This window comes from Felis catus, chromosome D2, assembly GCF_018350175.1.
Source record: "Felis catus isolate Fca126 chromosome D2, F.catus_Fca126_mat1.0, whole genome shotgun sequence".
NCBI classification, from domain to species: Eukaryota; Metazoa; Chordata; class Mammalia; order Carnivora; family Felidae; genus Felis; species Felis catus.
This window is the reverse complement of record NC_058378.1, coordinates 31589199-31730826: the sequence shown is the minus strand read 5'-3', so window position 1 is coordinate 31730826 and position 141628 is coordinate 31589199. Positions and strand designations below refer to the sequence as shown.

Below are 141628 nucleotides of genomic sequence, written 5' to 3'. Positions count from 1 at the left end.
ATAAAGCGTTTCTTAATCCCTCGAGTTAAAGTTCAAGAACGGAGTGGAGAGAGCGAGGGAAGGAAGGACAACCTCTTGGGAGACTTGTTGCAACACCGCAGGTGAGAGAGCATGAGTAAGCCAGCAGGAAACATGTGCCAGGCGTGGGCTCAGCCAGTCATGCTCCAGGAGGCCAGAGGAAGATGTCAGCAGTGTGGGCAGCTGGGGGAGGCCCCGGAAGGAGAAAGAGGGCCTCGGCCAGCCGGCAGAGGCGAGGACCCCTTGAGGCACCGGCGCATGTCAACATGGCCAGGTGTCGTCTAGCCCAGGCACCCCTGCTTCCGGTCTCAGAGGGGGTGAGCTCCCCACACTGGCGGGTTCAACGAGAATAATCGGCCCCCGTTTGTTGGGCCCTTCCGACGTCTGCAAGGCCCTGTGGTGAGAGCTCTCTCATCAACCCCGGGGAAGAAGGCCTTATTCTTCCTATTTCACAGATGGGCAAACTGAGGCTCCGAGGGCTGAGCAGGGGCACCACCTTGCATCCCCATCCCGTTTCACAGATGAGGAGCTGGAAGGTCAGAGTGGTCAGCCAGGACACGGCAAAGCCTCCCGCCGTGCAGTCTCCAAGCCCAGCCTGACACGTTCGCCTGTCACTCCCCGCCACCGCCCCGTGGGTCCTGGGCACCGGGAGGGTCTGGCTCCGCCCAGGGGATGGGGCAGAGATGAGCAATTCTGAGAGAGCCAGAGAATGAGAGAGGAGGGCGGAAGACCAGAGACGCAAAGAAACCGAGAGAAGCAGTAGACAGAGCGGGCGGGGCCGGGTGGCGGGGAAGCAGGTGGTGCCGAGGTGGGAGACGGAGCAGATGTCGCCAGCAGCTGTGAACTCACGAGACAGACGTGAGTTCTGCTGACACAGGCTTGCGGGGCAGGTCCCTGCTCCTGCCTACCCCCACCCCCGCCCGCCCTCTGGCCACCCTGGTCCAGGCGGAAATTGGGGCGGGAACTGGGAGAGGATCGGCAGGAGGCCAGGCCAGACTCTCCCAGAGAGACCCCCAGCCAGACCACGTGACCCTGGGCCTCAGCGATCTCATCTGGGCAATGGGCCCCAAAGACCCTGCCAGCGCTGTCAGGCTCCGAGCCACCAAGGCATTTCCCCTGCCCCCAGCCTCACTCCTGCAGAGATGACACCCTGAAGCTCTCCACCCCCTGTCACCCCCCGTCACAGGGAGCCAGGAGGCTCCCTGTGAAGTGTAGCCAACTCAGCACTACCAGCCTGGAGCCCCAGCTTCCTTTCCGAAGGACGGGGTGTGCTCTCTCCGGCAGCACATACACTAACGCTGAAACAATATGGACCTTAGCACGGCCCAAGGAGGACACACAAAGTCTTGAAGCGTCCCATATAAAAAAGATGAGGCAGCGGCACCTGGGTGGCCCAGTCAGTTAAGCATCTGACTTCAGCTCAGGTCATGATCTCATGGTTCGTGAGTTCGAGCCCTGCATCGGGCTCTGGGCTGACGGCTCGGAGCCTGGAGCCTGCTTCGGATACTGGGTCTCCCTCTCTCTCTGCCCCTCCCCCACTCATGCTCTGTCTTTCTCTCTCAAAAATAAATAAACATTAAAAAAAAAAAAGATGAGACCAAAGGCTGACTGCAGCACCTCCGTCTCCCCGTCCCCCCCAGGCAGACCCTTTTCTCATGCTCTGGAGGGAGGGAGGTGCCTTGCGGCTGACTGGAGGGGCCGATGGACAGTAGGGTGTGAGGACGCCAGGAGAAATCCATCAACATCATTGTCACCCCTCCTAGAACTGCCTGGGCTCAAACCAAGCTTCACCACCTAACAACTGTGTGACCACAGGCAGGTAACTCAACCTCTCTGAGTTGCTCTCAATAACGTGCAGATGAGGTTGCCCGCTTTACAGAGCTGGAGTGAAGACTGACTGACCCTGGAGCTGTGGGAGGCCCCCACCCAGTGCCCAGCACTCCGTGGCATAAGGACATCTCCCAGGCACGGGAGCAAAGACGACCATGGAGTTAGAAGGAACTTCAGACAATGCTGACCCCAATCCTCACTCACGTCTAGAGAAGGCGGCTGGAAAGCAGGCACAGAGCCCAAGGTTCTGGCTCCCAGGCCAGTGCTCCCTGGTCTAGAAGGAGGCAGGCCGCCTGAAACCACTCCTCCCTCTTTCTACAGACACAGCAAATGCTTGCTCCGTGATGGCATCTGGAGGTGCCAGGCAAGTGTGGGCCCTGGAACCGCCGCTCCGTGGCTGAGGACTAAAGAACAGCTTTCCCCGGGGCCCCGAGCAGGGCACCTGCCGGAGAAGAGGTGGCCCAGGTGGGATCCGGGCTGCTGGGGCCGGGCTCCCTCCGTCTGGCTGTCTCCTGGGCCCCCCTTTCCCTGGCTGAGGCTCCGGGCTTGGTTAAGCTGTCACTGCCACTTGCACTGTCCCTCTAGGTAGAGTCCAAAAGGGACAAAGGTTACAGGAATCACAGGTCCTCGAAACAGGCTGCCATGCCTGCCAGCTGCCCTGCGGATCCTCGGCCCAGCCTCTGCCCAACCTCACACGGAGGAGGGGCACTGTTTACAGCCCCGGATTAATTAAACCAATAAACCACCAATGCAAATCTGGCCAAGGGCCAGCTCTCTTGTGCTCCATGCTGAGGGGAGTACTGCAGCAGGAGAACAAGAAAGGGGGAGAGAGAGCGGAGGAAAAGAAGGAGGAAGAGAAAGGCCAGAGAGGAAGGGAGCTCGGAAGCAGGTCGAGTGTCCTGGCCCCCAGACCTCCTCTCTGGACCCACATCATGACCCATATCTGCAGTATCCCTCCAGGGTCTTGTTCTCGCCTTCAGGCTCTCCTCCCCACTTGCCACCAACATGGCTTCAGGGAAAGTCTGCTATCAGTCATTTACACCATAGTAAGAATTTGAAGCTGGACAAGACCGCAGAGATGCCCTGATGCCACATCATTTGGGGGACGGAGGAGCTGAGGCTAGGAGGGCTAAATGCCCCAGGGCATCGGTGGCCAGGCTGAAAACTTCTGAGCACCAGGCCTGTACCGTGGTCGTCATGCTGCACAGCATCCCCATGTCAAGGTCTTTGGTGGGAAGTCAAAGTGTCTGACTTGGGGGAAAATAAAGGCATATACTAGTGCTAACCAAGGCTGGCTGCCACAGCAGGAGTCCTGCAGGGTCCCTTGCTTCAGCGTCTCTGGGTCTGGGCAGTGTGGGGCCCTGGCAAAGGCCCGGGCGAGCAGCCCTGCTCACCCTATATTCTGGTTTCTCAGGGGACTCGATTGTCAGGAAGCCTGTCCGTGAGGGGAGGCTGTGTGGCCTGGGACCAGCCCTGGTCCTCTCTAGGTCTCATTTTCTCCTTCTGGTCACAGGGGACTCGGAATTGACAATCTGTAAGTGACCCTCTAGCTCAGACACTCTTCATCAGGGTCTGTAAGGGGAGAACGACGTCTTTGACGAGCCGGGGGCCTGGCCTGAACAGAGAGCTTCTGTTTGCAGCCAGAGTCACTTTAGACGCCACCAAACTGCTGGGTGGGCCCTGGGGTTCAGCCATGAACTCTGAGCGCCCTTCATTTTCCCATCTATAAAATGGGGAAATGACAGGTGTGGATCTCACATGTGGGAGGCCGTGCGCTAATGAATGCTTTCAGAGCCTCAGAAAAGGGGGAGCCTCTGTGGGGACCAGGGGACATAAGGCAGCAGCCTGGGGGCCCCTGACGCCAGGCTGGACGCTGGGCCTTGCCCCACTGGTCCAAGAAACACCAGCAACCCAGCAACCTCCAATCTACTAGAGATTTTCCCAGCATTCATTTCCTCCGGGACCTTGAGGAACATCTTCCCCGCTTTGGGCCCCCTACAGCCCTCCTCTGTAAATGGCTCTGAAGCCTTATGACCCAGGTTCCCAACTCCAGGGACAGTGACAGCATTTTACTCGTGCCCCTCTATCTGACCGTGGTCTGTCGCGTCTTCACACATGCCTACCACTCTGAGGGATCCAGGGGATTCAAAGGGAAAGCGCCAGCCATCAAAAGGCTATGTCTCCCCTGGGTAGACAGAAAGTTAAAAAAAAAAAAAAAAAAAACGAGAGAGGTTTAATGTCAACGCGTGTGAAAATGTTAAAATAAACGGCCACCTGGCCCAGATGCCTCGTCACGGAAAGCAAACAGAAGGCCCTGCAGTCTTCTATTTCCTGACCCTGGCAGACATCACGAATAGATCCCACAACTCTTCCCCGCTGAGCCAGGTTGCAGCCTCCTGGCCCTTCCTTTCTGGTGCTCCAGGCCGCCCCCAGCCTCCTCACTGGAGTTAGCAAGCGAAACGGGGTTCAGCTCTCCCCAGAGGTCTCAGGGTTATAGCTGGGCTAGCTACGGGAGGCTTCCTGGAGGCGGAAGTCTTCCCTAGGCCTTGAAAGAAGACTCTGGAGAGTTGAAGAGAGCAGAGAGGGTGTTCTGGGAGGCAGGAGCCGGGTCAGTCGGGATCTGGAGAGAAAAATCTACACAGCATATTCGAGGACGGTGGGATCAGCTGCCGGAGGGGAGAGACATCCAGGAGAGGAGAGGGAGGCAGGGAGGGAGGGGGGTGGGGCGGCCAAAGTCAGGTCCTCGGCCTGCTTGATTGAACCTGAAGCCTCGTCACCTTCCGTATCCACTCCCAGCCCGGGGAGCCCCTTGGAGGAGCCTAGGGTGAGCGACGTGGCGCTGGTCGTGGCTGTCAAACTCCCGGGTGACAAGGAAATTTACAAGCTCATTAGAATGACATGTCGCTGCCCGTTCTGAGTTACAGGATAGGTGCCTGAGATGTATAAACTATCTCCTCTAGCTCTGCCCCATGGCTGATTTGCAGCCACGTCCAGCCCGGTCCAGCCCCTGGTCCGGGGACAGCGCACCCCACAGGGAGAGCTGTCCTCCATCACTGCACACCAGGGACTGAGTGCAGAACGGCCGCCTCAGACACCAGGGCTTCTAGGGCCAAGGACAGGTGCACAACGCAACCCCGCTTCCCCTCCCCCTGGGGCCCCTCCCTAGAAGACCATCCTCTACCCATGCTTTCCTTTAGAACCTATCTTAGCTCTCACCTCTCACAGGGAGCCCACCAGGATTTGTCCGCAAGACCTACCAACTGCACAGAACAACGGGAAACCTGTTTATAGGTCCGACCCAATGCTAACCTGCTCAGGGACTCAGGCAAGCCATCCCTCTACCCAGGACTCAGTTTCTCCATCTGTCACCCAGGAAGTCGGACAAGAGAGCCTCTGGGCCTCCAGCAGTGAGAACTCTCCTATCATGTGTGGAGGGGGTCAGGTGCCTGGCTGGCCGAGGGCCATGGGGCCATGTGTAGCCCATGCCCCGTGTCCCGCTGCACCCAGAGCCTCACCCAGGTATTGCCCAGCAACCTGAGAAGGATCAGAGGCCCAGGACCTCGGATTTCTGTAGCTGGAGGAGACTTCAAGGACACTATGGTCCAAACTCTGCCTTTCCCAGATGGGCAATGGCGGCCCAGAGAGGGCAATGACTTGCCCGAGGCTGCACAGCAAGCCAGCCACAGCCAGGACTCATGCCTTAGTTGAGAACTTGCTTCGTATGTGGTTCACGGGTGCAAAGGCTATGCTTACTATCCCATCCTTGCCACTCACAGAGAGTCCCCTGGGGTGATGGGGGGTCACTAGACCCTGATTCGGGGGCGGAGGGTCCACAGAAAAAAGCAGAAGAGATAGCCCCCATCGGCCAAGAACCTGCAATTAAGACATGAAAAAGACATTTTAGTGGAGAGTGTACTCTCTCGTCTAAGGCTCTCCCATCAGCTTCCCCTTGCCTGTCATTCCACCGAAAGTGAAGTGTCGCCTTGGGTTAAAAACTGCCCTCTTTACAGAGGAAGTTAGGAAGTAATTTTCTAGCATCTCAGTATAAATGAATTTGTCAGAAGTCCTTCTCTGGGGCACTAGAGGCCCAAGAGCGAATAAAGGACCCGAAGAGAAAGACCTCTGCTTCCTCTTGGGGCGCGGACGAAAGTTCCTAGAATTCTCTCCCTGCCAGCAATCCTGTAGCATCATATGCTGGTTTACAGCTCACCCCAGTGCAGACACACACACACACACACACACACACACACACACCCTACGGCCAAGGCCAGAGTGAAAGCATCAACCTAGCAAAGACCTTCTCGGTGTCAGAGCAGGCTTTCTCCGATCAGAGCAGGGGTGGGGAGCTGCCTGACGCTGGAGGCATCCAAGCCGCGGCAGTGGAATGATGACGGGACCTTTCCATCCCAGAGATACCCGGACATCTGGTCACTCACGCTCCTTCTCTTCCTCCTCCATGAGCCCTCAAGTCCTGCCAGCCTCACCACAAGTCCACAACTGTCCTTCCTGCCCCTCCTCTGCCCTGCCGCCGGGGCCCCAGCAGTCCGGGTGTTCTCTGAGTGGCCAGTGCAGGGGTGGTCCCTCCCAGGGGCTGCTCACAATGCTCCAGGGCCCCCAGAGCCCCTACTAATCAGGTCGCCACCCACTCCTCAGTTGGGCTTCAGGACCCCTCATCAGCACTCACGGGGGCATGGGAAGCCGTGGCCTTTGCCCAGGAAGACGACAGCCCCCAGAAACCCTCACTCACATGTCAACCCCCCACGTGCCCTGTGGGGAGACACCCGCCACCCACGCGGGGCACAGGGGGTCTGGCCTGCGGCTCTCCTGCACCTACTTCTCTCCACGCGGTGCCTCTCTACACCTTTGTGCCTTCACGTCCTTCTCTGCCAGCCTCCCTCCAGCTCCCCTACCGTGTGTCCCATCTCCCCTCTTTCGGTCTCTCTCCCTCTTTGTCTCTGTGCCTTCTGCCCTTCATCCCCCGCCTCCTGCTCTCCCTGCCTCCCAGCCGACCCCTGCCCCACGGAGCCTCACACTGGAGCCAGTGCAGCAACGGTGTTTCTGAGCCCTCCGGGGCCGGGATAGCCCTCGAACCGCCCAGCAGAGCCCGCCCGCGGCCTCCTCCCACCACCTCCCCTCCCCTCCCCACCTCCTGGGTGCCAGGCCCTGAGCCAGGCCCAAAGGCAGGCAGGGGAGGGGAGAGGCGGCCACCGGCCGGCCCAGGCACTCCCCAGACGTTCTTAGGGTCGCCCTTTCCCCGTTTTACATACAAGGAAACTGAAGCCCAGAGACATGAAGAGACCAAGCTGCGGGTCTGCCCGACTCCAAAGCCCATGGACTTTCTTCTCTCCATTTCAATGAGCCCAGACAGCTGGGCTAATGGTGCAGCCAGGATTTGAACCCCTAGCCCTCACGGCACACAGGGACTCGTTCTGAGCCATGAGACGCTCACAAGGGGGTAAAGTACCACAAGGCCCACTGCTGTGGGCCACACCGAGCCGGGGCCCCAAACAAGAAGTCAAGGCTGAGGGCCTGGGGAGGCCCGGAGGCGGGCTCCTTGGGCTGGGGCCAGAGAAGCCTTCTCAGAGGTGGCTGTGTCCCAGCAGGGGAGAGAGCCCTGGGGCAGGAGGAAGACAGGAAGCCCTGGGGCAGGAGGAAGGCTCCTGACCCCAGGAGCCGGCAGGGCCAGCTGGGGTTGGGCCGGGGGGTCCCCCACAGCGTCAGACAGGAGAATCCGGGGCCATGGGCTGGAGAGGCGTGCCGGGTCGCACTGTCCTCCCCAGCTCCGGTCCCCCCAGTGCTGGGCCATTAACGGGGGTGGGGGGATGCGGCCTGGCTGGGGAGACTGCAGCAGGTTCTTAGGGGCAACGGCTGGGAGCCTGCGGCCAGCCGCGTCTCTTGGGGCAGCTTCTCTGGAAGGGAGGCCCGAGTGTGGACCTCTACAGTCGCCACACTGACTTCCAGATACGCCCACACACATAGGAAGGGGTCCCCCGCCCTCACCCCAGCCCCTCCGGGGGCAGCCCCAGCCCACGCTCCACACCCCCCTCTCTTTCCCAGGGACGAGACAGCGGTGTTGGCCCAAGAGCAGTGCAGCTGGCTGAGGCTGGGACAGCCGGGTGACCCCAGCCCCACCTTCCCAGGCCTGCCCCGAGCCTCAGGCCGGTGTTCCTGCAGGTCCTCGCAGTGGGTTCCGGCCTCCCAGATGCTGTGGGCCACAAGATGGGCTCTAGTCTCTGCCCGCACCCCCCCACCAGTGTGGCTTCCTGCGATGCACCCGAAGACAGCCTCCTACCTGGGGGGCAGCCACCCGGGGTGGGGGTGGGGACGGGCACTGAGAGCGCCCCTGGTTGAATCCAGGTGCTCAGCTGCGGGCTTGGAGATCTGCCCTGTCCTTCTATCGCATGGTTCCCTTTTCCTCCCTGCTGACCTCTTCCTCAGGCGGGTCTTCCCTGACGTGGGCGACAGGCCCCGGGCAGCTCTGAGTGGACGTCACGCCTTCATCCCACCAAGCGGAAAGACCCTCTTTCCCAATCCAGCAAAAACCCAGGACGGGCTCCCGGTGGCCGGGCCTGGTCACGCGCATGGCCTGAAGCCAGGAGGGGGACGGGGCCCACAAGGGCAACAAGGACTGAGGTGAGGTGGGTGGGTGAGGAGGGGGACTCAGGAAAATCCACAGGCTGGAAGCCAAAGACGGTGGAGGGGCGCCCGGAAGTTGTCCCCGCAGCCACCTGACTCGCTGGCCGACACCAGCAGCCAGTGGCGGGGACGGAGTGGCACCCAGAGGCTCGTCTAGCAAGGTGGGCGGAGAGACCAGAACGAAGTCAGCTTTGCAGCAGGAGGACGTGGTCACCGGGTCAGCTGTGGCCACAAAGCGTCCACAAGATGGGCCACCAGCCCTGACCTGCTGCCCCTGAGGGGATGCCATCCTTGACAGGGGTGGGGCCGGGGGTCGGGGGGAGGACTGGGAGGAGGCAGCGGGAAGAGGGGGACACCCTGACGGAGAGCGGGAGGCAGGGAGGGGACGAGTGGAGCCGAGGAGGAAGGACGGCAGGGCAGGATGGGGAGGCAGGGGGAGCTGGGGGAGGGCCCAGGGAGCAGAGAGGACCCAGGAGCAAAAGACGAAGGAAAGGAGAGAGGAGAAACCACTGCCACGGAGCCCTTCCTCGCCTCCCCCAACGCTGAAAGTTAAAAATAGGTTGTGTGGTGCAAGAGAGACAGAATGGGAGCAGGCGGCTGAAGCAAGCCGTCCGGAGCCGGACCAGGAGGAGTGTCCCCGCAGACCTCAGCCAAGATGAGGCCGCGGCTGCCCGCCTCCCGCCCAGGTCCTGACCCGGGGCTCTGGGCATCCTTCCGCGCAGGCATAACCCACCCGTGCAGCCGCTCGGTTGGCCCGGGGCCAGGGACTGGGCACCCAGACCTGGCAGGGTGGTAGTTCCAACCCCACTGTACAGATGGGGAAACTGAGACTCAAGAGACCCATCTCACAGGCCTGACTCCTGGGCACCACCGAGAGGACCTGGCCCCAGAGAGGACAGACGCCCTGTGGGAGTCCCCAGGCTCGGAATTAAAGATGCGGGGCCCCCCTCCGGCCGAGTGCCCTCCCTGTGGCAGCGCCCAGCTTCAAGGAGGGCAGAGAGACGAGTCGAAGGCCATCTGGCCTTTCTGCACCGGCAGCTCCGGGGGGCAAAACTGAGGCCCGGAAAGGGCCAGCCGTCTGCCCTGGTGCTCACCGCAGCAGCAGAAGCAGGCGCTGAGAACCGGGAGATCTTTCTGTTCCCGGCCCGCCCTGCCCCTGAGCAGCTGGGTGGCCAGGCTGGACCCCCCCCCCCCCGCCACCTTCCCAGAGCTCGAGTTCCCTCCCAGCCCCATGCCCTTCCTGCCTACCTCCTGGGCACGCCCGTGGAGGAACTAATTAGCGGCTGGTTCGCAGAGGCAAAGCCCCACATGAACACAGAGGGTTATTAGCCCTCAGAGCCTGAGAGGAAGCCCAGCGAGGAGCTGGTGTGCTGACAGGGCTGGTTTCTCTGCCCAACTTTAGGGCGTCATTACTTTTGTTAGCAGACAGCGTGATTATTGGATGTTGTTAATAATCTCTTAGGTTTATAAACAGTCTTTCTTCCAAGGATCCTCAAGCTCTTCCGCATTTAGCTTCGCCTGTTGCCAGGAGGTCGATACCACAGCGTGGAGAAGCATAGATCGCCGTGCTCTTCTGCGGAGGCACAGAGAGGTTAGGCCACCTGCCTAGGGCCACACAGCAAATCAGCGACAGAGCTAGAGTCAGCGCTCCCAGTCTTCTGGGGCCCAGAAGGAACCCACCTTCTGTATACTCACTGATTCTCTCGGTGTCCCTCTCGCCATCTCAGAACAAGCCCACTCCTCATACTTGTCTAGTGTTTCTCCCTGTTCATCTGCCTCCACTTGATCAAGGCAGTGGGATTAATGCTACCATTGTGCAGGGGAGGCTCAGAGAAGCGAAGCAGCTTACTAAAGATCACACAGCAATGGGCAGGGAGAGGACTCGAATCCAGGTCTCTGGCCTCCCCATCCAGCGCTCTAACCAGGGCGGGAGCTGAGTTGGGGAGGGGCTCCGGGGGAACAACGAGGTGGGTTCTACGACAGGGAGGGAGACTTGGTCCTGTTAGTTCCTGCAGGGCGCAGGGGGGGAGGGGGCTGTCCAGCCCTCTCCCTTCCTTGGCCCACAGTTGCTTCTGAAGGAGGAAAAGGAAGAAGAATGAGAAGGCCTGGACGGAAGGGGAGCTCCCCAGTGGCCTGACCGAAGGCAGGTAGGTGCCCTCTCTGTGCCTCCATTTCCACAATTGCCATTTGAGGTTGGGGCTGGACAAGGTGAGCCCCCAGGTTCCCTCTGGTTCTGAGGTCTTGAGGAGCCTGAGGTCAGGCGCCAGAGTCGCGCCGGCCAGAGCCCCTCCGGGATGTTTGGGTGGGGGCGGGGCAAGCCCGGCCTGGCCCCAACATGTCTGGGGGGGGGGCCCACTGCAGAGGGGAGAACCCAACCAGTGACACAGGACCCCTGGCTTTCTATCACAGCTGGCAGTGACCTTGGGCAAGTCCTTTACTCTCTGGTCATCTATCTTCTCATCTATCAAATAAGGGACCACGCTGCTGCCCCTTCTGGCCCCGGGGAGGCCACACCTGAGGCTCCCCGGGACAGCAGCTCATAGTTGGCTGATTTGGGCATGCAGGAGTCTGAATCAGACGTCGATAAACATCGGTCACCCAGCTTTCCTGGGTCACCAGGCAACAGACACCAACGAGGCCCTGTTCATCTTCCTCCAAAGCCACTGTCCCCAGAGCTCTGGCCCAGGGTGCCCAGGCCTTGGAGGCTCCTCCCAGGACCCAGCTCCCCACAGCACTAGTGGCCAAAATCCCTGGTTAATGAAGACAGACGGGCTCGTCTGGGCCGCAGGGGAGGTAGGTGTGCGGGGCCGGGACTGTGGCAGCTGTCAGATGGGCAGGGGCTGGAGGGGAGAAGTGATTCACGATCCAGAAAGATGAGGAGAGGGACTAACACGGGCAGGACGGTCCCCGGGCCTCCTCCCGAGAAACTGCCCCTGGGGCACGCAGGGCTACAGCTTTGTAGGCTCTCAGGGTGGGAGGGGCCGCATCCCCTGACTTTGGGGAGGGAAGGAACAGCAGAAATGATCTCAGCCACAAGGTCCAGAAGCGACGGGGAACAAAACTGGCCATGACGCCCTCTTCACCGGGCACAGTCCTTCGGTTTGCCGGTCTCCTGGAGTCTCCATGACACAAGACGCTTCATTTCACAGCTGAGACACGGAGGCCCAGGAAGGGCCGGAGACCCCTACCGCGTCACCCAGCATGGGCCTGAACTTGGCTGTGGACTTGCTGCCACCACCTCGGGGCTCCCAATCTGAGCAAGCAGGAGGTCTGTGCTCACCTGCCCCGGACAAACGGCCACCCCTCCCCCTGGCTGCTGGCCCTGGGAAGAGGGATGCTTCCCAGAAGAGAAGTGGACAACCTCCGTCCCCCATGTCAGTTACAGACGGGAGATTCCGCAGGGTGAAGAATGGGAGGCGGGGAGCACCATCTTCTTCTAAGGATGTGTTACAAGGACAATCAAAAGGGACTCTGTCAGCCCCTGCTTGACCAGGCTAGCACAGTGTTAAGTTGGATTCTGAGAGATGAGCCCCCCCACCCCGCCTCATTCACATGGAGAATGGGGATCGGCAGTCCGCTTGGGGGACCGGGAGAGGAAGGGCAGAGTGGGTTGGGATGCGTGGCGTGTCGTTGGTACAGGTTAGCAAAGGGGACCCTTCACCCACCACCAGCACCCGGACTCTCCACGGGCACCCGTGGGAATTGGAAAAGAGACAGCTCCCTCCCCCACCCCTCACCTGCCAGAGGCTCCGCTGACACCCCTGCACCTGAGCCCCCCCCCAACCCCGGTTCTGTGGCCCCCACGCCGCAGGAAGGCATTGCCTCCGAGGTGAGGAACCAAGGCTTCGGGAATGATGCTCTCCAATTCAGTCCATCCGAGCCACGGTCTCCAACCTGCATACGGGAGATAACAAGACGTCCCTCGTGGGCTTTGTGAGGATTAACACGACACGCGTAGCGTCTGGCAGCCGGTAAGCTCTCCACGGCTCCTACCTTTACGGCCTTGCCTTAGCCAAGTTCACTCACTCATTGCTTTACCCCGGTCTCTCATAAAAGTCTCCTGGCTGATGCCTCGACACCAGCCCCTCGTCCCTCCATTTCGGCCCTCACTCTCCGCCACGGCGAGGATCCTGACACGCTAGCCCAAGTCTGGCCATTTCTGGGCTTACAATTCTGTCAGTCCTGGATAAGGGACGAAATTAAAGAATGACTGGAAACTTTGCTACAGTCGTGCGGCTACGTTTTTGCTTTTAGAGAGTTCTTCACTTTTAGAGATACATACTGAAATATTGATACATGAACTGATAGTGTGATTTGTTTCAAAATAATCTGAGGGTGTGGGTAGAGCTGAAACAAGCTTGGGAAATCATTCATTGTTGAGCCAGGCAGGTGGTGGTCTATGGGGGTTATTACACCAGCTCCCAGCTTTTCTGTGTATTTGAAATTTCCTACAATAAGAAGCTTTTATTTATTTTTTTTTTAAGTTATTTTTGAGACAGAGAGAGACAGAGCGTGAGCGGGAGAGGGGCAGAGAGAAAGGGAGACACAGAATCCGAAGCGGGCTCCGGGCTCTGAGCCGTCAGCCCAGAGCCCGACGCGGGGCTCGAACTCACGGACCGCGAGATCGTGACCTGGGCCGAAGTCGGACGCTCAACCGACTGAGCCACCCAGGCGCCCCAGGAAGCTTTTAAAACGTGGAGGGAGAGTGGATGAAAACGTGGCAGGATGTGATCATTGGCGGTGGGCACAGGGGAGTCATTATACTACATACTTTGGGGTGTATTTTGAACATTTTCACGACGAAAAGTTGTTTTCGGTCTTGTGTTCTGAAAGGAAATTCTGTCTGCTCCTTCTTGCTGCCCCAGGACGGGGCTCCTTAGCGTGGCTCCAGGGTCCTTCACGAGCTGTCCCTTCAGCCGCACCTGCCACTGTCCCAGCTCTCTGGCCCCTGTACCTACCTGTACCTCATGCTCTGGGATCCAGGACTACAGTCAGCAGCCAGGCACTCCAGTCTGCGTCTCACCCCCAATGCACCGGGCTCTGTCCCCTCGGTGGCACATCGTGAAACCCCGTGTGCCAAGAGGTCTTGGTTGAGCCAAAGAGTGGCCTTCTCTAGGGAGCAGTTCCTACCTCTCCTCTGGCCTCTACCCTGATGGAACTGATCACTGCTTCCCTGCAGCCCCTACAAGCCCTCAGGGACACGGGCTGCAAGGGGCAGGGTTTGTCTTCGTGCGCCCAGAGCCTAGCACCAAGCCTGAAGGTCGGTAATTGTCCACTGAGTACGGAGAGGTCTCACCTAACGCGGGTCTTCGTCTGGCTGCCCAAAGCCCGAAGAATGGGGATCATTTCCTGAGGTCGCCCTGCCCCCTGTTGGTGGAAAGTAGCTTTGCAAGGATGGCTGGAAGCAAAACTGGACTCCCCAGGCCCCCAAAGCCTAGGGCTGCCGTTCCACAGAGCTCTGAACCAGGCTGGGAGATGGGGAAGCCCGCCATGGAAGCATGCACAGCCCATCACCGTCAGCCTCTCCTAATGCCTCGGGGCTCTCAGGTCAGCTCACTGAGGACTCGCCTGAGGAACAGGCCATGCCCTCCCTCAGGCCAGCTGACGTTTGCCAGGCCCCCCCCCAACACATACCTTGTCTCTGCCTGGCCAGCTCCCGGGGAATCTTCAAGACCTGCACCGATCATGCCTCCATGTGGACGCTACACTGTCACCCACTTGTAGAGTTACGCTGTGTCACTCTACTACGGCCCCACCACACCCCTCTAGGATAGCACTTGTCACGTGTATTACCGGTATAACTGACTCCTTCCCTAGACCGGAGGGTCCCTGAGAAAGGACACTGGTCTCAGCATGGCAGAGACCCATTAAGAACTGAATTTGTGGAGCCGCCTGGGTGGCTCGGTCGGTTGAGCTTCCGACTCTTGATTTCGGCTCAGGTCATGATCTCACAGTTCATGGGATGGAGCCCCACGTCAGGCTCTGTGCTGACAGTGCAGAGCCTGCTTGGGATTTCTCTCTCCGCCCCACGCCCCCACCCCACCCCGCCCCTGCCCCGTTTGCACACATGCATTCTGTCTCTCTCTCAAAACAAATTTAAAAATAGTAATAAACTTAAAAAAAAAAAAAAGAACTGAACTGGTGATTTTGGCTTCTACCGCTATTGCCAAAGCTCCCTGCTGTCCTTTGGAAGGAAGGCTGACTCATCAGCCAGGAGGATGTGGTGGTTTTGCTCTCCCTCAGGAAGAAACTGAGACTTTCTATTTCTGATGTCTAGACCTGTGCTGTCCAGGATGGCTGCCACCAGTCCCCAGTCACACGTGGCCTTCAGACAGCGGAAAGCGCCTGACCTACCCCTCCCCCATCAGCAAGGACTTCTGCCCAGATGGCTGGAGCCATCCCAGAATGGAGTACGTCTAAGACAGTGGGTGTCCCATGACTGGAGGCATTGAGCAACCCCAGGGACATCTCTTCCTAAACACCAGTGGCCACCTCCAAGTGTCTCAGGACTCTTGGGTGGCTCCTAAGCTGTCTTTCAGACCTCATTTCATTCAACAACATTTAGTGAGTGCCTATCGGAGCCGAGTGCCAAGCTGAGCATCAGACATGTGACGGGGAGGGACCAAATGATCTCGGCGGGAGGTGGGGGGGTGGGGGGCAAAATCATCACCGTCACCACCATCCTGATTGAGAACCACTGTTCCAGACCCTTCTGATAGGTAAGCATGCTCCCTGTGAGAGATGAGTGGGAAAGAGCCATTTGTGTTGGGGGTGGAGGCGGGGAGCAGCTGCCCCGCGGGTGGCTCTGTGGGCCTAGGACAGGGCGCAAAGGTGACCGGGTTCAGGATTCCAGCCGGCAGACCCTGCTGTCCTTGCCTACTGGCTCTGAGGCTCTGCACCCCTGGAGAACTGCTGAGAGAGTCCCTGAGGAGCAGCCTCATTTGCTGAGAAAGGGGACACCCCCACTTGGGCCTCAGGGAAGGCCAGTTACCGGAACAGAAGCACAGGCAACAGAGCAGGGGTCCAGGATGGGACGGCAGCGCCCCCTGCGGCAAACGTTGAGGCTCAAAGCCGGGAAGAGGAAGCAAGATTCTTCGCTCATGTGAAAACAGGCACGGCGACCAGAATTATGAACTCAGAGAAGCTTAGAACTGGAAGCGATCTAGGGGCCATGAATGGAAAGTTTTGCCCCAGGCAGCCCCACGGGGGTCAGTGCATCCAACCAGGTACAACAGAGATCTTCGCTTTGGAGGGGGGCCTGTCCCATGTGGCACAGGCACGGCTGGTTGAGAGTTGTGCTAATCCACAGGAAAACGCTAAAACTAAACAGCGCATTGGTGTGGCTGCAGACAAGCTACTATCAAAATTCACACCCACCTGCACACCCAACCATGGCCAATTAGAAATGTAATGGGAAAAATATCCTATGCACAATGGCCAACCGAGACCATAAAATACCTAAGAGTAAACTTAATGAGAAATGTCCAAGTCCCGTACAAGGAACACAATAAAACTTTACTGAAGGACGTAAAGAAGGCCTGTATAAATGGAGTGGTATATCATACTCTGGACACGAAGCCTCAATAATATGAAGATGTCAATTCTTCCCAAATTAAATCTATAAATTCAACGCATTTCCAATCGGAACCCTCACGGGATTTTTATAGAACTTGACAGAGGCTGGTTTTCAAGCTCATCTGGAAGAGTAACATTTTGAAAAAAGAAAAAAAAAAGTGAGATGAGACTCGACCTACCAAATATCAAAATGCGCTGTAAAGCTAGAGTGATTAAAACAGGGCAGAGTTGCTGCATCAAAGGAATTGAACAAAGACTCCAGAAGCCATGCTACGGGGATTATGGGAACTCGGGGAAAATGCGAGAGCAGCATCCAGACTTGGGGGGGTGGGGCCGGGAAATAGACTAGTTGAGGTCTGAACAAATAGGGTGGGGTTCTTCCTTATCCATTTGGACAACAAACTGGTAAGTATCGCTGTTTTTGTTGATTTTGTTACTAGTATTATTTATTATGTCTCACACGCCACCCGAAAGTAAGTTCCAGAGAGATTAATAATCTGAACACTTTACCAGCTGTCAAATATTTGTTCATCTTGGCGCGAGGAAGCCCTTTCTAAGCTAGACATGAGACCCTGCAACCACAAAGGAAGAGTCAGACAGACTTGACCCTCTAAAAATTTAACATTTCGCTGTACCACTAAGCTAAAAGGCAAATGAGATTCCGAGAAAATATTTACAGCATCTGTAACAAACGAAGGGCTGTTAGCCTACAAATCAACAGGAAAAGGACCATCTTGAATTAAGAAAGACAAAAGAGAGCAGGCGGGTAGGTGGGGGAGGAAGGAGAATCAAGGGCATGTGCGTTGAAGAGCAGGACAGCACTGAGGGCAATGGGTTGAATCCGCTGGGGACCCTGAGAGACCCTGTAGAACATGCCAGGATTGCTCCCCCAAGGGGCAAGGAAGCGGACTGTACCCACTAAGTCCTGGTCCACATTGGTGGGGAACAGGGTATTACCCTCCCTCTACATCTGTCTATACGGAGCTTGTTCTAGGGGCCGAGAATGTCCTCAGGCAGAGGGAGGCAGATAGCATCAGTGGGCAGACGGTGCAGGTGACCTTCATGTGGGGTTAACAGGACATAGGCACAATGCCAGGCACTTGTCATGGAATAGCCCATTTAGTCATTGCAAAAACCCTATAAGGCAGCTAATTTTTTTTTAATGTTGTATTTATTTTTGAGAGAGAGAGAGAGAGCAAGGAAGGGGCAGAGACAGGGAGACAGAGGATCCAAAGCAGGCTCTGCGCTGACAGCAGAGAGCCCAATGCGGGGCTTGAACCCATGAACTACAAGATCGTGACCTGAGCTGAGGTCAAGTCAGACGCTTAACTGACTGAGCCACCCAGGCGCCCCTACAAGGCAACTATTATTATTATTATTATCATCATCATCATCATCATCTCCATTTTACAGTTGAGTACACTGAGGCTCCAAAAGGTTAAGTAACTTGCTCAGGATCCCACAATTAGGCTGGGGGGAGGAGCCAGACCTCAGCACAGACGCCAGCCCAGTTCCTGCGGTTGCTTCTGCGTGGTGACCCTGAGTGGGTACAAAGCAACGTGGAAAGACGGTTTTCACCCAGTTGTAATATCCACAATCTTTTTGTGATTTTTTGCCGTGTTGTTTGTTTTTTTTTACTATCAGTATGTGCTCCTTCTATAACTAAAAAAAAAAAAAAAAAAAAAAAGGCTGTGTGACTTGTTCAATCACCATGTGTACGACCTGAAATTAATGTAGCGTCACCAAATGGCAAGTCTACCTCAATAAAATTTTTTGAAAAAAATTTTTTCAAAGGTTGTGTGGGTTTGCATTTGTTTTTTGTTTTAACTTCTAGATCCTTAGCCTCGGATCTGGCAAAAAAAAAAAAAAAAAAATTAGCGGTACGTAAATGTTGGTGACAGAGATGTCACCCCGAGACAGCCCTTCTAGAATAGCTTATATGCTGTTCGGCGGCCATCTCAACCAGCATACGAACAGTACGTGAGCGCGGATCTGGGAAACATTTGTTGAGAGGGTATTAAGTGCAGGACGTAGGGTCAGACACCGTGCGGAATTCAGAGATGCCATTTTTCATCCCTCAGAGCAGGGGAAAGAAAGGAAAGAAGAAAGAGACCAAATAAAGCTCAGTCCGGAAGTGGGTGAAGTCCATGGGGAAGGCCACCTGGCAGGGCTGCATTTACTGGAGCAAACAGATTCTGAGTCTCGGGGCCTTCCCCTCCATGGGACCCATCCAAGGACCAACCCAGATGACGTACGTGTTTTTGTGAAAGTTGCAAAAGAAAGGTATTTGGGGGAGCGCCTGGGTGGCTCAGTTGGTGAAGCATCAGACTCTTGATTTTGGCTCAGGTCATGATCTCAAGTTTCACGGGTTCGGGCCCCACGTCGGGCTCTGCGCTACGGTTCAGAGTCTGCTTGGGATTCTCTCTCTCTCTCTGCCCCCCCCACACACACACACCTGCATGCTCTCTCTCTCGCTCGCTCACTCTCTCGCGCTCTCTCAAAATATATAAATAAATCTTAAAAGAATAAAATTTATAAGAAAGATATTTTGGTAGTTTAAACCCAATAGGCTAAGCCCACTTGTCTTTTGTCTCTCGGACTTTCCCACTTTCCTGGTGTTGCTCACCTCAGGTAGGGTTGTGTTAGACTAGATGTTGATGTGTTTGCGGATCTGGCTACGGGCAAGCTGAGTTAGGAACGCACTTAATTTGGGTTCAGAGGGATAGATACACGTAAGTAATTCTCAGTCACTGCCGTGTCTGCATTAGCTATTGCTGGCCATTCTGGTTGTAGGAACAGCTTCCAGAAATATTCTCGCCTCCTGCTATGCTAACACATCCGGCCAGCAACAGAAAGGTGCGGGGCAGACACTGCATGTGACCTGCATGTGTCTCTTGGACCCTGGCAAAAGGCAGGTGGGCCATATAGGAGGAAAAAGCCTCCCTAGGTACCGAGCCAGCACCGAACCTCTGGAAAATTCTTCCAGTTGTCAGTTGTGTAACATTTGTAAAACGCGTGTTTTCATTTTCATCAACACCTGGTCAAACAAGACATCTTCTCCTTTGTTAGGGAAATCCTCAATAATGTAACATATTCAGTTATTAATTATTAATTAATTAATATTAACATATTCACTGCTGGGTTTTTTCCGTTTGTAGTGCACAGACAGAATGTATCAGCATTCCATCGTCAGATCCAGATTGTACTGGCGAGCACGTATGCGTGAAGTCAGTTTATGCCTCGAAATTCTCAACAAAATAATCCTTTCTTTCTTCTAGCATAGTTATCGAAACGAATCTTCCTATACTCTCTTTACAAAAGGCTAATGAAAAACTACCATCATAGGAAGAGGTGATCAAAATGTAGATGAAATCGTAGGAAATAAATACTATTATAGGTGGCATGTCAGGCCCCCAATTAAAATATTATATTATTTCTCTGAACTCGGTGATGTTTACAGCAGTTCGTTTAAATTTGCAATTTGTTGCAACTGCCTTTCTCCTTCTGAGTAAATATTCACGTTTGGGTTTAAATTTGAGGGAGGAGCCTTTTTCTGTACTTTGTGTTCTTTTTCTTAAAGAAAAGAAGGCCGCCACGGGGGTGCCTGGGTGGCTCAGTGGGTTAATCCACTGACCCTTGATTTGGGCTCATGTCATGATCTCGCGGTTCATGGGATCAAGCCCCACATCAGGCTCTGTGCTGACAGCATGCGGAGCCTGCCTAGGATTCTTTCTCTCCCTCTCTCTCTCTTTCTCTCTCTCTGCCCCTCCCCTGCTGTGTGCAGGCTTGTGCATGTGCGCGTGCTCTCTCAAAATATACCCTAAAAAAAATACATTAGGCTTATACAAAAATTCTGGATCTGTACCTGCTCCTTGGAAGAGGTCATTATTAAGTCATTTAATGGAGGGTGACATTTTAGGGGTAGAATGGGATAATCAGAAGAAGATGGCCCAAACAAATCCAGAGATTATGAACCTCTAGACTCACCTAGGGGCCTCAGAAGTTTCCCTTGGGCAGACCGTGCCCCTGGGGCTATGCACATGCCTGACGCCCAGTCCCATACTGTGTGGCCTAAAGGACAGCCTCTCTTTCCACCGGGGCCAGCATCCAACTTCTCCAGGGGCTCCGTCATAGGGGTCCTTCCTGTAACTCATCAGATATTTCCAGCATCCTTTCCCAGGCACGTGGTAGAATTGCACTTCCCCACTCCCTCTGAATCTGGGCACAGCCCTGTGAGCTAAAACTTAAGATACAGCCCTAATCCAGACGCCTGAGTGGCTTAGTCAGTTAAGCCTCCGACTTCCGCCCGGGTCATGATCTCGTGGTTCACGAGTTCGAGCCCCACGTCGGGCTCTGTGCTCACAGCTCGGAGCCTGGAGCCTGCCTTGGATTCGGTGTCTCCCTCTCTCTCTGCCCCTCCCCCCGCCTCAAAAATAAATAAACATTTAAAAAAAATTCTTTGAAAAAAGATCCAATGTTAATCTACCACATCCCCATCCCAGCTTTGTAGTGATTGTGGAAACACAGGAGACATGGAATGTCCATTGGCCTAGGTCCCTGTGCAACAACAGTGGGTAGAATTCACCTGTCAACCTGCATTGGATATGTTGTGAGAGAAAGAAACTCTCGTTATGTTGAGCCACTGAGGTTTGGGGGGTTACTTGTTTCTGCAGCGTAACCCCATCCTGACAGACAGAGGCATTAAATGGAGGAGTTGAGGCCACTTAGTCCGATGTGAGGCCCCCAGACCCTGGTTAGTTCATCTGTTCATACTCCACCACAGAGAACATGGCTCATGAGTCAAAGCTTGCCCCACTGGGGAGAAAGGGGTGACAGGGAAATGACACTTCCTATAGGAAGATGATAAGTCCTTTTCACTTTCACCAGAATATGGTTCTGCTTCAAACTTGCCCTCTTAACACCAGGGTTGTGGGATCGAGCCCCGCGTCGGTCTCCACACTGAGCGTGGAGCCTGCTTGAGATTCTGTCTCCCTCTGCCCCTCTCCACTGCTCATGCTCACTTGCTCTCTCTCTCTCTCTCTCTCTCTCTTTCTCTCTCTCTAAAAATGGTGGTGGGGGGGACAGAGAAGGGGCACGTGGTAGTCAGTGGGCCTTAGCAATTCTGAAATCCATCACGGTATGATCATAGATCACATGATCCCGGATCCAGTCCTGTCCCTGGGAGTAAATCTTCATATCTATTGGCTTAGAACACTGAGTTCTTCTCTCTGAAATGAGGCTTTTTCTTCTTGATAAGAAATGCTCCTGTTTGAAGTGCAATAGCTTTTTCTGTCTGAATCCTACTCCTAGAAGGTAGGAAGTACAGTAGACTCTTTTCCTTGTGAATTGTCTCTATCTTTTCATTCCAAGTTGGTAGTGCTATTACCAATACAATTCTTTTAAAAAAAATTTTTGAGGTTCCTATGAATCTTATGGAGGTTTATTCTATTAGACAAAAATTCCAGCCACAAATGTCCTCGAGAGAGGCCCCTCTCTACCTTGGCTGTGAGTCAGGGAACTGCAGAATAATGTCCTTAAGATTGTTAACAGCTCTTCTGCTTGGTAAAGTTGTTCTAAGAGCCACATCCTAAAGATTTTTCTAGAAGACCTGTTGTCTACCTGAAAGTATCTATGAGACACAGCCCAAATCTAAGGTCATAACAGAGAGTCTTACAATGACAGCCCTGACTTGATCTTTACTGTGAAGGCATTTCTTACTTTGAGAACCTTTTGCTAACTGGAAAGACTGTCCTGACTCCTCTCTGTTCCATCTAAATTCTGCTCAAAAAAACAAACAGCTCAGTATGCCCGGCTGGCTCAGTTGGTAGAGCACATGACTCTTGATCTCAGGGTCGTGAGTTCAAGCCCCACATTGGGTGGAGAGATTTCTTAAAACCAACCATCCAACCAACCCAACAGCTCACTGCCAGCTCACCATTCCCTCTTTTCTCAATGTCATCATAGACAGCTAGGAGCTAAGCACAAGGTCATTAGGTAGCCCCTTCTCTCTTGCAGGTGACTTGAAGAGACAATCTTCCTAATTGTTCTTGAGTCCTCTTTTTTTTCCAATAAGAATCTCATCACTGTCTTTTAAACGTTTTTACTGAAGTATAATATACATCTAAAACAGTTCGTAATTCATAGATGTACAGCTTGACGACTTTTCACCAACATACCCGCAAAGCCAACACGCAGACTAAGACACAAAGCATTACCAGAAGCCCACTCGCCATCTTTCTGAACCTAACTATCCAATGGTTATGACTGTCCTGAGACTTCATACCCTAAATTTGTTTTTTAATTCAAGGTTACTGAGTTATAATTTACATTTTCATACTTTTTGGCGAAGGCATCCAGTCATTTGACACATCACAATCAGAATTCAAAATATTTTAATTGCCACCCCCCAAATTCCCTTGCACCCCTCTGGAGCCGGGTCCTTCCCCTCCAGCCTCTTGTAGTCAATCGCTAATCTTTGTGTAGAATAATGTATTTTTCAGAATATTATATAAATAATAATACAGTACAATTGACATTTGGGCTGCTGTCACTTAGCATAATGGATTTGGGATTCAGCCATTACATTGAATGAGCCCACAGCCCATTTTTTTACATTGCTGAGTAGTATTCCAATGTATGAATGCATATGTGTTTATTCACTCATCTGTTGATAGACATTTGGATTATTTCCAGATATAGCTGCTATGCACACTTGCACATAGGTTTTTGCATGAACCTATTTTCATTTCTCTTGGAGTGAGATTGCCGATCTATAAGGCAAGTGTATGTGTAACTTCATAAAAAGTTGCCAAATTGCTTTCCAAAGTGGCTGAATTATTTTGGATTTCCACCGGCAATGTGTGAGAGCTCCAGCGGGCCCACATCCTCATCAACAGGTAGCTGACGTCTAAAAGTGTTGGTATAGGATCCGGGCTCGGAACAGTTTCCTGCACCAAACCTGAGGGGCAGAGGGATTTTTTTTCTCCTACTGGAAATAAAGCCACGGTGGGTCTTTATCTGGGCTCTGGAAGTGAGAGTGTGTGGGTCCTCTCCGAGTGACTGAAGCTTTTGCTCCTTTGCGACCAGGGTCTGGAGGAGGGCGGGGTTTGGCACTTTCCCCACAGTAGCAGCCAATCCCCTCCGGTCCCTGCCCTGCTGAGGGGTCTCCCTCCCATCTTTCACCTCTGCACCTGCTGGAGTTCGGAAGGCAAACTGTCCCCGAGGCTGTGGCCCCAGCTCTTCTGGGCTGCTATTCCAGCATGCGCCCTGGCTCCCAACTACTTGTTCAGGTTTTAGCTGATGTCTTCTTGCCCACTGTTAGGGAAGCTGTGTGTGTCCCCCCTCCCTCCCCGAGTGCCAGAGCCAGTCTGCATTCCTCCCTTGGACTTCAGGCTCCTCGCCCTGAGAGCTCAGCTTCATGGCCAACAAAAGAAAAGTGATGATTTTGTAGTATATCCAGCCTTCCCCATGTTAGTGTGGGAGCAACACTCTTTGTAGCTTTCTACCTCCTGAGTGCGAGGGCACCTTCCTTACTGCCTTTGCAGCCTTCCTTCTGCCTTCTCCCCACCCACCATTCCCAGGCAGCTTGTTTTGAGCACTCCACTTCCAGGTACTAAGTTTTGTTCGGGAATCTATGTGTCCTGTTCCCTGTATTGCTGGATGGCAAGCCACCCCCAAATCTGGTGGCTTAAAATGAAAACGTACTACTAGTTTTCATAATCCCATGGGTTGACTGGTCTCTGCTGGGCAGTGTTCTCACTTGGGGTCTCACCTGGGACTGCAGGCAGATGTCTGCTGGGGCTGAAGTCATCTGAAGGTCTGGACGACCACGGAGCCCCAGTCCCACACTGGCAGATGATGAGCAGAAGCCACGAGGCATGAACACGGACAGTCAAGGTCCATTGGATGTGGTCTTTGGAGACTAGCTAACATCCTGCCTAACACGGCATATAAAAGGGGACCCTTTACATTTAGGTCTTACATTTATCTAACCATAGAGTTAACAAAAGAAAAGGAAGAATATTGTCATGGCAGGGAAATTATCAGATAAATCTTCAAAGGCACAAAGTTATAAGGCAGAGAAAAAAAAAAAGAGATAAGCCTAGTACACCAAAACACAAAATTTCTCCCAACAAAGGACACCACGGAAGAAGTTAGTATGCCGATGGCCAAACGGGAAGACATATTTGCAATATCGAAAGTGGACAAAGCGATTAGTGTCTAGATATAAACTCTTGCAAATCAACTAAAAGAAAAAGAGAGAGAACACTGTAAACTCTTTTAAAGATGGGAAGACTCGGGGCCCCTGGGTGGCGCAGTCGGTTAAGCGTCCGACTTCAGCCAGGTCACGATCTCGCGGTCCGTGAGTTCGAGCCCCGCGTCGGGCTCTGGGCTGATGGCTCAGAACCTGGAGCCTGTTTCCGATTCTGTGTCTCCCTCTCTCTCTGCCCCTCCCCCGTTCATGCTCTGTCTCTCTCTGTCCCAAAAATAAATAAACGTTGAAAAAAAAAATTTTTTTTAATAAATAAATAAATAAATAAAAATGGGAAGACTATTAAAAGGTAATTCACGGGGGCGGGGGGGGGGGTGCCTGGCTGGCTCAGTCTGTGGAGCATGCGACTCTTGATCTCTGGGTTGTGAGTTCGAGATCCACGTTGGTGTAGAGATTACTTAAAGATAAAAAAAAGTCTTTAAAAAAAATAAAAAGGTAATTGACAAGCCATAAGCCCCAAGTGCTAACAAACATATGAAGAGGGGCTCAGAATCCTTAGTAATCAGAAAAACACAAAGTAAAGCAGGGAGCTATCAGCTTATACTGATTCACTTGGCAGAAATTAAAAAGCTGGAGAGTGTCCAGTGTAGACTTAGGTGTGATGGGAACCCTCACACGATGCGTGTGACATAAGGACCAGCATGGCCATTGTCCAGAGCATCGGAAGCTATTTTGCAATACGTACCCATGAGGGAGTTGCTGGATTTACAGGCTACATATTTATTTGTATTTATACATGTATATATATTTACATATTTATATATTGACATTGATATTTAAGTTGCCTGACTAACTCCCCAGAAGCCGGGGAGCCATAGGGTTGGAAGAGGTGCCGACTGCGACATCAGTCTTTGTTGTTTTGCTATGTGTGTGTTGCACACTCACATGCCGGGGGGGGGGGGGTGGTAGTGGTGGTGGTGGTAGCAGGGAGCCGGAAGCTACCTGTGTGTCCCTCCCTGGAGGAAGGATAACTTGGGACACTCAGCAGCAGTTAGAAGCTACAGACCAAGTACACAGATAGCAGACATGAGTGGAAGAAACCAAATGAGATACAGCACAGCGATCCATTTACAAAAATTAAAAATACCTACAGTTGGGGGGCGCCTGGGTGGCTCAGTCGGTTGAGCGCCCGACTGCGGCTCAGGTCACGATCTCACTGTTCATGGGTTCAAGCCCCGCATCGGGCTCTGTGCTGACAGCTCAGAGCCTGGAGACGGCTGCGGATTCTGTGTCTCCCTCTCTCTCTGTTCCTCTCCCACACATACTCAGTGTCTCTGTCTCTCAAAAACGAATAAATGTTAAAAAAAAATCATTTTTTTAAAAGATGGACAAACAGATCAATGGAACAGGATAGAGTCCACACGTATAGGTCAGTTATAAGTAAACCACACATATACCTTCAACTGAGTTTTTACAAAGGTATAAAAGCAATTCCGTGGAGAAAGGAAGAATTGAATATTCATATGCAAAAAGTGAATTCGGATTTATAACTCAAAGCACAGGAAAAATCAACTCGAAATGGATCATAGACCTAAATGCAAAACCAAACACTATAAAACATGGGAGAAAACATCACAAAAAGGAAACATAACAGAAAAATCTTTGTGACATTGGGTTAGGTAAAGATTTCTTAGTTGCAGCACCAAAAAAACTAATCCATAAAAGGAACATTTGATAAATTGGAATTCATCATAATTAAGAGCATTTTCTCTCTGAAAGACAGTGTGGAGCGCAAATTAAAAACTGGCATATCCGCAAAACATTCAATATGATTCATCACATCAACAGAGAGGACAAGAACCAGACGATCCTTTTTCAGTAGATGCAGAGAAAGCATTTGAGAAAATATAGCATCCTTTCTTGATAAAAACCCTCAAGAAAGTAGGGATAGAAAGATCATACCTCAAGATCGTAAAAGTCATATATGAAAGAGCCAATGTTAATGTCATCCTCAAAGGGGAAAAACCTGAGAGCTTTCCCCCTAAGGTCAGGAACACGACAGGGATGTCCACTCTCGTCACTGTTATTCAACATAGTATTGGAAGTCCTAGCCTCAGCAATCAGACAACACAAAGGAATAAAAGGCATCCAAATCGACCAGAAGGAAGTCAGACTTTCACTCTTCACAGATGACATGATACTCTATATGGAAAACCCAAAAAATTCCACCAAAAAACTGCTAGAACTGATCCATGATTTCAGCAAAGTCGCAGGATATAGACTCAATGCACAGAAATTGGTTGCATTCCTATACACCAATAATGAAGCAGCAGAGAAATCAAGGAATCTATCCCATTTACAAACTGCACCAAAACCTATCAAATACCTAGGAATAAATCTAACCAACGAGGTGAAAAAATCTATACACTGAAAACTATAGAAAGCTTATGAAAGAATGGAAAAACATTCCATGCTCCTGGATAGGAAGAAGAAATATTGTTAAAATATGAATACTACCCAAAGCAATCTACATATTCAATGCAATACCTATCACAATAACACCAGCATTCTTCACATAACTAGAACAATCCTAAAATTTGTATGGGAATGAAAAAGATCCTGAATAGCCAAAGCAACCTTGAAAAAGAAAGCCAACGCTGGAAGCATCACAATCCCAGACTTCAAGCTGTATTACAAAGCTGTATTCATCAAGACAGTACGGTACTGGCACAAAAACAGCCGCTCAGATCAATGGAACAGAATAGAGAACCCAGAAATGGACTCACAAACGTATGGCCAACTAATCTTTGACAAAGCAGGAAAGAATATTCAGTGGAATAAAGACAGTCTCTTCAGCAAATGGTGCTGGGAAAACTGGACAGCGACATGCAGAAGAATGAACCTAGACCACTTTCTTACACCATACACAAAAATAAACTCAAAATGGATGAAAGACCTCAATGTAAGAGAGGAAGCCATCAAAATCCTCGAGGAGAAAGCAGGCAAAAACCTCTTTGACCTTGGCTACAGCAACTTCTTACTCAACACGTCTCGGGAGGCAAGGGAAACAAAAGCAAAAATGAACTATTGGGACCTCATCAAGATAAAAAGCTTCTGCACAGCGAAGGAAACAATCAACAAAACTAAAAGGCAACCTACGGAATGGGAGAAGATATTTGCAAATGACATATCAGATAAAGTGTTAGTATCCAAAATCTATAAAGAACTTATCAAACTCAACACCCAAAAAACAAATAATACAGTGAAGAAATGGGCAAAAGACATGAACAGACACTTCTCCAAAGAAGACATCCAGATGGCCAACTGACACATGGAAAAATGCTCAATGTCACTCATCATCATGGAAACACAAATCAAAACTACAATGAGATACAACCTCACACCTGTCAGAATGGCTAACTCAGGCAACAACAGATGTTGGCAAGGATGCAGAGAAAGAGGATCTCTTCTGCACTGCTGATGGGAATGCAAACTGGTGCAGCCACTCTGGAAAACAGTACGGAGGTTCCTCAAAAAATTAAAAATAGAACTACCCTACGACCCGGCAATTGCCCTACTAGCTATTTACCCAAGAGATACAGGCATGCTGTTTCGAAGGGACACATGCACCCCAATGTTTATAGCAGCACTCTCAACATCTCAACAATAGCTAAAGTGTGGAAAGAGCCCAAATGTCCATTGACAGATGAATGGATAAAGAAGTGGTATATATATATATATATATATACACACACAATGGAGTATTACTCGGCAATTAAAAAGAATGAAATCTTGCCATTTGCAATTACGTGGATGGAACTGGAGGGTATTATGCTAAGTGAAATTAGAGAAAGACAAATATCATATGACTTCACTCATAGGATGACTTTAAGATACAAAACAGATGAACATAAAGGAAGGGAAACAAAAATAATATAAAAACAGGGAGGGGGACAAAACATAAAAGACTTAAATATAGAGAACAAACTGAGGGGGTTTGTGGGAGGGGGGATGGGCTAAATGGGTAAGGGGCATTAAGGAATCTACTCCTGAAATCATTGGTGCACTATATGCTAACATGGATGTAAATTTAAAAATAAATAATTTTTTTTTAATTTTTTTTAACGTTTATTTATTTTTGAGACAGAGAGAGACAGAGCATGAATGGGGGAGGGTAAGAGAGAGGGAGACACAGAATCTGAAACAGGCTCCAGGCTCTGAGCTGTCAGCACAGAGCCCGACGCGGGGCTCGAACTCACGGACCATGAGATCATGACCTGAGCTGAAGTCGGCCGCTTAACCGACTGAGCCACCCAGGCACCCCAATAAATAATTTTTTTAAAAAATATGGTTAGTATATTAGACTGGGCATTTAAAATAATTGAATACACACTATGTTCCCTTAGAAAAAAAATTAAAAAGAAAGCACAAAAGTAGGTAGATTAAAATAGTTGTTAGTTCTGGGAATTGGCATATGAACATATACTTGTATTAGTACCATCTCCGTGTTTACATGTTTGTATTATATATATAATAAAAACATATATAACATTTTTAAAAAATGGCAAGCCAGATCTTTGATAAAGTGTTCGTATCCAGAATAAAGAACCTTCAAAACCCAGTAAGAAAACAAACAGCTCAAAAAACAAACAAACAAACAAATAAACAAAAAGGGCAAGAAATTTGAACAGGCAATTCACCAGATTTACCAATGGCAAATAAACACATGAAAAGGTGTTCAACATCTTTAGCCATTACAGAAACTCAAAGGAAAACCACAATGAGATACCATTACACACCAATTAGAATGACTAAAATTTAAAACATTGACCACTGGGGCTCCTGCGTGGCTCAGTTAAGTGCCTGACTCTTGATCTCGACTCGGGTCAGGATCTTGCAGCCCTGAGGTCGAGCCTCGGGATAGGCTCCACGCTGAGCTTGGGGCCTGCCTGGGATTCTCTCTCTCTCTTTCTCTGCCCCTCCCCCGCTCATGAGTGTGCAAATGCTCTCTCTCCGTCTCTCTGTAAAAATGAATAAATAAACTTAAAAAAAAAAAAAAAAAGATCGACCGTAATAAGCACTGGGGCATCTGCGAGGGTTTGTGAGCAAACAGCTAAGAAAGAATTCTTGAGACATCTTTGGTGCAAAAAGGCGATTTTATTACAGCACAGGGACGGGACCGGCAGGACCCGGGGTGGGGGCAGAAAGAGCTGCACTGGGGTTGTGAGGAGTGACTGCTTATATACTCTTAGGTTAGTGGGGGTAGGGATAGTGTAAGTCTCTAAGGAATTTGGAAGCAAGGCTTTCAGGCCCTTGAGGGGCTGGCTGCTATTAAGATAAGGTTACTTTTGGTCTTTAATAAAACAACATCAATGCAGTAAGACAGCCATGAGTGCCTTGAGCAACATCACACTCTGCATGTTTCAGGTGTCTATCCGTGGGCTGCAAGCTGTACGCAGATGTAATTTAAGCCGCATTTCTCTTGCCTTTGTTTTCCTCATCATAGGGAAACTAGAACTCTCAGACACTGCCGGTGGGACATAAAACAGTGCAACCGCTTTGGAAAGCAGTCTGGCAGTTTCCTAACAAGCTGATGAACACGTCTGCCATATGACCTAGTCATTCCACTCCTGGACATTTACTCAAGAAAAATGAAAGCATGCATGTATACAGACTTGGATGGAAATGTTCACAGCAGCTTTATTCATTATAGTGAAAAACTGCCCACAACCCAAATCCCATCAACAAGAGAACGGATGAACAAATTGTGGTATATCCATACGATATCATACGATAAAATAAATTTTCCTTGGCCATAGAAAGGAAGAAACTATTGATACATGCAACCACATGGGTGAACCTCAAAGTAATTATGCTGAGAGATAAGAAGCCAGACACAAGTGCATGTACTATATGATTTCCATTCACATAAAATTCTAGGAAATGCAACCTAACATATTGTGACCAGAAGCAGATCAATGGCTGAGAAAGGGGGAAACTTGTAGGCATGATGTATATATGTTCATGAACTTGGTTGCAGCGATGCTTGCACGAGAGCACACATACCTCAAAACGCAGCAAACTGTACCCTTTGGTTACTACCCTTTGGTTACGTGCAGTTTCTTGTAGGTCAATACCTCAATCAGTTGTCTTTAAAAAAGGAAAAGGTAATCTCGCGCCCAGAGTGACAGGGCTGGTTAAGTGGCACAGAGCGATCCAAACGCAGAAGTCCGCGCCTAGAGCCCCACGTTCTCAGTCCCTGAGCTCCCGGTGACTAGAGCCCTAAAGAAAGTGCTGGAACGGGGCAGAGGCCCAGCGCGGGATCTCGGCCGAGTTAACGATTACCGGTGGGCGGGCCCTCGCGGTCCCGCCCCGCCCCGCCCGCTGCCCCGAGCGCCCGGCGCCGCCCTGTCGCCCCGCCGCCACCTGCCGCTCGGCCGCGTCCGCACCTGCGTCGCGCCCGCCATGGTGAGGGGGTCGCGCGCCCGCCGCCCGTGGGGGCCGGGGCGCGCGGGAGGGCGGAGGAGAGGAAAGGGTCCGACCGCGGGGGCGTGGCGGGGGGCGACGAGGGTGGAGTACGGTGCCTGCGAGCTCTGCGCCCGCTGGCCGCTCGCGGGCTCGGAGAGCCGGGGTCTCCGCCCCGCGGCCGCCCGCACCCCTGGTAGTATCCCAGGGTGAGCCGAGACCGGGAGAGGGGCGGTGGCGGGTCCGTGTGACAGCGAGGCGGGAGCCCAGGCCTGGTCCTGCTCCCAGGCCCGTATAACCCGGCCCCCTCGCTGCCGCGGGCGGGGCGTGGGCGGTGGGCCCAGGGCGGTCAGTGGCGAGTGGGGAGAGGCATCTAGTGAGCCCGCAGACCTCTTCCCCCTCGGTCGCCAGTCCTCTTCCGTATTGAGGGAAGGGGGGCGTCTGAGTGTCTGAAGGAGGGAGGCTGGTTCTGTGTTCTGCGCGCCTGTTTACCGCCTTTCTCTCGTGCACTTTTGGCACAGGGTCCGGCCAAGCCCTCTGTGCACCCTGTGCTGCCCCCTGGCCTCAGAGCCAGCCCCTGGTGCCTAGCTCCAGGACTGTGCTCAGCAATAGGGACCTGATTGCTCAGGATCAGCCCTCCTCCAGGCTGGGTTTCCCCCCAGGAGGGCCCTGGCCCTGTGCTCAGCTCTGCGTCAACACCTCCACCCTTGGGCAGGTGAAGGTGGGCCCTGGCAGGGGAGGAGAGCCTAGCCTGGGGAAGCTTTACTAAACAGCCCCTTTGTGGTCCCAAAGCCTCCGGAGCAGGGGGGACTGTGGTAACAGCTGAGAGGGCATTTGGAAAGCTGTGGCTTGGAGCGAGGGGCGGTGGGGAGTGAGGCTGATTGTGTGGTGCACTGAGGCCCCGAAGATGCAGGGCAGGGCGGGTAATCAGTAACCCGACAGCACACTCCCCCACAAGGCAGAGGCCAGGCCTGACCTGTGATTTACCGAGCAAACACTGCCCCTTCCCCCCACCCTATCCCAGATCTGGAAGGAGCTTGTCATTTCAGCCCCAGGCTGTGGCACTTGGGGGTCCCCAGAAGACTATCGAGGAAGGGGTGCCTCCCAGGGGACAAGGGTACCCATCCACTTATTTCTGGGCCAAAGAACTAAGCAGTGGGTTCTGATGCCTGGGCTGACATCAGTTAATCCAGTTGCCTGGATACGTGGACCAGGCTTATCAGCCACTGAGAAAGGGCCAGCTCTGGGAAGGGAGCAGGGGTGGGGCGCTGGATGCAGATCTCTCAGAGCTGAGGAAAGGAGCCTGACGAAGCCAGGTCAGTCCAGAGAAAACAAGTGTTTTCAGGAGGCAGAGACAGATGGACCTCGAGGAGGCTGCAATCCTTTTCCGGATCTACCCCCACACCGGAGAGGCCCATCAGGCCTGCCAGCCCCAGGAGCCTCCTTTTATAAATGCAGGTGCCGTGCCCTTGGTAACAGTGGAGTCTACTAAAAGTGTCCCACTGGCTCCTCTTGCTCATCTGACAGCGGAAGTTCTTGGCCCCTTCTGCCCTTGAAGCCAAGGGAGGTGAGGGCCACAGGGTCGCCTGGCTGGAGGATGGCAGGACTGGGGCTTGAACCGGCCCTGCCAACTCGGCCCACGCCTACCGGCTGCCGGCTGCCTCAGGAAAGCTAAACTAACCTCCCTCACGGTCTCTCCCCTGATCTCATTGATTCACTTCTCCTTTAGCACTCTGTATTCTGTCCTGGGGGAGTGCTTTTCAGAAGTCTCGATTCTGGGATCCCTGGTGCCAGGCCTGGATCCTCCTAGGGAGTGGAACTGACCTCGGCTTCCTTCTGTCTTTGAGGGTTCCACCCATGGCTGTGCCAGTTTGGGCTGCCTTGAGGGCACTTTGCACAATAGGTAAATAGGATGAGGCCCAAGGTTTGCCAGTCGCCCTTGGCCAAGTTACTTCCACTTTGGGACTCAGCTCTGTTGGCTCGGGCTCCCCAAGCTGACAGAATAGAAAAGAAGGTGGGAGTCTGAAACCCCTAGGCCCGGCAGCCGGTACTCAGAGGCTACACGGGACCATGATGAATACCCACTGGGAGGTAGGGCCAGTGGATGTCAACTGTGCTGTGGCCAAGAGTCATCTGGAAGGTGTTTTAGGTGCTGGCTCCTCTGCCCAGCCCCAGGAGGCAGACTCAGAACCCCTTCGAGAACAATGCCTGTGTTCTCTTGGACTGAGGGGAAAGTAGGGGGAGGAGCACAGTGGTCATTTTGCCTTTCTAGGCCTCAGTTTCCTTGAGTAACAACAGCACTGGCATAGGGTGAACTGGATGAAGCCCAGAACAGAAAAAGTTTGGAGAATCCTGGGTACTCTTTTTCTGAAAGGTGGTATACATTCGAATCTGGGCTTGATCTGTCTCATTAACTTAAGAGACCTAATGGTGTGGGGGAGGGGGGGAGGGGGGAATCTGTCAGGCTTTGGGGTGGGGTGAGGGGGACTATTGCTCAACCCCAGGGACTTGCATCACACCTCAGGATTTTCTGTTCTTAGAGAGAAGTGTCCAAATCTAAGAAACAATCAGTGCCTGAGCCAGGGCCCCACCTCCAGGGCAGGGCGCCACCCTCAACACCTCCCTGTCAATTGCTTTAGAACAGCCCTCCCAGACTGGCTACATTTATTTCCCCAGGGATGGGGCACTCTCCTGGATCCCAAAAAGAAATGCCCTTGGGCCTCTGTTGATTTTCTCTCCTAGGCTGGCAAAGCACACAGGCTAAGTGCCGAGGAGAGGGACCAGCTGCTGCCAAACCTGAGGGCCGTGGGGTGGAATGAGCTAGAAGGCCGCGATGCCATCTTCAAGCAGTTCCATTTCAAAGACTTCAATCGGGTATGGCACCGGGTGGGACAGAGCGTCTGAGACTGGGGCGATGGGGTCCCATTCCAGGACTTGTTCTCTCCCTTAAAGCCCTCCTACCCGAGACCCTCAGACACTACCCTGGTCCGGATGACTTGGGAGTGTCATCCTTGGGGACTGGAGAGGGGGGAGATGGGTCTTGGGCCCTCCATACCTGGAACTTTTAGAAACGATCCTTAGAGGAAACGGGTCAAGTAGGAAACAAGACATCTCAGTAGATAACCAAAAGACTGGCCAGATCTAAACATCTCTGTGGTGTTTCCACCTAGTTAGGTAGGGGCCCTAGGAACCAGACTTTCTTCCCACTTCGGAAGGACCGCCTCAAACTCCGGCGCAGAACCAGCCGCAGGGTGCCAGGGGGGTGACTAAAGCTGGACGGGTCTCCTTGTGGGGAGCCGGTCCATCCTGCACCTAGGTCTCACGGCAGCTCGAAAAGGGGCCTAGCAGCCCTCTGTCTCTCAGAGCACTAACTCGGGTCTCACTTCACTACATAGGCTTTTGGCTTCATGACGAGGGTGGCCCTACAGGCGGAGAAACTGGACCACCATCCCGAATGGTTTAACGTGTACAACAAGGTGAGCGATGCCTGCCTGCTGGGTCCAGCCCAGCCTGTTCTGAAGGCCCTTCCCTGGGCTTCCCTAGGGGCCTCACCACCCAGGGGCTGCCTGTCCACTCCTCCTGGTCCTTTCAACTCGTTCCTGGAATCAACGTGAACACCCCTGCAAAACAGTCAGTCTCCCTACAAATTAAAGAAGGTGCAAATTAAAACTCGTGAGAGAACTTGCGGTTGAGGTAGACAGTAAGGAGACATTAAGGCGGCAAAACCCACAAAAGGCAAGACTGTGGGAATCAGGCGTATTCATTGCTAATAGCTCCAAATGACTTAAATCCTCCTGGGGGTGTAGAGGAATGAAAAAGTAGTAACTCGAGCTAAGAATACCCACGCACAGCAAACAGATCGGCCTGCCTGCCGAACAAACGCTGTCATTCAATGCCCTCCTTGTGCGAGTGGCGGGTTTACACTGTTGCTAGAGACTCTCAGGCAGGCAAGGCAGCCCCCAGGAGAGATTGTAGTGCCTGGCCGCTGTTCTGGAATCCTTGGTGTGGCTGAGCCCCGTAGCCGTGACCCTCTCCTGCTCTTGGCGAAGGCAGCGGATGAGCTGGGCCCTAATCGCTGGTTTTGTTTCAGGTCCACATCACCCTGAGCACCCATGAGTGTGCGGGCCTTTCAGAACGGGACATAAACCTGGCCAGCTTCATCGAACAAGTAGCAGTGTCCATGACATAGGCCCTGCCCTTCCTCGTGGAAGTCTTTGGGGGAAGTGGAGGGACTGATTTGGGAATCCAGGGAGGGAGCTGGGGAGCCCTGAGATGTTCTACAGCCAGAATTGCCAAGTGGACTCTGCTGCCTCCGTTTAGGGGAGAGTCCTTGCTGTGGTAAGAGGAGGTGCCAGCCTCACTGCCGACCACTCTTTATCCCCAGCGCTCTGGCACACGTATGCTAATCGAGTACGATCTTCCCCTTCTGTAGGACTTCCCAACAACAGTAATGGTCTTCTTGCCAGGCTGTGTCTTGCTCCTTTTCTGATTCATTTCCCAAGAAGCTGTGTCTAAGATGCACAGTCTTATCTTAGAAACCAGGACCCTAAAGTCAACCCCCTGGTATGTGACAGAAACACGTGTGCTTTTATGCCTCAAATAAAACTACTGTTTCACTCGGCCTCAGCTCTGGAACATGGTTTTCCACAGGTCAGTCCAAACTGGAGTCAAGAGGCATTTAGAGCACTTACTCGATGAAGGCACCGGAGGAAAAGTAGGACGAAGCCACCCTGTCTGCATGGAGTTCACGGTCATGTAGGGGAATTAAGCAGGAAGCAGTTAACTATCACTAGGCAGGATGAATGAAGTCAGTGCTACAGGCGAGGATAAGAAATGAGCTAAGGAAACATGAGGCGATTGACAAGGGTGACTCTGGAGGCTTCATTTAAAATATGCCTGAATGGAACTCTTGAGGCAGAGATGGCTGAGGGGGCACCATGAATAAAAGTAAAGGTGTGTAGGACACTGTGTTTATCCGTGGTGGGACCTGTGACTAGGAAGGCAGTCTGCGTGGGGCGCCTGGGTGGCTCAGTTGGTTAAGTGTCCAACTCTTGATCCTGGCTCAGGTCATGCTCTCACCATTTGTGGGATCAAGCCCCATGTCGGGCTCTGTGCTGACTTGAGGCTGCTTGGGATTCTTTCTCTCTCTCTCTCTCTCTCTCTCTCTCTCTCTCTCTGCCCCTCCCCCACTCACACTTGCACTAAAATTAAAAAAAAAAAAAGGCAGTCTTAAGCTGTATGATCTGTCTGGTCTACATCCCATGGGGAGATTTGTTTTTAATGTTTTTAATGTTTATTTTTGAGAGCAAGCATGAGTGGGGCAGTGGGGGAGAGGGAGAGGGAGGGAGAGAGAGAGAGAAACAGAATCTGAAGCAGGTTCCAGGCTCTGAGCTGTCAGCACAGAGCCCGACACGGAGCTCAAACTCACGAACCGCTAGATCATGACTTGAGCCAAAGTCAGACACTTAATGAAGCCAACCAGGTGTCCCATCCCATGGGGAGATTTCTAATCCTCAAGGATTACTTGCTTTTACTACATAAGGGAGAGGACAAAAATCCTAGCTTAAGGAGGTGATGGGCTATTTTACCACCTGAGCAGCTAAGGAGCCAATTCCTACAGACCAGTCCTCCAACCTAGAGACTCTAGGGTAGAATATTCCCATAATGTGCTGTGTCTGGGAGAAGTGGGAGCCACAGAGCACAGTAACCTCTCTCCCCAGCGCATGCCACATGGATGTCCTTTTGCGGATGCCATTATGCAAGATTTGGGGAAGCCCTTCTCCCTCACCTATGACCCCCTAGCCTGAAGGTGCCGGCATACTAAGCTGACTTGCAAATGCCACAGTCCCTTGGAACAGGGTGTCACAACCCAGTTACCCTGGATGAGCTGGTCCTGCAACAAGGGCCAGAAAAGAGAGGTTGGTGGCTGAGAAATCAGCATACTGTTGGTAAGAGGTACTAGCAGGATCTAAAGATAACAATACCTAGGTCAACAGCAAGTTCTTAGCAAAGCTTAATATCAAAACCAATGAGATTCAGATGCTCTCCCGTCTGCCCCACTTCTGACTTAACTGTTCCTAAGTGGGCTCTGATCTGATGACTGCGGATTAGGGGACAGAAGCCACCAGACATGGAAGTATGGAGCACACGTTACGTCACCTTCCTGCCTCTGCTTACTCAGGGGTCAGGGGTTGAAAACACCATCCTGGAGGACACTACAGTCATATGAAGGACTCTTCTGTGGGACAAAGACCTATAAGCAATACTTTTTCCGAAATAAATGTTTGTTCTAAAATTCATGCAAATAACTGAAGTTATATGGGAAGATGTTAAGGAGAGATTATGAAAAAGCAAGGCCAAGAAAAAGGCAATTAAGACTCACAACTCAAGAAAGGTTTCAAACAGCTGACTCTTGCTTTACCCAGGCTGTAGCTGGTGGCTATCAAATCCGGCCTCCATCATCACTTCTGTCACTGCCAGGTCTAGTGAAAAGTGGCTCGTTGCTACCAAGAACCCACAGGGAAGGCAAAAGGGTTCAGAGTAAGTAGCAGGAGTAAGCATTCAAACAGCAACTCTTGGATGGGCCAGGTCCCCTAACCAAGCATATCCTGGCCTCTTATTCTCTAGGGTTTACCCAGAGCAACTAGGTGCTCAGGAAACCAAGTCATTTAGCAGAAAACTGTAGCAAAGACAACATTCCTTGGCTTGATTCTGACAAAGTCCAAATGGAATTGAGAAACTGGGTTACCTGAAGGACAGCCTCCAAGACCCGAATAACCCTTTGGAAAGACTGCTCACTTCTTATTCGTAACGGAACAAGGTGTCCAGTGGTTACATGTGCAGGGCTATTCTGAGGGGTTCCACCAACTCCCAAATCAAATGCGGGCCTCGAAGCCAGTGCCCAGCTGGCTGGGGCCCACCTCAGAGGGCTCAATCCATCATTAAGGTATCAGCAGAAGTAATGATGAAGATGACAGAAAACACAAGGCAGGGCCCAGGTCCTGGGGAGCTAAAGACCTAAGTTCCAGAACTCCTTAAAACCGGTATGACCACCACTCTTGGAGAAGCCACCTGCAAAGGTGCTCTCGCCCAGGGCTACGGCCCTGAGTATCAGCGGCCACACACAACCGTTTCACCACAAGGGGGCGATGTCCCACCAGCAGCCCGTTCTAGAACTGCCCCAGCCCGACCCCCTCCCCCCTGGATCAACCACCTGCATCCAAATCATTGAATACAACCATCCACATTAGTTAAGATTTGGGACATTTAATTAATTGCTTTTTAAGATATTATTGCTGCAGTTAGGAAGGGAGCACTGAGATGGGAAGAAGGAGGTTAAATACAGAAAAGATTTAGAAGAGGCAAGTACCATTTTCCAAGTATAAAACTGGTAATATTAAAAGTGACACGGCAGTATATTCACGCGAGTACTTAATGTAGAAACAAGACAGTACGGTTTCTGCAGAGGCCAATGTGACATCTGCCAGCAACATGACATCGTGAAGACTTCTGCCCACCTCTGCCAGACTAGGTGTTACTATGTGCACAGATACACAGAGAATGGAAAGCCCACAAGTGTTGAGTCAAACTAAGGCTCATGATCATAAAGTGGCTACAGTAGGTCCCTTTAAAAAATGCCACTGCCCCCGGGGCAGCAGTGCTGTCACGGAAGAGGGGGGCCTGCAGACACTGGAAGCAACAGCTTGCTCTGTAGGGCATGTGTTTCTCCAGTTTAGCAGCTAACAGACCACAGTGGTGCCTGCTGGGTGGTTTGTCCAGCGCCACGAATGCACCCGAGACCCAAGAGACAGTTCACACAGAGCTCCTCTCTTGGGGGGGTGCCCACCAGTTCGGTAAATGGAGGGAACGTGACCCCCGGGTCCAAAGGATCCTAGCCTCTCCCTCTAACACACACACACACACACACACACACACACACACACACACACGCCCCAACCTCTCCTGGAACCCAATGGACAGGAGGAACACATACCACACCAGCCCTGCAGTGACACAGCCAGCTAATCACAGTTATTGTGGAGGAAGTACAGTGCTAAAGGCCTGGGGGTGGGGGAAGTCTGGTCGTCTTGGCTCTCCTGGCCAGCATTCCCAGTGAGGGAGGCCAGAGGATACCAGCCTCAAGAGGCTGAATGGTTCAGGAGTCCCTGAGAAGGGTAACAGAACAGAGGAGATTTTCTCCTGACTCATCCTAAAGTACTCCCCTACCCAAACAAAAATCTCAAAGACTGCTGCACCTCCCCCAGGGCCTGGGTCAGGAATAGCCCACCACTGCTCGCTGTGAGGAAAAAGGCACACAATATGTCGTCTTCAGAGGAAGACAGTGGCTCCACCTAGATCAGGGCCCCATGCAAGGGAGAAGGGGGTAGGAAGTGGGTGCAGGGTTTGGTCCTGTCCCTGCACCACCCTGAGCAACTAGTCTTAGGAAGGAATCCCAGGCCCTAGGCCGCAACTGACGGTTGCCGTCACGCTTTCCTATCCTAACAAGTTTGTCTCATTCTAGCCAGGGCTGAGACGTGTCCAGTACCTGAGGCTAAACTGCCATAGTACCTTTGCGAGATGAATATAGGGAAAGAGGCAGGACGAACACACTCATGGGGAGAAAATTTTCCTTGCCGTGGGGACTCTCTCTCACACCCTACTGGCACCCACCTAGGGTAAGTCAAGGCAACTCGTGAAGGTGCTCTGAGCTGTTCCTTCAAGTGAACATACTCCTACGTGATGGCTTACAACGGTGGGGGGTGGGGAGGGGAGGACCACCAACTCTGGCGACAGAGATGTGACTCTGGGCACTCATCCTGCTCTGACACTCAGAGACGCAGGGAAAGGGCCCTGGTTTCCGATCATCACCAGCCTGGGAGAGGGTACAGGTGTGCTCCGAACACTGCCAATTCAGACAGGCAGCACGAGGGCCGGAAAGTCCTGGGTTCTCTAGAAACCACGTTCTCTTCTTAATCCAGGGGAACAACAGCAAACCAATGAGAGCATGACTTCAAACACGTATCTCCAAAGACGGCAGCAACCAAGTATCAGACCAGGGACTGGAGCACGAAAGAGGGCCGTTCCAGAGCCTGCCTTGATAGACTGAGCAGATCTGCTTGGCCACTCCAATCCCGCAAACCAGGAACAGCGGCCTGTCCAGCTGTGTCCTGGAAAAATAAAGTGAGGTGTGCTAAAAGCGACTCTAAGAGGGACGACTCACCTACTCAAAGAGGAGGGCCGAGAAGGCCGCATGCTTAGAGTACACCTAACACCACCCGGGGAGACGCGTGTCACACGGATGCTTCCGAGCTGCCTCGCCCATCTGCCTGAGAGAACAAAGAAAACCCTCTCGTATCGCATAAACCATACCCCAGCCTCCCTAAGGAATCAGGACAGGTCGGAGCTGTCACACAATGATGAAGTGAAGTGGAAAGCTAGAAGGTTAGAGAAGGAAATGGCTAAAACGATTCCTAGGGTAACATTTGAGAGCAAGGGCAAAATAATTAGGTAATGGACTCCTTTGGGATCTCCACATTCAAAACCACAAAAGGATGATAGGAGGAACAAGAATCCTGAGGATCAAGCCGTCTCGTGGTCCATCTCGTCGTGATCTACGGAGCAAGACCAGATGTTCGAACTGTGCGCGGCCTGTTCCACACCCCCAGAACCTTCTGAAGGCCAGGAGCCCCTCGGGGCAACGAAGGGTCCAGACTCAGCGGGGTTTCGAAGAACCGTTCATCTGGCTGCTCGGAGTTACAGCGTCAGTGCTGAAAAGGCTGTCCAAGAAGACTGAGGTCAATTCTGCCACCAGGTTCCTGTCGACGGTCGTCTGGGCCATGCCGTAGATCGCACCCTACAAATCCAGTCAGAGATCATTACTGGCAATGAGGGGGACAGGGATGGAGATGAAGCTGTGGCTCTGATCTCCCCCTCCTCCCATCCCTGACTTCCATGTCCCTCTTCTCCCCACTCCATGCCCACCCAGACAGTTTTTCACAGGTACTTGCCAGTCTGCCTTTCTGCCCAAAGGAACCAGCCTATGGGGATTTGCTGTAGAAAATTCCAGAAAAGTCAGGCTATTGCCTTTCCTGTGTCAAAGCTTTCTTTTCAAAGGGACAGGACCACCACCTGCCTTTGTATGGCACTTTTAAATTTATAAGGTGCTTTCTACATAGCATACTTCATTTGACACCAAACACCTTGGACACGGGTGAGGCAGAGATTATCAGCTTGGAGTAATAAGGTTTGTGGAGACATAACAGAGGCAGGAACAGACTCGAGGTCATTTGGTTCTTCCAACCCCCCCCCCCCAGGATACCTAACCTTCCACAGGAAGAAAAAAATCCCAAGTGTCCCTACCATTCCTGTGGTCTTTGCTTTAGGATTCTTCATGATCTGAGTGACAGACTCCCGGATGTCCTTTAGGAACTGTATGGCTACTCGCTTCCGAGTGTGTACCAGCGTGATGCAGAAATGAATACTACGGGAGAAGACAGACACAGACAGAGATGAACCTCGGGGGAAAAAAGTTCTAAAATAAAGCAGCCCCCCACACAGGAATTTATTGCTTGCTTCTTCATGTGATTTGTGACGAGTGTTCCCAGTCCTGGGAATCAGGGAGATCAAATACATAGGCTGTCGAGCATGGGCTGACACGAGGGCTTCATGCCTCAGCATGATCGAGAACATCCTGACAGAATGAATACAGCTGCCAGCTCTGTCCCACCCGTCCCCTCCAAAACGGTCAACTGCTAGGCCTTGAGCCACGTGACCACCAAGGGGATGCTTTCATCTTAGATGATACACTTTCATGGGGACAGGGCCACAGGGCTGGGGTCTTGAAGGACTTCAAGGCAAAGAAGCAACTCTAACTCCCCCTGGAGGGAGACTGAGGAACAGAGGGATAGTGAAGAGGAATAAACTGAGTCCACACAGGACTGGCAATGGCACCACGAAGTCAAAGGGATCGGGGTACATAGAAGACACAGGAGAGACCTCTGCCATTGGGGTGGAGTGTTTATTTATTTACAAGCATCATGGAAGGTTAGATTACAAAGGCATATTAAAGGAGAGAGCAGCGGACCTGAACGATTAGAGGCCCTAAGGGAGGTTTTGAGGGAAGCAGTCAGTTTGTAGGCACCATGTGATGGCGGTGCACAAGACGGGTAGAGAGAGCACAGCCTAGAAAGACGGCAGGGGCGGTGGGGAGGCGTCTCATGACCGGCCACTGGTCTCAAGAGGCTGCCACCTAATTTTGCTAGTTTTAAAACTAATCGTCTTGTTCTGGATACAGAGTAATTCCAGATGGCAAGACGCAATCCTACAGCTACTACGGTTGCCACTGCGGTGCCCGGCCTCATAGCCGATCTCTACGCTTCGGGTCACCTTGCCACCCGAGTTCTTTGGGAGCCACGGCGCGCAGGAAGGCAAGAGGCTCCTCCAGCTTACCTGGGTGGGAACTGCAGGTGGTTCAGGTTCCATCCCTTGGCAGTCATCAGGTTAAACAGTCGGTAGATGTCAAAATCTCGGGAGCCCAGAGCTATGACTGACAACTGAGGATTCCCAAAAACAAAGATGCCTTTGATATTTTCCAGCCTGAAAACAAAAAAAGGAACAGAAAGGAAGTTCAGCCACATACACTACTCGGGCCATCACCTCTCTAATCATTCAATGTCTCCCCTATAACACAATCTAATCTTTTAGGGCCTCAGCTCTCTCACCTTCTAAAATCAGGTGGCTAGACTGAGAGCAGTGGTCCCCAAACATTACAAGTATTCAAAGGCCCAAATCCCACCAAGCTCCAATGAGTCAGAATCATCGGCTCTTACCCTACCTGCCCAACTCCCCAATTCTGATATGCCTGAGAGGCATCTGAGGCATAAAAGATGCACGTTAAGGGGAGCCTGGGTGGTTCAGTCAGTTGAGTGTCCGATAGCTCAGGTGATGATCTCGGGCCTCGTGGGTTCGAGCCCCACGTCAGGCTCTGTGCTGATAGCTCGGAGCCTGAAGCCTACTTCGGATTCTGTCTCCCTCTCTCTGCCCCTCCCCCACTCGCATTTTTTTTCTCTCTCTCAACAATAAGTAAACATTTAAAAAATTTTAAAAAAATGCACAGTAAAAAAAAAAAAAAAAATCCTGGCAAAATCATCTATCTCCACAGTTTAAAGTCCTACATGTCATGCCTAATGCATGAAATGGTACAGCAGCTCTCAACACACAGGTCTACCAGCTGGGTATACGCAGGCTTCTTTCAAATGAGACAGGCCTAATTGGCCCCTTTCATTCACCTTCAGGACTCTGCAAAAGCCTCCCCAGCCCGGGTGAGCCACAGAGACAGGTGGGTGATATGTGCACAGGTAAGTCAGCCAGCACGCAGACTAGTTCCAGCCTTAGCTCAGCCCTGGATTTCCTCACTTGCCCGCCCCCATTCATTCCGCCTCATCCCCAATTCTTTTCCTACACTAGCGATTCTCCATGTGTGATTCCTAGACTGGCAGCTTCAGTTCCCACTGGGAACTTCCTAGAGACGCACACCCTCAGACTCCCTTTCCAGATCTACTGAATGAGAATTCTGCATTTTAAACACATCCTCCGGATGGTTAGGACACATGCTCAAGTTCGCACTGAACTGTCTATCAGCCCTTGGTAAGAGCTGCCGGTTGCTGACACGTCCTTTGAGACACGATGGCTCAAGACGAAGCCTGGATCTGACCCTCCAAGTCACAGCAGAGCAAGGGAACTTATCCTCTCGGGCCAGCACCACACTCCTGAGCTGCTGTCCTAAAGCCCCGGTCTCCAGAGGACGGTAAACGGGCTGGGAGTACGGGTGCTTGGCCAGGCAGACGCCTCGAACCTACGAGCAGACAAAGCAAGAGACGAGGCAGAATCCCGATCTTGCACACATACTCTGACTTGAGGAAGCGAGTGGTTTTGATGATCTGTTTGGTAGCTTCAACATAGCCACTCTCACCGAAGTACATCAAGGCAGCCCAACAGGCCGCGCTAATGCCTCCAGGCCGTGAGCCCGCGATGGTCGGGGAAGCGTAGATACCACCCTGCCAATCGGTAGCAACGAAGAACTGATGGCTCCTGTACTTCTTGTCACTGTACAACACCACGGACGAGCCTTTGGGGGCATAGCCATACTGAGGGGGAGAAGCACAGGTGAGTCCACGGTTCTGCCGGGCACGCCTGCCCCACAAACTCAGCCCGCAAACCTCTCTCTCACGCGCCCGCCTCTCTCTGCTTCCCGCCCACGTGAAACATTCAAAGTCAGGGGGCGCCTGGGTGGCTCAGTCGGGTGAGCGTCCGACTGCAGCTCAGGCCACGATCTCACGGTTCGGGAGTCCAAGCCCCGCCGTGGGCTCGCCGCTGTCAGCGCAGAGCCCACGTCGCAGCCTCGGTCTCCCTCTCTCTGCTCTCACCCTCTCTCTCAAAAATAAATAAACTTAAACAATTAAAAAAAAGAATTCAAAGTCAGGAGGTTAAAGGCTGGAGGGAACTCTCTTTGAGGGGAGAAGGGTGGAATTCGTGTCACTCGGAACACCTCAAATCACGAGCTGACTCCCTTCCCGTTATTTTCGTTAGTATTATACTTCCTTTTAAAAAAATCACAGTGCTCAGAATCCAGAAGCTACTTGATGCAGCTGAAAAATAAACTGTGCGCTTGGTTTCCTTACAGAAAATGTGCCCTCCTAACGAACTGTCCCTGCAGCTCACGTGGAGCTAAGTTCACTCCCTGACAGACACCGGGAGAGATGGTAAGGAAGGGGGCACAGGGGTTGCTGGGGGCCGAGGTGAAATCGGATCAGATCCTGACGGAAGATCCGTACACGTTATTTAGAGTCTGAGAACCAGGTCCCCGCTACACTGGAAATTAAAAAGAACTCTGCCAGTGCAGCCAAGACAGAGCACGCATCCCGAGGCCGCTATTCCGTCTCCACATCTGGATGCCGTTTAAAAGCGTTCCTGACCAACCTACACCTGGTCTCGGTCCCCCAGGGGCGGCAGCATCCGAACATTCCCAAGCACCTAAGCTCTTCCCTTTTTACACCGGACTCTCCCGTTAGCCCGCACCGGTCGCTCAGGGCAGGAGCCCCAGCAGCGCGGAGCTACAGCACTAACATACACCCTCTTAGGAGTTCTACCATCGACCTCACCCCAAAGGATCCGAAAGCTTCAGGGAACTTTGTTCTGTGGGCCACATGCCTAGGTACCAGCATGTCCCAGTCACATGCCGTCAGCGGGCACAGAAATTCTCTTAGCCACATGCCGCCAAGATAATGGGTCTCTTTTCACTATTACTTGTCACCTGAACCAGCTACCCTGGTGAGAGCAAAGAGCCGGATTTAATTTTACATTTCTGGCAGACGCTAACGCTCTAACCAATTTATTTTGTTGACAGTAGTCGAAATAATCAAATGGCTACTTTAACATTCGGTCCTTCCCCGCCTCACCTTGTGGGTATCAGCTGAAATGCTGGTCACGCCTTTCACCCGGAAATCAAACGGCTGCTCCAGCGGGTATCCTGCTTTCTCCATAAAGACGATGAGGAAGCCCCCCAAACAAGCGTCTACATGAAGAGGTATTTTGTATCTGACAGCCAGCTAGTTCCAAAAGAGACCGCAAGAGAATTTCATTTATAGCCATATAAAAGAAACTTTGTAAGACACAGGTGGAGAGGTGTGCTGTAATCCCAAGGCCGTTATGCACGATGGCTTTCATGTTTTAAAAAACTGGCTAGTTTTGACATTCCTAATAAAGCTCATCTTCCAAATGTATTTAGCCTTCAAAATAATTCATCTGAAATGTGGCATTTTATATCTAAATACTGCAGGGCCCCAAACGCAATGCAAAGCCCAACAGGACACAAGCAGCGCTCTGATTTAGGGGGGAAAGGTGCTGCTTCAGTAACGGCGGGGTGGGGAGCCTGTGGGACACCGCCCCCTGCGAGGCACACCCTTAACAAGCAGCCCATCTCCCGGCTGAATGGAAACAGCGGCGCTCTTTCAGAGTATCCAGAGTATCCAGCTTCAACAAAGGCTCTACCTTGTGTCATCCCTCCCCCACAGCAGAGGCTCCGAAGGGAGCTGGAAGGCTTCCTCTGGGGCTCCTGGGATTTGTGCACAAATCTGAACTCGCACTTGCTTCTCCTCACCGAGTCCCGCACCATTAGATTCTATTATAAAATCTCAACCTGACTGCCCAGCAAGCGGCCCATTTCTCCCGCGTACCTTGGCCACTTCAGGGACAGGATCTAGGATACCGTGAGGAAACTGGGGGGCAGAACAGACGAGCATGGCAGTGTTCCTGGAGATGGCTCTCCGCATCGCCTAGGGGTTAAAGTCGAAAGGAAAATGAGAAGCCACGTCAACATTACTCTCCTCTGTCGCTATTGGCTCAGGGTCTGCGCTCCTCCAGCGCCGCTGCCTCCACCTCTCCAACCCGAGAGAAGACCGCCCCTGCCATGGGGGCAGCACAGGAAACCAGGCCAGAAGGGTCCATCTGGGAAAAACAGTCTGAGGCCACAATACAGCAAATCACTGTGGGAGGAAATAGCATCGGGCAAAGATGCCGCGGAGCATGTCCCGGCCCCACTTACTAGCGCTGAAACCGGAGGTAAACTACTTAACCGCCCCGGTCTGTTTCCTCACCTGTGCACTGCAAAAATACTAACAGCTTCTACAACTTCCCTGGGCTGTCATAAAGCTCAGATGCAATTTGTATAGCACTCTAGAAACAAGAAAGTTCTCCACAAAGGCAAGGCATAAAAATGAAGGACTACAATTCAGTCTTAAAAAAAGAAAGCCTGCCATTTATGACAACAGGGATGAATCTGGAAGGCATACTGCTAAGCAGGCCAGGAACAGAAAGATAAATACTGCATGATCTCACATACACGGCAGGTACAGCAGTCAATCTCAGAAGCAGAGAGTGGAATGCTGCTTGCTGGGGGCTGGGGGATGAGGGGCACCGAGTTTCAGTGATGTCTAACAGCAAGTTCTGGACGGCTAGGGGATGGCCATGTGACCACGAAACAACAATACTGCACTGTATGCCTGAAATCAGCTGGAGGTCGAAGAGGGAGTCTTAAGTATGCCAACCAAGGAGGAAAAAAAAAAAAAAGAAAGAAAACAGTAACTATTTGAGGAGATGGGTATGTTCAATAGTATGACTGTGGGGATTATTTTGCAGTGTACACACATCTCAAAACATCAAGCTGGGACCTTCAATATATTTTTTATTTGTCAACTCATTAATTTGTCAGTTCATAAATCAGTAAAGATGGCAGGCAGAAATAACGGCAGTGCTAATAACTTGGGTAGTTTGGTTCTGAATAAATATTGTTACTGTTCTGTTGGCAAGGATACCGATTCAGGCCAATAAAAACCACAAGAAGAGTCTGGGGGCAGGTGAGTCCGTGCTCATGGTACAAAGACAAAGGGGAAAGTGATGTTGCTGAAGCAAAATCAAGGTCTGCGAAGTCTCAAGTCAGGGACTAGATAGATCATCTTGCTATCAGACCTCTGAATTTATGAAAACACTCAATCACCACTGCCAGCAGCAGCTCGTCGGCTCTGGCCGCTACAGTCCAAGGCCTCTGGAGCCCATGTGTGCACGACGTTGGAAAAAGTCAGCCGGTCGGGTACATTCCTGCACCTCACAGTCCCCAGCAGGAAATGGCCCTTCAGGGGAACTCACCCGCACATCCACCTCCATCATTTTGTTCAGTGGAACCCGTATAATCTTCATCCCAAAATAATTGGCTGCTTTGTCAAATGCAGCATGGGCACTCTGGGGGGCCACACTAAATGATAGAGAAGAGGAAAATAATGAAATTCAGATAAAAGCAGGGTTCAAGAGAGAGCCTCATTAGCAGCTCATCTAAATCCCCAAGAGCAAACTTCTAATTATTTTTCCTCACATTTTTACAAGTGTTTATGTTGTTTTTCTTTTTAACCACAAATAAAAAGGGGTCAAATGATTTTCTATAGAAAATTTCTCCCTATGATTTAGCAAATCCGAAGCATAAATGAGGGCTGACAGGTAAAAGACGAGGGATTGGGAATTTGGATCAGACCAGCATCAGGCAGAGCCTTTTTGTGTTGGCCATCCAAAGCCGGGAGATCCTGGTGGGAACATGCTGCCTGACACAATACACAGCCAAGCAGGAACCCAAGACCGCTTGGCTGGGGTGTTCTACCAAGTCAGTGGTTCCTTCCATCTCTGAAAGCCCACAGCCTGTGAGAAACAAAAATTCCCATTGTTCCTGTAAACTTGGAAGCAGCATTTCAAATAGCACTGAAATGGGGGGCGCCTGACTGGCTCCGTTGGTAGAGTATGTGACTCTTGATCTCAGGGTCATGAGTTCAAGCCCCACGCTGGGCACAGAGCTTACTTAAAAAAAAAAAAAAAAAAAAAGACAAATAGCACTGAAAAGGAGACTGAGCCATGGTTATGTATTTGCTTTCAGACTTCTCTCAATTACTACACTCTCAAAATCAATCTGTTCCCCTTAAGGAAGGAAAGTCTCGATTACTGAATAAGTACCAGGCACTAAGATTTATGTGTGAGAAAGATGGCACCGTGATTTATTCTCTCGGGCATGAGATCACCTGCAACAAAACCCTTAGTGACATTTGCAGGAAAACAGTAACCCAGAGAATGCAGTATAAACACACTGGATAAGGAGAGGGTCTAGAGAAAAAAATGCAGCCAAATATCAAAATTATGCCCATGGGGTGCCATTATGGATGAATCTCAAAAAATTTTTTTAAAGTTTTCCTCCCAAAAAACAGCCCTCAGGCTGAAATCTTCTCAGGAAGCACCCCGAGGCAGCCTATTATATTTAAGTAACTTTCACTGAACTAGGTAATTAGAGTTTTCCTTAGGCTCCAGATTACGTATAATAAAATCACAGAATTCAAAGATGGAGTCCCGTCACTCTGTCACTTTTAGAAAAAGGATCTCATTCTTGCTATCGGTATATGCCGTGTGCAAACTTGCGAGCTGGGAAAGGGAATGACCTTTAAAATGAACTAGCTGATCCACCCAGGACGTTGCAGAATGTGAAGGGATGAGGGTCGAGCGCAAAGGAAAGGAAGAATGAGGACTGGAACTGCCAGAGGAAGAGGGAAGAGAAGAAGCAGAAAACAGATGGTCAGGCCGTTTGCAACAGCGGTACTCCAAACAGATAATCTAAAGGCCACACATACATACATTTCTGGAGTTCTGATGCCGTTCGCAAAGGCCAGGTCCCGATAAGCTTTGCAGGCCATCAGTATGCTTTCTGTCCCCCCAGAGGTCACCTGTAATAAAGAAGAGATGACATCCATGGAGTGGAGTGAGGGACAACGATCAGCAAGCACATCGATGCCACCTTGATCTTGATGGTGGTCTGATGCAGAAGCAGATAAGGTCTCGAATGCATTCTGCTGAGCAGACACTGCTATGTCTTCCGGAAGGAAATCTGGCTTTATCAGCTAAGCCCAATCTTGGTTCCCAGCACTCAGAGGGCCTGTCATGAGCCCGATCTCCCTCACTGGACTACAAACTCATGAAGGTGGGGACCGATCTGCTCATGACAATATTCTGAGCACTTAGCCTAACAGCTGACACCTAATACAACCTCAACTAACACTTTTCAAAGCCTGATGTGACTCTCATAAACCATGACCAACACAGGCATGTCATACCCATCAGGCTATCTTCTTAGATAGCATCTAAGAATGAATCATTTCAAAACAAACAAACAAACAATCAAACAAAAAGCCCCAGCACTGAGCAAGGTGGTTATTTTCTTAGACTTCTCATCTCCAAAGATTCATACAAGCTTAGATAACTTCCTCATTGTACAGCTGAGAAGCCCCGAAGACTAAAATAATTCACCCAATGCCATCCATTAGTATCTGTTGCTGAGAAGTAAAACTTTCTACATTTGTTCGTTTAGTACAGCTTAACAGGAGATGGAATGAGAGACGGCGATTTCTGAAATTTCCTAAAGTAACCACATATAGGACAAAAATGCCATTGGCTACAAAATCCCAGTGGTCAGCAGTTACATGGAAGATTAGCTGAGAGAACTCAGTCACATTTTGATTCAGGAAGTCTTCGTGAAACATGTGACCATCACCCACAAGGTAATGCACTGAACTTGGGCAAGGGAGACCGGTTTACAAATCCCGGCACTTCTGTGCTGGAGACAACGAAAATGCTTACAGAGGAGGTCAGCTCTGCAAACCAGCAGCACGTCCTGTGGTCTAGCATAAGACCTCAGAATGTCACATGAGGAGCCAAACCAGCTGTGAAGAAAGTCAGGAAAGGACCAGCAACGTCCAAGTCTCCAGTGCGTCAGTCTCTTACTAAGGTCCCGTGATGACCTAAGCAAAAGTATTTCCAAACCCCTAGTCACCCAGCGCACACACCCTATTTTTAGTCCAATAACGAATCAAATCAACATCATTATTTGTTGGGCAAACAACAGTGCACTTTGACTGTAAAGGCAGGAATATCTACATTCTACTTCTGATTTTTATTGCTGATCCCCCAATTTCTATGTTTATTTATTTTTGTTTAATTTTCATTCGGTAGGCTCCATGCCCAACATGGGGCTTGAACTCACAACCCTGAGATCAAGAGTAGCATGCTCTTCCAACTGAGCCAGTCAGGCACTCCAATTCTGCGTTTAACTATGCTGCTAATCTCCCACTGCCCTGTGTGCCCAAAGAAAAAAAATGGAAATTTAATCGTGAAGTGAGAAAAGCCTCAATAACTACTTGTAATGTTAGTCAACTTCTTCCAACATTATAAAAACTCTCGCTGTTAATATGTAAGTACATCAGAGAACAAGAGTAGAACATGGCCTACTTGGAGAATTTTCTTTCAGATGCTGTTTGTAGCCAAAGGCATTTGCACAAGCCAAGACTGTTCTCCGTGGCAACAGAATTTCTTTTAGTATACGAGATAACCTCTCATCCGTTCTGAGGCAAATGAAGTTAATAAAAGGAAAAACAGCTTAAGTTGAAGAACAAAGAACAGAAAGAGCTAAGATCTTAGTTGGGAGCATGCTACAGACAGCCCAGCCATGAGGCTCTGTCGTCTTCTTTCCCATCTCTGAACCCTGAACTGTTTTCACCAAAAGCAGCAGAGACAGAGAGATGTGAGAGACAGAGAGATATAAGAGAGAGACAGAAATAGAGAAGGGTGAGAGAAACAGAGAAACTGAAATAATCCCAGAGGTAATTAATTCTCTTATAAAATTTTATGTAATAGAAAAGACTGGAGATCTCAGACTCCATCCTTCTCCTGATCCCTGACACAGCCACTAAAAAAGATCAAAACGGAAGAGGCATGGTTTAACTGTAGCAATGCAAAAACAAAACACAAAACCAAAACAAAAACCAGGGCTGGACTTCTGGATTAAGATGGAAGGCTGAAACCGCTCTACAACTACCTTCTCTCCCCCAGGACCCAGAAGAAGGAAGAAAAGAAGAAGCAGAAACCTGCAGTAACAATCACCAAACAAAGAAACAGACACTCGGAAGCAATATACTTCAAATAGGGGCAAGGAAAAAGGAGAAGTTTCTAAAGGATAGCAGACAGCAGAATACAGTTCCTAATCCCCCCTCCAGGCCCTGAAAATTGTCCTGTGGGCCAGCAAAATCCTGAGAACTCTCACTAAAGCCCCCAAATCTTCAGAGAAACAATGGAGGGGGTGTCCTTATCTTCAGATCAGTGAGTGGTTGCCCTGGCGGCTAAGGAGAAACCAGCAAAATGAGAATGTGGGGACCGACCCCTGAAGTCAGGGCTTCAGGGATATAGAACGGGTTAAAGAAACAATCAAAGCCCAAGGGTGTTATTCTCTTCCAACTAGGCAGAGTGAACTCTAAGAGAGAACTCTTAACAAAATCTCAGAAGAGACCCACCGAACCCAACACAGGTGCAACAAAGCAGCCCTTAACCAAATGCTCTCGCATGAGAGATCGGCCACCATGCAGCAGAACAAACTCGAATGTTCTGAGGAGCATGAGCCATGATGAAAGAAAATGGCACGGTAACCATGCAAATATTCAAAAAGAAAGAAAAAAAAAAAAAGCAGCACTCAAAACAAAAGCCAAACTCAAAAAATGGTAACAGCCTAAAGAGAGGGGAAATCCACACACCTGTTGGTCGCTATAGGACAATATGATAAGAACGTGGATTCAAAAAAAAAAAAAAAAAAAAAAAAAAGAACGTGGATTCAAGAGAACAAGCGCTGAATGACTGGACACCAAAAACAAGATCATGAGACCACAGACCGCAAAGCACAAAGTACCAAACGATCCCAACACAGAATTAAGGCATAGGAAACAGAATAAGCCCTGCCGAGAACAAAAACAATGACTTGGAGGAAAGGTTGAGGCAAGTGTAGCGAACCAGATTAGCAAAAGACAGACTGAAAGACGGACGCCGCTCCGCACGTGGAGAGCTGCGTCCTCCTGGCTGGACACGGAGAACCAAGCGGGGTTCCAACAAGAAACACAGGGACGGTCGCAAATCTGGGAAATCCTATTCTCCAAGGAAGAGCTGAGCAGCCTAGGGCAAAGTGGGGAAGAGAAAATCCAGAGGGAAAGAGGCTGCGAAGTGCGCACGGTCACGCGGGAAAACCACCACCCCGGAACCCCATCTCCGGCAACACTGACCGTACAGCTGGGCCTCCCGCGAGAGACGACCAAAAGCCTGAGGAAACAGTAAGAGTTTTTTACACCCGCCACTGAGCTAACACGAAGGCGTAAACTGAACCCGGACAAAGCGACATCGAGAATCCTACAGATACGGGAGGGCCAGAGCCGGCCTCGGCCGTGAGGGCTGCTGCCGCCCCCGGACACCAAACTCCCGTTGTGACGACTGACAGGAGATCAACTCAGGACCTGCCCCCGGTAAGGACTCTGACAGCACACGGCTGAAGACCTGGGACCCGCACCCACATTCTCAGGGGAACAAGAAATACCCCAGTGGTGCAGAAGAGGGCAGCAAGAAAACTGCTTTCTCGGCTCTGACGGGCAGGTGAAGAGAAACAAAGAACTCTCAGGAACGGATAACGAGACCGCTTTCACATGAGTCTGTGTTGCGAACTCACGCCACCGCCGTAGCACGAAACTGCAAGCTGAGCATCGGACGCAGATCGCTTCCCAGCGACTCCCCGGCATCTGGCAGGAGCTGCTGCACATCTTCTCTGCCAGACCCTCATTTCCATCTAGGCCTCAAAGATAGGTTCCCGGGAAGACGAGGGGCTCACAGTTGAAACAACAACAAAGTCACAAATAAGACAACACAAGACAACGTGAGTGAAACCGGCAGAGACAGGTTGAGGCTCAGAAGTGGTGGAATTAGACACAGAATAGAAAATAATCACGTGCAATATATTTAAAGAAACAAAATATACGCCAAGCAAAGGAACGATAAAGAACTGCCACGCAGGGGTGCCTAGCTGGCTCAGTGCGTAGAGCATGTGACGCTTGACCTCAGGGTTGGGAGTTCAAGACCCACATCGGGCACAGAGCTTACTTTAAAAATTAATTCATTGATCAATTAGTTGAATCAATGAAAGCTCTGTAATTATCTCTTGGCTCCGACGATTATCACCTCACAGCCCATCTTCCCTCTACCCACAACACCCCAGCCACTGCTGCTACGGAGAACATCGCTGCTCTAACGGCTACGCCTGTCCAAGTTCCCCATGTCTCCTGGCTAATTAACCACCTGTCAGATGTGTGTCAGCCCTTCTCACTCTAGCCTCATGGCTCTCAACCTCTTCTGTGCCTTCTATTTGTCTCTCTGGATTTTATTCTGGCTGAGTTTTTATCTGTCTTGTTCCGTAAGTTTGACTCACGAACCACGTGAGTATTTTACAGAGTTCTAAATGAGACCGGCCTCTTTGGACAAGTGGCTGAATCAGGGTCTGGAAGCATGCAAGGTCAACCTGGAATATTTCATCAAATAAAAGTATTTCCTCAAAAAAAGGGAAAAAGAAAGGAAGCTTTCAAAGACTACATGAGTCACACAAAAGGACCCAAGAGCCAAAACTAAGAGGCTCCCACTGGTCAAAATGGGCCAATTTGAGCACTAATCGGAGCAGCAGCTCCAATGGACTGAAGCAAATTATTCTACAATGTTCCACCGCACTATTGACAGCCACTGATTACTGCCAGTTTGCAGCTACCATGGACAGTGCTGCTGTGAGTATACATCCATCCCGACACACACATGTACCAGTTTTCCTAGGGTACGCCCTGAGTAGTGACATTTCAGGGTCATGAGATACGTGTATCCTTGACTTGACCAGACAAGGCCAAACTACGTTCTAGTTGCTTCACTGGTGGCCTCTTAGAAGTCCACAGAGTCTGTGGCACAGGAGAATACCCACATACTCTAAGTATACTGGCCTCTCCCACCATGCCACCTGTTCATATAAATGCCATAAAGGAACCCATTGCTGGATTATGGTTGGCTCGGTTTTTAACAGCTTTGGAATTCTGGGGGGGAATGAATGCCAGGAATACCATTCTGTTAGATACAGAATATACGAATGTGTTGATTTTTCATGGTGCCAACATAAAGTAAAACAACTACTGCTTATTGGAAAAAACAAAAAACTATAAAATGTTCTTGCCTTTGGACAGGCCCTTCAATAGTTAAATTTGCAGAGGGGCGCCTGGGTGGCTCAGTCGGTTAAGTGACCGACTTCGGCTCAGGTCACGATCTCACGATCCGTGAGTTCCAGCCCCGCGTCAGGCTCTGTGCTGACAGCTCGGAGCCTGGAGCCCGTTTCAGATTCTGTGTCTCCCTCTCTCTCTGCCCCTCCCCCGTTCATGCTCTGTCTCTGTCTCAAAAATAAATGAACGTTAAAAAAAAAATTTTTTTTAATAAAAAAAAATAGTTAAATTTGCAGATATTATAATGATTATAAAAGTATCTGATAGGCTTAGTGCCTCTAGGTTACCACTACAGCATGCTGAGTTAAATCTAACTACCCTGCATAACCAGAGATTGAGAGACCTGAGTTTCTTCTAGAGAAAGCAAGTATCAGTCTGTAGTAACAAATCTAAACGGAAGTTTATCAATCACAGTTTAGGAAAATTAACAAACATCTACTAGAAAGAACAGCTGAAACAAAAAAATCCTTACATGTGTCTTTAAATATAATGATAACTTCCCCTTCCTTTATTCCTAAACCAACTAAAAGAGATTTGATTCATAGCAAAATAATAAACTTCCAGCTCGAGTAAAATGAGAAGTATATCAAAAACACTATGATGGCTTGACAAAATTATATAGACCAATGGGTAGGCAGTGGCTGTGTCAGTGGATGGAGGAAAGAGGGAGGGAGAGAAAGAAAAGAATAGAGCAGTGTGCAAAACATTTACATTTAGTGAATCCATGGTGTTCTCTAAACTGTTATAGGAACTCATATAAAGTTTAAAATGTTTCAAAATAAAAACCTGAAAAGAAAAAAAAAACTTTAAAAATGTACAATAAGGGGTGCCTGGGTGGCTCAGTCGGTTAACTGTCTGACTTTGGCTCAGGTCATGATCTCACAGTTTGTGAGTTCAATCCCCACATAGGCTCTCTGTTGCCAGCTCGGAGCCTGGAGCCTGCTTTGGATTCTGTGTCTCCCTCTCTCTCTGCCCCTTCCCTGCTCGCACTCTGTCTCTCTCTCTCTCTCTCTCAAAAATAAACATGAAAAAATTTTTTTTAAAAATGTACAATAAAATGTCGATGCTCTAAAAACTGTGAAAGTTGGGGCACCTGGGTGTCTCGGTGAGTTAAGCTCCTGACTCTTGGTTTCGGCTCAGGTCACGATCTCACAGATTGTGAGATCGAGCCCCATGTGGGGCTCTGTGCTGACAGTGTGAAGCCAGCTTGGGAATTCTCTCCCTCCCTCTCTCTCTCTGCCCCTCCCCTGCTCCTGCTCTCTTTCTCTCTCAAAATAAATAAACTTAAAAACAAAGTTTTTTTAATTGCAAAAGTTAACATTTTTACATTGCTGTTAATCTGGATCTTCCTACAATAATCACATATTACCTATATAATAAAATGTTTTCAACAAACTCTTCTATTTTAAGCTAACAAAATAAGATAGTTGGAGGCCCCTGCATATACTTACACATCCACAGGAATCCGGTCCCCCATTGAACAGGGAACAAGCTATTCTTACAATCTCTGCCTCGATCTTTCGCAGTCCTGGGAAGATATCTGGATGCAATGGATTACTCCACGCAAAATTTCCGTAAGCCTGCAAAGAAATGCAAGCAGATATGAAGTATGATAAATACACCGCATGGGACAAAGAACCATGCACTACACAAAAGTTTCTAAGTATTGGGGCGCCTGGGTGGCGCAGTCGGTTAAGCGTCCGACTTCAGCCAGGTCACGATCTCGCGGTCCGGGAGTTCGAGCCCCGCGTCAGGCTCTGGGCTGATGGCTCAGAGCCTGGAGCCTGTTTCCGATTCTGTGTCTCCCTCTCTCTCTGCCCCTCCCCCGTTCATGCTCTGTCTCTCTCTGTCCCAAAAATAAATAAAAACGTTAAAAAAAAAAAATTGAAAAAAAAAAAGTTTCTAAGTATCAGGCACAACACTAGAAACCGGAAAAACGGTAAGATGTGTTCTCCAACATAAAGAAGATCAACATATAGTGGAGGAAACAGACGTGCAAATAAATTATTTTACAGCATGGTGAGAAAGGAAGCGTAGATGTGGTTAAAAGCACATACTAAAACACCAAACAGGGGTGCCAGGGTGGCTCAGTCGGTTAAGCGTCTGACTTCGGCTCAGGTCATGATCTCGCGGTCCGTGAGTTCGAGCCCCACGTCGGGCTCTGTGCTGACAGCTCAGAGCCTGGAGCCTGTTTCAGATTCTGTGTGTCTCTCTCTCTGCCCCTCCCCTATTCACGCTCTGTCTCTCTCTGTCTCAAAAATAAACGTTAAAAAAAAATTAATTAAAAAAAATAAATAAAAAATAAAATAAAACACCAAACAGACCCGTTTTGCAATCTTAGCTTTGCCTGTTACCTCTAGTTGTGTAATCTTAGGTCAAATAACCTCTCTGAGGCTGTTTCCTCATATGCTCAAGGGGATAATTATGGTCCCTACCTGCTAGGGTTCTAGCGATGAGTAAATAACATAATACGCACGCAAAGCACTTAGTAGGGCATCCAGCACAAACCAGCTATTGTGGTCAGTGCAGTACCAGAAGCATGCAAGCGATCGAAGGGGCCCTAAGGAGGGAATAACAAACATCCCCAGGGGTCTGAGGTGTCTGGAGAGTGGAATCGCTAGGAATGTGACAGATCAATAGGAATTCATCATTTAGAACAGGCGGAGTGAAGGGGAGGGAAACATGGTATGAGTGAGCTATGTGCCGCGAAGAGAAAAGGTGAAAGTTTAAGTTCACGTGGGAAAGTAACAAAGTGGTTAAAAATACAGGTAGGAAGCTGGCTCCTGACGGGGTTTACATCTTCTGCTACAAAAGCAGCTTGGGTTTTATCCTGTAGGTAGTGGGAAGCCACTGAAAGGTTTTTTTTTTTTTTTTCCTGGTTTTGTTTTTGTTTTGTTTGTTTTGGGGAGAGGCAGGAAGGGAGAGAGAGAGAGAGAGAGAGAGAGAGAGAGAGAGAGAGAGAGAGAGAAAATCCCGAGTAGGCTCCACACTCAGCGTGGAGCCCAAAGTGGGGCTTGGTCTCATGGTGGTGAGATCATGACCTGAGCCAAAACCAAGAGTCAGACACTTAATTGACTGAGCCAGGCAGGCACCTCGCCACTGAAAGATTTTTAAGCAGAGAATAAGATCAGAGCACTATGTCAAGACATAGCAGAGCAAAACCTGTAATATTTAGTAAGGTATGAGCAGTTTCATAGTTATTATAATCAAACACAAAGACCTTAGAGACTATAAGGCCCATGCCAATTTTACATGACAAAGTAGGGTTTAAGAAATAAACTTGATTAGAAAAGGAAGAAGCTATAGGCAACTCTAAAGTCAACAGAAAACAAGAATTATCTGAATTATGAGTGAGCCTCCTGCTCATTCTCAGATCATCTGATTTGAGATGTGGGAAGTATAGGGAATGATGACCAAATTTCTGTTCCTCATCCCTTCTTAGCAAACAAAATATGTCTGGTCATTAACAACCTCAAATGATGGGGGACTACCTTCCCTAGTAATCTGCCTTCTACACAGGGCATGTATAAAGCCTAAAAACATAGGCCATATTGTACTTTTTTATAGACTGAAGAGATCTCTAACAGTACAATTCATATTCACCTATGTGTGGGTAAAGAGAGACTCTCTGAAGTTATTTTTAACAATATGCTTTCCTTAAGTAATTTTTTTAATGTTTATTTATTTTTCAGAGAGAGAGAGTAAGTGCATGAGCAGGGTGAGGGGCAGAGAGAGAGGCAGACACAGAATCCGAAGCAGGCTCCAGGCTCTGAGCTGTCAGCACAGAGCCCCAACGCAAGGCTCAAAGCCACGAACCATGAGATCATAACCCGAGCGGAAGTCGGATGCTTAGCCAACTGAGCCACCCAGGCGCCCCTGTGTAATATTTTAATTACCCAACTAAGGAGAAAAACTGAGTGGCACTCACCTTCACGAGGAGTTCGGTGAGCTCTTCCTCCCCACTGTACACAGCTCCAGACGCCTTCCCTTCTTGCCAGAAGACATCTGTAGAGAAAGTTAAGACCAGTGAGTCAGTAAACAGGAACTTTTGGGAAGACACTTAGGTTCTTTTTTTTTATTAAAAAAAATTTTTTTTTTAATATTTATTTTTGACAGAGAGAGACAGAGCACAAGCGGGGTAGGGGCAGAGAGAGAGGGAGACACAGAATCTGAAGCAGGCTCCAGGCTCTGAACAAGAGGTCAGCACAGAGCCCGATGCGGGGCTTGAACTCACAGACCGCGAGATCATGACCTGAGCCGAAGTCCGATGCTCAACCGACTGAGCCACCCAGGCGCCCCTACACTCAGGTTCTAATAAGGAAGAAATAAGAAGTTAACCCCACTGGTACAAAAGAAACCCCAAAGTCTGAGTGGAAACTCAAAGGTGTTCTTATAATAAATCAAGAAAAAGCATTCCAATAAAGAGCTATCGCAGCAAAATAAAGATGAAAGATCTTCCATTACTATCAACAACGGTGTGAAAAGATATTCACAGCACCCAGGTATAATACAGATAGTCGAGGGGCGCCTGGGTGGCTCGGTCGGTTGAGCATCTGACTATGGCCCAGGTCATGATATCAGCTTGTGGGTTCAAGTCCTGCATCCGGCTCTGTGCTGACAGCTCAGTGTGGAACCTGCTTCGAGTTCTGTGTCTCCCTTCTCTTTGCCCTCCCCTCGTGCATGCTCTCTCTCAAAAATAAACAAACATTAAAAAAATATATAGTGCAACGAAGACACTGTCATCATCCCCAACTATCTTCTAAAGGAGAAAAATTTTCCTTTACTTCTACTCATTTTCTGGTCTCTGTATGACTAACTTGACTTTTTTCTGCAAGAGGTTCCTTCTTCTCTCCCTTCCTACCCAGTCAAAGAAGTGTGGGGAGCGTTACGAGCAGAGTTGGCAGAAAGTATGAACTGGCAGTACACTCTCATCAGAGTTGGAGTCCGGGAACTGAATCCCTGACCAGACAAACCATGATGCATGTACCATCGGCCCCTGGTCTCAGTGTCCCCTCCTTCGCACGAGCCTGGAACCCACTCCCCCGACAATTAGCCACATCCTTCTAGCAACACAGGTAGTAGCACTCAGCATCAGGAACGCAGTCAACACTGGGATCAAGCTCAGAAGAAAGGTTCCTGACCAGAACGTGAGGTCTAACTTTCCACTTCTGTCTGACGTGCTTCTCCAAAGGCAGTCTACCTTGTTATCAACAAATCTGCCGGCGTGGCTATCCCAGGTCCTTTCGCTACAGGACGGCTGTGCCCTACTGAAAGTGCACAGTGAGAAGGCAATTACAGAGACGCACGGACTGAAAACTGTAGCCACGGGCTCTATCAAGCCAAGATCTTCAGCTCCAACAAGAGAGAAGACTGAGCAGTGAACGTCCTCACTCTCAGCTCATCTGCCAAACTCTGGCTTGCTGCCAGTGTGACTTTCCCTCTTCCTTAAAGGACACTGGACTGACTGTATCATGCGTGTCTTCAGATTGGAGGCCACCAGCCTTTCGAAAATAGGATACATGGTTTCATTTCCTGTCATTTTACCTGTGCTACAGAATATGGCAATGGACAATGAGTTAAAAATGGAAAGGAAGGAAATATAGTGGCAGCAATCTGCCCTCATAATCACGGACACTTTTAATACAAAGGTCTCAGAGTGCCGATCCCTGCTTTCCATCACCTATAAATCCTGGACTGCATCTAATTTTATACAATCTGATGTCAAAAACTCTACACGTCAAGTAGAAAATTTTAAGTGTGTTTGTTGAAAGGCAATGTGGTATCCTGGACACTAGAGGAAAAGCTGGTGAAACAGGAACAGAATTTGCAGTTTAGTTAACTACTGTTTTAACCAGTGTTAACGTGGTTAGTTTAGGTGTTAACATCAGGAGAAGCAGGGTGAGGGGCGTATAGGAAATCTCTGTATGTATGACATTTGCAAGTTCTCTTTAAATCTAAAATGATGACAAACCAGAAAACTTATTTTTTAAAATATTTGTAATATGATCTTAATCTGTAACAAACATGTATTTGTATTCATAAGTTAACATTTATTGAGTACTTACTATATGCCAGTTATTATACATTTACCTGTATCATCCTGTTTTTTTTTTTTAATTTTTTTTTTCCAGCGTTTATTTATTTTTGGGACAGAGAGAGAGCATGAACGGAGGAGGGGCAGAGAGAGAGGGAGACACAGAATCGGAAACAGGCTCCAGGCTCTGAGCCATCAGCCCAGAGCCTGACGCGGGGCTCGAACTCACGGGCCGCGAGATCGTGACCTGGCTGAAGTCGGACGCTTAACCGACTGCGCCACCCAGGCACCCCTAATCCTGTTTGATCTCTATGATTATTCAAATAAGTTCTATTATCATGCTCCCTACTGTAGAAAGACAGAGACTGAGACACAGGTCAAGTAACTCACCCAAGATCATATTTAAGTGGCCTAACCAGACTGGGAATCCAGGCTGACTCCGTGGGCTACACTCTTAAACATTGAGCTACTCGGTATATTCATCCTTCCCTTATACACTCATGCATGTACCTGTATGTGTACATGTGTTTGTGTTACACAAAAACACTGACACCTCTGACTTATATGTGGATCTCATCTGTGTTTATCTTGGATGATAGAATTAGAGTCACTTTTTATTTTCTTTTGTGCCTTTGTGCAGATTTCACAATTTCTATAATGAATCCGTATTTCATTTTCATCGTTTTTTTAAAAGACAAATGTACCTATTTTATTCAGGCTTACCAAAGGAAATGGGACTAAGTTCCACTGTCTCAGGAGACCGTTTTGCTTTATGGATGAAGGATGAATTTACATATAATTTTTTAAAAAAAGAAATTCAGGGGCACCTGGGTGGCTCAGTCAGTTGAGTGTCTGACTCCGGCTCAGGTCACGATCTCGCGGTCCGTGAGTTCGAGCCCCGCATCGGGCTCTGCGCTGACAGCTCAGAGCCTGGAGCCTGCTTTGGATTCTGTGTCTCCCTCTCTCTCTGCCCCTCCCCCACTCATGCTCTGTCTCTCTCTCTCTGTCAAAAAAAAAAAAATAAACTTTAAAAAAAAAAAAAGAAAGAAATTCAGCCTCTGAGACGGGGCGGGCTCTCACAAGCATCTAAGTTCCAAGGGTGAACTGTTCTTAACCTGTACAATCACGAAACGATGACCAGACCAGCCACGTTAAGGAAGTCAACAGCTTGCGTTTGCCGAGAATCATACCCATAGAGCTGTATTCCTTGAGTTTCTCCAGAACCGCCGACGAGCTCAGACCTTGAACGGGCAGGGCTTTCACGTATTCTTTGTCCACTTTCAGGAACGACATATTCTTGCTAATATCATCCTTGGTCTTGTTCAAGTTATCTTGGATCTCCAAAGGTAAGAGAGAAAGTTAACACGGAGATGGAAGCATACAGTGTGGTGAGCAGAGACCAAGTCAGCCGCTCAAGGCCGGGCATGACACGAGCGTGCAAAACGGGGACGACGGCATCTTGTTCTTAACAAGATGTGGTGACACTCTGACTACCTGCTGTTTTCTGGAATGTCTCTTAGAAGACTAAACGTCATCTTTCTCTCTGAAAGTCAAAGATGCATCCAATTCCCCACACCTTTCGTCTGCCGTGCTCACCTCACCACTGCTTTACGCGGTGAGCGCGTAAACGTGAACGCGTCGCGTTTGCCAGGGTCGGCACCTCTCTGAGAGCAGTACTGGGACCTTATTCCTGTCCTGGCAACAGCTACAATGTGTGTGCTAAAGAAACAGAGGTAGAGTCACAAACAGCCACCAGAAAATAAGCCAAGCGGTAAGAGGGATCCTAGTACTCGAGGGGGTGATGAGCTCCTTGAACAGACAGACACACGCGGGGCACACCCAGAACCCGGGGGCCCTCCACAACTTCTCACGTGGGTGCACAAGACATCCCTGGTAGAATGCCAGGGGGACTGCGCTCTACCTCCTCAGGTTGTCCACCACCTGTCCTGTTTGGCCCTCAAGGGCTAGGAGGGGCTGGGGTCCTTTCTGCTACAGTTCATCAACTATGGCTATTTTCTCTTCATCCTCACCGCAACAGCCTGTGAACTGCTTTGTTGAACTACTACTATGGGCCAGGGATACGCAGTGGACAAAATAAGGGAGGCAGTACAAGTGAAAATAACTCCTGTTCTCATGAGGCTTATCTTTAGCAGCAGAGACCGAAAATGAAGGTCAGGTAAGCGAAAAGTGCTGGGGGAGTGCTGAGGGGTGGGGAGGAGAAATAGGGTTTAAAAAAACAAAACAAAACAGAGCAGGGGCCGCTATCTGTGCTAAGAGACTGTCGGGCGCTAGATCTGGAAAAAGGGCTACATGTCACAATTTGTGTGTGTGACAGCGAGAAGGTTTCAGCAACACACTGGTGAAAGTGTCAGGCCCACGATCTGACTGCAAACATTTAGATTTTCCCATCTGTAGCCTCGGATGATTCCAACACAAGAGCACCTCCTTAGACGTGGCCCCCAGTGAAACCACAGGGAAAGCCGCACCTTTGAAACACGCCTGCGACCGCCTCGCGAGCAAGCGCCGGCAGACAGCAGAGGCGACGCTCTCGGGCACGTGATGGACGCAAGGCGTGCGATGGAAGCGAAAATATTTTTAAAGATGTACACGAAGAATTATGCCGCATAAATGGAGAGCGTGCAACAGGAGCAAACTATGAAAGCTGGGCGTTGGGGGCGCTTGGGCGGCTCAGTCGGTTCCGTGTCTGACTCTTGATTTCAGCTCAGGTCATGATCTCACAGCTCGTGAGTTCGAGCCCTGAGTCGGGCTCTTGTGCTGACAGCGTGGAGCCTGCCTGAGATTCTGTCTCCCTCTCTCTCTGCCCCTCCCCCACTTGTGTTTTCTCTCTCTAAATAAATAAACATTAAAAAAAAAAAGCTGAGTTTCCACGCACAGACTATGCTGTTGTAATAAGAGAGACAAAAAATGATAATGAGTTATATTAGAAAGCACCCCCCCCAATTACTGCCTCAGAACCTCGATTACATTTTAATTTCTTCACAACATTTATTTCAAAATGAAATTCTTGGGGTGCCTAGCTGGCTCAGTTGGTTAAGCATCCGACTCTTCGTTTCGGCTCAGGTCATAATGTCGAGGTTTCGTGAGCTCGAGTCCTGTGTTGGGCTCTGTGCTGACAGCATCAAGCCTGCCTGGGATCCTCTGTCTGTCTGTCTGTCTGTCTCTCTCTCTGCGCCTCCCCCACTTGCACTGTCTCTTTCAAAATAAATAAGCTTTTTTAAAAAATGAAATTCTTATGTGTTTACCTATTTTCTGATTTTCCTACAAAAATATAAGCTCCGCAGAGCAAGGACTTGGTCTTGTTCCCCTCTATATCCCCAGCATCCAGAGTAGTATCTGACAGAGCATGTGGTCACTAATTGTATGTTCAGTAAGTGAATTTACGGGAACGAATGACACAAGGATACACACGTCACTCGAAACAAAGAACTTTTGCCTCTGAGCCTCAAAATCTGGTTCTAAAAAACGAAAGGTGATTATATGGCTTCTAAGTGCCTTCCAATTGTTATTTTATGAATTTAATAATAGTGTCTGGAATTTATTTGTCTCAAAATCTGAAACTGAAGGAGAAATGTGTGAAGAAAAAGAGCAGAAAAATCCAGAGAGTGAGAAGGGAAAATGCTAGTATCCTTCGAGATCCAGTCCGCCCTCCCCCATCCCTTAACTCTAGCAGGACTCGAGGAGATTTCCTTTTAGGGCTTACGGTGATTTGGAGTCAAATAAAAGCCTATCCACTCCCATTCCCCTTTTCTACCTCCAACAACTACTTCTACTTCCCCTATAGGAAATGCACCTGAAAATAAATACACAGTTACGGGAGAGTTAGCACAGGGGTCTGAATGAATTTTGGTCAAACGTTAAAGATGACTGACATCTTTTCTGGTTTGGTCAGGAGAGGGGAAAAGGGAAAGGGAACTGAGAGCCAAAAGTGAAAGGAAGCTTGAAGGAAAGCTGAGGGGCAGGCAGGACCCGGGGAGAGATGACGACATTAGGGACTCATGTGCCTTCTTCCGAGCATGCCCAGGGCCTGCACTGTTATCTTCTTCTGTGATAAGGAGCCTGAGGGAAGGGTACAGAGGTGACAGTCTTTATCCTCAGCATGGGTGAGGGGAGAGAGGACACAGTGAAGGGAACATACTATATCGCAGACAGGTACAAAGAGCAAGAGAACAGCGCTAAGTTTCTAACCCTGTCAGCAGATTACAGCCCAAATCTGACCCCGGCCTGTTTCGTCAAGATAGTTTCACTGGAACACAGCCAAGCTCATCCCTTTACCCATCACCCTGTGCTGCTTTCCCGCTGCAGGGGCGGACTTGAAGAGTTCGGAAAGACACGGGATGGCCTGCGAAGTCTAGACCTCTCCTATCTATCTAGTCCTTTACGGAGAAAGTCTGCCAACCCTGGTCTAAACCAAGTAAGCACCCAACCCCAGATATATACCTAAAGTCAGCACGGCCAGATATTGCTCTAAAGCCACTTCTGTCAGGTTTTCTAATTTCAAGTTCTTCCTTAACAGACATGGCCTTTCTCCTTTGGTCAAATATGCTCGAGAAAGGGTTAAGTCGGATTTCTGAACCTTGGCACTTCTGACATTTGGAGCAGATAATTTTCTGTGGGGGACTGTAGGATATTTAGCAGCACCCCCGGCCACTATCCACTACATGCCAATAGCACTCCCCTCCAGCTGTGATAACCAGAAAGTTCTTCAAACATTGTCAGATGTTCCTTGGAGGTGGGGAACGAAATCACCCTCACCCTTGGGAATTCGCACTAGGTTCGGTAAATAGAAGAAAGAGGAAATGATTATGGGGGTGGCGGTAGGGGAGAAGATCTGTACAGATTCCACTTACCTTGCGACCAATAATAGGCATCTTCCTGATGAGCTTAAAACATCTCTTTTTAAACCTTGACCATAAACCTAAAAGATACAATTGGCTCCGTTACCCACCTAAGTTTGCATGGATACGACCCGCTAGCCATAACATATGAACTGTTCCGCGTGCCTTCTGCGATCTCACCTGCCTTCCGATTGTAAACGTAGTTTCTTTCCTTTGTCAAAAAAAAAAAGCTCTGACATTTAAATTTTCAAATAAGTAATGTATTTACATGGTTCAAAAAGTTATTTAAATTAACAAACACACACAGAGTTAAAAGTTTCCCTCTTATCGGTTCCCTAGACTTTCATCCTACTCTCAGGGAAACACTATTACTATTCATTTCTACAATACCTACCTAGAGTTTTTTTTCTTTTTTTTCTTTCTTTATGCTTCTACAAGCAATAACAAAAATAAAATCTTATTTGTCTCACCTTTTAAACAGAAGGTAGCACACTCTAGTAACTGTATTAGACCTTGTTTTTCTACTTAGGAATATTCTCTTAAAGCTCAGAGCTTCCTCACTCATTTTTGTAGCTCTAAAATATTCCACCATATGGATGCATCATAACTGATTCAACCTGCTCCTTCATGGTGGACAGTTAGGTTATTTCTGGTGTTTCCTATTACCAACAACAGTGAAACAAGAACTTTGCAACAGGTACTGCACACGTCAGCGCGTGCCTAGAGCATAAATTCCCAGAAGCAGAATGCTGGGTCGAATAACATCATTTCAGAGCTGGTGACCTTCCCGAGGTTTCAGATGCCCAAAAGCTCTCTTCCCTTCCCCAAAACAAATGACCAAGCCACGTTTTTTCTTCAGGATCTATGCTCTAGTCTCTCATTCAACATACACCCTGACAGCATTTCAACATTTTTTGGACCTAAAAAGGGCTTCAGTATCACGGACACCAATCTGACTCCCTGTCAGGCAGAGTACAGGACAAATAGGGAATTCTGATCCTGTCCGTTATAATAATTGTAAGTGCATGGCATCTAAACAGACCATCATAACTTTTAATGAATTCAGATTCAATACGGAAAGCATTACCTACCATCCAAAGGCAACTAAGGATCAAGCATTAATAACTTGCTCAAGGCCACAGATCACATCAGTGATGGAGCACGGACTTCAACTGAAGCAAGGGGCACGTGGGTGGCTTAGTCGATTAAGTGTCCAACTTTGGCTCAGGTCATGATCTCACGGTTCGTGAGTTCGAGCCCCACATCGGGCTCTGTGCTGACAGCTCAGAGCCTGGAGCCTGCTTCAGATTCTGGGTCTCCCTCTCTCTCTGCCCCTCCCCTGCTCACACTCTGCCTCTGTCTCTCTCTCTCTCTCTCTCTCAAAAATAAACATTAAAAGATAAATAAATACACTGAAGCCTCAATTTTCCTAGCCCTAGACACCCAGGACTCTATGCACAGCAGGAATTCTCAGTTATCCCAAATGAGTCTATAAGGAACCTAGACCTAGTTTCCGTGCAGGCAGGAAATGAATATGAACTTATACATTTCTAGATGTGGGCATTCCAACTTCCCCGGCCAGTGGAACTCTCTCCGACAAGCATAGACTACATCTGTGCCTTCTGTTAGCACTGATGACAGGACACCTTGCATCTTTACTAGTTGTTTTGCTTGGGTTGCAGGCCTGTCTTTCCACCTTGCCCTCTGTGGCCCAGCACTGGAGCCAATACTCTGTCAATGCCTGGAGCAAAGCAGGTAACTGAGTCTGAGACTAAAAAGACAAAGGGATTGAAATCACTTGTTTGTAGTTGCTATTTTGTTTACACTTTGGAAGACAGTAAAACCTTGGATTGCAAGTAACTTGTTCTGCGAGTGTTCCACAAGACGAGCAAACATTTCTAATCAATTTTAACTTGATAAACAAGCGATGTCTTGCAATATGAGCAGTACATGACGCCCAACGTCACATGATCACAACTGAACCAATGGTTCTTTCCTCTCTCTTTCTCTCTCTGCAGGATTGTGGGTAATCATCTCCCATGCTCGGATGCACGGTCTCAGGCCGCAGTGTTTGGCAGAAATCGGTGATTTTTCAGACCATTCAAAGGTGCCCACAACTGGCACTAGTGTATTTTTTGTCACTTCAAAGCACCTATGGACGGCCCTTTGCTTTTCCCTCCAAGAGTGAGCTGAGGAATGCTCTGCTTTATTCTAGGTCATTGGATAGGTTCCTTGTTAAAATTGCACAAAAAGAAAGATTCCATTGAGTCAACAGATAGCAGTGATTCTGGTAGTGATAGTGAAAGCTGTCCTACACAATAACCCTCCTCTCTCTTGTCTCCCGCACACCAGTCACGAAGGTTTTCTAACATGCAGGCTGCTTATTTTTCTATTTTGTATTATATTACAGTACTATACTCATTTTTATATGAATATTTTTGGATTGTGGAACGAATCATCTGAACTTCCATTATTTCTTATGGGGAAATTCACTTCGATATACAAGTGCTTTGGATTACAAGCATGCTTCTGGAACAAATTATGCTTGCACACCAAGGTTTTACTGTACTTCCTTCCACTCTTAAGTTCCACACACTGAAGTACACAGCTGTGATCCTAGAGCATGTACAATGCCGTGTCCTCTTCTCGATTACAGAATTTTCTACGTGAAGAACGCTTCCTAAACATAGTTTTAAATACTACCATAACAGTCCATCAAATGCATATAATTTAGCGTTGGACGTTTAAGCTGCTTGTTATTTGATATTTCTAACTGTACTAAAGCTGTAAAAATTCAGAACAATTCCCTTATTTAACAGATGAAATAAATAACTAATGGGGCAGAAAGAGGTCTAAAACTCAGCAAAAAGGAGTCCCTTGAGAAGTACAGTAATGTGGCTGGGTCGGGAAGGACAGAGTCAACTCTGCGTGCGATTTAACAGTACAGGTAGAAAGAAGAGAAATGTAAGATCGGAGATGGAGAAATTAGAAATGAAAAGATCATGCGGTCATGACCTGAAAAGATAATCCCAAAAGTAAAAGTCCCCAGAGGTACATAAAGAAAAGCAATTATAGTGTTTTAAGGTAATAAAATAGTAAGTGCCAATGCAAGGACAACAAGCTCCTTACAGCTTACAGATTCCTTTCAAATTATGCCTCTCGATACTCATATTACCCTATGACTAAGTAAGGCGGGTAGTACTTCTGCCCATTTTACTGTGAGGAAACAGGCTGAGAGAGCTTATGGGTGTTAGTTAAGCTGCCAAGGCTAGAAACTGGGAGTGTTATGACCTCCTCCCACCACATAACTCTGATTCCTATTCCTGAACTGTGGACAACCCCACAGTTAAATCAACAGCAAGTTATAGCGATATGAGCTGATAATCACAGAGCAGAATTAGGGAAGAGATAACACGGTAGAGGGCTGCTGACCCCTGGCCACACTCCCACCCCCATCTTCCTACAGCCTCTTGTTCTTATCTGTAGCAGCGTCCATCCTGTGTTGCAGAATTATCCTCTCCTCTCAGAAGTGTATTCAGAGTTTGAAGATCAGCAGAATTTATCACTAGTCCAGACTTTAGACTCCTCTGGGGCAATATGCTAAAAATAACTCGACTGTTCAGTGGTAAGCACAATTCCCCTATGTGAGCAAGGTACTGAAAACACGGCAATTTTATCAAGACTATCTCCAACCTCTAGAGAGAAGACATTTTGATCTGTGTCTAAAATTCAAGTTAGAAGTTACAAAATAAAAAGTGTTGTGTGTGAAACTATATGAAATTGTTGACATTCAAAACTTTTGACCTACAAAAGATATTTTGTGCGGTTCAACTGGATTTAAATGTAGAAAAAGACATGTAAATAGTGATTAGCTCTAGGTAGCAAGATTTTCATTTTGTTCTTATGGCTTATCGGTGTTGCCTACTTTTCTGCAGTGGACATGTACTACTTTAGTAATAAGAAAAACATGTTATTAAAAACGACTTATGGGGTGCCTGAGTGGCTCAGTCGGGTAAGTGTCTGACTTCAGCTCAGGTCACGATCTCATGGTCTGTGAGTTCGAGCCCCACGTCGGGCTCTGTGCTGACAGCTCAGAGCCTGGAGCCTGCTTCCATTGTGTCTCCCTCTCTCTCTGCCCCTCCCCCACTCATGCTCACTCCCTCACTCTCTCTCTCTCTCTCTGTCAAAAATCAACATTAAAAAAAATTCAAATAAATAAATAAACATTAAAAAATATATAAACAAAGTTAAAAAAAATGACTTAAGGGGTACCTGGGTATCTTGGTCAGTGGAGCATGTGACTCTTGATCTCAGGGTCGTGAGTTCAAGCCCCACATTGGGCATGGAGCCTACTTAAATTTTTTTAAAAATAAATAATGTGGAGTTGGGCTTACAAAGATTTACATGGCACATACCACAAACACGCCGCTACTAGTAGTTTTCCCACAGAATGCACAGAAGCCAGCATATTCTGTTTGCGACATTAAAGGCAGGTAAGTACCAGGACCTAAGACGGCCATGCTTCTACCACCAGGTAAGCAAAATGCAAGTAGGCACCGTGGCCAGCAGAAGTAAAGCCGGGAGTCAATGCCTGAAGCTCATACTCATCAGAGCAAAGAAATATAAATCTCAAAGAAATATAAATCTCAAGACTTCTAACCTTATGTTGCTTTATACAAATGCACCACCTTAAAAGGAGAAGTACTTAGAGTGGCAGCTGGTACGAGCTGGGGGGAAATATGCCAATGGGGGCTTATCATTTAATGGGGCCAGGGTACTGAGAAAGTTTTGGAGATGGATGGTAGGAGAGGTTGCGCCACAAACGGAATGTACTTGAAAATGCACAGAATAGTAAATTTTACGTTCCATACATTTTAATCACAATAAAAAAGAAAGAAGGGGAAGTATATTTATTGCTACTCCTTAGAGTCCTCTGCAACAGACTGCTTCACCTGGAAGGACAAGATGGTGGGCACCACTGAACAGAACGCTTCCCTGGACAGGCTAAGCCTGAGCAGAAAGACACAGGGCCTTGTGTCTCTGTGTGTCCCCTTCCAAACCACGGAGCAGATGTGGCAGAAGGGTTAGCCAGTCCCATACATCAGAGTTTAAGGGAAAATCTTACAAGGACCAGGAGCCGAAACTGAGGGCAGGGTTTTTAAAGCTGGAGTGAACTACAATTGAGACAGGGCATCAACTGTCGTTTCCACTTTAAGTGCAATGTTTACTACGCCATAACCCTTCACTGTTACTAGAACAGCTCAGTGGCTCTCTGCAGGGTAAGCGGGTAAAACAGAATGTGGCTTCTACGTTAACTCTCCTGGGGAAAGAAGAGGAGAGCAGAAACAGTACAGTGAAGGAGCCCCTTGAAACACATGTTATCAGGGAAGCAAAGGGTCCTGGAAGTTTTAAACAAGTGAGAAATGACAAGCAGTCCTCTTCAATGTTACTGGGTTTTTTAATCCCATTAATTCAGGCACCCGCTGCTACGGGTGGGGACGGGGTGCAGAGGAGTGTTACAGAAACACCCACCACTCCTACTTCACTCACCAAGCACAACCTGCAGGAGGAAACAATCCACAAGGAGGGAACGCGCAACCAGGTTTGGCAGGGGAGGAAGGGTGGGTGCGACCCTAGGAAGGATGGCGGATCTGCAAACACATCACTTCTCACCTTTCCTGCACTCCCGGAGAAGGGACCTCCTCTTCACTATGTCCCTTAGGCTCCCTGAGTCACTACCCAGGAAGCTCAAAGTGTGCTGTCTGTCCCCTGACATCAGAAGTTCAACTCCAAGAGCACAGGGACCCTGTATAACCTGCGTCGCTATCCCCGGACTCTAGCACGGTGCCTGGCACACAGCAGACATTCAAATGGTCACTGCAACAGTGCTGTCCCAATTTCACACAATCTGTAGTGAAAGGATGGCCTAAAATGAAAGTAATAAATTCCTGCTTGGGGAACTCTGGGCAATACAATTACGTTCCAGGCAAGAAACTAAACATGAGAAAGGCTTAAGCCATACTTTGAGATACCTGTGGATCCTTACAACAACTAATTTCTCAGGACTTTTTATGTAAGCTGCAGATCCAGAAAAATCAACAAAAGTAGTAATAGTTACATTCGAGTAGCTATTATAACTTTATGTAGACAACCTTATTATAATTTTACAGTCAGAAGACAATGCCCCACTTCCTATCTAAACAGATTTTAAAAATCAGAACCAAACCAAAGGCAAGAAATTAGTCCAATCCATCAGCCATGAGTTCTAAAGCTGGTGAAGCTCCACGCTACCTTTCCAGACGGGAGGGGGCGGTATACTTACTCTCTGGCTGGAAGACGAAGCCATATACCCAGACTATCAGCAGGGTGCTCACGACACTGTAGGCAATCAGCTGCCAGGGCTCATACTTAGTACAATGTCCATTTACATAATTCTTGGCCTTTGTGGAATATACTTCCAAGATCTCAAGGTAGGGCTCAAAAGCCTTCTAGAAATACAAGGGAAAAAAAAGGAACATTACATTCAGAGAGAGAAGGGACTTCTGTTCTGCGGCCCTCCGTTTTCAAGGGCAAAGCCATTCGTGACCCGGCCCCACCCCGGCAATACTCTTATCATGCTCTACAGTCCTCAAAGCTCTGCTTCCGAGTCAGGTGGACTTTGACAAGGGTTTTGATCTTCTGCCTTGTCTATAAAATAAACGGTTCGGCTGCATCATTTCAGCTCTAAAGCTTCACTACGACTGCAGTGCTCATTGCCCCACTCTCTTGACTCAAACGAACCCGCTGGATACGAAGGGCTCTCTCTTCCTCTCTACTTTATTGGAATCTCTCCCATCTGCTAACGCAGGGGGTGGGCAGACCGTTCTGTAAAAGGCCAGAGAGGGAACAGTTCGGGCGTCACAGGTCAGCCAGTCTCTGTTGCAACTACTCCGTTCTGCCGTTGGTAGCACAGACACCACCACGGAGGGCGGGAAATGAGTGACCATGGCTGTTCCAGCAAGAGTTCGTTACAGATGCTAAAACTGGAATTGCAGATCCTTTCACAGATCACAAAATATTCTTTTTGTAGAAACAATTTAAAAAATGTAAAATGTCATTCTTAGCTCACGGACTGTACCAAAACAGGCGGCAGGCCCGATTTGGCCCACAGGCCACAGTCTGCCAATCTCTGCTCTCAAGCCCAACTTGACTACAAAAGTCTCTTTTCATAACTTTTTAAAAAAATTTTTTAAAGGTTTAGTTACTTCAAGAAAGAGAGAGATAGAGAAAGAAGGTGGGGGGTGGGGAGGGAGAATCTCAAGCAGGCTCTGTGCTATCAGCATGGAGCCCAACGTGGGACTCGATCCGACAAACCATGAGATCATGACCTGAGCTGAAATCAAGAGTCAGACATTTAACTGACAGAGCCACCCAGGTGCCCCTTGACTACGAAACTCTTAAATTCTTATCATTATGTGTATCCCTCACAATATCTGGCACAAGCAAGAATAAAGTCCTCTCATCTGGACTCCTGAAAATTTCATGACCCACTCATGAAAATTCATCTCTCCCATTAAATTCTCCTCAGGTAGTCACTTGTGACTCCACACAGAGCTTATCACAATGTGCCCTGCAGTCAGTCTACTCATCTGTTTTTTATCTCCCTGACTACGTGGTTGGGTCCTTGAAGGCTGGTCAGATCTTAATCATATTTATAAGCCCCCACAGTGCCCTGTACAAAACAAGTTCATCTGATAGTTTGTTATTCATTCACTTATTCAACATTTGCAAAGGATCATCAGTATTTAAGGCATTAAGCTGGGGAAGCATTATGGTAACCATCACAAGGTCCTGCCCTCACTAAGCTTACAATCTAATGGGAAAGAGGTGTGTGTGTGTTTGTGTGTGTGTGTGTGCGCGTGTGTGCATATATATATATATATACACACACGCAAACATACACAGGCTGACGCATACATGAACAAATCATTCAAACTCATTAGGATCAATACTACAGAAAGGATGTAAGTAAAGTGCTAAGAGACCACTAAGGAAGGCCTATCGAACTCACCTAAGAGGAAGTGGGGAAAATGTGGTTCAAAGGGTTTAAAAGATCTATCAAAGAAAATTCTCTTGGCAAAAAAGTTAAAAGGAAAAAAAAAAAAAAAAGAAGTCATACCAGGAAGAGAGAGCAACAGCTGCAAAAGCATTAAAAAAAAGTCTAGGGATGGCAAAAAACATTCAGCATGGTCTAAGAGCAGAGATGAGGACAGGGACCCATCTGTCTCAGCACGTCTAGGTCCGCAACACAGAGCAGAGTGCCCAGCACACAGGCCACACCACACAGCACTTGGATAGGGGCTGACCGGGACCAAGTGCATGAGTGAACATGTCAGTTGGAGAACGGAGACTGGGAGAAGTACACTAGGTCCAGATTAGAAAGATTAGAAATGGTCTTAAAAACAAAAGACAAACAAAAAAAAAACATGTACAGTGGGAATATAAATTGACAGGCAATTTTTGTAAAGTGATTTGTCACTGCTTATTAACGTTTTAAACATACTTACTTTGACCCAGATACTCCCCTTTTTGATATCTACATATCAAAGAGACAGGTTCAAGGACATTCACTTCAGTATTCTTTATAACAATGAAATTTAATATCCCAAATGTCCATTCATGGAGGAATGTTTAAATAATCTATAATACACACACTTTATGTATTCATACTATGCAGTATTTAAAAAAAAAAGATCTGAATAAACCACATTAAAAATTTTCCAGAACATAATGTTGAGTGTAAAAAAAAGGCAAATTGCAGAACAGCAGCAAACAAAAGGCATGGGTTGTTAATCAGGAGAGCAATTTTTTTTTTTTTTTTAAACAACCTGATGGGAGACGAGGAGAAGGAAGCCAGAGGTCAGAGACACAAATTTTCGTTAAGAGGAGCTGAAGCAGTCTAGGGGAGAAATAAACTGGGTTTGCAGTCATGACATTGGGGCTAAAAAGCAGCACAGATTTAAAAATGCTTTTTGGAGGTAGTACAAACAGGGTTTTCTAATTTCACAGATACAGGAAGTAAGGAGGGCATATAGAAGTAAGGAGTGGGAAGAATATAGGTAATTCCAATTTTTCAAGTTCATGTTTGAGAGACTGGGCAAGTGGTGTCACCATTAAACCATGGTAGACTAGAAGAGAAAGGGAAGCTGAAGAAGATAAAGGAGATTTTGAGATAAAGATAATGATACTAGTTTGAGTTATGCACCTGTTAGAGATCTACATGCAATGTTCTAGTAGGAGTGTGAAAACTTAGGAGGAGGACAGGTGCCCGACAAATGTTTACTGAAAACACTTCTATCCTTGGCAATTAGATTTCGGTATAAGGTCATTAACATCAGGCAAGTGCTGGCTTCCCTAGAGGGCTATCCATGGAGACACAGCTTATCTGCAACTCCTTCATAGCTCCTGGCCATTCCCCAGAGCCCACTGTTGCTATCAACAACCTCAATCCTGCACAGCAGTGACCGTGCTGGTCAGGACCTGAGGAGGACCAGAGGACTCTACCATCATCAAAGATGTACTGTGATTTCCATCATCATAAAGAATCTTCTGGTGTTAAGGCTATGATCTAACCAGATGGCTAAATAGTTATATGGGACACCTGGCTGGCTTATGCGGAAGTGCCTGCAACTGTTTTAGGGTCAGGAGTTCAAGCCCCACATTGGGCACGGGTCCTACTCAAAAAATAATAAATAAATAGGGTGATAGATAGATAGTGTGTATGAATGGGATGATGGAAGAAATAAGCATGCAGATCAGCTTTTCCTCTGGTGATACTAGTTCCTAATTAACCCAGAAAATAGAGGTTACCTATGTCAAAAGATGCCCGTAGATATTCTCAACTTTTCTTAGCACTGAACAAAGAGTAATATAATTAGCATTAGGGAGAGAGCAAAGAATCAGCAAATGCAAACTATGTCAATTTTTAAAAAGCCAATTAAGATATGAAGGCATTCCTCGCTAATATTTATAAAATTACTTTCAGCAAGAATATATGTTCTTGCCAACTGCTATAAGAAGATAATGGGAGTCCTTAGATTCCAAGTCCTTAAACACATCTCCTTAAGGAGAGATATATTTCTATATTCTCCTACTCCAAAGACAGAATGATACTGTATTTGGATAGGTCCTAGTGAGCTTTTTGAGTAGGCAACTAGTTGGTCATGGAAATTACATCTCCTGGCCTCAGTCCCAGGTCCTTCTAGCTTACTACAAACAACCTAGGCTCAGTCCCCAACGAATAAGCACCTCACAGCACTAATGGCTCACTGCTCTATAGGGCTCTGTGGGCTAAGGCGTGCTATCTCCTTGGAAAAAAGGATGAGGCAGTCCCTTGGGGCCTTGCAAACAGCACAAACCCCAGGCTGGATCCTGATGCAATACTCCAGCCCTAGGGAAGAATACAATCTAAATGCTGAAGGGAACTTTAGAGATAAAGCCTACAACTGCACTTTATAAAACAGAAGCCCCCAAGTGAAACAGCATGCCCAGGCCCATCCAGACAGGCTTGTCAGAACCCAAGCCTCCTGACTCAGTGTTCAGTATTCCTTCAATTCCTCATTCTAAGTGTTCATGGACAGAGGATCTCTTAACACATTACCCTCCGGTGCTATCCCTAGGGTTTCCTTCTCCTAATTTATGTTCTTGGCAGAATCTACCTTGGATGTACTGCACAGATCATAACAAACTAAAACTGTATGCATGGGTCATGACTACAGGTAAACAGGTCTACATAGAAACAGCACAGAAACTTAATATAGTTATAATTACTATTTCCCACCGTGTCTTTTTGCTTACAGAAGTACATTTTTTGTCTATATACACCTGCATATATATTAATGATTACAATACTCAAGCTTTTGTTTATGTCAACTTAACCTACATACTGTCTCTGGAAACACAAGAACTCTGAATGGTCATCCACAAAGGCCACTAGCTTGCTGTGCAACGCCAGGCAAATTATTTCACCAAGCTGTGCCTCTACTCTTTATCTAGAAAAAGGGACACAGAATAACAGTCACAGAATAAACAAATTGTGTTTGTGTCTATGTGTATCTGTGGGGGTGTTTGGGGGTGTGTGGGCATTTATCTCCCACCCCTAAGAGAACGGTGGTTTTGGTAAAAACTCCCCAAGTACGGTACTCCTTCCTTTCCAGTCTGTCATCAAATTGGGAATGTATTCCTCTAGAGGATAAAAACAAACAGAACACTTTGCCCACCGAATATATGTAAAATGGTGACAAAGAATACCGTAAATTTTTGTAAAGCATAATATTACAGAAGAAAAGACAAATCTTCGTGGTAGGAGGATTCAAAATATTAACTCTTTTAAGAAGCTACTGTCAAATAAGGACGAGTAAACTACACAGCCTTTCTCTTCTTACTCATTCCATGTCTAATCAAATGGTTTAGGTTTTAGCTGATGCCTGGAAGACATCGAAATAGTACCCAATCATCCTAATCATTGTTAGACAAAAGGCAGCTGCAAGAATGCATGGGAGCTTGGTGGCGTGCTATTCCCAATCATGTGTGAACTCTTTCAACCCCCAAATCACTTCAAGGGAGCAAGACACTTTCCTAAAAGTAACACAGCAATGGAAGTCTACAAATTCTGAAAATCTGAGACATGTTATTTGTTAGACCATGGGATTTCAAACTTTTCCAATACAGACACACAGAAACCATTTTACAACCATCTACACACATAGCAACAGAAAGATACGGAACCAAAACAAAAGTTTCCAGAATACTGTACCTAACACCTTATTACTTGTGATGCACTTTTTTTTTCCTATGTCTACTTTCTTTTTTTTAGATGTTTGACCCATTGAATTGATCCCTCTAAATGGATCCTGACATTCAGGTTTAAAAGCAGTGCCTCAGCGATGGTATTCCCGGCTTCTTTAATTAGAGAAGGCAGTTGTGTAATGCAGTGAAGGCTGTTCACACAGAGGGATTGTGCAGCGTACAAGGTCTCAGCACTTTTTACACTTATGATTTATTCTCTTCACATTTCTGTGAGGCCAGGATTATGATGTGATGAAACAAGTCAGTCAAAGAGATGCAGAAGTTTCTTCCTTACTGGTACCAGCCCAAGGCGATTCCCAACAACTGCTAACTCTTCCCGGTCCCTAAATGACTTCAAGAGCACAAGATTCCACAAGCAAGTTCCCACCGTGGCACTACCCATACCTCTTCCCCCAAAAAACTCCTTCGAGAACTAGCACTGAACTTGATCAACTGCCAGTGAGGCAGGGGTATTTTTTCCACGTCGAATTTCTTCATTGCCAATTTATACCAGAAGAAACACTGAATAAGACCAAGAGAGAAAAACCATCTGACAGACGTTTCCAGGCCCACAGCGGATGGTGCTTCCCTCCTCGGAGCTAACACAAATAACAACAATCCTCTCTCCAGCACCTCCCAGGGCGGACCGTCTGTACTCGTTTTATTCACGAGCAATGGCATCTCGGCGGCAGCGGCGGTCCCAGGGCTGCCTCCCACACCCCCACCCGTAAGAGGAGGTCTCTCGGCAGCACATGCCCACGGCTACTGAAGCTCCCCGCCACTCGACAATGATTTTCCGAACACCTACTGTACACGTGGTGCTATTTTATAAGGATCAGAGATAACTTGTTTGCTTCACTTAGAACTTTCTCTCCCCTGCCAAACTCAAAGATTACATGACCACCTGATCACAGAGGGACTAAAATTGAGAGAAGGCTAGAGGAGCCATGACAAACATGCAGAAGAAAGAGCAAAGCACTCAGGAGCATTAATTTACTTGTAGAGAATACTTAGTAATATTTGTGTAACTTAAAGTTTTCAATGGCTTTCATATTATTTTATTCGTACTTTATAATCTCACATGGTCCTCAGGTTAAGAATGAACAGTTTCGGGGCTCCTGGGTGGCTCAGTCCGTGAAATGCCCGACTCTTGATTTCGGCTCAGGTCACGATCTCACGGGTCCATAAGACCAAACCCCGCACAGGGCTCTGAGCTGACAGCATGTAGCCTGCTTGGGATTCTCTCTCTCCCTGCCCCTCCCCAACTCACGCGCATGTGTGTGTGAGTGCATGCTTTCTCACTCTCTCAAAAATAAACATTCAAAAAAATAATAAATGTAAAGTAAATAAAATAGCAATAAAAACTTTAAAAACAATAGAATAAACAGTTTCACTTCCTAGGTGGTGCAAAGTGAAATCAGAAAGGTTAAGTTTGCTCTACAGCAAAGTATTCAGTAGCAGAGTCAGAACTAAAACACAGGACTTCACGAGCAGAGTTGAATTCCAAGATGTCTGGAACCATCTCTCAGGGCTCCACAATATTACACACATCTAAACGTTTGCTGGAGGAGTCGGACCTAAAAGAAGAGAACTCAAGAAAACCAAATGCTGTGAGGCCCAGCAGAGGAAGCAACAAGTTATTCCAACATAGGTTCCCCTTCCTGCCCCTCCCACCTCAAAGAAAAGCAGGTTAAAGATCAAAGAAAAACACTCCCACTGTCAGGCTGACGGACTCTACTAATAATTTCCGAACTGCCACAGCGACACAGATTCCTTGCCAAAGAAAATGTGGCAACCGTGTTCAGTTGATTATTACCCAGCACAGAGTCGGCTAAGGTTTTCTGGTCAAAATCAAAGCACCCAGGAGCTAGTTTCCCCAGCTTCCTTTGGCTCCAGTAACACCCTGCGCCACTGGAAATGCTCGCTTGTGCAAATGAGGGCTGCCGGCCACACGCAGACCTGAGTGCAAGCGTGAGTCCGTCTCTCACAGGAGGAGAAAGGAGAAACTCACAACAGTGACGCCTCACGGTATCACCGTGGAGTCACTGTGAAATCGGGATTCTGGGAAAGTCACTTTTCTGCTAAAGGTTCAGCTTCCTATCACAGCACAATGACTTCTTTGCATTTCTACTATGCCAGATATCCAGTATGCCTCCATTCGGGCTATTTCTCAAGAGTCAGTCAGGGCCAAACTGCACTGGCCAACTGCACTGTGAGTTCATCTGTCCCAGCAGCAAAGCATTCAGCCCTGGTGGGGGAGAATAGCCAAGTAACTGTTTTCACACGTGACCTCTCTTATGGTACCAAGTGCGGATTAGAATACAAACAACACAATTTTTGTATGTCCTACGCTACTTTTAATGTGGTAAGAACCCAACAATTACTCAACTGAAATGAAGTAATTACAGTACCGCATCTACTCAGCACTGCTCTGTAAGACCCCAGGGAGGATTCGGCCTCCCCTCTCCCGCATCTCCCACTGACTTGAACCTGCGGAGCAGAATCGCTGGTGTTTGTAACCAGACTGCACACACCAGCACCGTTCTGATGAGCTCACAAGATACATCATCTCACAGCCACCAGGGCTGTGGTGTACAGGTTAAAGACCAGTACATGACCACTCTCCATCCCTCAGAGGAAGACGCTGAAACCCAAAGGTCACACAGCCTCCCCACCCCTTCTTTTGTAGAAGACTCGCTCAATAATTGACTTAACATATCACGAAGACTCAGTCACCAAACTTGGCGGCTATCCATCTTTTAGATGAGGGTAAAAAGACGTCCCCAAGCATCCCTGGAAGTGTGAGGGCCCAGCCACGTCAATCCATAAGACCGCTTCACTGCTCCTGGCTAATAACTATTCTTAAGCCAAACACTAATGAAAATCAAAACTTGCCACCCTGCAATGCTGCAGAGAAAAAGGGACTTGTTTTTCCTCTTCCGTCCACTTTCTTTACATCTAGTACAACTACACACTTCACCACTCAATAGTTCTTCCAGAAGAGCCAGAAATCCAAGCTTTAAAGCAGGAATGGGCTGCTAAGGAAAAGAAAAACCTGTTTTACCCAGTTCACCCACTGTCTTAATGTCTTGCGATCAGATGGTACTCTAAAGCCCGGGACTAAGGTTAAGGAGTGAAGTTCAAGGACAGGAGACCCCGAAGAGTTAGTGTAGTCATTCTTCACTTCTGCCCTAAAAACACAGAAAACAAAGCTAATTAAATGGTTCTCTTTCATATCACATTCTGCAGAATTTCAAAGTGCAAACAGGTAAGAAAACACTATTGTTTTTAGAGCCTTCAAAGGCATTAATGTTTATCAGCAAAACCAGATCACAAGCCCGAAGGAAAAACTCCCTTGGGTCATTAAAGAAGTAAGAACTGAGCAATGAAACCAAATACAGAAATGCTTGAAGGGACTGAATCATCATTTCTTAGGAGGTAAAGAGCAAACCATATACTTCCTCCAAAACTCCACTATGTGAAACAAGAGATCCGGTATCTGAGAAGTTCACCCAACAAGCTTAACAGTCCAGGTTTTCCCTTCCAGCCATGCCTCAAGAGTCAGAGGTACACGCTTGGTACTATTCCACAAACATTTACCAAGTCTAACTGCCCTACACTTAGCCCTAGATTACTCAGGCAAAGCACCTTACCATCACGGAGACACAATCTTGGCCTCAGAAAGGAGACTGACATGCCATGTGCTCAAGTCATTAGAAGCGTACTCATGGATGGGGCGCCTGGGTGGCTCGGTCGGTTGAGCGTCCGACTTCAGCTCAGGTCATGATCTCACAGTCTGTGAATTCAAGCCCCGCATCGGGTTCTGTGCTGACAGCTCAGAGCCTGGAGCCTGCTTCAGACTCTGTGTCTCCCTCTCTCTCTGCCCCTGCCCTGCTCATGCTCTGTCTCTCTCTGTCTCAAAAATAAATAAAAACATTAAAAAAAAAATTTTTTTTAAAGTGTACTCATGGAAAATCAAAGCTTCTGAGCTCGTAAAAGCTGACAGCCCTAAACCTGCCAAACGGGTGGATCAGTTTTTGATTTACCTACTCATGGTCAGGACAAGGCATCAAGTGAAGACTGGTGTGGTTTCTGTCAACTAAGGATTCTGAGCCCCTGTCTTCTGTAATGCATCTAGAAAGGCACCATGGGGAGCTTAAACTAGGAGCGAATGCTAAATGCAGAAAACCAAGTTCAATAAGCAGAGGAACAGGCTGAGGGATGTTGAGGTAAGAGCAATTACGGGTTTCCTTGCTAAATAGATGGTCACCCAAAGGCAAGGCAGTAAGATGTGGGCAGAAGGTACTACTCAAACTTGACGGCCTTAACTCCCAGTCTCTCATGGTAAGTAGCCCAGTGTGCACATACACAGAAGTCATCTTCAAATTACAAAAGTTCACTATCCTCTGAGCACTACAAATGGTAACTCCTTAGATTGCAAGCAAGGACCAGCAGAAATAATCCCGTATTCTACACACATAAAGGGGAAGTCTTGACTTCCCTGAGTATACCACAGTTGGGGAAGAAGTCAGAGGGCTTCTCCCTTCCCAGACTTAGTTTACTAAAAGGATTATCTACCTTTGTCCCTGAGTGAAGATACATAGACTTTCCAGATTATATTTATAGAAATCTCCATTGTCAATAGTCCTGCTGCTGTCAGAGATAAGAAACACTGAGTGTATGCCCAGAAGTGGAACCTAAGTCAGTTGCAAAGTCTACCTCTCTGGAGATTTCGAACATGTAATCTTATTCAAAAGCACAAACCAGAGACCAATCCCTGGGTCTCTGACTGGCCCTCAATTGATGTAAAACACCCTTTGGCAAGTCGGCCTTTAAAATCCAGTCACAAAGGAGCTATTTTTTTAAACTGAGGTAAGACAATTTAAAATTAACATTTGAAAGAGTTTTAAACTTTTTTTTTTTTCAACGTTTTATTTTTATTTTTGGGAGAGAGAGAGAGACAGAGCATGAACGGGGGAGGGGCAGAGAGAGAGGGAGACACAGAATCGGAAGCAGGCTCCAGGCTCTGAGCCATCAGCCCAGAGCCCGATGCGGGGCTCGAACTCCCGGACCGCGAGATCGTGACCTGGCTGAAGTCGGACGCCCAACCGACTGCGCCACCCAGGCGCCCCAAGAGTTTTAAACTTTTTTGATCATCAAAAGTGCAGAAGACAATGTGTGATTTCGATGGAAAATTATACATTATCTAGGACGTCCCTCTACGCTACCAGAGTCTGATTCTAAGGAAGCTATTTTACAACTCTGGAAGTTGGAAATGATTACAGCAATGCAAACCACTCTTCACCTATAAACACGTAAAACCTGCCACGTGGTAAAGGTTCAAGTGACTTCCCTCTCCACTATGGGTGGCATTTGTGTACTCATTTTAATGTTCTTAATCTATAAATGTGTCTGTTCTTCAGGCACATGAAAAGATGCTCAACATCGCTCCTCATCAGGGAAATACAAATCAAAACCACACTCAGATATCACCTCACGCCAGTCAGAGTGGCCAAAATGAACAAATCAGGAGACTATAGATGCTGGCGAGGATGTGGAGACACGGGAACCCTCTTGCACTGTTGGTGGGAATGCAAATTGGTGCAGCCACTCTGGAAAACAATGTGGAGGTTCCTCAAAAAATTAAAAATAGATCTACCCTATGACCCAGCAATAGCACTGCTAGGAATTTATCCAAGGGATACAGGAGTACTGATGCATAGGGGCACTTGTACCCCAATGTTTATAGCAGCACTCTCAACAATAGCCAAATTATGGAAACAGCCTGTATGTCCATCAACTGATGAATGGATAAAAAAACTGTGGTTTATATACACAATGGAGTACTACGTGGCAATGAGAAAGAACGAAATATGGCCCTTTGTAGCAACGTGGATGGAACTGGAGAGTGTTATGCTAAGTGAAATAAGCCATACAGAGAAAGACAGATATCATATGGTTTCACTCTTATGTGGATCCTGAGAAACTTAACAGAAACCCATGGGGGAGGGGAAGGAAAAAAAAAAAAAAAAAGAGGTTAGAGTGGGAGAGAGCCAAAGCATAAGAGACTCTTAAAAACTGAGAACAAACTGAGGGTTGATGCGGGGTGGGAGGGAGGGGAGGGTGGGTGATGGGTATTGAGGAGGGCACCTTTTGGGATGAGCACTGGGTGTTGTATGGAAACCAATTTGACAATAAACTTCATATATTGAAAAAAAATAAAAAAAATAAATAAAAAATGTGTCTGTTCTTTGGACCTTTCTTTCAAACCAGTTAGAACATCTGCCTGGTTTCCTCTTTATAAGCAAAGTAAAATTTTAATGTGTGTTCATTTTATATTTGTTTCAGTGTCATGATTTTACCTTTTGTGAATTTTTTTTTTTTTTTTTTTAAGTAGGCTCCCTGCTTAGCATGGGGCCCAACGTGGGGCTTGAACTCATGATGCTGAGATCAAGACCTGAGCTGAGGGGCGCCTGGGTGGCTCAGTCGGTTAAGCACCTGACTTCAGGTCAGGTCATGATCTCACAGATCGTGAGTTCGGGCCCTGCATTGGGCGCTGTGCTGACAGCTCGGAGCCTGGAGCCTGCTTCACATTCTGAGTCTCCCTCGCTGTCTGCCCCTCCTCAGCTCACACACGCTTTCTCTCTCTCTCTCTCTCTCAAAATTAAATAAAACATTAAAAAAAATTTTTTTAACAACAACAAAAAAAGGACCTAGGCTGAGATCAAGAGTCAAAAAGGCTTAGCCAACTGAATCACCCAGGCACCCTTTGAAAATTATCTTTTAACAAAAGCTAAAAACTCTCAGTCCCCAAACTTCCCCACAAAAGAAATGCTTGGGAACATGAAACCTGAAGATAATTACAAAGGGCTCAGGACATCCTAAAAGCCGTCACTGGGGTCCATCTTCCCCCAGGTTAATGACCCCCTCTCTAAAACGAATCATAGAAGTATTCTATTATATGTAAAGTAAACCCAAGACTCCTGTGTTCCCTGTAGGAGAACTAGCATCCATTACTTCAAATTCTCCAGGAAAAGCCTCAGCACTAGAATAAAAAGGAACGACATTCTGATCCATGTTACAACAGGATGACCCCTCAAAACACCATGCTAAGGAAAACAGCTGATCATGAAAGACCAGACTTTGTAGAATTCTGTGTGTACGCAGCACTCGGAATAAGGATATGTGCAGACAACAAGCAGGGTGGCGGCTTCCAGGCCCGGGGACTGCAGCCACATAAGGGAGTAAGTGCTACAACTGGGGGGTTTCTTCTGAAAATGTTCTGAGATTGTGGGGATGGCTGCACAACTATGAGAACACGATAAAAAATTGATGAACTGTACACTTTAAAAAAAAGGGGGGGGGGGCATTATGACCCAGCAATTTCATCTCTGTCTACCAAACGTAGCTAAGACCAACCACCTAAGATTCACAGGCTTTCTTTAAAAACAAAAACAAAAAAAGAACCACAAAAAACCCCCCAAAAACCCAAAAGCCTTTCTGAAAACAAGTTCCCATATGGGCCAAAAAACCAGCAGAAACTCTGCAATTCCAGAAACACAGAATAAAGCTTTGGACTCCAAATGAAATCAACCCTAGGTATCTAAAACTAACTTAGAAATTGTATACAAACTAGACAAAGTGGATCACTATTGTCTTACGGTATGTATTTTTAAGAGTTTATAAACACAATTATTAACTGCTGCATTTTTAGATGAGGTTTTTAAAAAACACTTTCTCCTTTGGCAGCTCATAAACACACACTCCAGCCACTACCCGGGGTATGTGAAAGGGACAGCCACCTCTGAGTGCCGTGCTGAACTGACACTCGTCACGACTTCTGTGGGATCGCCGAGTGGCCTGTTACTAGTGCTATAGGCAGCCGTGGTGCCCTGGAAAGTCTGGAATGGTAATCAAAAGCTTCTACTCTAATTTTAGCTCTGTGTGGCCTCTGGCACATTACTAAGTCTCGATGCAGCAGGATTTTGCTCATCTGCAGAAACAGATGGCATTGCTATAATTCAACAAAAAGTTCACCGGACAAAAAGATACCCCCATCTATCTACTCTCAGGGCTGCTGTGAGTATTCAGTGCAGTAAGGTAGTAAGAAAGCAACCGCAGATGATAAACACTAAGTATTTGAGGACTCGGAATCTCTGTGAGGAAACATTCCCCTTTCCTTTTCAGTAAGCAGCAAGGACAAGTAACCTTTGCAAGGTCTCAAGCAAAGTCCCACAGATAGAGCTGGGAGAGGCTGTAAGTGGTTTGATTCCCATGCCTACATCGTGTTTTCTTTTTTTCTTTTTAATTTTTTTAAGGTTTATTCATTTTTCAGAGACAGAGTATGAGTGGGGAAGGGGCAGAGACAGAGGGAGACACAGAATCTGAAACAGGCTCCAGGCTCTGAGCTGTCAGCACAGAGCCGGACGCAGGGCCCCGAACTCACGGACGGTGAGACCATGACCCAAGCGGAAGTAGGACGCTTAACCAACTGAGCCACCCAGGCACCCCTACACTGTGTTTTCTTACAGAGGATGGTAGTAAGACGCCGGCGACTAGTGAGCTGCTCCTCCATTTAATAAGACACATGTTACATCAACTCTCGGCCTTCCACTATTTAATTCGATCAGAAGATTACAAGTGTCCTCTTACTTGCAAAACAAGACTAAACTGGTTACCCACTTATGTTTACAGATCATAAGGTTGATTTCAGGCATCTGGACAGATTGCTGTTGACTGCTATAGTTACGAGTCTTGGGAAAGCATCTGAAATCACAAGCTTATCAAAAAGGGCTGGGCAATATAACCTTAGGCCTTCGTCTGCCCTGGCTGCAATGCAGCTAGCCAAGGAGCAGGTCTCCCATGGCATTCTTGTTTTTGTCGTCTGGTCCTTCCTGTTAGAGTTTGCAAACAGAATCTTCTATTTGCCTCACCTGTCCCAGCACCAGTAAGACTGGATCTCAAGACAGGACTGATGTATCCCTTTTTAGATCCATCAGCCAAAATGCATTTCAAAGGAGTGCATTTAAATGCCTTCAGAAAAAGCCTCCAGAAAAAAAGGTCTCCCCAATATGGAGCACAAAGTGTAAACCTACTATAACAGCTACTTAGACTCCAAAGAGTTCCAGAGCACTATGATTTTACCTTCAAATTATCTGCTACAAATGGGGTTTTGCAAATCTAAACGTCTGCCCTTAACAGAAAACTCTGCTCTCTTTACGTCAAATGTTTATTAATAGTGATGGACGAGGTAAATAAGAATGCAGTAGGCTTTTACTTTCTGGGGAAATTACAGAAACGGAAGGGTGTTTCACACTTTAAAAGTGCCTAACCTGCTTCAGGAAAGAGTTTTCCATGCTGTCTCCCACGTGTAGTGTGCAGGTAACAGAAATTTAAGATTTGTTGCTGGAAAGCGAAATGCAAAAGTTACATACTAAGAAAACCTTGTGGGAGTGTAAATCAGACAACCACTCGGGAAACCTGTCTGGCAGTACGCCTCATGACCTGGCAATTCTGTGCTTACCAAAAGACATGTTCAATCAAGAATGTAGAAGTGTCATTCAAAACAGCCAACACCAGAAACAGAAATGTTCGTCAACTATAGAATGAATAAATGGTGGGATTTTATACATCGTGCAACTACACAGCCATGAGTGTTAAAACTACTGCTACCCAGGGGCGCCTGGGTGGCTCAGTCGGTTAAGCGTCCAACTTCAGCTCAGATCATGATCTCATGGCTCGTGAGTTCAAGGCCCGCGTCGGACTCTGCTGACAGCTCAGAGCCTGGAATCTGCTTCGGATTCTGTGACTCCCTCTCTCTCTCTGCCCCTCCCCTGCTCATGCTCTGTCTCGGCATCTCAAAAAATAAACGTTAAAAAATAAAAAATAAAAAAAAAATACTGCTATATAAGGGCATGGCTGAATCTCACAGATTCAGCAAAAAGGATACTCAGAAAATAACGTGAACTGTATGTTTCCATTTATGCAAAGTTCAAAAATCAGCAAAACTAACCTACCGTGAGAAGAAAGATAACCTTTGGTGGGTACCAAATGCGAGGGAACTTGTTGGGATGCTGGCCATTCTTTATACCTGGGCAGCGAGTACAGCATACTCATATGCAAATATAACTGACCTGTACAATTAAGATTTGTGCCCTTTACTGTAAGATATACCTCAAAAAAAAGACCCTCTTTTTTTTATGTTTTTTTAAGTTGACTTATTTGGAGACAGAGAGGGAAAGAGAGAGTGCACGGATGGGGGAGGAGCAGAGACAGAGGGAGAAAGAAAATTCTAAGCAGGCTCCGTGCTGTCAGTGCATAGCCCAACACGGAGCTTGAACTCAAGAACCGAGAGATCACGACCTGAGGCGAGATCAAGAGTCGGGCGCTTAACCAACTGAGTCACCCAGGCACCCGAGAACTCTACTTCTTTTGTAATTATTTTTTTTAATGTTTCTTTATTTTTGAGAGAGAGAGACATCGCATGAGCCGAGGAGGGGCAGAGACAGGAGACACAGAATCCGAAGCAGGCTCCAGGCTCTGAGCTGTCAGCACAGAGCCTGATGGGGGACTTGAACCCACGAACCGTGAGATCATGACCTGAGCCAAAGTTGGATGCTTAACTGACTGAGCCACTCAGGCACCCCTCTACTTCATTTTTAAATTCAAAAGTGATTTATGGGAAAGCAAGCTGGTGCACTCTGGAAAACAGTATGGAGGTTCCTCAAAAAACTAAAAATAGAACTACCCTATGACCCAGCAATTGCACTACTAGGCATTTATCCAAGGGACACAGGTGTGCTGTTTCGAAGGGACACATACATCCCCATGTTTATAGCAGCACTATCCACAATAGCCAAAGTATGGAAAGAGCCCAAATGTCCATCGATGGATGAATGGATAAAGAAGATATGGTGTATATATATATACAATGGAGTACTACTCAGCAATCAAAAAGAATGAAATCTTGCCATCTGCAACTACGTGGATGGAACTGGAGGGTATTATGCTAAGTGAAATTAGAGAAAGACAAGTATCATATGACTTCACTCATAGGAGGACTTTACAAGATACAACAGATGAACATAAGGGAAGGAAAGCAAAAATAATATAAAAAGAGGGGGGGACAAAACAGAAGAGACTCTTAAATATGGAGAACAAACTGAGGGTTACTGGAGGGGGGATGGGGGGGGAATGGGCTAAATGGGTAAGGGGCATTAAGGAATCTACTCCTGAAATCATTGTTGCACAATATGCTATTTGGATGTAAATTAAAAAAATAAAAGTAAGTAAAATTAAATTAAATTAAATTAAATTAAATTAAATTAAATTAAAATAAAATAAAATAAAATAAAATAAAATAAAGGTGATTTATCCACTTCATGGGATAATAGGACATATAAATAACAACGTGCCATAAGAATGGACTAGGAGGAAGGCTGTTCCACAGTTTCTGCCTATACAACAGGCAAGCCATTCCTTCAAACATTTACAATCTGCCCATTTCATGACAAAAAGCTCACACAGCTGTATTATATGAACTCAAAAAAGCACTATCAGATAAAAAGCACAACCTCCTGGGTAAGATATAACAATTTTAAATCTGTATGCACCTGGCAACAAAATCTCAAAACACATACAGCAAAATCTAATAGAACTACAAGGAGAAACAAATAATTGATAAAGCATAAGGCTGGAAGAGGCCCGCACAAAACAGGAGCTCCAAAGAGTCAATAGACCTTGAAAAGGACACTCACCCTCACTAGTAATTAGGGGAATTCACCTGGAAATCAATTAGACTTCACCCCTACTGGACTGGCAAAAAGTAAAAAAGCCTTGTAAATACCAGGTTTGCCAAGCTGTGTAGGAACAAGAACTCTCATATACTGTCGCTAGAAGTATAAACTGTTGCAGCTTCTTCTGAAAAGTCTGCCATTATCCAGCGAAGTCATAATGTAGCAGTTCCACCAGGAGGACTAAATCCCAGAAAAACTTGCAATTCTGACCCCCTGTCACATACAAGAAAGTTCCTAACAGTAATGTTCAAAAAAGCCTCAAACTGGAAGCCACCCAAGTGCCCACCATGGAACGCATAATCTGTGACAGTCATACAATGAAATATTATGCAACAGTGAAAATCAAGGACCTAAAACCAATAAACTGCACAGACCAACATGGATGAGTCTCACAAACACCGAGCAACATGGGAAAACCACAAAAAATACATATAAATCAATTTACAGCAAGTGAAAAAGCAAACAAAACTGAACTTAGGGAATGTATACATGGAGGTAACACTTTTTTTCTTTTTTTTTTTTTTCCTTTAACACAGCAAGAGAATAATTATTCCCAAAATCAGGATAGTTCTCCCTAGAGGGAAGGAAAGGAGATGTCATCAGGGATTGGAGGTAAATGTTCTAAAGGGTTTTGTAAATGTTTATTTATTTTTGAGGGAGAAAGAGAGTGAGCGTGAGTGGGGGAGGGTCAGAGAGAGAGGGGGACAGAGGATCGGAAGCGGGGTAATGCACGGACAGCACAGAGCCCGGTGAAGCGCTCAAACTCACTAACCGTGAGATCATGACCTGGGCTGAAGTCAGACGCTTAACCGACTGAGCCACCCAGGCGCCCCAAATGTTCTATGTTTTAGCCTGGGGGATAGATGTTATGACTGTTTTATTAAAACGTAGCGATGTGCTTTATACAGTCTTGTGTATGTATGCTAAGTTCCACATGAAAACACCTTCAACCCCAAAGCATGGCAAGCCCTTCTTCCTGCCCTTCCTCTTCCTACCTGAGAAAACATGAACCTGACAGCTCAAGCTCAGCACGGCTATCCTGGACCAGGAGGGGACACACCGTGTGCGGGGGAACCTCCTCAAAGACCTAGGAATGGCCACATCAGCCACGAATTGTCTACTCTGGGTTCCTCTTACTTTAGAGAAGTCTTTTTCTACCTTTTAAAAATCGCCATGACTTTAGTTTTTCTCTCATAAGCAGCCAAACCTAACCCGAATGGATGTGTTCAGTGATCTGGACAAATGAAAACCTTTCTGACAATTCAAGCTGTCCAACAATGGCAAGAGCTCCCTGAGAAAGCATCCCACACCCACCCCTGGCAGGGCACTGGGGGAAGGATTTCCACAGAGCAAAGGGAAGCTGGACTGCAGGATTTCTAAAGGCCCTTGAGGCAATTAAGATTCTGAGGCTACCTCTGGAAAAAAGCAGCTCTGGCCTTGCCAAAGCCGTGGCGACACTTTGCCTCTGAATCTATCCTTCTGTTATCGGCGAGAACATTTCTTCTCTAGAACATTCCATCCCCTATCCATTTTACCAGAGTCTGCTGACAAGCTGTCTTCTCGCTTGTGCCTTTCAAAACTAACTTGACCTCAACTTTAGCACACTGGCTATCCTCCCTTGGTTCCTCCACGCCCTCAGCCCAACCTTCCACCTCTATGTGCCTCAACGGGCTGCCCTCCATGAAGTAAATCACCCAGGCTCCCTTTCCGGCTGGGTTTGGCCAGCGAAAGGCTCCAGCATGAGATCAGAGGGTGGGAAAATTTTGACAGAGTCTGAGGTATTTATGCCCCTGGATTCCCTTCCTGCAGGGCTACCGGCTGGCAGTGGCAGAAATCCTATGGGTCACTCTCGCCTACAGCTAACCTCTCAAGGTTCCAGAAACTACTGCACCTTTGCCCCTTCAAGCCTAACAATGCTAACGGCTCTTGGCCTCGAGGTGTTTCGCCAACCCCTACTGGTCTTCCTCGACTCTGCCCAGTTTGTAAATAGTCCTCTCATCTCCTCAGTCCCACTACTGGAGGCTCCCAGGAGATAATCGAGATATCCAACCGATGACTCAGCCTGTACTACTCTATCTTCCCAGATGCCTCGTATTTCCTCTTACCCCACAGCATGGTTTTTCTCCCAGTAATTCTGTTCTGCATGTTTCCTGATTCACTATAAATCAATTCCCATAGAAAATTCTTAATCCCACGAGGACGGCCAATTGTGCCACCAATGTATACAAACTATGTAACAGGACATTGGGCAAAGCCTAGTTAAGAAGGCAAACGTTACTAAAAGTTCCTGACACCCAGACAGCAAAGCCAAGCCAAAAACTGGGATCTGAGGTTTTTCTATTTATAACCCCTCCTTCCTTTAGACCAACAGCTGGAAAAATTATCAAACTTGCCGTTAAAGTTTTACTTTACTAATAAGGCTGGAACAATGCCAAATACAGTACTTATCTTATGAGGGCCATTCAAATTGTCAACAAAATTTTAAAGGTCCCAATGAATTTTCCCTTTCTTCTAGACAATCCTACAAATAAAACAACAGATTCAAATACTACAAATGAGCTTTTAGTGTCGATTTTTTGGTTTATTGCTCAAATCCTATCAGACATTCAGAAAGAAAGCATGCCTGAAAAAGATTCAAGGCTCAAAGATAAAGCTCTAAGGTCTAGAAACATTCCATCTGAACCCAAAACACAAAACGGAGACAGGCTTACTGTTTCCAAATCAAGAGAGTGCTGCAGAAATGTTGCAAAGGAAAACATTTCTTACAATTTTACTGTGTTACGGAAGATTATGCTGTATATTGTCCAATATACATATCCCAAAGCAGGACTTCATCCATGGGCAAAACAACCCTAAGTAACACTGTAACGGGCCCATTAAACTCTAAGACAAGACTCAGTCCCCTTCCTGTATGAATGCAAGGGCTACCCAGATGCCATTACCTATGGTAAGGAACCCTAGACCAGGGTTTCTCAACCCAAGCACTACAGACATTTTAGGCCAGATAATTGAGAGTGGACGACTGTGTGCATAGTAGGGCCTTTAGTTGCATCCCTGACCACTAGCACCCAAGTTTGACAACCAAGAATGTCTCCAGACATTGCCAAATGTTCCGAGGTTGGGGGGGGGGGGGGGGGGGGGGGGGGAGGGGGGGAGGGGCAAAATCACACTTATCTGAGAACCTTGGCCCTAGATAAACTATCTCAAACTCTACCCAGCACTGTCATGGTGCATACGATTCACTGCACCATTCACAAGAGAAAAGCCACCTAAGGAGAAGACTTGGCTTCATAAAGTATTCTTTTCTTAAAAACCAGAAGTATCTGACAACTTGCGAAGCGATACCATTCCCTAGCACTAGGAAGGAGGAGAACTTGGATGAAAAGAATGGTTGCCAACGTGGAGAAAAACTCCTAAAAAAATTTCTGGACTTGGGGCGCCTGGGTGGCGCAGTCGGTTAAGCGTCCGACTTCAGCCAGGTCACGATCTCGTGGTCCGTGAGTTCGAGCCCCGCGTCAGGCTCTGGGCTGATGGCTGAGAGCCTGGAGCCTGTTTCCGCTTCTGTGTCTCCCTCTCTCTCTGCCCCTCCCCTGTTCATGCTCTGTCTCTCTCTGTCCCAAAAATAAATAAACGTTGAAAAAAAAATTAAAAAAAAAAAATTTCTGGACTTGACATTCTTCTGAAAGCGTCGCAAGTGTCCGATGGATACTCTCACCCCTCTTACTCTCTGTGAGACACAGGTGGAAAGTATTACAGGTCGTGACATGCCGTAAGTAAGCAAGTGGAAGAAGGCAGGCAAACCACATTATCAAAAGAGGACAAAATTAAGGGCAAGAAAGCGCTGAGGGCTGTTAGCCCAAGCTCTGTAGTCTGGAATACAAGGTCTGTCACGGACAGACCCCAGTTCATCTTCATTCTTTGGGTTCACAGTATCCTGTCCACACAACAGTTTCCAACCCTATCAAACCGAACGAATGCCCTCTCTTTATAACAAATATGTGGTATGCCCCTTTATTATTCTGAAACGAAATTCAAAGACTGCAGCATTACACTTATATGAATATAACTCTTAAGTTTGCAATATAGTGCCCTAACTGCAAGGTGAGAGAAAATAAACAAGACCTGTATAAAAAAATATGTAGGGGTGCCTGGGTGGTTCAGCTGATTGAGAATCTGACTTCGGCTCAGGTCACGATCTCACGGTTCATGAGTTCGAGCCCTGTGTCAGGCTCTGTGCTGACAGCTCGGAACCTGGAGCCTGCTTCAGATTCTGTATCTCCCTCTCTCTCTGCCCCTCCCTCACTCGCACTCTGTCTCTCTCTATCTCTCTCAAAAATAAACATTTAAAAACAGTTTTTTAAAAATATGGATTTTCTGGGGCGCCTGGGTGGCGCAGTCGGTTAAGCGTCCGACTTCAGCCAGGTCACGATCTCGCAGTCCGTGAGTTCGAGCCCCGCGTCAGGCTCTGGGCTGATGGCTCGGAGCCTGGAGCCTGTTTCCGATTCTGTGTCTCCCTCTCTCTCTGCCCCTCCCCCGTTCATGCTCTGTCTCTCTCTGTCCCAAAAATAAATAAACGTTGAAAAAAAAATATATGGATTTTCAGACAAGATCGTACTAGAAAACAAAAGCACCCCACTCACTCGCTTCCAAAGTGCTCCCTTAGAGGGCACAGCTATCCTACTCACCCTGCCCCAGTCCCGGTCCACACAAACCCCCTCACATCAGTCACAAAGCTCACCAACCTCTTCTGTCCCTTATGGGGAATGTGGCCCAGAGACAGCATTGCAAAGCAGAAAAGGAGGGATTCGAAGTAAGACTCAAGTGTGGTTAAAACTTCATCACTGTGGTGCCCTCTCTAAGCCTAGTTTTCCATCTACAAAAGGAGGATGCCAGCATATTTTTCCACGGGTTATTGTGAAAATTAAATAAATATGTAGAGTATCTATTTCTGCACCTAACATGTAATACCTGTTCAATAAGTATTAACTATTAGACTTCTATTATTCCTGGACCCACCGTGTACCATCTCCTAGCTTATGTCTATCTTATTCCCCCAGCAGAAAGGAGGGATGACTAGACATCATTTATCAGAGATGCTCAAAAGAGGACTCCTATACAACGTAAGTAAGAAGTTGCATCATACGGCCTCCGAGATTACTTCTAATTCTGACGTTCTAAGGTTCTACAATACGCTGCCCTGCATGCAGGCTATTTTTTATTAACTAGGGTCCTTTCTTCCCAGTTAAAGGGCCCAGAACAAGTCTCCTGCTTCATACAAACTAACTAAAGAACACAGATAATGATGGTTTAATGCCCCCATTGAACACCCGGCCCTGGCCATTGATTCTTTAGCACAGCACAGGCAAAGAATGAATAACAGAAAGGAAGGAAGGAAGGAAGGAAGGAAGGAAGGAAGGAAGGAAGGAAGGAAGGAAGGAAGGAAAGTAGGAAGGGGCGCCTGGGTGGCTCGGTTGGTTAAGCGTCCGACTTCGGCTCAGGTCATGATCTCGCGGTCCGTGAGTTCGGGCCCCGGGTCAGGCTCTATGCTGACTGCTCAGAGCCTGGAGCCTGTTTCAGATTCTGTGTCTCCCTCTCTCTCTGCCCCTCCCCTGTTCATGCTCTCTCTCTGTCTCAAAAATAAATAAACGTTAAAAAAAAATTTTTTTTTAAATAAAAAATTTAAAAAAAAAGAAAAGTAGGAATAACAACTTTTCCAGAGAAAGCACCTCAAGGAACAAGTGCCGTATCTTTAGAGCATGAGGATTCTTGAGGGCCAGTCATTATCCGTGTGAATTAATTCTCTACACCAACAAGCAAATCAACACCCTAAATATTCTAGATCATCAAATGAGAAAATGAAAAGTAGTGGTGATTGCTACAGAAATGTTCCAAAACAAAACTGATTCCAAAGTTAACATTCTGAATAAAAACACTGCTACAGAGAGCCCACGGGCCCAAGAAGTAATAAGCACATCTCTGGGCACGAGGGTATATCCTACTCACACACAGAAATCCTAATTTACATAAAGATACTGATCTGTAAGCAAATTGTCAATAGTTACAAATCATTCTGCATTAACCCTGTAAGGTACTAACGGTAGTTATTTCCGACTAGTGGAATTATTGGGGGTTGCTTCCTTTTACTTATTTACAGCTCCCAGTTTTCCTAACATGTGGCTCTTGCAATAAGAATTTAAAATCACATAAGGCTATTTATTATCCACTGACAATCCATGACAATTGAGGCAAGAAACTATTTTAGGGGAACTCTTCACCAGGATCTGTGGATAAACCAAGTATTGACCTGTCTTTAAAATCATCCTTGCTCTCTGCCTCACACCTGAACTAATCACAACTTAGTTTCCCTCTTTACCCTTCCCACAGACCTTATAGGTTTTGCCACTACAGAAAGTCAGCACCGGGTACAAAAAACACCCTCACTACTCACTTTTGCCAAGTTCCCAGTGATGGCTACCAATTCTCTGCGATAGTGAGATTAAAAAAAAAAAAAAAAAAAAAGGGAAAGGAATGGTTTTTAAATCAATGCTTTTGCACAAAGAGACCTCAGACTCAGAGAAATAGCTTATTAAAAATAAAATGCTTGGGGCGCATGGGTGGCTCGGGCGGTTTGCCCGACCGACTTCAGCTCAGGTCATGATCTCATGGTCTGTGGGTTTGAGCCCCGCGTGGGCTCTGTGCTGACAGCTTGGAACCTGGAGCCTGGAGCCTGCTTCAGATTCTGTGTCTCCCTCTCTCTCTGCCCCTTCCCCACTCATGCTCTCTCTCTCTCTCTCTCTCTCCCAAAAATGAATGTAAAACAACTAAAAAAAAAAAACTTAAAAAAAAAATGAAACGCTCTTTTTCTATATAGCTACTGAAAAACCGTAGGCTCCCTGCAATTCTCACAATAAAGAGCCTCTATGGAATCATAAAGGTCCCAAGAATAAAACTTCATTTTGGTAAACATGCATTTGGCAATGCTATTCTCCCTGCTCAGTTATTTAAAAACAAAAAACAAAACAAAACAAAAAAAAAAAGGCACAGAAAATCTCAAGAGGGAAAAACAGCTTCTACCAAAGCAGGCATATTCCTCAGCCCAACAAAATAACTCAAATTCAAACCAGTTTAACTCACCAAGCATTTGTTAAGCACTTACTATACACAGAGCACCATGACAGCTGTTTATTCCTCTTTTTTTTTTTTTTAATTTTTTTTAACGTTTTTATTTATTTTTGAGACAGGGAGAGACAGAGCATGAACAGGGGAGGGTCAGAGAGAGGGAGACACAGAATCTGAAACAGGCTCCAGGCTCTGAGCTGTCAGCACAGAGCCCGACGCGGGGCTCCAACTCACGGACCGTGAGATCATGACCTGAGCCGAAGTCGGCCGCTTAACCGACTGAGCCACCCAGGCGCCCCTGTTTATTCCTCTTTAAACAAGTAAGACAGGATATCTGCTTTCTGAGGAATCATAACTCTACTCTGGGAGACCCACGCTTTTAAACGAATATACGGCAGACCCAAACAAAATTAAATACAAGTTTTAATACTGCTCCGGTAGTACGGGAAGGGAGAGATTAAAATAAGTTGCAAGAATTCTGTAAAAGATTCTTCACATTCATTAAATACGAATATATTCATATGTTTAATTCAGTCACTTACCCATCTCAAACATTAAACCCAAAATAAAGGTAGCAGGAAGGCTCAGCTACGAAAAGCAAGCATCAGAAGTGAGAGTTACACACTCAGATCCTTTGGACTAAAAATAAAACTTAAGGGACAAGCGCCTTATGACAAAGGGGATGTTTGGGAAAGCTTACCAACATCAGAAGGTCCGTACTCGGCATCTTCCTCTTCCAGCTGTGCTTACGGAGCCTCCCCTCTGCAAAAGGGAACCAGGTTTGTTTACTTCCAAAGCTTTAAACTGTCGCGTCTGCCCGCCCAGAGTCGCTAGAGCAGTCAAGAAATGGTTCTCTCCCTCCTTTGAGAGCTCAGATTTCACTCCCAGATAGGACACTCCACCCCCAGCACCCGGGCCAGCGAATGAGAACCCTGCTGGCACCGGCCTTCCCTCCCACAGCTGAGCAAACGAATCCAGGCCCAGCCTCCCACGAAGCAAGCCCCCCAGGTAGACACCCGGGGGAAACGCCCAGCCCGCCGCCAACCGGAGCCCGGGGCCCAGCCCACAAACGCAGCGGGGCGAAGAGTCGGACGGGCGCCGGGGGCAGCCCGTCCCAGCGTCCAGCCTCCTGGCCTCGTCCGCGACCCCCTCCCTCCCACCCCGGAGCCCTTCCTCTCTTCGCAAGGAGCCGCAGATCCGGGCTGCCCGACGTCCGCTCCTACCTCCGCGGGACTGGGGTTTCGGAGCCCGCTCCCTATCGGCCCCGGCGCTCTCCCGCACCCACTCACGGGCCCCCGGCGCCCAGGCTCAGAACGCGCCCGCGGGCATCCGCCAGCCCCTCGCTCTGCCCGACCCTCCCTCCTCCCCCGCGCTGCCCGGCCCTGCCCTGCCCAGCCCACCCGGGAGCCCTCGGCCCCAGCTCGACCGTCCCTTTTCCGGAGCCGCAACGGCCCCCCTGCACTCCTTTGCCCCGAGTCCGCCTCCCCGCTCCTCCCCTCAGCCTCTCCCTCTCGCCGGCCCGGCTCCTCCTCACCACGCGACAGACTCGCGGGGCGGCGGAGCGCGGGCTCCCCCTGCAGCCGCTGCCGCCGAGATTGGAGGTCCCACCGCCGGCGGCCCCGCCCCTCCCCGCCCGGAAATGGCTCCCCAGCCCCGGCGTGCGCGGCGCCGGCGTCGGGCGCGCGCACGTCCCGACCCGGGCCAGAGGCCCGCCTCCCCTCCGGGCCCCCCCGCCCTGCGCGCCGCCTGCTGGCCAGACAGAGGCCAGCACCAGGGCCCTGGGCGGGGGAGGTGCGACCCGCTGGAGGCAGGGGGTCCGCAACTTCTCCTTAAGGCTAGACGTTGGTTATAAAAACGAACTTCCTGGTCACATTTGGTCATTTGGAGGCCCTGGAGAGTCAGCCTGCCGAGCACTGTACAGGTTGATCCAAGGCAACCACTCAAAATGTGTCTTTAGAGAGACCTTTGGGATTTTAATAGGTGACTCAGAGATTTGCCCCTTCTCCCTTCATTTCCAGGTGAAATATCTAAGTCTCAAATACATTTTGCATGACTCACCCAGGACACTAATACAGCAGAATCAAAGGCACCACAGTTACATGTAACTGACAGCGATCAGCATATGGTATTTTTCTGCAACCGATTTTTAGAATGACCCCTAGGCGGAATCTTGAAATTTTAACAAAGATGACACCAATCGAGGGTACCCAATTCCATCCCCTTGCAAATGTCTTCCTGACGCTAACTTAGGGTGGCATCACCGCCATCGTTACTCCTCCAGTGCTCTCAAGGATGAAATCCCTTATCGCCGGGCCCTTCTCTGCACACCCCCTCAGCATTTCCCAAACTCCCAGCCAGAATGGTGAAGCCTCTGAAAGAGTCAAGCAAGTTATCCCTGGGCTTCCTTGCCCACAGCCCCATCCCATCAGAAGTCCGAGGAACGTTTGCCTTTCAGAGCTCCTGGATCAGGCACTGACACCCCCAGACCCTTACCGCTCTTGCTGCTGTCTCCCAGCAGACTCGCATTCTCAGCGTCGGAGGGTCAGAAAAATGTCCTGGGACCTCCAGCCGATGCCTACCCATCAAGAGTTACTTTGGGATTCCAGGCACGTTCTCCCCACACCCCCACTTCCACCCCCTGTGTTTTATTTCTTCTTCACATCCCAGGATCTGCTCTCCCTGGTCTCTTTCTTAGCTGCCACCTCTCATCCTTTACTCTAAAATCTCTGTGCCAGCTGACTGGAGGACAGGGTCCATCTCTGGTTCCTCCCCACGCCTCTGTGGTGCGACTTCACTGCTCCTCACGCATCGTGAACGGTCTGTTCATTCTTCCCAGATGAACCAACCAATTCGGCCTCATTGACTAATCCTTATTGTTGTGGACTAAATGTTTGTTTCCCCCCCCCCCAAAAAAAATTCGTATGTTGAAGCCCTAACCCCCAATGTGGTGGTGAGGCTTCTGGGAAGTCATTGGGTTTAGATGAGATCATGAGGGCAGAGCCCCGGCAAGGGGATTAGTGTCCTTCTAAGAAAAGGAAGAGACACCAGAGCTCTCTCGCTCTCCAATCACATACAAAGAGGTCACTTGAGCACATGATGCCATGGCAGCAGTTTGCAAGCCAGAAAGAGGCTCCTCACCCAAAACTGAACCTGCCAGCACCTTTATCTTGCATTGTGTTATAACAGCCCGAGCTGAGTAAGAAACTTATTTTGCCAAGAACTATGATAGGCACCTTCACATCCGGGGCCCTGTTTGTGTCCTAACTTGCCCAGATCAGGCGACTCTCATCATCTCCCAACTTGTAAACAAGGGTGCCAAGGCTCAGAGAAGATAAGTGATCACTCAGAAGACACACAGAAGCATGGGGTAGAGTTGGATGGCAAGTTAAAGCCCCAGATTTTGTAGGGAGAAACTAAAATATGCTGGTTGATTTATCAAGCTCAAAGAATGTTAGAGGGAGAGGAACCTTCCCCTATTTGCCAGCACAACCCCATAGTATATGTATGAAGAAACCAAGGACCAGAAAGGAACTTGACTCTTGGAAGTTCCTTGCAGAGCACAGAAGTTGTATCTGTGTGTGTGTGTGTGTGTGTGTGTGTGTGTGTGTGTGTGTGAGAGAGAGAGAGAGAGAGAGAGAGAGAGAGAGAGACAGAGAGACAGAGAGACAGAGAGAGAGAGATTTCAGGCCCCCTGCTCCTCTACCCCACACTCCCCTTAACTATACAATAACATCAGGGATTACAAGAGAAACATCAAGTAGAAAGCTGCCCAAGATAAAAGATGCATGGGGATTAAAGGAGATAATTTCAGCTTTCACAGGGGAATCACATTATACCAAAATGGAACAAAATCCCCACTGCCTATCGACCTCACATGTCCTAGCTATACTGATGGGCCCTTGGGAGAAAGCAAGAGGAATGAGAACAAAGAAGATATAAATAAAAGAGGCAATTACAGTGCCGAGGGAAGAGGGATGTGAAAAAAGAAGAGGGGGCTCAAGAAGAGACACAGGCAGTTTTGCTTCCCCTCTGCCCCCATCCGACACTCCCACAGTAGGGGCTTCGCTAGGAGAGGCTTCGCTGGCTGGTGGGAGACAGAGGTGGGGTGACTTCCACACCCAGGGTGTGGTTTCCCAAGGAGCACCACTGGCATCACCTGGAAGCTTGCTAGAAATGCTGGATCTTGGAACCCCACTCCAGAAGACTGAATCCGAGGGTACATTTAAACAAGACCCCCTGGTGATAGACCTACACCATAAAGTTTGAGAAGTACTTCCCAGGATGCCCTGCTTGCAGAGAAAGCATGGTGTTTTTTATTAAGACCGTATGTTTGGGACGGTTTAAGGGGGGTGGTGAATATTTAGAGGGGTGAGGAGGAGAACTGATGCTCCCCACGTTGGCCTTTGGTGGCGTCATGGTGCCTTCCAGGATAACAAACACTTGGGAGGGACTGGGAATACCTAGGGGGAACCAGGTGAGGGACTGAAATTCATGCTGATGCCGGAGGGCTTGGGGTGCCAGGGGGCAGAGTGAGAAGGAATATGGTCTGGGATTTTTTTTTCCCTACACGGCTTCTTTCAAAACAATTCTTGCCAGCAAATCTGGTTCTCTTAAAATGACAGCTATCCATGGCCAAGTTAGTGACAGCCTTCCCCCCATCCATGAGGACGCATGCCCCACTCCAAAACGCAGGAACATGCTACCCATGACTCCATTCCTGTCCCTGACACCTCCCCTCCCAACTGGGGACCTTCTGTGGAAGCTCACCTCAAGACAGGGCTGTGGGCAGATGTCCTCGTAGCTTCTGAACCCCTCCTGGAAAGGAAGGGCCCACAGGAAAGCCCCCCGCAGGACCTCTGTTCATGGAGTCTAAAATGCCCTCCCCAAGGAGAGGTGGGAAACTAGGCAAAGAGCAGCAGATTGGGGTGACACAGCGGAACCAGCCAACACAAACAGAAGTGGCCTTGAGAAGAAGGAGGGCTAAGGGCCAGCCAGACACGGGAGCACCTGAGGCCGGGAGCACTCTGTGCCCAGAGGTTGCCACTCTGGGACAGACTGCAAGGTGCAGTGGGCCACTGAGGTACATGTCCCAGGTGCCAAAAGTCGGAGCGGCCGAGCCCTGAGAAACAAGAGTCATTTCCCAAGGAAGCCCGCTTTTCCTGAGGAAGCCACCCATTGCCGTCTAGGCTGCGTGATCACTCCTAGCAAAGCATCAAAACCAGAGTGGCTGCTTATCAGAAAGCAAACAAATACGAACTTCCCGGGGCAGAAGGAAACCGGCTGGGGCTGTGCTGACAAAATGGCTTTGAAGGCAGGCAGAGCGGCTTCCACCCAGAGATTACTGCTTGGCCTCAGACAACTCAGTCTGCTGGGCTGAGCCTGGGCTTCCTCGGCTGTCAAACAAGGGTTAATAGCATCTACCCCAGGGCTGTGGTGGTACCTCGGGAGGGGAACATGTGTACCCGACACCGGCCCAGACCCACAAGAGGGACCCAAGAACATCAGTTTAATCTGAACCACGCATGTCTAGGATGAGCTCAGTTGAGATCCAAATCTGGACTCTGTGACTGGCTAAACCAAGCCCAGCCCCCTCACCGTGTTGCTCTTGGCCTCGCTTCCTTCCCCACTGGGACCCCATCCTCATGGTTGGTCAGTCTTTCTAAAGTTCCCCTTGCCCCGTATGGGCACCCTAGGCCTTATCAAGGCGTGTCCAAGAGCCTCAGATCTATTTCTTCCTACAGGTTTTGTTCTTGGTAGACCAGTTCGTCTCAAATCAACCAGACCTCACACTCTCTGGTTATGGGGACTACAAAATATATTTGTTACAATCAGGGGGTGTACCGACCTACGCATATAATTCTCTCGCAAAGCAGTACAGTGACCTAATTTTAAAAGTGAAAGCCAGGGGCGCCTGGGTGGCTCAGTCGGTTGAGCGGCCGACTTCGGCTCAGGTCATGATCTCACGGTCCGTGGGTTCGAGCCCCGCGTCAGGCTCTGTGCCGAAAGCTCGGAGCCTGGAGCCTGCTTCAGATTCTGTGTCTCCCGCTCTCTGACCCTCCCCCGTTCATGCTCTGTCTCTCTCTGTCTCAAAAATAAATAAATGTTAAAAAAAAAATTAAAAAAAAAAAAGTGAAAGCCAGGATCATGAAATCATACATGAAGTTGGCAGACACGTGGACTTACAATGGATAAGCAGGTTTTTAAGAGAAAAGAGTAATTGTTTGAATATTGCCGCATTTCCTTTGTTGACATTGGAAAAAAAAAAAGGGGGCTAAATCAGGATCCTTGTAGAACTACCTACAATCATTGTGACCTGAAAAGCTACAAATGCACACCGGTACGGAGGTGTTGTCTCAGGGACTCAAACACTGTTAGCGGCCCTGCCACGGGTGATGTGATTTTCCAAAATGGTGGATTAGGAGTTGTAAAGTTTCAGGCAAGGTAGGACAACTCACATGCAACTTTCCACATGGTGGCTGCACTTCAGGAAGCATGTATAATAAAATCATGGGGTTTTTTGGGGGGGGGGGAGGGAGAGAGAGCATGTGAGAGAGAGAGAGAGAGAGAGAGAGAGAGAGCATGCATGAGCAAGGGAGGGGCAGAGAAAGAGGAAGAGAGAGAATCCCAAGCAGGCTCCATGCTGTCAGAGTAGAACCCAACATGGGGCTCGATCTCACGAACCGTGAAATCATGACCTGAGGCGAAATCAAGAGTCGGACACTCAGCTGAATGAGCCACACAGGTGCCCCTAATAAAACCATGTTTTCAAAGAAATCTACTCCTCGCATGAAAGTGACATTGGGTTTTTGGCTCATGTGACCGTGACCTGGTTTTTTACCTACATGAACATTCTGGCAAAATGTCAAAACGATGTGCAGGACCCAGGGGCAATTCTTCACTGTGAGGGGCTGCCCTTGCAATGTCTGTGTGGCAAGATCGCTATCCTCATCATGTGACAAGCAAAATTTTTAAATTTGCAGGATGCCCCCTTGGAAGCTGAGCCGACCCACTGAGACCTGCTACCGTGGACTGAGGCCAGGAATGCACTTGAGCACAAGCCTCATTTTATTATCTGCGGCTGAGTATCTGTCAAGCTGAAAGGGACTTGAGCACCGACCAGGCCCAGCCTCCCCAGGTAGCATTGCATGTCAGAATCTCCAAGAACCTTTTCGAAATCCACATGTCAGGGCTTTCCTGCAGACCCAGTGAATGGGGAGTGGGGCCCAGACATCTGTATTTTGAACACTCCCAGGTGAGAGGTGCCACGTTCTACCCATTCTCATCAGCTTCTATGCCTTGGTCCCTCAGCTAGTGGAGACTGAACCTAGAATTCCTGACATTTCAGCTCCAGGAGCCGAGGCTCTGGAAATGTAATGAAATGTATGGGTTCTTGTGCCAGCTTTGGGACTCGGGCGCTGTGTGGCCTTGGATGAACCGTTTACCCTCTCTGGGTCTCAATGTTCTCACCTCAAAATCGGGTACAGAGGGGAAGCTACAGTCCAACTCTGGCAGTCTAGAATTCTCTACGCCTCACTTTGGTTATACTTCCCAGAAACCTCTGCGTGGAAACTCCACCTCTCTGTCTCCAGGTTCCCGGCAAGGGCCCTCCATCATGCAGTTACTTGGTTGGGGTGGGTGTCTGTCCCAGTCCTGAGCTCAGGGTGAGCAGTGTGGCCAGAATGCCCAAGGAGGCCAGGCCCCCTCCCCCTCTCCCAGCAGTGTTGACACAGATAGGGTGCAATGAAGAGGTCCAGGTAATACAAGTCCGGTGTAAACAGAGGACTAAGGGGGGTAATTATGAGCGTTGGCCTGTGGTTACTCCTTTCCTGGCCCCGCAGAACCAGCTCCCAGGCTGACTCACTCAGAGGAGCTCTGGATTTACACTGAGCTCAGGGTCAGTGGAGGAGGGGAGAACGTCCATCCCCACCAGCAAATAAAAACCTTGGGGGTTAGAAACAGAGTTAAAGTAATTTTCTCTAGTAGGTTTAAAAAAAAAAAAAAACTTTATATTTGAGAGAGAGAGAGAGAGCACAAGCAGGGGCGGAGCAGAGAGGGAGGGAGACAGAGAATCCAAAGCAGGCTCCAGGTTCCAAGCTGTCGGCACAAAGTCCTACATGGGGCTCAAACTCACAAACCAAGAAATCCCGACCTGAGCCGAAGTCGGATGCTTACCGACTGAGCCACCCAAGCGCCCCTCTCTAGCAGGCTTTTAAAAAACTAAGGGCAGTCATTCTCCATGCCCAGGGGGGGTTGACCTGGCTGAGGGATCAAGGAGAGCTTGAGCTCAGTGCACAGGATGAACGGGAGTTAACCAGACAGAGAGGAAGAGACAGAGTGTTCTGGCCGAGGACACTGTATGTGCCAAGGCCCAGTGGCAGGGACAAAAAGGCCGGTGTGGCCAGAGAGACAAGAGGAAGAGGGAGGAGAGGGAGAGGCCGGGGTGCAGGTCAGTAGGGACAGTTGTGCAGGGCAAGTGCACAGCCGCACCTTCAGGGACCCGAGCAGGTGAAGTGACTGCCTGTGGCTCATTCATTCACTCATTCATTCATTCAAATGCTAGGTGACAGTATCCTGGGCAGGGGATGTTTCACTGAACGGAACAAAGATCTCTTTCCTAGCATGACTCAGAGTCTAGTGGAAGGAGTCAGACAAATAAACGTAATGAGTAAACGACAACAGTTCGGTAGAAAGTGCCCAGGACGGAGCAAAGAAAATAAATAAATAAAATAAAAGCCGAGTGTGGGAAACCGAAACTGTGGGGCATGAGGCAGGGTGTCACGGGCGCCACAGTTGTAAGCAGAATGGGAGAATAGGCCCAACGTTTCCATTTTTCAAGGTAAGTTATAAATCCAGACTTTTTTGGTAAAATCTCTCAATGTTAAAATCGTGATGTCTTGGGAGCCTGCTGGAGTCAGCAGTTACTTTCTTCTCTTTGCTAGGACTCCTGTAGTGCCTTTAGCACCTGGAGAGACAGAGCCCAGTTACAGGGCCGGTCACTGCCCCAAAGAAGCCACATTCAGAGACTACCAGTGACGCCTTCAACCTTGTGTGGAGAGCTTTTCCTGTTTTCTCGGGTGCCCAAGCGATTTCGAAGTCCTTGTCCCTTGGGGCAGACACAGAGGAGCTGGCCACAACCCGCTGCTCGCCCAAGTTCTGCCGGGAAGACTGTTGCTCCGGAGAAGCGCCCTCCCTGGAGCAGAAAGGACGCGCGGTGCTGACACCCAAGCACACTCCTGACCCCTCTGGGCACTGGGGAGACAGATGCAACATACAGATCACTCTTTATTCTCCGTTAGCAACAGGAAACAGCATGAATTCCGGACAAAAGGGGCTCAAAAACGCTGAAGGACCATGTCGTTTTTTTCTTGTTGCAATTTCCATAATTCATCTTGTGACCATGATGTAACTTGCTGAATCACCCCGGTTTGTTAATTCCCGCTTTCCTCCCCCTGAGAGAGAGAGAGAGAGAGAGAGAGAGAGAGAGAGACAGAATCTGTAGTTGTATGGTGGTTGTCAAGAGATCTAAAAGGCCTTTATAAAGGGGAATGTGACCAAGGAACTCCCAGAACATTGGGCAACTTATCCAAACGTCTTGAAGTTTTGTCTTTTAATTGAAATATACCCCGTGGACACACAAGTCCACAAATCAAAGTCAAGCTTCATGAATCTTCAGGGAGTCAACAGCCGTATTCAGCACTTCTACTAAGGAACAGGGCGTTGCCAATTCGATTGTTTTTTATTTTTATTTAATTAATTAATTATTTATTTAATGTTTCTTTCTTTCTTTCTTTTTTATGGGCAGATATACAATATTTATTGGTGGTAATATTCCAAGTTCAAAATATGGCAATTATATCTATATTAACCTACAAATTTAATGCAATTCTAAAAAAAAAAATTCCAGCATGTAATGTTGATTTATTTCTGAGACAGAGAGAGACAGAGCATGAGCAGAGGAGACGCAGAGACAGAGGAAGACACAGAATCCGAAGCAGGCTCCAGGCTCTGAGCTGACAGCACAGAGCCCGACGTGGGGCTCAAACCCACAGACCCCGAGTCCACGACCTGAGCCGAAGTCAGCCGCTCAACTGACTGAGCCACCCAGGCGCCCCTCGATTGTTTCTTAAATGAAAGCAACTGAGGCTGGGGGCGAATGTTCAGCTTCCTGTCTGAGGCCACAGGGCCCCGGAGGATGAAGCACTTTTATCTTTATCCAAATATCAACAAGCAGACATTGAAGTCATTTTAATCAGGGGGCTGGTTGTATCACATTTGGGTCTTAAATCAGTCCCTCTGCACTCTGTGGAGAATGGCTAGCTGCAGGTACAAACGGACAGACTGGTTCCAAGGCTTCTTCGTTCATCTAGGCAAGGAGTAGAGCTGGTCGGTTCCAAGGGAGGACAAGGGTCGCTGGGGCCATAGCCCAGGCTATGTGGAAAGCACTTACCTGGTAAGTCTTCCATAAATGGCAGCCCATCGCAATAATCATCTATCAGTAGATGTACTGATCTATCTGTGAGGTTAGATTGTACCTGGAGAAGATGACCTTCTCTTCTAGAGAAGATGGGTGCTTGGACTGATGAGATCGTCCTGGATGGAGTAGGGTGGGCCCCTAAGCCAGTGTGACAGAGGTCTTTCGAAAGGGGGAGAATTTGGACACAGACACGCACATAGGGAGAATGCCACGAAGAAGGTGGAGACAGAGGTCGAGATGATGCTTTTCCAACCCAAAGAACACCAAAGATTGCCAGCAAACCACCAGCCGAGGGGAGAGGCATGGGCCAGATTCTTCCTCCCAGCACTCAGAAGGCACCAGTGCTGCTGACAGCTTGATCTCAGATTTCTAAGTCTCCAGAACTACGAGACAGGGTCTGTCATTCAAGCCACCCAGTTTCTGGTCCCGTGGTGCAGCAGCCCTAGCAAATTAATACACTGAGATTCCCAAACTCAACTCAAACTTCGGTGGGTTGACACAGGCAGCATGGGAAGGGCGGGGTGACCTATCCATTCCTAGTAACCTCATGTCCCCTCTGAGCCAAGTGGCAGAACAATGGTCGGAGACGGGGAGCCCCCAGTAGCCCTCAGGTCCACTGCTGGCTGGTGGGCAAAAGCAGCCTGAAGCTAATCCTTGGGGCGACTGCTACATTTAGCCTTGGGGCATACAGCAACACCTGCCACTTCCGAATGTTCCAGGAGGTGCTGCAAAGGAAACCGCTCGCTCGGACATAGTTCAGATGCCCACTCTGACTGTCCACTCCTCGTGTATCTCAAGAATTGCAAAAATTTAAACTATGTCCATTGGCTGCCCTTCAAACATCTAAGTCAAGGCTCCCTGGGTATTGCATCATGGTAGACCCAATTAAGCTCATTTCATTCGAATATTCTTACAAGTCTCTCCAGTACACAAATCATTCCAGTCCTTTGAAGCGAGTTGTTTATCGCTAATAAGCCTACTCTCCACCGGAGTTCGCCCCCTCCAGGGAAGCCTTACAAAGTTTCTAGCTGGGAACAGAAAGCCCTGAGGGGATTTCCCAGTGTTGTCTCAGGACACAACCTTACAACCATAAAAAACAAGTCCAAACCAAGGTCTCCCGGCAGAGAATCAGTTACAGTATAGGCGCGGACAAGGGTCCGCGAAGGCTGCCGGGGCCATAGCCCAGGCTGTGTGGAAAGCACCTGCCCGGTAAGTCTTCCATAAATGGCAGCCCATCGCAATAATCATCTGTCAATAGATGCACTGATCTGCGAGTTAGCTTACCTCTGGAGGAGATGACTTCAAAGGGAAGACACCGTACAAAGTTCAGTCAACAGAATGCTTTTCTTGAACTTGGCCCACAAGGCCCCTTACGATCAGTCTCTGCCTCTCTTCACCATCATCTCCCTCACTTCTACCCCACACCGAGACTTTATTTCCCAGACATCGAGTGCCCACATAGCTTATCATCCAACCCGGGACACTTTTGAGGCCGAGGACACATGAAGTTTTCTGGGACAACAGGTGGAAACTGAACTGTTTGGCCCAATCTGGGCCTTCTGGTCTCATCAGCTGTGTGGAACTACTTAGAGTTCCTTCGACATGCCTCCGGCTCTCGTATCCCCAGACTTTTGCACACGCTCTCCTCTTCTCGGAACATCTCTCCTCCCTGCTCTACTGTCTATAACCCATCCCTCCGTGGAGCCTTCCCCAAGACCCCTAGGTGGGCTTGGGCTCTCCTTCCCTGTGTCTCCACTGTCCCCAGCACTTACCACATTCTATCTCCACTTCCCTTACTCCCCACAAGACCTGTAGCCTCCATTTTTTTTTAAGTTTATTTATTTTGAGAGAGACACAGCGAGCGTGTGCAAGTGGCACATGCATGAGCATGAGCAGGGGGAGGGCAGAGAGAGGGGGTGAGAGAGAATCTCAAGCAGGCTCTGTGCTGTCAGTGCGGGGCCAGATGCGGGGCTCGAACTCATGAACTGTGAGATCATGACCTGAGCTGAAATCGAGGGACGGACGCTTAATCGACTGAGCCACCCAGGTGCCCCCAAGACCTATAACCTCTTGAAGACATCTTTGTACGCTTTGGTCCATTCCATGCTGTAGGTACTCAATAGGTATCTAGTCAATGATTTTATTTTTTTTTCAACGTTTTTTATTTATTTTTGGGACAGAGAGAGACAGAGCATGAACGGGGAGGGGCAGAGAGAGAGGGAGACACAGAATCGGAAACAGGCTCCAGTCTCCGAGCCATCAGCCCAGAGCCTGACGCGGGGCTCGAACTCACGGACCGCGAGATCGTGACCTGGCTGAAGTCGGACGCTTAACCGACTGCGCCACCCAGGCGCCCCTAGTCAATGATTTTATAATTAGCCTGGACAAGAGGTAGATGTGTCCACTAGCTTCATTTGTCTGGAGGGTTGTGATCACAAGGAAGACCTACGTTTGCTTTATGAGACCCTAAGGGAAGAACAAGAATACCAACTGGAAGCCTCATGGAAATATATTTCAGCTCAGCATTAAGAAGAGCTTTGCCGCCCAACAGGACTACACAAAATAAACAGGGAGCCTCGAGCAGTAGAGAGCTTTCTGTCACCAGAGCTGTTTTATTGACAAACTCTGGCACACGCTTGGTAGGAATCTTGAGGCAAGGATTCGGGCATGTAGTGGGTGAATGGCCTAAATAACTACGTTATGCTCCATGATTCATCCATTCATTTATTCAACTAGTATTTACTGACCAGGGATTGCACCAGGAACCCAATGAATACACACAGAACAAACACACCCATGTAACCACCGTGCAGAGTGGCGGCCTATGCGAGCCAATGAACAAGGCAGATTTGGCCTCCGACCCGGCGGCGAAGAAATAGACGTAATTGAATGAATTATTGGGTGTCAAAAGGGAGTGTGAGGGGACAACTTGGGGTGGGAGTCAGAGAGACCCTTAGCTTGCAAAAGGATGAATATAGGAAGCTTGTGTGGTTCCATGACCTTAGATGTCTCTAGAGGGCTCAGGCTTCTTTTCTCTTCTGTGATGCCTGCTCTTCCAGTTGGGTGACCTTCCTGAGCGCTGGCTTAGGCCAGTCTATACCTGTCAGCTCCAGAGCTGTGAGTCCTGCTCAGCTGACAGGTAACCAGGTAACTTTGATCATCCCAGGGGAACCATGTGTGGTCTTTAGTTACACCCCTTCTCTCCTCCCCTCTTCTCTGAAAGACCACCAGAAGGCTAGTCACACAGACTTGGAGACAACAGAGGCCCAGGCAGTGCCATGGCGGGTGCACCCCAAGAGCCTGGCCGACTCTCCGTTTCACGGGTAGCCATCAAAGCACCCAGTGGTACTGGCCACAATCCAGAGCTCCACATACAAAACAGAAAAGACACAGCAGGTGAGCCAAGAGGCATGTGACCCCGGGGCTTTCTCCTGCACTGATGGAGGACAGCACTAGGGTAACACAGCAGCTATTCATGAAACGTTCACATGATTTGGGTAAACAATAATCTAAAAAAAATACCATGCCCCAAGTCTTCACTATGGGCCAGGCACTGTGCTGAGTGATTATAGATGCATTATCTTATTTAGGGATTGAACGGCCCCATAAGGGGCAGAATTATTATGCTTACATTACAGAAGAGGAACCTGAGGTCTACAGGTTGTCAAAACTTATCTGAGATCACATAGCCAGGAGATGGCAGGCCCAAGCGTCTCTGGAGCCTGTGTTTGTGGCCTCTGTTCTGTGGACCTTACGTGGCGATAAATGAAAGCCCAACAAGGCAGAAAGGGTCAAAATGAGCTCTCCTGTTTGAACTCCAGAAGTCAGTGACTAAGCCCTCAGCAGGACGAGGATCCAAAACTGAGTTCAAGGCCTAGGCAACGTCAAAAGAAAAATAATGAACCAGAAAAAAAATGCTTTCTTACTTATGTTACAAAGGGATAACTTCTAATACATAAGTGCATATATTCATATAAGGACTAACAAACAGAAGAAGTGGATAAAAGATATGAACAGAAATCACACAAAAGAAGTATCCAAATAGCATTTAGGCATAGGAAAAGATGCCCAATCTGACTAGAGAAAATGCAAATTAAAGCCGAACTAAGGCAGCATTCATCTCCTGCAAACTTGAAAAATGTGTGGGATGCAGCTCTTGTGGCCTTAAATGTAGCATGGATTTGAAAAGAAGGAAACCGAAGGTCAGTGACGTAAGTACCCCTATCAAGAAATTATAAAAGGAACACAAGGCCCAAAGAAAGGAACACAAGGCCCAAAGAAACTCCCTAAAAAATGGAGTTTTTTAAGGAAAAAAAAAACTCACAAAAATAATAACCCTTGGCCGGATGAATCAAGGAAAAACAAGAGAGAAAGAAAGAGAGAATGAACAAATCCGGTCCAATATCAGGAATGAAAAAGCAGGCCTCACCATACCCCCTGGAGACAATGCAAAGGTACGGCCTATGCTCCAAACTTGAAAATTTCTGGCGAAATTCCTCACAAAACACAATGGAAGCCAACACCAAAATGACAGAGATGTTAGAATGATCCGATGAAGATTTTATAGCAGCCATGATAAAAAATATTGTTTCCGTGAGCACTTAGAAACACATTTGCAATAAAGGCGGGTGGGGATAGAAAGCTGTCGCAAAGGAATAGAAGCTATAAAGAACAAAGTGGCGATTTCAGAAATCGTATGAACATTTGTTAACACCTGTCACTAAAGACTTCTCTGATCATTAATGTCCTCATCTACGGGGCTAACTGAGATAACCCATCTGAAAGGGTGAGCACAGGGCCTGGCACATAGCAAGTGCTCTATAAAAGGAGCAATATATTGCTCCTCTTATAACTGAGGCATCCAGGCAGGAGGGCTAAACTTCAAAGCATTTCCAGGCAGACAGACCTTCCTGTGTTGGATGCTCTAAAAAAGACGCGACTAGAAGCAAGTTTGGTAACAACCTTACCGAACAGTGTATTCCCTGAGGTATTCCCTGCACAGCAGGCAGCTGAAATCTGTCTGCAGGCCTGGTGTTTGGTCCTGAAGAATACAATGGAAGGAGTGGAAGGGGAAGGGGGGCTTTAGATCCCCCAAGGGAGCTGGAAGCAGCAGGGAGGGGCTGGGCAGGAGGGAAGAAAGCTTTGTCTTTTTTTCAAACACAGTATTGTTTATCGCAATCGTAGCCAGGATTCCCAGGAGGGTGGAAGAGGGGGCTTGCAGAATGGTTTCAAAGGGGTCCCCTCATTCCTGCAGAGACAGGCCCCGGAAAAGCCATACTTACAAGGAGACCATCGTGACCTGTACGGATGGAGAAGCACTGGGGGCGAGGAACAGATCAGGGACTACCCCACCAGTGGTCAGCACCCTCAGCTGGGAGGGGCAGAACTTTTGAAAGAGTCGGGTCTGTCTCTAGCTTTCCTCCTTCCTTTTTTTCTTGGAAGAAGACGACACAGCATCAGGTACTTTCCCTTAGTTTACAGAACCTGTTTGCCCCTGCCAGTGTCTGATCTCCTCACACCCGTAGGGACTGAGGGATAGCCTCGTCTCATTTTACAGACGTCCAAGTTGAGCCTCAGAGCAATCAAGTGAATTACCCAAGGTAGTCCTCAGACTAAGGACCCATCCCACCTATATACTATCCCTAGGGGCGCCCGGGTGGATCAGTCGGTTAAGCATCTGCCTCTGGCTCGGGTCACGATCTCACAGTTCGTGAGTTCGGGCCCCGCATCGGGCTCTCTGCTGTCTGTGCGGAGCCCGCTTCAGATCCTCTGACCCCCTCTCTCTGCCCCTGCCCCACTCACCCACGCGTGGTTTTTGTCTCCCTCAGAAAAAATTCCTATCTCCATCAAGACATAATGAGTATTCTCTCTACCATTTTAGAGCACCTCTTGTGTGCCAGGCATAAGCCTCGATGCATTGCTTCCCTAATCGCGGGAACCGGGGAGGCCACCCCGCCTTACAGGCAAGGAGGTAGGAGTTCTTACTTAGTGCCTAACACTGTCGGAAACACTTCAGTATGCGTTGAGTCACTCGGTCTTCCCGACAATCCCATGAGAGTGAGTGGAAGTAGCATCTCCATTTCAGAGATATGGGAAATCGAGGGTCAGAGACATCAGGTAATCTGTCTGAGGCCACACAGCTGAGAAGGAGCACAACCGGTATTCGAACCGAGCCTTCTCACCACCGTTCTGTGTTCCCGGCAGCACAGGCGACTTACCTAAGGTGGGACATCTGACAGAATCAGTCAAAACCCCAGCCCAACTGAAGACCAGTCTTTCCACCCAGCTATCCTGCCTAGAGCGGGGCTGGAGGGATGCTCTGGGTCACTTGGGCAGCCTCCTTCCCTCCGGCTAAGAGACAGCTGGATGCCAGTCAATCCCTAGAAACGGCCCTGCATGTGTGGAGGCAGAGCCCGCTATGGTGGCATCAGACCGGGTCGGGCTGGCAGAGCAGGGCCCGAGCTCCATCAACCTTCTCTGCTGCTTGCTGGCTGAAAGCAGCCCCAGACTCTCATCGTCTCCCTGGGCCCCCACTGAAAACACAGTGCCAGAAGGAAAGGGAACTTGGAGGGGTAAGAGGAGCCGGGGTGGTGAGGAGAGGGGCGCTGGGGAGCTTGGCTCTGGAGGTGTGGGGAAGGGGTAACCTAGCAACCACTGGCTCACGTAGTCACAAAGCCCGACAGGCTTGCCCGCAGAATCAGCCGAGCCTCCCTGTTGATGCGCCCTCTTGCTCCTTTCTGCTCGGGCACCAGGGACTTCTCACTCACATGCTGTAGCAGACACTTACCTCGGTGAGTCCACGGATCTCTCCAGGGGAGGAAGTGGACACCGGAGCCAGACAGGGGCCCAGGGGGAGCTGAGACAGGAAAGGGATGTTCGGTCTCAGGCTTGGTGTGAGCATTCAGACCCCTTGGACTCAGCTGGTTGGGGCCCCAGGCAGAGAGGGAAGCGAGGGCAGAGGCAGACACAGTGGGGCCCGTCCCATCCCGCTCTGGAAAAGCAGGCCTGGCCTGCTCGAGTCCCTGGTGACCTTTCCACAGCAGCTGTGGGTTGTGACCCATCAGTGGCTTATAGAATCAATTTAATGGGCCACAGCTAACATTTACAAAATAAAAACAAAAAGTGAGATGAAAATATCACTGTGCATCGGATGTAGCAAGGATAAGTGTTGCTTCGGGATGTTCCTGCTTCAGTTTCACATACACAAAAGCGTGTGCACACGCGCATGTGAATCAGGTCACAATGTAACAATGAGTTTCTTACTATGAGCGCAGTCAAGAGCGTTCGAAAGTCTCCGTTCTAACAAGTACTTTCTCCTGTAGGCAGATGGGTTGGGGGCTTCCAAATCGCCTGTTCCCAAGCCTGCAGCATGTAAGTGCTCTAGATCGCAGAACCATCATCGAGAACATCCACAGCTTCCCTCGAAGGAAGTTCTGCCAACTGTTTTTCTCTTTAAAGGCGTCAAGTCAGGATGTTTGGGTCCTTGCTCTGGGACCTCAAGTCTCTCCTTCCCCAGTCTCAGGCAGTGCTGCCCCCCCACCCAGTTCCACCCTAGCCTGATAAGCCTTTGGCCCTGGGGATTTCTGGGGTCCCTTGCAGATCTTGTGACCGAGAGTTAATTTTCAGAATGCACTGACTTCCTGTCCCAGCCCCCTTCCTAGCACCCGCGATCCCTGCACTTTGGGGACAGATAAATAGATACATCTATGTAAATGTAAATGTAAGTGTATATGCATAGCTGTATAGCTATATTCCGATGTATAGATTTTTAGACTGATCACAATTCCTCAACAACTATCATCCTTCATCCACTCCACTGATTTAGTTTATTTCATATTATAACGGGCACCAGCAAATGCGCCTCTCAAACCAAGAACGAGAATATCATCATCAACACACCTTATGTACTCCCTCCCCATTTCAACACCCCCCCCCCAACTTCCCTCGGAAATAGCCACTAGCTGAATCACTGCAGTTCGCATTTTTTTGCCTTTCCCCCCTCATTTGATCACATGTGTGAGACTTTGGCTTGCCTTTATACTTTATTTTGAAAAAGGATCTCGGGCCGTAAGGTTTTCTGGGACTTGCCTGCCTTGACTTTGCAACTGTATTTGTGAGATTCACCCACGTCATTCCGTGTGGCTGTGGTTCGTTTTCACTGCAAGGTGATGTTCAGCTGACCACACAGAGCACAGCTCCATTCTTCCGCCATGGGACGTTTGGTGTTTGCCAATTTGAGCAACGTTAGTCTGAACAGTCTCACAAATGGCCCCTGTTGCCCTTCCCTTGGCTGAATGTCTGGGAAGGGAATTGCTGAGCGGTACAGCATACGCAAGTATTCGGTTTTGTGAGATGCTGTCCATTCCTCTCCCCCAAGGGTCTGCGCCGGGTTACAACTCCAGGAACCGCCCGTCTGTGAGAGTTCCTGTTATCCAACTTCAACGCTAGGGTTAAGTGCGCGGGCCTTTATCCATTAGAAAGCCTACGATGGCTACAGAGGCGAAGACCCCGTTGGCTGAACATCTACTAATGAGGTAGGACCCCAAGCGCCTGTCCTGCTGACCAAAGGCGTGGGGGGGGGTGGGGCAGGGGGGGCAGGCGTGGCCTGGGGAACTCACCTGACCCAGGGGCCAAGAGACGCAGTCCTTCCCTCGCCCTCTGCTGCCATCCGCCAGCCCCCCCCCCCCCCCCCACCGTGGGTTCTCAGGCCTGAGTTAGCACAGGTCACAGACTGGGTCCCTCCCTGGGGAGGGAAAGGACACGGTGGCAGGGGGTAGAGGCACCGAGAGCAAGAATTCCTGGGGTTTTTAAGGGGTGACTCCCTCTGTCAGTTGGGGTAGGAGAGACCAAGTAACTGCACCTTTCAGAGAAGGTTTGCTTTATTTCTTTAAGTCCCAGATCCCTTAGAGGCCGATGGAGGACGGCACCGAAAACTCAGGGGCCTGGTCAGCGAAATCCTCAGAGGGTCCCGGGGCAGAGCGTCTTGCTTAGCATATCCAGAGTCCGTCTCTTCTCCAGAGGGACTCCCTTCAGCCAGGGCCACCGGGAGAAGGGAATGCAGACAGCGAGAAGGCAGGTGGTCTCACCAGGCCCCAGGCGGAGAGCAACCCCCCTTTGGATCCTTGCTGGACTGACCTCGAGCTCCTCCTCCGGAGGCAGGGCCCAGCATCGTCAGGAGAGGGAAGGGGTGCAGGGTGGAGGACAGACAACCTGAGAAGCTTGTCTCCAGCGAAGCCAAGCAAGAGCTTGACGCTTCCCCGAAGCGTTGCAACTCTGATAGCTGCCCCGTCAGCTCGGCATCTCCTGGGAGCGGCCCCCACCGCAAAGGACTTGCTGACGTGGTCTGGCCTTGTTGTTCCAGCTTTGGCCCTTGGACGCTGAGTCTGGGCCAAGTCTGCCCGGAGGGTACAGGGACGGGGTGGGGGTGGGGTGGGGGGCGAGGGGGGTGTTGCCTATAGCTGGCTTCTCCTGGGCTGCCAGTAGTTGGCTTGGGGAGAGGCTCTTTGTCTGCCCCCTGCCCCTGGAGGTGTATATGATGCACCTTTGCTCCAACCCACGTATTTGGATGAGTAGGTGGGTCTATGTCCTTTTTCCGGCTTTAGAGATGGTTTCCGGGAGAAAACGGAGATCTTGGGAGATTCATCTGAGTTTTCTCAAGTAGATCCTAGCTCCCTGTGAAAGCACCTTAGGAAGACAGAAGGCTCCCTGGGACTGGATTGCGCCAGTTGGGAAAGGACCCCGGGGGAGGCCTGGCTTTGGGTGCCATGGGGGTGGAAGCGAAATCCTAGAAAGCGACTTCAGCGTGTCTCGGGACTAGACATATAAGCACTGAGCTCTGAGCTTGGGTGGGCACTGCAGCCAGGAGGCTCCATTAGCTTCTCCTTGACCTTCTCCTTCAGTCCAAGGGCTCAGCTGAAGCCTGAAAAGAAGTTAGGGCACAGCCCAAGGAGCCACGGGAACGGCAGACCACGGAAAGAACTGATGATCCCAGGGATCGTGGATTTCCAGCTGATCCAAGCGGCGCTGAGGACCCCCAAGCCCCAAAGCCCCGGGGCCTACCGCTTTGGCCGCCTCAGCCACCACTCCTTCTTCTCCCGGCACCACCCCCACCCACAACACGTGACCCACATCCAAGGTAGGCCTGGGGGAGGTCAGGGCCTGGCTGAAGGTGGTGGGCCAGTCTTGAGAACTGGAAAGGGAGGACGCAGCCCCTGTTTCGGAGCCGAGGCCCAGAGAGGATGGAGATTTGGGTCACAGAGCTGCCTGGCCACTGGCAAGGACTTGGTCAAGGGAAGACTGGACTTGTGGGGCAGACTTCAAGGGCAGACTGTGTAGCCCTTACAGGATTTCCCTCATTGCCGATTCTGCCATTTTAAAAATCAGAGAAACGGATGAATGTTCGGCCCCGGAACTGTACTCCGTTCTCTAACGCAGGCCAATTCATCCACTTAGCCATCCATTCATCAGGTATCTTATTCAGTGGGAACTCTGGGTCAGGCACTTTTTTTAGGCCCCGGGGATACAGCAGGATGAGATAGTCCCTGCCGTCATGGAGCTGACTCTGACGGGGAAGGATAGGAAATAGATAAGTGTCAGAGTGTGGTAAGCCAAGGCTCTAGAGGGGAGGAGACCTGATTAATAGCATGGGATTTGAGCAAAGAACTAAAGCAGAGAGGGCGTGAACCATGTGGATACTGGGGGAAGAACGTCCCAGCTGGGAACAGCAAGTTCAAAGGCCCTGAGGCAGGTATCCTGGTTCTGCTGGAGGAACAGCAAGGAAGCCAGTGCAGCTGGAACAGAGTAAGGAGGGGTAGAAGGGAGATACACCAGAAAGGAGGTGGGGGGGGGGGTCCAGATTGTGTGGGCCTTAGAGGTCACCCCAGTTACCATTAAACCATCTCACTGAGTCAGTGGGAGCCACTGGAAGGTTGAAGACAAAGAAGTGACAGGAGTGACTCTCTTGGCCTGCCTGATGGTGGTGTAGACCAAGGAGATAGCAGCGGAAGAGTTAGTGGCCCTGCTCTAGAGATAATCAGAGATAAGGCCCAGGCCCTCCTTCCCACAGCCTCTAACCCTTCACAGATTTCACCGGGAAGCCCGTCTGCGTCGTCAGAGACAAGTTCTCTCTGGCCCCCTTGCCTCAAGCCACACTCTTATCCTGCTGTCTGATGACGATGCCCACCATCCCTGTCCCCATCGGAGACCCGCAGTCCAATCGGGACCCCTGGCTTCCTTATGGTGGGTACTTCGGCAGGTTCCCGGGAAGGAAAGGACCAGTGCTCTTAGGTCAGTGGGGTTCCGTGGGGCACCCTAGAGTTTTCCACATTTCCTCAGACAGCAGAATGTGCATTTTTCCCCACTGCCCGGGTCCTCAGAAATGTGGCCCCTACCCAGATTTGAGGTGTTTGAGGCGTTATCACAGAGGACGGGCAGATAGTCACGTGATTGACAGCTACAGGCAGGAATGATATTGGAAATATTGAGCAGCTTGTATGTTCAGGCACCAGTCAGTGAGAGCCATCCAGCCAGAGACGGGGCTGGAGCAAAAGCTTTCTGGAGGCCCCTGCCCTGCCCTGCCCAGTCTGACCCTTCTGGAAGGGCCAAGGGAAAGCCCGCCGGCGGGGGTGGGGATGGGGAGAGCCCCCAAGGAGGAGGAACCAGGACAGCCCTGCAGCGCAGAGAGGCTTGGGAGGCTTCGCCAGGAACAGTCCAGTATCTGAGTGACTGGCACAGCATAGCAACTGAGCCAACCTCGGTGCCAGCCTCCGGCTCCTAAAAGAGGCAAAGCTAGATTAAACCACAGGCATCTCGGCCCCGGTAGCCAAGCATCTCCAGCACCTCCCCGGGGAAGCCACAGGCTGGGATATGAACTTCAGCCCCCTCCGGTAGCGACCGCACTCACCTACCAATGGGGGCATTGCCGCTCCTTCCCTCAAGGGCACCGCCTCCCCCTCTCCCTGTAGGACACAGGGCAGAAGGCTGGGGAGGTGAGCAGGCTCTTCCCACCCCCCACAGCCCTCCAGTGCCGGGTGCCGCAGGGAGGGCAAAGAGGAGGACCCCGGGTATCAGCTGGCAACGTCTTGTCCCCTCGTCCCAGAGGCCTGGAAGAAGGAACTTCTTCCCCTTCCCCAAAGGGGAACCTGGCTTCTCGGGTGGCCGTCTTCACCCAGAACGAGCTGAAGAGCAAAGAGGTGGGTGCGGAACACAGGAGCTGTCTGGGAAGGGGTGCGACGGGGCCGTCCCTTGGAATCCCTCCCGAGTGGATTCCACCTAATGGGGTGCAGGGACAGCGCTCACGAGGGGCGCTCTGTTGGCACGGGAGGAGGGGCTGCGCGGCACCAGTGGAAGGGGGAGGGTCCATCGTGGCTAGGTGGAGAAGTCCAAGAAGGGTTCATAGCAGAGGTGGGATGTTCAGAACCCGACAGGGGAGGCATTCCTCGTGGGGGCAGGCGGCTCAAACGCTCAGAAGCTGGGAAATGCAGGACATCTTTAGAGACCGGGGCTGAGGTCCAGGGAATTGAAGCGGGCAGCCATCGGGGGGAGGGTGGGAAGGGGCCGACTTTGAATGTGGGCAAGAAGAGGCGTTTGTTCTTAGTTTCTCAACTTGGTGTAGTGTCAGATCTCCTAAGGAGCGGAGGACCACCGAAGGATTTCAAACAGGATGGGGTGGCCTCACGGGTGCTATTTGCTGGCAAGCCAGTAAAGGCAATTGGGAGGCAGCTTGAAGGTAGTTGGAATTGGACTTAGGACAGGCCTGGCCCTTGGGGACAGAGTCTGGTCCTGCCCTTGTCTTTTTTTTTTTTTTTTAATGTTTATTTATTTGTTTTGAGAGAGAGAGAGCACAACAGCGGGGAAGGGGCAGAGAGAGAGGGAGGAAGAGAATCCCAAGCAGGCTCCATACCACCAGCACAGAGCCCAACATGGGGCACAGTCTCACGAACCGTGAGATCATGACCTGAGCTGAAAGCAACCGACTGAGTCACCCAGGCACCCCCTGCCCTTGTCTTGGGCAGCAGAGTTCTCATCCCTGCTTTGCAGCTAACTCACTGCAATGCTCACTGCAACTCAGCTAAACTGTCTGGGTCTCACTTTTCCTACCTTTAAAATGGGAAGAAAGATACTACCAGTCTCAACTGGGGTTGCAGGGGTAGGAGGTCCCAGGCCTTGTACCCACAGGCCTGGCTCAGAAGGGTTTTCCCAGGGCAAAGAAAGGATGCCAAGCTCTGGGGGAAAGACCTGGGGGCAGCTGAGCTAGGAATTAAGGTAGGCGACGGGGGCCTTGGCCCAGGATACTGCTTTCAAATCTCTGATAGGCTTGGGGGGGGGGGGTTGGGCAGGGAGGGTCTACCCAGGAGGAAGTATGAGGACTTCAGAGGACCACCAGGGGCTCCAGCATTCAAGAAGTTCCAGGAAGAAGAACTTTGGCTTTAACTGATGGGCTCCCGGCTGGGGAGAGGGGTCCAGAACAGGGTGGGGCTGGCCCGGTCATCCTCCCAGGTCCCTGCAACGCTGTGACGCTGGGATTCCAGGAGGTGATGGTGCCCTGGAGGTGTGACTGGGCCTCCTTCTCTTCTGCTCTGGCTTCTTCCTTGAGCCTCTCTCTCTCTCTCTCTCTCTCTGTCTCTCACTGCCTGGAGTCTCTAGCTACTTTGCTCCCAGCAGAAGGAGGAGCCTCCGCGGGAGCAGGGAGCAAAATACTCAGCTGAGACCGGCAGGCTCATCCCCACTGGCACCAGAGCCACTGGCCACCGTCACTCCCGCCAGGACCCACGGATTTATCCCTCTGGTAAAGATGGAGGAGTCCAGACCTTCAAGCTGCCGGATCAGGAGCTGCTGGTGAGGCCCTGGGAAGGCTGGGGGCCACAGGCCCAACCGAGGCCTCGTCTTGAGGGCTGAGAACATGGTGGTTGCTGCTCCCAGGCTCACAGTAATCCCAATGAGGTGCTTACAAACTGCTTTCGAGTGCGGCCTCTCCCAGGGACGCTTGTACCCGAGGCTGTGAGACCTGGGAGTCAGGAGCCTGGATCCAATCCCCTGCCGCCTCCAGGTTTCTGTGTGAGCCTTCCCCCCCCCTCTTTGAAGGCCTTTTCCCTCGGGGCTTTAGTGCCAGGATCTACCCAAGCTGGGAGCAGGAACATGTCTCGAGGGGCTGCTCCAGCTGTGGCACTGGATGAGTTCAGGGAGGGAGTGACACGCGTGGAGAGCAGGGTCCTGCCAGCTGTGTCCCCAGCCCACGCCCTGGTGTGCTGCAGCCTGCAGGCTGCAAGGCCAGTCCCAGCCCGGTCCCCGCACACTCTGGGGGGTTTGGTCTGTACCACATGAAGCAGAAACCCACCTCCTCCGCATGCAAGTTTCCCATCGAGGCCTGGCATGAGTCCGTGACTGATTCCGCTGGGCTGAGGCGACTTGAGGGTCCCCTGTGACAACGCATACGTATTCTCCAGGAAAGGTTAGACACTGAGCCCGCATCTCGACACCCTCCCCGTGATCAGCACTTCCGAGCACGCAGTCCCTTTGGAGACTTACAACAGTCCCGTGAAGTGGATAGAGCAGACAGGGCCCAGGATCCCCGTTCCATGGATAGGGAGGCCAAGGCCCTGCCAGGTGACATTCTGTGGCCCAGGTCCCCAGAGAGGGAGCAGCATAGCTGGGACTAGAGCAGTACTTTCTCCACCATAGGGCGGCCTCATCTTGCCTGGAATTAGGTTCTCAGGTCCTGTGGGGAGGGGGCACAGGGCAGGTAAGTTGGATGCGGAGAACGGAGAAGGGCCCAGGGGCACACCCAGGGTGGGGGTCACGACAGCAGGCGGGTATCTGGGGATAAGGGGGCACCCTAGCAGGCATAGGCCTGGGAAGAGCCTTGGCCTAGTTCCCACTCTGCCAAGAATGAGGCCGACCTGCTGGGGACTGACGGGGCCCCTTCAGGTCATGGGAAGACTGACCGCCAAGCACTAAGGGGACCCCACTTTCCCAGGACTTCAGGGGCTCCACCTCCCACCACAGGCCCCAACTCCGGCCGACCATAGGCACAGCCGCCCCCTTAGCCCATCTGACACAGAGCTGGATCCTCCCCTGATGACCCGTGACTGGAGAACACGGGGGAAAGAGGGCCCCGAAGTGGCAAAGGTGCCAGAGGCTGAGGAACCGGCCGACAGCGAAGTGTGCACACTGCTCGGCGGGACGGAGCCCCACGCTGGGCGATCTGCGGCATCAGCCAGCCCTGGCCCTCAGCCCGCCCATTGGGATCACCCCACCTCTTTGCTGGCATCTCCAGACCCTGGGAACTCCAGGGCGGGGAGGCCTGTGTGGTCCCTGAAACCCCCACACCAAGGATTCGGTGCGTCTCCGAGGAGCTGACTGGCCAGCTCTGCCTTTGCCTCCCCAGTGAGGGACTTTGGGGTAAAATCAGCCCACGCAGGCTTCACAAATGAGGGGCCCACGTACCTGATTCAGAGGCTGCGTTCTGCCACACTCTCCCTGCTAGGTGTCCTTTCAAGGCCTCAGATTCCTCATCTGGCCAGTGAGGAGGTTAGGAATCTCCCTCCAGGACTGGCGGGAGAGAAAGCACTCCATAAAGTGTGAAGTCACAAGGAAGGGGACCATTGGGGGGGGCAGGGTCCATCGCGGGGACCATTTTAGACAAGCGTGTGGCTGAGGGAGCGGGAGGGGGGCCTGTGCTGCTGGCTGGCACGTGCCATCCGGGCACCCTGACCCAAGGCCTGTCCTCCTGCCCACAGATCCTGGAGCTCCTCTGCCAAATCCTGCAGACAGACTCCTTGAGCGCTATCCAGTTCTGGCTACTATACGCTCCCCCGAAGGGTGAGGACGCAGCCCGTGCCCACGCCTTTCTCGAAGTGGAGGGCCTTGTTCTCTGCTTCTGTAGGACTTGGGTGTCATTCGGCTCCCGCCCAGGGCCTTCCGCCTGGGCCCCCTCTCCTTTTCTGGAGCCCCAAACTAACCTTTCCCAGCTGCACCACGCCCCTGCACCCTCCTCCTCCGTCCTCGGCGGGATTGCCCCGACCCTGCTTCTCGGAGGCGCCTCTGCGCTGACCACTGGCCATGGCACCTGGGAGGGAGGGGTCCAAAGGTGTACTCAGCAGACACACCCCCTCACCCACCGCCGTGGGGCACACGACGCACACACAGACGCAACACGTGCACATAAGCACACAGGCGCATGCTCGCGAACACGGGAATGACGTGCGTGCGCGCACACTGGGACACGGGCCGGAAGGTGTATCCGAGCAGGGGCCGAGCAGAGGGAGAGGGGAGGCGGGGCGGGGGAGGGGCAGAAGGCAGAAGGCAGAAGGCAGGGGAGGAGGCAGGACCGGTGGGCTGGTGGGTGGGCTGGTGGGCGGGCCAGAGGGGGCCAAGAACAAGGTGTACACAAATGAGAGAGTAGTGACAGAAGGGGGGTGGGGGGGAGGGCCACGTGCCCACAGGGGCCACGACAGAAGAGGGAGCTGGAGGCAGAAAGCTGCCTGGGCCAGGCCGGGCAGGAGAGCTGGAGGCCCCTCTTCCAGCCCATCCCTTGTGGGGACAGGACAGGGTGAGTGTAGCCACTGAGGACTGCGCCCCCTGGCTGTGCTTGCAGAGAAAGATTTGGCCCTGGGGCTCCTGCAGACAGCGGTGGCGCAGCTCCTTCCTCAGCCCCTAGACTCCATCCCGGTAGAAAAACTTCTGGATCAGCTCCAGGAAGGCCAAGAGCCATCTCAAGAGAGGAAACAGCCACCCTGCAGGTGAGCTTTGCACCCCTCCCCGCAGTTCCCAGAACCATTCCCTCGCATTCAGCCTCCTGTCCTCCCAGGTGAGGCCAAGGGTGGTCCAGAAAAGGCACTGGTAGCGCTGGCCACCGCCTGGGCTGCGGGAGCCGATGCTGGGGGAGCGGGAGCGGGCCTGGGCCCTTCCTCAGGGACCCTCCAGTCCAGCCGGTGCTGCATGAAGGCCCCTCTGCCAGACCGGACCTTGGCGGCTGGCTGTGGGGGATGCCCAAGGGATGACCTGTGTCAGCTATAAACAAGGCAGGGCTGGAGAAGCCGCATCTACCCCTCCAGATGCTCTTGGTCTTTGAGAAGACAAGTAGAGGAGGAAAGCTAACACAGGCAAGCAGAAATACCTTAATGCCGGGGTTAAGTGCCTTGGATGGCTGGAGGCGACCGGGAAAGGGAAGTCCTCACGAAGCAGGTGAGGAGGGCCTGGACATCAGCAACAGAACTAGCAATAGCGGGTGCCCACCGTGCCTGCCTGGCACGTCCAGACAGACAGTTTACACGTTTGTGGTCCATACAACCGCCTGCATTTTACAGATGAGAGACCTAAGGCTCGGGAACAGTTGATTCAGCCTTGGGCTGGCCTAGCTTCTGAGCCCAGCCGCACGCAGATTTGCCGGAGACCTTGTTAAAAATGCGAATACCTAGAGATTCCAACACAGCAGGTCGGGGACGAACCAGGGGATGCGTGATTTTGACAATCTCCGGAGCTTTTCTGATAGAACTTGGGGAACACTACTGGGGTAGGGAGGATTTGCAGGAGCAGATGAGAGCGTGGGGGCAGTCAGGAAGGGAAGGCAGGAACGTGCTCGCTCCAGGGGACACGTGTGGGGTGGCTGCAGCATGGGCAGGGGGGAAGGAGGCAGGTGTTCGTGCTCATTAACCAGAAGGCCTGGGTTCTTGCTCTGGCCCGGAACGGGGTGCTCTTTTCCACTTTGAGAGACCAGGGGAGGCACAGAAGGAAGGCAGGCTTCACTATGACCTGGGGCAAGCCACCGCCCATCTGGTGGCCTCCGTTTCACGTCTCAAAACCCCTCTCCCAGACCCCTAGGGAAGAAAATTACACTGGGCGCGTAAAAAGGTTTGCTTTGGTGCAAAGCTGAAGTCCTCTATCAGGGCAGCAGAAATTCTGTGTTCTCCACTCACGGGGGAAGGCTTCCTCTCTGTGAGGAAGCAGGGACCAAGCGAGGGCTGGGGTGGGCTGGTGCGGGGGCCTCCCTTACCGCTCCTGGGGCAGAAGGGCCTTGGCTCCTTGGGGCCACAGCAGGCAATGGAGTCACAGTTGTCTGTCGGGGTCCCGCTTGGGTGGTGCCAGCCAGGGACAGATACTTTGGGGCTCTCCAGGAGGGGGGGCTCTTGTGTCTCCCCGGAGCACTTCCCTGCCTCCACTCTGCAGCAGAGGGCTCAGGCCTCGCCTTCCCAGATTTGTCTTTGTGTCGGTTATAGCCAATCCTTGAAGAAGACGAAGACACCGCCTCTACCCAAAGGCGACAAACCGGGTAAGATTCCACGCAGCGGATCATCCTGGGGGCTCCCCGAGGCCCACCCTGGCTGTACTCCTCGGGTGGGGAGGGGTCAAGGACCCCAGAGATGAGTCCCTGTCCTAGGGAAGCTGCCCATTCCATCCATTCATCTATTCACTCATTCATTTGAGAGAGGCTTGCTTAGCGGCTGTGAGTGGGGCTCTGGGGAAGATTCCAGACAAGTTCCTGCTGCTATAGAGCTTCTAGCCCCGTGAGGAGGAGTGCAGACAACAAATAAAAACACCTGAGGGGACAGGTGCCAGAGGAAAATAAAGCAGGGTAAAATGAGGGACAGTAAGAAGGACTGGCAGGGTCGGGGGAGGGCTCCTTGGGCTGAACGACAGGCAGGATCCAGCCCTGTGCAGGTCTGGGGAGAGCCCAGAAGTAGGGCCCTCACCTGCCCGGTGTGTGCATGAGAGCACGAGCAGGCATAAGCAGGCCAGGGTGGCCGGGGCCTTGTGGGGCAGGACAGTAGTAAGAAGGGAAATGGGCCAGGTGGGCAGGGCCGGCCCATGGTCTCATGCAGAGGGCATAGGCGTGCACTGGAAGGTTAGATGCAGGGCATGGGGGACCCCTCTGTCTGCTGAGTAGAAAATGGACTGTTGGGGGCAGGCAGGGATGAGGGGAGACCGGGGAGGAGGCTGCTACATGGTTCTGGTGCCTTAGGCCAGGGCAGGGGGAGAGAAGAGGACAGATAGCCAGCATGTACACGATTCTCCCTCACTAGACTGTAAGGGGTCCCAAGGGCCCGACTGAGTGTTTGGCACAGAGTAGGCACTCCTTGGGTATTTGTTCCCTGGGTGTAGACAGAAGAGGCAGTGGTGAAGCTCAGGGAGGGGAGTCGGCCCCTCCCGAGTCACCAGCGGAGCCCAGAGCAGAAGCGGGGCTTGACCCACGTCTTGGTCCACCTGGGTCTCCCGAGCAGCTCCCAAGTTGGGGCCTGTCCCCTCCCTGTCCTCTCCTGACCGATGTCTTCCCTGCTCCCAGAGTATGTCGGGAAAGCCCAAGTCCTCCGAATGCATTCAAGCCAGAACGCAGCAGAGAAACCGTCAAAGCCAGAGGCAGAATGCTGAGGAGTCCGAGCCACTTTGCCCGCCCTGCTCAAGAGCAGCCCCCAGGTTCAAGGTTGTTCCCAGCCCTACGGCCTCCACAGCAACCCCGACTTTCCTATCACAGGGAGCCTATTAAAAACCTGCCTTCCCTTTAAGAGGACAATTCCATGCCTACTCTCGGTAGTAGGTCTGTGCCCCACTCCCTTGAAGAACGCCCAAGTGGAATCACTCACGCGGGGCTCAGGCTCTGTCCTTCCCGAGCCAACACACACAGGACTCTGGGTAGGTCAGAGCGGAGGTCAAGAACCCACGGCCCTCCATAAAGTAATACCAATACCTCCATCAGTATCAACTGTTGAGTTCTACCAGGCTCTGTGGGGGCGGGCTCTAGACAATAGATCGTGGTGAGCACTGTGTGAGCCGTTCTACATAGTCCACATGAGGTGCCACATTCGCTTCTCCCAGGAGCTCTCCTAATATCATCGCTCCCATTTGCTAGATGAATAAATCAGGGCTCAAACCATCTGTCCAAATCCACACTGTAAGTGGCGGATCCAGGACCCAAATCCAGCACGTCTGGCTCGGGAACCCCCGCTCTTCCCCGCTGTGCTCTACTGCCTTGCGGACAGCAACCCTCACCAAAGGTTGTGGCTGCAATGCAAAAAGGGTGAGCCGTTAACAAAAACGGTGGTCGGCAAGATCAAGGAGGGGACGTGGCGGAAATGTGACCCAGCTGGGGCTTCGCTCCCCTTTACGATCTAGAGAAGATGGCCTTTGACCCTCTGGGGAGTCCAGCGTGAGCCTTGGGATTTCTGCAGATTCCCTGGAAAGCCGGGGCGCGGAGATATGGGAGGCGCTGAGGATCTACAGTGTCATGGTCGCCTGTGGCTCTGAGCTCCTGCTTCCACTGAATTAGGTCCGTGGATCACCGCTCCGTCCTCTTCTGGCCACACGATTCGGCCCCACCTCACGGCACCTCAGACCGATTGCGTCCGTCCGGGTTTCCTCAAATACCCCGTTCACGCAAACCTTGTGTGTGCCGCAGGCTTCGGTCCAGATCAGGGGCTGGACGGGGATTGGCTGTGGGTCCAGCCAACAGCTTCGCGTCCGTATGAGATCGCCTTGTTTTTTTAAAGTCCCCTCTCCTCCGGAGGACGTCCCCCTGGCGGCAGCCTCTTTTATAACCACGCCCCTTGCCATCTCGCTGGCTTCGTCCTCTCCCGTCTGCACCCCTACCACGCGTTCGCCTCCAGAAAGCCCACGTTCCTTGTACTTTCATTGTTCTCCATTTTTTTAATCTTGCTAAAATCCACATAGCCTAGACCTTGCCACTCTACCCACATTCCAGGTGTATACAGTTCGTTGTTGTACAAACATCACCAACCATCTGTCCACAGAACTCTCTTCACCTTGCAAAACTGAATGTCTGTGCCCATCAAACACTTGTTCCGCGTTCCCCCTCCTTGCCCCCAGCACCCCCCTAGGAACTGGACTGCTCTAGGTACCTTGTATCAGTGGAGGCACAAAGTATTTATCCTTTGGTGACTGGCTTATTTCACTTAGTACGATGTCCTCCAGGCTCATCCATGTTGTAGCCCGTGTAGGAATTTTCTCTCATTTAATAGTTTTGCCGATGCAATAGTTCAGCTCCCCCCCCCCCCCCACCCCTGGAGTCCCTGTTCCCTGGCTCTCCAGCCCCTCCCTCGGGCTGTCCAGCCCCGTCAACGGGCTGACCTAGAGGTCTGTTCCTGGACTAGGGCCCTTGCCCCTTGGCAATTGTAGTTACGACAATCTCTCCCTCCTCCCTTAGGAATAATTTTTAGCCATCCACACAGTAGAACATCCTAGAAGGTATCTGCTTCCAGAATAAATCATACTTGTTGGCACAGAACACCTGGCTCTTTCGGTAAGCCTCCTACCTCCCCTTTAACTGTTCGGGAAGTATTACCAAGAGGTTAATATTTGCCACTGCAGATTCTCATCATTGTCTTATTCCAGAGAGTAACCCTCTCTCCAGAGCTGCTGAGCTGGTCCTTGAGATTTATTTATCTATTTTGCTTTTGCAACTCCCTGCAAAATGCCCGTGTCACCGCCCGGCCTTTGCACCCTTTATCACTGCGCTTAAAAGACAGGGTGTTCTGGGCCTGGCTTCTCACACATATATTTGGAGGGTGGATGGCCACCAGATCTTTCTCCGCAGCCCTGCGGTCTATCGGGAGAAAGAAAGATAAAGGGTCTGAGCTGAACCACGCACACAGAAAAACACTGTGGAAGAGAACACTAATCTCTGCCAACGGGAAACTGTTACCTTGCAGGGACGTGGAGGACCGAGCTGGGCTCCTACGGATGCCCTGACCCCATTGGGCGCTCGACAACCTGTAAGGCAGGAGTCATGACCACATTTTACAGGTGGAAAGTCCGAGGCTTAGAGCATAAGCAACAGTAACACGTCAGAGTTCACACAGCCAATAAATAGTGGATCAGACGCAGGGCTGCGGGGCTCCTCAGTCAGTGCTCTTTCCTTCTATGCCGCCTTCTTGCGGGCCACCCACCCTTGGCCTGCTGCTTTCTCAGCACTTCACCCACCTTCCTCCTGCTTCCTCTTCCCCCATCTCTCAGATACGGAGCAAGTCGGGCTTTGTTGTCACTCCCTGACTCTCTTCAAAGTCCCTCAACTGGCCCGCGTCCTATCTCCGGGTTTTAAGGGAATCACCGCTAACCCCCACGGGGACAGGCAGCAGAGGGCACTCGGAGGTTCCAGACACATCACAAAGCACGGGTCAGAGTTGTCGCTGGCCTTCTTGGAAATGCCAGTGGCATCCAGCCTGCCTTCCTCGTCACCTGTGCCCTCAGATCCTATGTGGTTTGGAGGCCCGGGCTGGTTCCAGGGCTGTGGCTCCTAAGGGCTCTGCAGAGTCTCTATGCTTAGCAGCGCCCCCTGTCTGCGGTGACTCTGCACCCACTTGGACATCATGGTGCCAGGACACTGGCCACTTCTAGGTCACTCTTAGGTTTCCCCTGGCTCCAGACCCTGAAGTTTCTCCCTACCGTTTGCCTCTCTGCCTGAAGCATGAAATAGACTGTCCTTTCCAACCTTCTCCCCTATGGCTCTGGGTCCTTCTTGGGATCCAGTCCCCTTAGCCACTGTGGCAGCCGCTGTTTGTGCCTGCCCAAGGTGTCCCCCACCCTCCTTCCAGGGTGGGACTGAAACTAGTTCCATCCAACCACAGCCCCCAATCCCTGGGCACAGGGACTGGTTCAGGGGTAGGATGAGCATGTGACCCAAGCTGGGCCAATCACAGACTGTCTTTGGATTTGGGGGGAGGAGGGGAATATTGGCTTTTGAGGGGATGCCATCACTGGAAAGCATCAGTCACACCTGAAGCCCCTGACCGTCCCCCATCGTTCCCCATTATATGAGTCCATAAAATTACTTCTTAGAGTTGATTCCTATGCATTTTTAACGTAAAACTTACCACCTTACCCATCGTCAAGTGTATAGTCCAGTAATAACACGTGCATGTTGTGCGGCCATCACCACATCTACCCCCAGAACTCTCTCCATCTTGCAGAACTGAAACTCGGCACCCGTTGAACACGAACTCCCCTTCCCGTCCCCACAGCCCTGGGCAACCATCCTACTTCCTGTCTCTATAGATTTGACCCTTCCAGGTCCCTCGAGTAAGTGGAGCCATTCAGTAGCTGTCCTTTTTTGTGACCGGTTGATTTCACTCAGCGTGGCGCCCTCAAGATTCGTCCGTGTTGCAGCCCACATCAGAATTCCTTTCCCTTTTTAAGCTGAATGACATTCCGTCGAATGTGCGCATCACGTTTTGTTGCTCCATTCATCCATCGACGGACCTTTGGGTTGTGAACAGGGTTGCTAAGGAGATGAGTGTGCGAAAGTATTGATTTTTATGCCACATGATGAAAGGGATCCTGGATAATCTAAGGCCACGCAACTGGTAAGTGAAGCCTCCAGAATTAGAGTCCAGGTTTGTCAGACTCCGGAGTCACTGACAAGAGCCCTGGGTTCCCAAACTTGAGCACTTCTGATGCCCCCATCGCGAATGTGTTATGATGCTTCGCTCTCTGTACTATTCCTAAGGTTTCTTTAAAGGTACTTTTCTTAGTTTTTTTTTACTTAAATATTGTTTTGACCTAAGCAATAATGCCCACGGCATCATGTTTTCGATGCGTTCTTTATAAAAGTTCCTCAAACACATGAAGATAAATAGCAGTGTGTCAACACTCCCCCTCCTTGTGCCACCTAAGTTCATCATCGCACCCCCAGAGTTATGTCGCCCACACCTCGGGTGACATTGACTAGAACATATTGCGGTTTAAAGATGAGACACTTGGGACTCTAGCTGAAGGACACATGTGGGGGGTCAGCTTCTCCCAGCCCAGTTTGCTGGCTCAACAACCGCCCCTCCCCCACCCCACTCCCCATAAATAGAGGAGAATAGGCGGGAGACCCATTTGCAGCAAAGGCAGGGGAGGTTGTATCCTCACTGGTAGCACCTTAGAATCCCATGGCTGGATACCCCTCAGAAGCTCTCTAACAACCTTCCTTCCCAGCCCATGGGTAACCTTCACTGGACCACCCATGACGTGGTATCCGACTTCACCTTGGAGCTATAGTAACAGAGATGTCACTACCTTTCCTGGCTTCTCAAACCTTAGTTCTGTCCCCAGCCACCGAGATCAAGTCTTTCCTTCTTCCTCTGGCTTCCTAATTTTGTGCTTGTCAATACTCTCTTGTAAGTCTCAATCAGACCACACCTACCTCCCTTCTAATACTTATACCTTTTTTCTGGTCTGATTCCACTAGCTAATACTTCCAGGGACTAATGTTAAATAGGAATGATGACAGTGAGCATTTTAATATTATTTAATGGGGATGCTTCTCATTTGTCATCAGTACGCACGTTTACTTGTGAAGTACACAGGAGCTGAAACAATCACATACTCATTAAGTTATGTCAAGAAGTATCCGTCGGTTCTTAAGTGTTTAATCCACACTGGAAACTTACCAAGTCTGTATTACTGCTGTTACGACAATTTTACAGATAAGGGGCTGAAGAAAGAAGTAAGTTGGTCAAGGTTATACACGTAATAAGAATGAGACTCGGGATTTAAATCCTGAGCAGCTTGAACGGGCAGAGCCCATCCTCTTGAGCCTGTACACCCCAGAACTTTGTGTAGCAGATATTGTTATTAGCACGACTTCATGGATGAGAAATCAGAGGAGAGGTTAAACAGCTTGCTGGTGCATCTTTCCCAGGGGAGGATTGGCGGTCTCCGAGTTTACCTCTACTGCACATTGGGTTAATTTCTGCCCCAGGCTGTGTGACTTTTCTCAAATCTGTCTTCCACTTTGCTATTGTGTCAATTATACCCTTGATCTGACTCTACTATAACCATTCGCAGTGCGGTGTTATTTTTGTCCTTGGTTTCTTAGTCCCCACAACGTCCTTGTCAACTCATTCTATTGCCTCGTCTTGACTTGAATGTCTCATTTCAGATAATTCAAGTCATCTCTAATTTCTTGAGAACGCAAAACATTTCTTGTCTGTTTTCTCCAGTTCCTGGGGGTGTCTTCTTCCAGAACGGATACTTCATCTTTCCCTTGTAGGCTCTCCCTCCTCTCTCTCGTTTCTTTCTTCTTTGATTCCTTCCTCCCTTTTTTCCTGTGGAAGTCTTGTCTAGGCACCACGTCCGTTTTTTGCCTTTGCTTACATTGGATCTGGAACATTTATAGCCAACTCTCCCATTTGCCTTTGTTTATCTGGGCCCTGCATGCATCCTCCCCTCTGAATATTAGCTTGAGGGCTGAGTGTCACTGGTTTATATGTTCCCTATTGCGCTCTTCAAGCTGCCTGGGATAGAGGGATTGGAAAAGACTGGGTCCTGGGGAGCCAGGAAATCAGTCTGGTCTCTGTTCACTTCATCTGTAAGTTTTGAAAAATAAGAGATTGATCTTAGAACTGTTTCAGGTTTACAGACAATTTGTGAAAATAGTTCAGAGAGTTCCCTCACCCAGTTTCCCCCACTATTATTTTTATATGACAGCTTTATTGAAATCGAATTCACAAACTACAAAATCCACCCGTTTAAAGTACAAAATTCAATGGTTTTTAGAATTCACAGAGTTGTGCCATATAGCCTGTCCCAGAACGTCTTCATCACTCCAAAGAGAAACTCCTGTACTCTCCTTTTCCCTCAGCACTCCCTCTGCCCTATGCCGCCACCACACACACACACACACACACACACACACACACACACAGCCTATTCTGGACTTTTCATGTAAATGGAATCATATAACATGTGCTTTTGTGCCTGACTTCTTTCACTTTAGCATAACATTTTCAAGATTCATCCATGTTGTAACGTGTGTCAGTATTTCATTCCTTTTATGGCCAAATAATATTCCATTCTATGGACACAGCACGTTTGTTTATCCATTCGTCCGCTGATGGACACTTGGATTGCTTCTACCTTTTGGCTTTTGTGAATAATATTGCTAGGAACTGTCATGTACAAGTTTTTGTGTGCGTACGTGTTTCAACTCTGCGGGGTAGCTCTCTAGGAGTGGAATTGCTGGGTCATAGGATTACTCCCTTTGAGGACGGTTTTCCAAAGCAAGTGCACCATCTTGAATTCCCACCAGCAGCGTATGAGGGTGTGAATTTCTCCACATCCTGTCAACGCTTGATATCTGTCTTTTTAAAAATTATAACCATCTTTGGGGCGCCTGGGTGGCTCAGTCAGTTGAGCGTCCGACTTTGGCTCAGGTCACGATCTCACGGTTCATGAGTTCGAGCCCCGTGTCGGGCTCTGGGCTGATGGCTCGGAGCCTGGAGCCTGCTTCCGATTCTGTGTCTCCCTCTCTCTCTGCCCCTCCCCCGTTCATGCTCTGTCTCTCTCTGTCCCAAAAATAAATAAACGTTAAAAAAAAATTAAAAAAAAATTATGACCATCTTAGTGAGCGTGAAGTGATATCTTACTGCGGTTTTTATTCTTTTATTTAAACATTTTTTAATGTTTATTTTTGAGAGAGAGAGAGAGAGAGCAGGGGAGGGGCAGATAGAGGGAGTCACAGAATCTGAAGCACTCTCTAGGCTCTGTGCGGACAGCTCGGAGCTCGAACTCACGAACTGCAAGATCATGACGTGAGCTAAAGTCGGACGCTTAACGGACTGAGCCACCCAGGCACCCCTCTTACTGTGGTTTTTAATGTGAGTTTCCCTGAGGCCTCATGATTTGGGGCATCTTTTCGTGTGCTTATCCCGTTTGTGCCTCTGCTTTGGAAAAAAAATGTCTGTTCAGATGTAATGTTGTTTGTAAGACAGCAAAGGTCCTATTTTGTGCATGGGGATACTCCATCCTGTCTGGGACTTTCCTAGTTCTACGGGGATTGCCCTGCAGAAGCCCACCAGCCCCCTAGGTCCGCGGGGCTCAAGTTTCTGTATGCTCTTGGGCTGGCCCAGCATTTGGTTAATTCCACCCAGCTAAGCCTTTTTTTTTTTGCCATCAGAGATTATTTTCTCCCTCCCATCTGGGAGGGGAAAGTGCCTGGGAAAGTGCCGTCCTTCCATCTCTATCTGGGATGCTCTTTATCCTTCACGGGAGACAAAGAGCAGGTGTTTTGACGCCATCTGGGCACCTACAAACCCACAGTCCGTTTTCCACCAAACTGGGGGAACCATGAGTTTGTGAGACTTCTCTTTGCCCAGCTCCTAGCATTGCACCACTTTCACAAAACAAGGCACGAATCTATTCCTGGAATGTTCGTTCACTCTGGCCCAAATCATGGCATAGTCTCTAGGGTAATCTTCATGAGGCATGTGGTTTTGGTTGAGACCCTTGCTGAGTGCCTAGTGACCCATTCCTTACTTCTTGTTTTCCCTCTGGGCCATTTCAATATGCAAAAGGAAATTAAAATAGCAACAGAGATGCCGTGGTGTTAATTGTGTTTTAATTTTCGCTGACTTGGCCGAGGAATAAACCCACCCCCGCCCAGAATAGGATTAAAAGTGTGACTATCACCTCAGACTGAAAACAAAAGCAGTCCTGCCATGCATCAGGCTGGGGGACAGACACAGATGAAACCAAGCTGCAACATTAACAGGAAATGCTGGTTTGCCCAAGGTCAAGCAACGGTTGTAAAATGCCGTACTCGCCCCCTCTTTGAATGACGATCGCTCTCTTACCAATGAGCCCCCCAGATCTGTGTTGCTATGTTGATTTATTCCTGGGGATACTCAGTTGTTAAGTCACCCTTGCCTCCAGAGAGCACCCTGTCCCCCTGGTTAATCCCTCATCCTGCCTCAGAAACAGTCACCAATCCAGAAATGACCCCTACTTCCCTTGGATGCTTCCAGAACTCTCCAGTAGAAACCCAAACCTTAGAAAAGGCACTCCCTCTGCCTCTTGTCATATAGCATTCCACCCTTGCTCACCGCACCAAGTCAATACATTTGATTTTATCGGACCACAGGCTTGTCCTGGGCAATCTGTGGCTGCTTAGACTATAAGAGTTGGTATTAAATTGCTATAGCCCAGCTCTGTTTTTTTCCATTCAGCTCATCTTTTATTTGCCATTGGAGATAATTGACCCAGGGTAATGGTGGCTTAAATTCTTTCTTCCTGCCAGTAGAAAGGGGGGAAATGGTGCCTATTAGCTGCTCTCCTAGATCTGTTCACTTCTGCTAAGATGGGGGTCGGCCCCCAAACATGGCTGCCCACGCAGAAAGGTGGGCAATCAGCGAGCCCCAAGCATGGACAGCATGGAAGGGCCGGCGATCAGGAGGACCCAGGGGCTCTCTCCAAAACCTGCCGGGGGACAACCAAGGAGGCACTTGGCCTTGCCCCCTACTGGCGACCTCTCCCAGGGGAAGTCCCTCCTCTCTTTGGGCCTCTGTTCACCCCTCCACTTGCCACGCCCCCCTCTTCCCGCTTGGACAGTCTATGATGATTCTAAGTTCAAACTGCAGAATAAGTGGGGTTCCCAGTGATAAAAATCACCAACAGGCTCTCCTTGTAGGGCCCCGGCCCTTTAAAGTAATCTGACCTAGAAATGCACGCACTGCATTAGGAGAGAAAACAAAGGAGGACAGGAGGGGCTTCAGAAAAGGTGCTGGTGGCTCTGGAAGGGTCCAGCCCAGCCCCCCTTTGCCAGCTCAGCAGACCAGAGACGCCACGTGGCCAAAGGAGCAAACCCAGACCATGGGTAGGTGCGTTTGATCTTTGGAGCAGATGTCTTGCGACAACTTAAAAATCAAGATTTGGAGTGTCTTCCGGAAACATCAGAAGCTATGGAAACAGTGGATCCCTGTTCTGCCTGGCATGGGTCCCCACCCACCATAGTGCCTACGTTCGGTTACAAGATTTGCCCTGAGGCTGGGAGCCCTGCTCCAGCACACATGTTGTCCATTATGGGCTGTTCTTCTTCTGGCCCCTCCACCCCTCACTCCCCAGCTCGCCACCCCCTTGTGCTCCACATGGACATAGCAGTGGCCTCAAGGCCCTGAGACAACCCGGCACGCTTATGGCCGGAACAATTGCTTAGTGAGCTTTTAGTTCAATTTGCTGAGCCCTGGAGAACGGAAGGTTTCACCCACAGGTCACGGAAGTTCTGCGTGAAGTATATTTTGCTGCATTTCCTTCTAAATTACAGAAAACGAGCAACAGGAGATCTAATTCCATTCGTTGCAAAAAGCGTTGATTGTCTGGTTGACCGTGTTCCAGGTCTGCCATTGCTTGGTGTGGCGGAAGGACAGATTTGGTGGCTTCACAGCGGGGCTCAGCCGTTCATCGTGTGACACTCCTCAGTTCCTTCGTTACTCTCTCAGCTTCCACTTCAGTAGAACTGTTCCCAGCCAGAGCATTAGATTAATCAGTAAGTGGGTTATCTGAGATCGAGCCCTTTTAGTGAACACTGTCACTTACTGGATGACCCAGGCTGTCCCACATACAGAATCCCAGGCTTGTGTTTTGTCCACTGCATGGCCTCTCTTCGACTGCTTATATGGAGACTGTGTCTACTGTTTGCTAGCTGTGTGGCTTTAGGCAAGTGAGTCAACCTCTCTGAGCCTCAGTTCTTCATCTGTGGAGTGGGGATAAGAGCAGCACCAACTTCGTAGGGTTGTCATAAGGATTTAGTGAGCTATTAGGTGAAGGGCGTGGCACAGTGCCTGGCACATAGTATGTGTTCAATAAATGTTAGCAATATATACCCCTACACTCAAGCACCCATTTCCAAACATTCGTCTAGAATGCAAACCACATTACTGTTACCATACCTATTTTCTGGGCGACTCATTACACAAGGAACAGACTAACACAAAAACTTCTCCTGGCCACTCTCCCATACATCTTCACAACGGTCCCATGAAAGGATCGGGCCACAGATGTTTTTCACCGTCTTGCAGGTGACAGATGACAGGTGGTCCGACATGAAGACAGGCAGAGTCGGACTAGAACCTGGGTATCCTGCCTCCTCGACCGGTATTCTGTCCCCCTCTATCCTGCTGACCACTTAGCAAGTTGAGATCAGCTGTGGTGGTGATCCAGAAGGCCCCTCAAATGCGCTAGGCTTCTGGGAACATTGCTATGAATGCCAAGTTCTTGCCGTGCAGACAGTAAATTCAAAAAGTTCTGGCAATGTCATCCATTTGGATGCCTAAGACTTCTCTAAGAGTTCTGAGAGAAGATGATGAAAATCCAAATTTAGAATGTTTGGGCTACAGTCCTATTACACCATTGGAGAGACTAAAATCTGAACAGCCTTTCTGGAACACTCTTTCCCAATTGCCTTAATCGGGAAATATACGTTCAGGGCCCTCCGAATGTGGTTTGGGTATGTTTTTCGCTCAGATTCACTTCTGGATATGTCTCCTAAGAAAAACCAGGTAAGTGGAAACAGACTTACCCTATGTCATTGTTTATGATACCAAAATTTTAAAACAATGTAAATTTCCAGTACTAGAGGATTTGGTTAGATAAATGATCATCTAGCCATATAATGGGGTATTATGTGTCATTAAGGATGAAGAGGCGGCTTGACATGTTTCAGATTGGCAAGCTGTCCCTCTTACATCGCCGCAGGGGCGGAGGGGGAGGGAAGCCTATTTCTGATGGCATGCACGATAGCGTCCAGGCGCGGGTGAGTGCGCGTGCACGCGCACACACGCATGCACATACATGCACATATCTGCATGTGTCTAGAAGGATAACCAAACGGGTAACAGTGATTACTGCTAAGTAGGAATATGGATTTTTTTTTTCTCATCTGGTTTCCAGATTTTTTTTTTCAATAATGAGCATATAATTTCTTGCATAATTTCTTAAAGAAGAAAAGACTTGAGGTGGAGGCCCTGGGATGTTCTAGGCAGTGGAAGCTGGGTCCCTGGGCACTGTCCCAGCCATAATGCCCCTCTTCTCTCCCCTATGGTCACATCCCCAGCCACACCTCTGCCTTCCCCCAAGCCCTCGGGCACCTGAATTGAGGCAGGGAGTAGGTGTCCCTCAGAACGGCCCTTGGAGTCACCTGTGTCTCTCTGGTCCAGGGGACTTAGACAAATCCTTTCCCTCCTGGCCTGAAAGGGACAGAGCCCCCCCTGCACCTGGGTTCCCATTCCAGCTCCAAACACCTTCCCTTTACTGGTCCCTTTACCTCTCAGGACATCGATGTCCACACGTATAAAGTGGGAGAATAAAACAGAACAAAATCATTTAGTGACAGCACCTCGCAAACTGACGAGCTGCCGACGTCAGGCCCAAGTTCAGTATTAACACACATGGCGGAAAACAGCATTCCAGGTTCCTGGTCCAGAGCCCCTGCCCAGTATTTAGTCCCGTGTGGCTCTGGGACCCTGCACCCCCTGCCGTGGCATTCCAGGAACCTTCCCAATTTCCCTAGCCTACAGATTCCCGGAGCTCCTGCAGACGGCGTCTCGGGCCCCTCGGCCTCTGCCCCCTGCTCCGCCCTTCACGTTAACCCAGATGCAGAATTGGACTCCTGCACCAACTGCAACGAGGAATCCAATCATGATGTGCATTTGGGATCTCTGGAGATGTGTGGGTCCCCGGGAAGAGCTGTGCTGTCACCCCTGCCATTCTACCAAGGGTCCCCTCCCGCCCGCCTCCCCATCAGCTCTGCAGAAGCCCCTAGATATCACCCCTCGCTCTTCAACAGCAGCTCGCAGCCTTTGGCAGTCCTAGTGCTGGTGGACCCTGCCTTGTATCAATGTCCCCCCAAGTGGCATAGCCAAGGCCTCTTAAGAGGCCCCTCCCTCCATCTAACTGCTCGGACACAGGTAAAACAACCCCCCAGCTCCTTTTCCCCCAGGATTTGCCCCTGGGCTGGGACCTTGACACCCCTAGAGGGCAGCCTACTCGGAATCCTTGCAGGGCTGAAAGCCCTGACTGCGCCCTCCTTCTACCCTCTCGGCCTCCAACGCGTGCCCTCGTCCCGGGTCTCACCTACGCCCCCGCCCCAGCCCCTTCTTGGTGGGCACCTCCACCTCTGCTCGGTCAGAGGCCCCCCTGGCCACACTCGGGGTTCCCGGACTTCCCCAGCCCGGAGCAGGGCCGCCTGCTGGAGTCGTTCCTGTCTGCGGCTGCCCGGGACACTCGGGAGCACCTGCGGAGAAGTGGCCTCTGTTAGTAGGAGGTGAGCCAGGCCATGTCGCTGCCCCCGGCCGGCACAGGAACATCCGTCTCCCTGGAGCTATGTCCCTCGTCCCGCACCGAGCAGAGCCAGGGACGTCGTTACGGGAAAGGCCCAGAGAGGGCACGTGATTTGCCCAAGGTCACACAGCAGGTTCACAGTTTTCTGGGAAACTGGCACGTGACTTTTTTTTTTTTTTTCCTTTCTGAAATTTCTTGGCCAGTGTGCTAACCATAACAAAATGCCACCAACTGGGTGACTTGAACGACAGAAATTTCTTGTCTCCCAGTTCTGGAGGCCAGCAGTCTGAGAACAAGGTGTCGGTGGGGTGGGGTGCCCGCTGAGGGCTGCGAGGGAGAGTCGGATCCGGGCCTCTCCCCCAGCCTCTGGCGGTTTGGCAACAATTGTCAGCCTTCCTTGGCTTAGAGATCCTCCTTAGATTTCTATTTCTGCCTTTATGGTCACATGACCTCTCCCTGTGTGCGTGTCTCTGGGTCCAAATTTCCCCTTTTAGGGCGACACCAGTCACGTTGGATTAGAGGCCCACCCGGCTCTGGTCTGACCTCATATTGCCTAATCACACCTACGATGATGCTATATTCCAAATAAAGACACATTCTGAGGTACTGGGGTTGGGTGCTCAGCACATGAGAGGGAGAGGGGACACAATTCAACCTGTAACACGTGCCTGAAGGTCTCCCTAGGCCCATCTGGCCCTTGCTGTCATCTCGTGGCCAGCGGGGTCCCGCACTGGGCCAACACACACTGCTTAGGCGCCTGATTTTTAACCGTCAGAGACTCACCGGGCTCCTGCCCGGGCCGTCCGCCCACCCCTGACGGCACTTTCCCGGTGGCCATCCTTCCAGCGTCCTGCTGTCAGATGCCCCCAATAAGCTGAGAACCCCCACACCTACCTGCCTAGCCCTCCCCTCTGCCCCCGAGCTCCTGCCTCTCAACAGGGCTCCCTCCAGGGCTCCCCCACACCTCAGTCCTAGCGCATCATGACCCGGCTGTTCCAGCATGCCGCCTCATTCGCCCAAGGGCATCACCCTTGACCCCACAGCCAATCCCTCCCCAACATCTGACTCTCACTTCCTTCCTCCTCCTCTGCTACCCCCTGGTCCAGGCCACCACCGTTTCCGGGCCGATGGCAGCGTCCTTGCTCGTGACTTCCTCTTCGTTCCCTGCGAAGAAGACTTCAAAACCGTATCCCATCATTCTCTTGTGCAACGCCCTGCCCTGGCCACAGGCCCCGCTGTTGCCGCCATCTCATTCTTTGTGAGGCCCTCCCTTGGTCCTCACTCAGGCAATGCGTGGGTTTTCTGACAGGCCAGGGAGCCATGGACCCATTCATGCTGTTCCCAGCGGTGACGACGCTCTTCCAGCACTTGCCTGCCGCTCCTTCCCATCCCCGGGTCTCAGCACAGTTACCGCTCCCTCTGAGAGGACCCCGACCATCCTACCCAAGGACAGCTGACCCCTGTCTTCTCTACCCTGTTGTCCGGTGTGGCTCCTCCTAGCCCTTCCGTGATCTGTAAGGATCTTCCTCACTTCATTCCTGACTCGTTCGTTATCTGCCTCCCCCTCAAACTATAAGCTCCCCGTGGGGATGGGCCACATCTGTCTCGTTCACCTCCTGTGGTCCCGGTGTACACAGTAGGTACTCAATAAGTGTTTGCTGATTGAATGACTGCGGAATGAAAAATTGGCCCCTGCCCTCAAGGAGCCCCAGCCCAGGGGAGGAGATAGTCAGGTGAAACTCATGAGACCGTGAGGGACGTGAAGGCAGGGGATGCAGACGGCTTCAGATGCACACGGATAGTGCCACTAACTCACCCGTGCTTCCTAGGGAGGTGACACCTGGTCCCAGTCTTGAAAGAAGAGTAAAGAAAAGGCAGGGGAACTGCATGAGCCCAGGCCTGCGGAGTGGGGGGACCACCCGAGTTCCCCCGGCTCCCACAGGCCCCCACACTGCAGTCAGGGCTGCATGGCAGTGAGGAGTGTGCGGGCCAGCTGGGCCTAGATGTGTCCGTTCAGGTGGATGTGAGCCTTTGGGCACAGAAACCAAAAATTCGGGCGAGGGAGGGAGAGATTCCGAGCCTGGTCCCTGAGGTTGGGATGGAGGGCCTGAGCCCCCCGATGAATGGGTATTCCTCAAACCTGTCCCCACATGGGTGGTGGGGTTCCAGGACTTCTATTAGCTTCCTCTCAGCAAGTGCTTGGCCAAGGTAGGGTGTGGGGCCCTGATTATCTGCATAATGGCTCCCTGTGAGTGAGCAGGAACCCTACAATGGGAGACATCCCCCGCCAGGGCTGCCCCGGAAGTGGATTTCCAGGTCTCTGTGGATACCATTCAGGGGGGTGCTGAGCCGACAGCCCAGCTGGACGTGAAGGTCACCCACCGCCTTGGACGTGACCCCGGCAGCACGGGCGGGCCGGCCCTGTGCGACCGTGTCTGCAGCTGCAGGAGGGGGGAGACGTCCTTCAGGTAAGAGGGGGAGCCCCCAGGCCAGAGCCCTTCGTCCAGACTAGGGTCTGATGGGAAACTCCCCCAGAGTTGTCCACTTGGTGCTTCCTACCTCTGCCCACGATTCAATAAGCATTTACTGTGTGCCAGCTGTGTGCCAGGCTCTGAGCTGTCAGCCCCTGCTCTCGGGGGTTCTCAGGTTATCGGTAGAGATGGATAGGTCACACCCAAACGGATGCCCTGGGTGCTACAGCAGCACAGAGACAGGGCAACTGAGGCAGCTGGGGGCTCCCGAGGGGAGTGACAGAGGCTCGAATGGTAAACAGCAAGGCAAGGCTTTAGGCGGGAGTACCCTTTGTTTATAATTTATGTATTTATTTTTGAGAGAAAGAGTGTGTGTGTCTGTGCACGAGCAGGGGCGCAGCAGAGAGGGAGAGGGAGGGAGAGAGAGAGAATCCCAAGCGGGTTCCATGCTGGCAGCGCAGAGCCCGACTTGGGGCTCGATCTCGTGAACAGGGAGCTCATGACCTGAGCCCAAACCGAGAATCAGACGCTTAACCGACGAAGCCACCCAGGCGCCTCTGGCCAACAATACCTTCTCTCTT

At 49.6% G+C, this 141628-nt stretch overlaps 3 protein-coding genes and 1 long non-coding RNA gene across 15 annotated transcripts; 2 read left to right on the top strand and 2 right to left on the bottom strand.

The window, feature by feature from the left end:
• Positions 1 to 30665: 30665 nt before the first annotated feature.
• PCBD1 (pterin-4 alpha-carbinolamine dehydratase 1) lies at positions 30666 to 35357 on the top strand. Of its 3 annotated transcripts, none has more exons than XM_023240526.2 (4): positions 30666 to 30739; positions 33479 to 33610; positions 34132 to 34212; positions 34827 to 35357. In XM_023240526.2, the coding sequence occupies exons 1-4, from the start codon at positions 30737 to 30739 to the stop codon at positions 34923 to 34925; spliced, it is 315 nt and encodes a 104-aa protein (XP_023096294.1). In that variant the 5' UTR covers positions 30666 to 30736; the 3' UTR covers positions 34926 to 35357. The 3 variants fall into 3 exon arrangements, with proteins under 3 accessions (XP_023096294.1, XP_019668781.1, XP_044896050.1); XM_019813222.3 differs by lacking the exon at positions 30666 to 30739 and adding an exon at positions 30816 to 30945; XM_045040115.1 differs by lacking the exon at positions 30666 to 30739 and adding an exon at positions 32174 to 32194.
• A 2629-nt stretch (positions 35358 to 37986) lies between these two features.
• On the bottom strand, positions 37987 to 113609 carry SGPL1 (sphingosine-1-phosphate lyase 1). 2 transcript variants are annotated; one of them, XM_019813215.2, is made up of 15 exons: positions 113321 to 113609; positions 96760 to 96821; positions 71642 to 71807; positions 65332 to 65399; positions 61654 to 61801; positions 58358 to 58434; positions 55881 to 56009; positions 48956 to 49044; positions 47438 to 47543; positions 45970 to 46068; positions 45193 to 45342; positions 43643 to 43881; positions 42185 to 42331; positions 41096 to 41216; positions 37987 to 40589 (listed from the first exon to the last, which is right to left on the bottom strand). In XM_019813215.2, the coding sequence occupies exons 1-15, from the start codon at positions 113592 to 113594 to the stop codon at positions 40449 to 40451; spliced, it is 2016 nt and encodes a 671-aa protein (XP_019668774.1). In that variant the 5' UTR covers positions 113595 to 113609; the 3' UTR covers positions 37987 to 40448. The 2 variants fall into 2 exon arrangements, with proteins under 2 accessions (XP_019668774.1, XP_044896043.1); XM_045040108.1 differs by lacking the exon at positions 113321 to 113609 and adding an exon at positions 112752 to 113107 and having other exon boundaries at positions 61579 to 61801.
• Positions 113202 to 127768, top strand: TBATA (thymus, brain and testes associated). 7 transcript variants are annotated; one of them, XM_045040109.1, is made up of 12 exons: positions 113223 to 113324; positions 113856 to 113904; positions 114911 to 115067; positions 115426 to 115605; positions 116433 to 116668; positions 117616 to 117771; positions 118549 to 118724; positions 120178 to 120369; positions 122271 to 122352; positions 123128 to 123272; positions 124749 to 124801; positions 125813 to 127768. In XM_045040109.1, exons 3-12 carry the CDS (start codon positions 115021 to 115023, stop codon positions 125896 to 125898), a joined length of 1353 nt encoding a protein of 450 aa, XP_044896044.1. In that variant the 5' UTR covers positions 113223 to 113324; positions 113856 to 113904; positions 114911 to 115020; the 3' UTR covers positions 125899 to 127768. The 7 variants fall into 7 exon arrangements, 6 of the variants coding, with proteins under 6 accessions (XP_044896045.1, XP_044896049.1, XP_044896044.1 ...); XM_045040111.1 differs by having other exon boundaries at positions 113224 to 113324; positions 120196 to 120369; XM_045040110.1 differs by lacking the exon at positions 113856 to 113904 and having other exon boundaries at positions 113202 to 113324.
• Positions 116540 to 122749, bottom strand: LOC123380802. 3 transcript variants are annotated; one of them, XR_006587002.1, is made up of 5 exons: positions 122493 to 122749; positions 121978 to 122082; positions 121060 to 121249; positions 120869 to 120950; positions 116540 to 120529 (listed from the first exon to the last, which is right to left on the bottom strand). It is a non-coding gene; the product is annotated as an uncharacterized LOC123380802 (long non-coding RNA). The 3 variants fall into 3 exon arrangements; XR_006587000.1 differs by having other exon boundaries at positions 116540 to 120950; XR_006587001.1 differs by having other exon boundaries at positions 116540 to 121249.
• Positions 127769 to 141628: the final 13860 nt, after the last annotated feature.

Excerpts from the sequence above, each read along its gene's own strand:
- PCBD1 (XM_045040115.1), top strand. Across the intron at positions 33,611-34,131 it reads ATTTCAAAGACTTCAATCGG|GCTTTTGGCTTCATGACGAG; the intron begins GTATGGCACCGG and ends TTCACTACATAG. Across the intron at positions 34,213-34,826 it reads GGTTTAACGTGTACAACAAG|GTCCACATCACCCTGAGCAC; the intron begins GTGAGCGATGCC and ends GTTTTGTTTCAG.
- SGPL1 (XM_019813215.2), bottom strand. The coding sequence starts at position 113,594 with ATGGGTCACAACCCACAGCTGCTGTGGAAAGGTCACCAGGGACTCGAG. Across the intron at positions 56,010-58,357 it reads TCACCGAACTCCTCGTGAAG|GCTTACGGAAATTTTGCGTG; the intron begins GTGAGTGCCACT and ends ATTTCTTTGCAG. Across the intron at positions 41,217-42,184 it reads CACCTGCAGTTCCCACCCAG|TATTCATTTCTGCATCACGC; the intron begins GTAAGCTGGAGG and ends CTTCTCCCGTAG.
- TBATA (XM_045040110.1), top strand. The coding sequence starts at position 115,021 with ATGGCTACAGAGGCGAAGACCCCGTTGGCTGAACATCTACTAATGAG. Across the intron at positions 115,068-115,425 it reads GCTGAACATCTACTAATGAG|TCCCAGATCCCTTAGAGGCC; the intron begins GTAGGACCCCAA and ends TATTTCTTTAAG. Across the intron at positions 116,669-117,615 it reads ACACGTGACCCACATCCAAG|ATTTCACCGGGAAGCCCGTC; the intron begins GTAGGCCTGGGG and ends AACCCTTCACAG.